This window comes from Mobula birostris, chromosome 12 (genome assembly GCF_030028105.1).
Source record: "Mobula birostris isolate sMobBir1 chromosome 12, sMobBir1.hap1, whole genome shotgun sequence".
NCBI classification, from domain to species: domain Eukaryota; kingdom Metazoa; phylum Chordata; class Chondrichthyes; order Myliobatiformes; family Myliobatidae; genus Mobula; species Mobula birostris.
Window position 1 is genome coordinate 56,038,392 of NC_092381.1, and position 117,979 is coordinate 56,156,370.

Sequence of the window (117,979 nt, forward strand, 5' to 3'; positions counted from 1 at the left end):
AGGGATGTGATGCTGGTGAGGCCTCACCTTGAATATTGTGAATAATTTTAGGATCCTTATCTATGAAAAGATGTGCTGCCATTGGAGAGGCTTCAGAGGTGGCTAACAAGGATTATTCCGGGAATGAAAGGTTATCATATGAGAAATGTCTGATGGCTCTGGACCTATAGTAACTGGAATTTAGAGGGATGACGGGGGATCTCATTGAAACCTTTCGAATGTTGAAAGCCCTAGACAGAGTAGATGTGGAAAGGATGTTTCCCATGGTGGGGAAGTGTAGGACAGTAGGGCACAGCCTCAGGATAGGGAATGTCCATTTAAAACAGAGATGCGGAGAATTCTCTTTAGCCAGAGGGTGATGAACTTGTAGAATTTGTTACCACAGGCAGCTGTGGAGGCCAGGTCATTTTTCATAGGTGGCCTTAGCTATGTTTCACCCGTTTCAACTGAAACGGGCCCTGCCCTCCCAGGGGCCCCTGACTGACATGCAAAAATTTAACGCACAGCTCCCAGACGCCACAATATTCTCCTGCTATCGCCAGCCGAAGCACCAGTGGCCACTCGCTGACTGACATCTGAGAAAATACATTAAAATATTTACTTCACTTGTAAACATTGTTCCTAGCAAAGAAGGCTACTTTTCAGTGAAAGGAAAATGAAACGCTCCTATCCTAGAGGTGCTAAAAAAATGGAAAATATTAGACAACAAAACAAAACATCTAAGTTACTTCTTTCTTTGGTCCAGCATCTGTAAAAGGCCCGCCGACTGCAGTTGCTGCTGGACCATCGTCACAGCATGGGACTGTAGTGCCGAGTGACAGTGTAAGCGGTACAGGAGATGTTGATAATCAGAGCAACGAAAATGAGAAGAACAATTCTACTCAAACAGATGGTGATAATGATGACCAAACTTTGTTTGATGAACAAGCACCACAGCATGTTGACAGTCCCACAACTGAGACGGGTGAGGGAGATGCCGCCACCAGCCCACCAGACAGAGAGAAAGCCCCACTAACATTCACAGAGACCGATCTGGCAGGTTGGCCAACGCATATTACCAGTGACCAACGGATCGACATTGTTGGGAGAGGTCCCATTCAGTTAGAGGACATTAACTTTCCACAGAGCCAATCACGCTGTCATTTTACCAAGGACAGATATCTTATGAAGATGAAAAATAGAGAAACCATTCGTAGGTCATTGTTAGTGTACTCAGGATCATCTGATTCAATCTTCTGTTTCTGCTGTACCCTATTTGGCAAGTGAAGTCACAGTCTCACTTGCGGAGGTTTCAGAATGTGGGAGCGACTCACTCTCACACTCCAGGATCATGAGAAGTCAAATGCGCACTGTGCCAACATGGATAGCTGGCGTGAGCTGGAAACGCGCTTAAGAACGCACAGTGCCATTGACAGCACATACCAAGAAATGCAAATGCTGGAAAAAAAACACTGGAATGATGTCATGAAGAGGTTCATTACCATAGTCTTTTACCTTGCAGGATGAAACCTTGCTTTCCGTGGCCACAATTCCACCCTACATGAACCAAGTAATGGGAACTTTCTAGGCCTGGTGGAGCTGCTTGTCGAGTTCGATCCAGTGATGAGCAAACTTGTCAGACAAGCAGAGAAAAAAGAGATTGCTGACCACTACATGGGGAAAACCAATCAAAATGAGTTAATCACACTTATTGGAGACAAGACGCTGGAAGCGATAACAGAGAGAGTAAAACAATCACGTTACTACTCAGTGATAATGGACTGCACCACAGACACTGCACACATAGAGCAGCTCTCTGTGACACTGCGCATTGTCACAGGCCAAGTAAATGTCGGAGCTACTGCTAGTGAGCATTTTGTCGGTTTCCTACCAGTGCTTCACACAACAGGTGCAGGCCGAACCGACGTTTTCTTAACGCATATGGAGAAGTTAGGACTAGATATCTCAAAATTTCAGGGGGCAGGCATATGATAACGGGAGCAATATGTGGGGGAAAAATAGCAGGCTGCAGAAGAGGGTGCTAGATATCAACAAAAAAGCACTGTTCATGCCATGCGCCAGCCACAGCCTAAACCTAGTCATTGTCGATGCTGCAAAATCAACAGTGGAGTCTGTGAGCTTCTTTGGGGTGCTGCAATGTCTATACACACTATTCAGCTCATCGACACAGAGAGGGGAGCTTTTCAAGGAGAACATGCCACAGATGACCCTCAAGGCCATATCTAACACGCGATGGGAGTGCCACGTGGAAAGTGTGAAAGTCCTGCACTACCAGCTTCCCGTTGGCAATACGCCCCTGTCACTGATTGAACATGCCACACAGAAAGGTGACAGTGAAACCACATCTGCAGCCAGAGGCCTAGAACAGGAGATCATATCATGGAAATTCTTGCTGACTGTTATCATCTGGTACAACGTTTTACATGAGATGAATCGTGTCAGCAAGCTGCTCCAGAGCCCACAAGTGGGAGTCGATGTGTTACAGCGTGAGGTGGAATATGTTCTGAAATTTCTCAAGGAATACAGAGAGAGCGGCCTTTCATCCGCCCAAACAGATGCCAGAGACATAGCTGAAGAGGTGGGGATGCCAATGGTCTTTCCTACTGCACGAATCAGAAAACCAAAACGCCACTTCCAGTACGAGTCCCAAAGTGCAGATCATTCCCTGACAGTGGCACCCGAGGAACGGTACAAGAGAGAAATTTTCCTTCCACTAGTGGACTCTGCCATCACAGGGATTAGTGAGCGCTTCGAGCTGATGGACTCATTTTACAGTCTGTTTGACTTCATTTATGGAAGACAGGAAATGAAAAAAGCCACCCAAAGTTGCACACTGAAAGACAGCTGCATAAACATGGAGAAGACACTTGGTGATGTGGATGCTGAGGACCTTTTGTGCGAAGTGTCGGCTGCTGTCAGTGCCATGCCTGCAAAAGAAACCACTGGCCTGCAGATTCTGAGCTACATTTACAGCAACAATCTGGTTGAACTGTATCCTGACCTCACCATTTCTCTAAGACTCATGCTGACAGTGCCTGTGACTGTAGCGAGTGGAGAAAGAAGTTTTCGAGGCTAAAGCTCATCAAAATGCATCTGAGGACAACCATGCTCCAGGAGCATCTTTCAGCTCTTGCTCAGATATCAATTGAGCATGAAATAACAAGATCGCTGGACAAAGATGAGCTCATTAATGTATTCTCAGCACTCAAGCACAGGAGGGTGGTGAAGTTCTAGTGGTAAGTCTTTTAACACATTTTTAGCAGAAATAAAGTTTATAATTAAAATAAGAAAATAAACCACATATTTCACTCAGAATGTGTATAGGCGATTGGGCGGCGTTTCCACAAATCATAATTTCTCTCTCCCGCTTGCGTCCCCCCCTCTCTCTCACTCTCCTCCTGTTCACTCTCCAGGCCTTACATGAGCTGTCCGTGGTGCTGAAAGAGCGCGAGACGCAGTTTGTTGTAAACTTCCGGTAGGTAACTTTCAGACACTGTTCATTGAATAAATAAAGTGTGAATTTTCATGAAATATGACATTGTTTTTGTTATTAATTTAATTAGAGGGAAATTGTTTAAGCTGTTCTTATGCCAGCTGATACCTAACACATAGTGCCATTCAATGCAGACTAGTTGCTGAAAAGGGCGAGACTTCTCACTCCAAAGCAAAAAATATCATTGTTTTAGTTTTTAATTAAGAGAATTGTTTGGTTTACATTGAGCTGTCTGTCTATTATGCTGAAAGTGCATATAATGCATTAACGTTTAAGTCCGAAATTATACCATTATTGATGCAAACCAACTTGAATATTCGCTTTTTTTCTTTCTTCTTTTTGGGAAGCTGGGGTAGGGCCCCACATTAACTCTTGAATTGGGCCCCCAGATGCTTAAGGCTGCCTATGTCATTTTTGGGTGTATTTAAGGCAGAGATTGATAGGTTCTTGTTTGGCCATGGCATCAAAGGTCATGGGGAGAAGGCTGGGGAGTGGGGCTGAGGAGGAGAATAAAGTATTAGCCATGATTGAATGGCAGAGCAGACTCAATAGGCTAAATGACCTAATTCTTCTCCTATGTCTTATGGCCTTATGTCTCACGTCTCATGCTGTCCTTTGATGGATTACGGGTTTCAACTCAACCTTGCCATTTCTCTCGACCCTTCTATTTTCTGGGATTTGTCATGTTGCTTTTCTAACAACAAATTGCTACTGAGGAGCAGTGTGAGCAAGGTTACTCCATGTGGTATTCACAGTGGGGTGGGCAGGGGAGGGGCTGATGAATCATCCAGCACTTAGTGCAAGGTAAGGGATAATCATGAATAGAGAGGAAGCGAAGGCAGTAAGATGTCAGTATATTCCTTGCACCTTGGGTGTTTTTCCCAGGATACAGGATTCCCAGGTCACAGAATTTCACCTCCAGCAGCTATAGAATGTAAAACTCCAGCTACGAGAGGGAACCAATGCAGCAACAGTACAGATAATCAAGGCAATAGTAGGCCTTCTAAAAACTTCATTCCTTCTGGCAGAAGGGAATGCAGGAGCCCACTTCCAACAGGTCCAGAGCACTATTTTAGTGCAATCCTGTTTGTTCTGACCCAAGTGGGTTCAGAAAGTCAAGATCTTGGGGCCAGAATGTAGTTTGCCATACCCTTCACCCAGCTATCCATCCCCAAACCCAGGGAATGAAGTGCATATTACACTACGGGAGACAAATAATCAATTTTCACATATGAAATCTGAAAGGACTTGGTATGTCAGAAAGCTGAAACATGGCAGAGGATGGAAGTGATGAGGAAGGTTAACTCATAATCCACTCTGGCTTTTCTGAAGAAAATAACATTGTCTGCTAACCATTCTAATGTTGTTCTCTCATTCCTTTTGGGCCCCTCATCTTAGAAAAGATGTGCTGGCATTGGAGAGGGTCTAGGGGATGATTCCAGGAATGAAGGGGTTATCATACAAGGAATGTTTGATAGGTCTGAGTCTGTACTTGCTGGAATTCAGAAGGATGAGGGGGATCTCATTGAAAACTTCTGAATGTTGAAAGGTCTAGAAAGAGTAGATGTAGTAAGGATGTTTCCCATGGTGGGAGAGTCTAGGACCAGGGGGCACAGCCTCAGGATAGAAGGGCGCCTTTTCAGAACAGAGTTGCGGAGAAATTTCTTTAGCCAAAGGGTGGTGATTTTGTGGAATTTGTTGCCACATGCAGCTGTGGAGGCCAGGTCCTTGGGTGTATTTAAGGCAGAGATTGATACATTCTTGATTGGACATGGCATCAAAGGTGGAGCAGACTCGATGGGCCAGATGGCCTAATTCTGCTCCTATGTCTTATGGTCTTCCGTTGCTAAAGGAAAAAAAACAGAGTTTCCTCTGATATTTACCACCATACTCCTGGGTGATGTGTGCCCTTATCCAGGGCAGTTATTTCCTGCGTGTTGTTGACTCCAACATTTAATGATGTTCAAAAATAATCACACAGTTGAAAAGTTAAGTAAGTTTAAAAATAAAGGAAAATGAAAAGATTAAATAAATAGAAAATGCTTATAACTATTAAATACATCCAAATTCAGTCAACGTTAAAAACATGTAGGTTACTTCTGCTTCCCCTCCTTGGAATCAAATGGAGTCACTGCCACTGCAAGTGCTTAATATCCACATGGACCACAATGCAATGCACAGCCAGGAAGTGCCAGCGAGAGTACGTCAGGCAAAGCAGAAGGTCCACAGGCATGTGAGAATTCAAAGTTTCCAGAGTGATAGGGAAAATGCTGACATTTCTCAGTGAAGTGCTGACAAAGCCCACATAACTTCTTCTGCAGATATGTAAATGTTGTTTCTCAAAAGTCTGCACCTTTTCAGCCTGTTTTCTTTCTCCCTTAGGTGTCCCTGTTGGTTCAACTCGATGACTTGGTGCCCTAAAATATGCAGCAGACAGAAGCAATCTTTTGGCCATGCAAGTCAATGTCCTGCATCTTTCCAAGTTCTGAGGTACTGTCAACATATTTTGGTGTATATTCATCATTTCCATTTATCTGAAGGAAAAACATATCATCCTAGAAGCAAGGTGTTATATTTGAATTCACACAGTATACAGAATAAGGTCGATAACCTTGCAGTGCTATTAGAGATTGGCAGGTATGACATTGTGGGCATTACTGAGTCATAGCTGAAAGAAGATCATTGTTGGGAGCTTAACATCCAAGGATACACATTTCATCAAAAGGACAGGCAGTTCGACAGAAGGGGTGGTACGCCTCTGTTGGTAAAAAATTATTTCAACTTCTTAGAAAGGGGTAACATTCGATTGGAAGATGTAGAATCCTTGTGGGTAGAGTTAAGAAACTGCAAATATAAAAAGACCCTAATGAGAGTTATATACAGGTTTCCAAACAGTAGGCAGGATGCAGACTACAAATTTCAATGGCAAATAGAAAAGTCACATAAAAAGGCAGTTGTTAGGCATTTCAATATTCAGGTAGATTGGAAAAATCAGGTTGGTGCTGGATCCCAAGTGAGAGAATTTATAGAATGCCAGTGAGATGCCTTTTTACAGCAGCTTGTGGTTGAGCCCACTAGGGGAAAGGCAATTCTGGATTGGTTGTTATATAATAAACCAGATTTGATTAGGGAGCTCAGGATAAGGGAACCCTTGGGAGCCAGAGATTATAATTTGAAAGGAAGAAGCTAATGTTGAATGTATCAGCATTACAGTGGGGAGAAGGGAATTTCAGAGGCATGAGAGAGGAGCTAGCCAATATTAATTAGAAGGAGACACTAGCAGGGATGATGGCAGACTAGCAATGGCTGGGGTTTCTGGGAACAAATCAGAAGGTGCAGGATACATGCATCCCAAAGATGAAAAAGTATTCTAAATGGAGGATGATGCAACTGTGGCTGCCAAACGAAGTCAAAGACAGCATAAAAGCAAAAGAGAGGGCATATAATATAGCAAAAGTGAATAAGTTAGAGGATTGGAGAGCTTTAAAAAAACAACAGAAGGCATCAAAAAAAGCTATATGGAAAGAAAAAATGAAATAGGAAGGCGATATAAAAGTATATTCAATATTAAATATATAATATTTGTATTACAAATTAAATATAAAAGGACACCAAATTTTTTTTTTCAGATATATAAAGAGTAGAAGAGAGATGAGAGTATATATTGGACCAGTGGAAAATGACGCTGGAGAAGTAGTAATAGGGGACAAAGAAATGGTGAATGAACCTAATGAGTAGTTTGCATCAATCTCCACTGTGGAAGGCACTAGTAGTATGCCAAAAAATCAAGAGTATCAGGGAGCAGAAGTGAGTGTAGTTGCCATTTTTAGGGTGAAGGTGCTTGGGCAGCTGAAATGTCTGAAGGTAGGTAAGTCACCTGAATCCTGAGGGTCCTGAAAGAGATAGTTGAAGAGATTATAGAGGCATATGTGATCTTTTAAGAATTGCTAGATTCTGGAATGGTTCCTGGTATTGGAAAATTGCAGATGTCACAACAATCTTTAAGAAGGGAGGGAGGCAGAAGAAAGGAAATTATAGACCAGTTAGCCTGACTTCAGTGGTTAGGAAAATGGTGGAATCCATTATTAAGGATGAGGTTATGTGGTATAGGGAGGCTGCAGAAGGAGTTAAGACAGATTGGGAGAATCGTCAAAGAAGAGGCAGATGGAATATATGGTCATGCACTTTGGTAGAATTAAGGCATAGACTATTTTTCAAACGGGGAGAAAATTCAAAAATCAGAGGTGCAAAAGGACTTGCGAGTCCTCATGCAGGATTCCCTAAAGAAGAACTTGCAGGTTGAGCCAGTGGTAAGTAAGGCAAATGCAATGTTAGCGTGCATTTCGAGAGGACTAGAATGTAAAAGCTGCAATGTAATGCTGAGGCTTTATAAGTTATTGATCAGACCACAGTTGGTGTATTGTGAGCAGTCTTGGACCACTTATCTAAGAAAAGATGTGCTGGCATTGGAGAGAGTCCAGAAGAGGTTCACGAGAATGATTCTGGAAATATAAAGGTTGATATATGAGATGTTGTTGATGGCTCTGGGCCTGAACTTGCTGGAATTTGGAAGAATAAGATGGGATCTCTTTAAAACCTATTGAATATTGAAAGGTCCAAATAGAGTGGATATGGAGAGGATGTTTCCTATAGTTTGTGAGTCTAATACCAGAGGGCACAGCCTGAGAATAGAGGAACATCCATTTAGAACAGAGATGAGGAGGAATTTCTTTAGCTAGAGGGTAGCGAATCTATGGAATTCATTGCCACAAATAGCTGTGGAAGCCAGTCATTAGGTGTATTTAAAGCAGAGGTTGATAGTTCTTAATTAGCCAGGGCATCAAAGATTACAGGGAGAAGGCAGAAGAATAGGGTTGAGAGGGATAAATCAGCCATGATGGAATGGCATAGTAGACTCAGTGGACCAAATAGCATAATTCTGGTCCTATGCCTTACGGTCTTACAATACATAGCACAATTTATGGTTTCTTAAAAGAAGCCTGATTCTCCAAAAAGCATTTATAATCATATGTACTTAAACTATTCATAGGTGGATCAGATGAAAGGGAGCTATCTAGATACGAATCGCATCAGATATTATTGAACTGGCTATTAACTACCACAAGCCATTAGTGATTGTGCAGCTTGTTTGTGACTTTCATTGAGTAGAACATTTGTCTTTTTGTTGAGGTAGTAACAATGCACAAGAACTTGCAGATCAATGTACACATAAGGTAAAATCCAAGAGATCTCTCAAAATCTGTCCAATTTATAAAGTCACTTCATAATCCTCTGTTGTTGTTATTATGAAAATTGCAAGCTGTTCTTCTGTGAATCTCCAAATAAACTACCCACTGTGGGTGAACCTTTACCAATTTCTTATTCTTTATGAAACTTAAGCCCTTTTTGGTAGTGACGCCACTGTGAAGGAAGCCTAAGTGCATTCTAGCAATTAAAACGAGAGGTTGTGAATCTCGAGACCTTCAGTAGATTTGTTAAAGAACTCTTTTGGAATTAGATGGGACAGCTTCCACAACCAAGGAAGCTTCATTAATGTGGTAAGATCTCATTATTCCTCTGTTTTTCTTCAGCATTCTATAACTCCTGGCATATCTGGTCCCTTTTCCATTGGCTGTGCTACAAAATTTAGCAGAGCTGCTTTCCTGCTTGGTTAACTCAGTAAGAGAGTGTTTTTATATCTTAGTTTTAGCTCAAAGTTATTTCCAACCTGAACATATATCACCTAACCATTTTGATTCTGTTGTAATTTGCTGAAAGCTGGATCCTTCTCTGCTGCATTATGGTTATTTTGATGCCATTTTCGTATTTTTCTTGTTTTGGAAGATTTTTAAATTAATATCAGTTGTAATCTCAGTATCACAATATGCAAACACCTAACAAACTGAGTGCCTTTAAGGCATCCGTTAGTCTTGCGAGACCATGGATCTGCGCGTGGAAAGTCTTCACTCTCCAGGGCACAGGCCTGGGCAAGGTTGTATGGAAGACAAGCAGCTGCCCATGCTGCAAGTCTCCCCTCTCCACGACACCAATGTTGTCCAAGGGAGGGGCAAGGGCCGATACAGCTTTGTGATTAAGTGCCTTGCTCAAGGACACAACACATTCCCTCGGCTGGGGCTCGAACTCACGACCTTCAGGTCGCTAGTCCAATGCCTTAACTACTTGGCCACCTGCCCACACGTGGGTGCCTTACTAATAAAAAAAACAATACAAATCACATTAAGCTTAATTTGAAGCAAAAACCTCCATGGCTCTTTGACAGACTTGTTCATTTGTCAAACAGTGATAAGTTGTGCTGTTGATCTTTCTCTTTAATGCTACCCAAACAACTTATCTTCTGGCAGAAGCCAGACCCTTTCTCTGAAACTGTTAGATTAATTCCAAGACAAACTAACTTTTCATCAGATTTTAATGTACAGAGTTTAGAATTTTATTTTTACAGTATTCTTTAAAGAAATTAAAAACAGTAGTTACGGTCACACATAAAATGTAAGCATAATTAAAATACAAAGTTCACATTTTAAGTATAAGCAACATTAATTTTAGAAAAGGCTTTGATTTTTGGATATCATCACTAAACAACTCTACATAAACAATCTTATAGTCACAGTTTTCAAACTGCCTCTCCTATCAACTTACCACTATTTCCACTGTTCCTCTGCTGACAGTCAGTTATTTCATAGTCTATATTTTCTGCCATAGGAACATTAAAACAAAGTAACTATGCTGGTGGAATATCTCTAACTCTTAAAATTCACAGGATGAATGTAGGATCAAAACTCCTTCTTTACAATCACTGATCAAGATAAGGACTTTGTCATCAGGACATTTTAAACACTTCCAGTTTATTCACTGTTTAATGAACTTTGCTCTAAATTAGATTGGCAAAGGCTGTAAGGCACACAACAAACCTTTACTCCCAACCCTTTCTCTGGAATCAGATTTACATGAAATTGTACAGAAGATCCCCAGTTTCCTTTTTCATCCTGCATTGCCAATGTGATATGGAACATAGATTCAAAAAAAAAAGTTAGTTTATTCAGTGCAATAAAAATTTTGAAGAAAACTAATTCCAAGCCACTAAAGAACTTGCATTGTCTATGAATGAAGAAGTTGTAGGTGGAGCTCAGAACAAATCCTCTCATTTTAGGTACTAGATGTGGCCAACAGGAATCTGTGTTAATACACTATTTGGGATTTTCAGGATAAATAAGGATAGGTGTTAAATGAATTCAGCTAGATACCTGAACTACACTGGGAACAGCATGGCTACTCTCCAGAAGGGAGAGAAAAAAAATGACAAAATTAATTGTAACCAAGTGCATGAAGTAACACCATCACAACTTGGCAAATAAATCTGCTCCAGTTCTACAAACTATGTTTGTAATTCCAGACAAGGTCTGGGCCAGGACAAAGATCTGTATCTTAATTGAGTCCAGAGTGCATTGATTATATAGCCAACCCCAGGCAGATATGAAGAAATTTCCAGCTTTGAGACCTTTTAGCACTCCTTCCAATAGCTAGAATCATGTTTTAACACTATCTGACTACGAGCACAATTTCTGGATTCTCCTGTTTCAATACCAACAGAATTACATTGGCATTGTATATCTAGGAGTACCAATTTTCATTCTTAAGAATATTTTTACATTACCTAACAAACATAAGTAATTTCAAAAATACTAAAACGTCAGATCTAAAATTTAAGATTATTGGCATTGGAAGCTGAGGGATGACTTGATAGATGGCGGAGATGCCAAATACAAGAGTGCATAGCTTTAAGGTGAGAGGGGGAAGTTTAAATAAAATTTATGTGGCACTTTTTGTGCACAGAGAGTGGTAAATACCTGGAATGTGCTGCGTGTTGAAAGCAGATATGATAGCAATGTTTAAAAGGCATTGAGATATATATAGGGAATTGAGAAATACGAATGACATGCAGGGAGGTATGCAGCTTAAAATGGCATTATGTTGGCTACAACATCTTGGGCCAAAGGGCCTGTTACTGTGCTTCTATGTTCTGTATAGTCTGCAATAATGTCTAAAATATTGACAGAGAGTCTGAAAAATATTTTAACTCTATAAAATTGCTCCTAAATGTTTCGAAGAAATAAAATACTAATTAGAAGGAAAGGAATGAAATATTTCAAATATCATGATATCTATCAAAAATTTCTTGTTTTAGCTGATATCAATCAACTGAAATAAAATGTATTTTTACATTTTAAACAAACCAGTATTCCTTGTTTTGCAGCTGTTTTTTTATATACCATTCTTCACTGGGGAATTTACCAACTAGTGCATTCAGTCACTCAACACCTGCGGCAGGTTTAACTTTCAAGCTATTATTATTTTCTAGCAGCTGCTGTTTTAGAAGGATTTGGCTCTTCTATTTGTACGATGCTCCGATGACAAGCCAGAGAGAAGGCATTCAAATTACACACAACAAACAATCTGCTGGAGGAAGTCAGCAGGTTGAACAGCATCGATCAGTCAAAGTCCTCCATCCGTCAGTCCTGATGCAGGATTTCAATCTGAAACATCAACAATTTATTTTCTCCCAAAGATACAGCTCAGCCCATTGAGTTCCTCCAGCAAGTTGTTTGTTGCTCTGAATTCCAGCATTGCAATCTCTTATATCTCCAAATTACACATGGTATTTCTTAAAGTTCCAGCAATACCTCAATTACTTTTGTTCCACAAATTGTCAAGTGCAGTAAGATTCACAAACACAATACATTTGCTCCGAAAATATTTATTTATTTACTAGTGTGTTCACAGTAGGACTCCTCATGGAAAGGCAGAATGGAGAGATCTTGTTTGGAGTTTATTAGTGATAGAGTAGAAGTGACTATGTGAACCTAATAAAGTTCCATGTAGTGGCTGAAATGCTAGTTTTAAGCAATGACAGAATGATTTTCTCAAATAAGTTATCCACATGATGACTGTAACAGCCATGATGGAATAATATATTAGCAAATATTTTACCAACTGATTCAAATTCATGTAAATTTGAGATAGTCACAAGGTTTTACTCATTTAACTAAATAGAGTATGATAAATCCAAGTCTGATATCAGGTTAGAGGTATTTATATTCCTATATGATGAATAACATTCAAAGTTAAATTGAGATGATGCTGAGTTTCATTTGAGTGAGCTTTTGTAAGCTGGCACAATTACCTTTTACTGATTTCCAACAGACAATCTGTCATTTTCTGCCATAGTATGAACTTTTCTAACATGACATTATTAATTAACTCGTGTGAAGTACTATAATTTCCCAGCAATCTTGTTTATTGTGGGGTGAATAAACCAGAATTGCTAATTGGTAGTTGTTTGGTATATGTAGCTATTGTGATATATTAGTTCTAGGGAGTTCACTATCTATCAAGTGCAACAAAAACTGGAAACAGAATATGATTATCCTCAGTGAACACCCAGAGGATTAGAGCACGAGGCAGGAATACAATATTGGTAGTAATCACTTTTGAAATATGAATATTATCAACAAGACCAACATTTATTGTCCTTGAGAATCCAGTGGTGAGCTGCCCTCTTCAATGACTACTGTCCTTTTGGAAAGGTACTCCTACAGGGCTAATAAGGAGTTCCAAGATGAAGGAACAGCAATAGAATTCTTGGTCAGGATGTTGCACAACTAGGCATTCTGCATTATCGGGCATAATTTGATTGTTTCATGACATTCCAACAATAACACAAGTAATGAACAGCTTTAGCGCACACATGCAAGTTTTTGAAAATATTCCTTACTATCCTATCATTATTTCTTGAATTGCTTGTCCTGTAGATTGATTTGCTTGAAATTGAAATGACCACTTTTTAAATGTTCTTCAGAATTAAATTTTTCTTTCATCTGTACTTAATTCTATTTTTTTAAGTTTTAGATGTATTCCAGTTTTGGACTTGAGGACTAACTGGGGTACTTTAATTGGCAGCTTTGAGGTATCAACTTCCAGCTCAAATCGACTAAGGATCAGTGCAATGGTCACCTTCATCTCATTCATGGCAAAGTGCTGACCAATACAGTTCCTGTAAATGAAATGAAACAGGTTTTGAGTCAAACTCCATTAGAACTTTATTTAATAAGAAATATATTTTATTTAAATAGAAAACTGTTAGCCAAGGTACTTAATGTACATATCATTCTTCCCTTGTTCATGGAGTTTACTCTTTCAAACCATTAATTGAGAAAAGGCATTTGTGTAAACTGATCTGTTCAAAATGGAGATGCTCCTTTCTGAAGCTAAGCAAATAGTGAGTGTGTCCCTCTCAGAAAGTACCTCTCAGCTCCAAGTTACATCTCACCAACATAAAAAGCAGGAACAAGTTGGGAATATGTTGGGGAGCCAGAAAAAATAATTATGGACCACTGCAATCTGTATTCTGAATGGAAAATAATCTAAGCACATCACACAAACAGCTCCTAAAATTTCTGGTCTAATTTCTTAAGAAGAATTTGAACCAGCAGATATTCCATCTGTCTTAGAATTGCTAAAGACCTCTACAGTAGAAAATACAGCAAATTATTAAGAGTTAAAATAACTAAAGAAAGTTCAAGAAACATCAGTCGCAAAGGTAACAACAGAAAGAAATTTTATAAGCACACTGTTCATTATTTTTTCCCTAGCCACAGTCATATTTGGAATGGATAATTTGCAGCAATCTGTGATTTAAAGAAAAAGAACCAAAAATCAAGAAATATAAATCACAGCTGGGAATGATAAAACAACTGCCTAGGTCTCCATTCAGTAACATTGAAAAGAATGGCTATGCAACTATTTAGGAAGCTGTGCAATTTTAAACAATGAATCTTATGTTACAATACATGGCCATTTCATTTCACCTCGAAGATTTCAGCTATATGTTTAGTTCCCAATATCAAATTGTCAGTCCACATTGGCAAAAGATACTTAAATACTATTAAAAAAAACTGGATATTCATGGAAAGTTATTTGCTCAGAATAACTCCAAATTAACAATCAGATGCCAATTGTGGTAAGATGAAAAATACTTTGCTACCTTGGTCCAGCAGAGAAAGGTATAAAAGCATAGGAATGTCTGTGTGCTGAATTTTCAGGAGAGAATCTTAAAGGATCAAATACCTACAAAAGAATAAAACAACATTATTTTCAGACTTAGTTCTTCATTTGAGATTACAGTTATACAGAAACCACTGCATGTTGCTAGGTAATCAAATCTAAAGAGCTTTCCCTATCAGTGCTGACTGAAAAAACAATACTTACTTTACTACTACACAGTTATAATACACATGTTGGAAACCACTGTGGTTTTTAAATAATACTTTTATGATTTGTATTTTTTAACAAACTCGTATTTTTCACACTCACTGGCAGAAAGCAGTATAGCAGCTAAACTAATGGGTTTATCACCTTCCCCATTTTTCATTGGCTAAATACTCCCACATTATGCAATTGTTTTCATTATGTAGCCTACTAATTAATTCTTCACTGTCTAGGGAATTTTCTGTATCTTATTATAAAAGTGATAGATTGTTTAAAAGTGCCATCTTTAGTACATTGTCTTACATCCCTTAGCATTAATTCCCGTTAGCATCGTTTCTCGGCCCCTTATTTAGTTTGTTTATTATTTGTATGTTTGTTTGTACTCTAAAATAAACTGAAATCTTGGAATTAAGACAGTTCTCCATTTTTAATTCCCGAAAGACCCCTCAATGTCGCAAAAACAAAGGAGCTGGTTGTGGACTACCGAAGGAATGGAGACAGGCTAACCCAAATCCTAAGAACTTTCTGTAGGGGCACAATTGAGAGCATTCTGACTTGCTGCATCACTGCCTGGTATGGGAACTGTACTTCTGTCAGTCGCAGGACTCTGCTAAGGATGCTATGGACAGCCCAGTGCATCTGTAGGTGTGAACTTCCCACTATTCAGGACATTTACAGAGACAGGTGTGTAAAAAGGGCCCAAAGGATCACTGGGGACCTGAGTCACACCAACCACAAACTGTTCCAGCTGCTACCATCCAGGAAACAGTAACACAGCATAAACACCAGTACCAACAGGCTCCGGGACAGCTTCTTCCACCAGGCCATCAGACTACTTAATTCATGCTAATACAATTGTATTTCTATGTTATGTTGACTATCCTGTTGTACATACTATTTATTATAAATTACTACAAATTGCACATTGCGCACTTCAACAGAGATGTAATGTAAAGATTTTTACTCCTCATGTATATGAAGTATGTAAGAAATAAAGCAATTCAATTCAAAAACAGCTTAAAATACACAAAGGCCAAGAGAGAATTGTTGCTGGAGAAGTTAATGGAGTGGTGGGGAGGAGGAATACAGGGTAAAAAGATGTGAATTCAAGATAAAAAAGGCAGGGAATAGGGTAAAATTAGGGCCCTGTAAGACAGTAGAAAGGAAGATTTAGGTCAGAAAGTGGGTGGACAGAAGCAGACCTCTTTGATATGCCTGTATATCATTTATGTTGCAAAAGGTCAGGGAATCCCATCTGCTGAATAAGATGCAAGCTACATTTACTTTAATACAGAGTACTCAATATCAACATTCTTCCTTGGACAACACTCTTCTACCAAAATGCTAGATTAAAAAAAAATCTGAATGGCTGTATTGATTATCCTCTGACCTTTAAATATTCCTCTTTGAGATTGAGGATGCTTCCATTCTACAAGGAAGTACAGAGATGGTTGATGAGGCTTTATAAGGCATTGGTCAGACTGCACTAGGGCCCCTTAGCAAGGAAAGGATGTGCTAGCATCGAAGAGGGTCCACAGGATGTTCACAAGAATGATCCCGGGAAAGAAAGGGTTATTGTATGAGGGGTGTTTGATGGCTCTGGGCCTACACTTGCTGAAGTTTAGAAGAATGGGGGGGGGAGGTAACTCATTGAAACCTATTGATTATTGAAAGGCCAAGATAGAGTGGAAACGGAGAGGATGATTCCTATAGCGGTGGAGTCTAGGACTAGAGCGAACAGCCTCAAAATACAAGGGTATCCCTTAAGAACAGAGGTGAGGAGGAATTTCTTTAGCCTGAAGGTGGTAAATCTGTGGAATCATTGCCACATATGGCTATGGAGTCCACGTCATTGGGTGTATTTAAAAAAGTTGCTAAGTTCTTGATTAGTAAGGTCGTCAAAGGTTATGGGGAGAAGGCAGGAGAGTGGAGTTGAGAGGGATAGTAAATCAACCATGATGGAATGGCGGAGCAGATTCGATAGACCAATGGCCTATTTCCTTATTGTCTTAATATGGGAACCACAGACTGCCAGGTGGAACAGTGGTTACACAATGGGGAGCTTCAGAAGTGCCACAACCTTTCTGCATTGTACGTTGGCACTCTATACCTGCTCTCAGCATGAGGCCTTGAGGTGCTGAGTACTGCCATGCTAAATACTTCTCTATTTTGAGTGGGTGTAGACTAAATATTTCCATGAATTGGTGTGGATTCCTCTTTTTGCTCTGGGATATTTTAGTACTTGTCCTCTGTTCACATTGTAACCTCTTTCAGTGCTGCAGCTTGACAAAGGGTTTCTGTTTTGAGAGCTTGTTAGCAATTTATCAATGTCAAATGCTTATAGGAAATGAATGAGTAAAATTATAATTAGAGCTGAAATTCTGGGGTTGCTAGTCTAAAAGGGGTCATCAACATTGGTTTGTTTATCCTGCTGTGGATTTAGAGTGTATTGCAGAAACAGCATTGGTAGTACCTCTCTGGCACTTTGAGCTGCCTGCTCTATGTAGCTGGTATCTCAAATCACAAGGAGGGCAGGGAATCAATACTGCCTGATAAATAATGAAATATGTGCTGGCTTTGAGGTTTTGACCTTTAAATATTCTTTTCCTTCGACAGTCAAATTTAATGCTGGTGCTGGTCCATCTGTCTGCCTTTGCTGGAAGATGGCTTCTGAGAAAGGGAGAGTGGTTCACATTTTGCAAGACCTTGTCATGAACCCTTATACTGGGGAGGGGGGAAATCTTTATTTTCATATGCTTAATATAAAGCTCATTTCCTCATTACTCAGAAAACAAACTGCTGATGACCTGTAAGCTTTGACCTCTGAATGTGTCCATATGCAAGTGGCATATGCTGCCTACTATGTTAAAGTGAATATGGAATTTTTTAAAAAACTGCAAATGCTGGAAAGAAAATTGAAGAAACACTGGTGGTCAGGAGGTATCTGGAATGAGAAACAGAGTTATGTTTCACATTGAACAGAATTGGGAAAGAAAGAAAAGCAAGTTAGTTTCAAGTTGCAAATAAAAAGAGCGTAGGGCTAGATAGGACAAAAGTCATATCTGAGACACCTTGAAACCAGATTTGCAGAGGGTATGAGCTATATAAGCCATTTGTACTCGGAGACCAACATCCGGTGCTGCTGGCAGATCATCACCTCGGTGAAAGACGCTCTTTGATCGGCCCGAAACTTGATGATCTACCAGCACATGGAGATGTCCGTGGGAGAATGCTGCCGACTGGCACATTCTCGGCTGCAGGAGTACATGCTGAGGGACACACTGAAACTTGGTGCAGCCACCGCAAGGGCCCGGTGGGGAAGGACCACAGTTTAGGGTTCTTCTCCCGCGGGAGTGGGAGGGTTTGGGTGGTGAGGAGTATACCCCTCAACAATGGTGTGGAAAGGTGAAACAACAGAGTGTCATGTGGGTAGTTAAAAGTGTGGGAATGTATAGACCGTAACGGAAACATCTGTAAAGGATTGACAGTCATTGAATGGTTTATTGTACATAATTTTATTTTTGAATAAAGAATATTTTGTTCGAAAAAAATTTGTATAACTTGGTTAAGAGGTCAGCTAGAAGATTATAATACAATCAAAAATGTGTAATGAATTGCAAATAGCAATGTTATAAGGAGATACTGTACCAGAGTGCTGGGGTGGAGACTGAAGTGTCCTAGTTACCTTAATCTTTCATTAAAATATTCATATATAAAAGAGGTTTTCTCATATTTAAAACTGTACTTCCTCAGTGCAGGTTAACTCAATGTAAAAATACGCAGTGGCATTTCTTTCAAACCACTAACACTACCTGCTGTATACAAACAAAGTATGTATATTGTTAGTACAAGTGAATTAGGATAGCTAGTTACCTCTGGGTTACTCCAAATCATGGAGTTCCTGTGAATGCAGTAGATGTTTGCACTCACCAAGCAACCTATGAGACACAAATGCATATTAAGTGTTTTACAAGTCTACAAAAATTTACTGTTCTGCATACACTCTACATTATTTACATTATTTTCCTCTTTTACACAAGCTGAATACAGCCCTGACATGTCTCTTTCCTAGCTCTGACAGAGTCTTCAATGTGAGACATAACTCTGTTTCTCTTTCCACAAAGAGTGGTTGTCTGAACCCTTAATGCCTCTTCCACAAAGAGTGTTTCCACTATTTTCTGTTTTTAGAGTCAATGAGAAGTACAGTACAGTACAGTACAGAAATAGGCCCCTAGGCCCACCTAGTCCGTGCTGAACTATTTAACCTGTTTATTCCCAACGACCTGCACCAGGACCATAGCCCTCCATACCCCTACCATCCATGTACCTATCTAAATTTCTCTTAAGCATTGAAATACTGGCAACTCATTCCACACCTTCATGAATCTCTGAGTGAAGAAGTTTCTCTCATGTTTTCCTTAACTTTTCACCTTCCACCCTTAACCCACGACCTCTGGTTGTAAAGACAACATTTTCGTATCAGATTACTGGCATTTGCAGTTCAGTAAGCAAGATCAGAATGCTATGATGAACAAAAATTACCTTTTAGTCCTGAAAGAAAATTTGTCTCCAATTTACAAGAGTTCATGAGACTTTGGATTACTTTGAATGAGAGCACTGACTGTCAACATCATAGATCAAACTAGATCTGACGGGTAACAAGAAATAACACCGCATTTTCCTTGTAGTAAACGCTTTTAAAAATATAAATGGAGTGATGGGCAAGAGTAAAGCACTCCGTTTCTGTCTTCATTGTGAAAGTATTGAAATGATACAGGAAGATACTGTTCCCATGAACGTTGATGAAGACCAATTTATGCTGCACTCTGTCCATTTTTTTTTAAAAAAATGATTCAGATTAGTCAGAGAGATGAAAGAAATCCACAAAGGACTGTTGATATGTCCCCTCATAAACGTCAGCAGGTGTAGAATGTCAGTGGGAGTGTACATGAATGCAGAAGTCCCCAGCTTGCTGACAGTTGTTCCCTAGATCCTTGATAACCCCCTCTGATGCTAATAGGCAGCCAATCAACTGGTGCCAATTATTTCATTAGAGAGAAACATCTGTGAAGGTTAAGGTAAATAGTTTTCAGTTTATTGAAACTTTGCTTTAAAGTGCCTCCTTTCTAATTCTAAATATTTTAATAATACCTTTTCATGAAAACAAAAGTTTGATTAGATTTTTAATAATTTTTGAATAGTTTTGTATCTCCTAATTCTTGACAGTTTGAGAACTGATTGAGCTGGGCATGGCTCAACAGCACGGCTGAATGCAGTCACGTACTGACCCATGACTCCTTTGTTGCTGTTTGTGTTTAGACCTCTGAACAGTATGGACATTAGTCTCAAGTTAAAATGTTAGCAGGAATCCAATGTTGTACTAGTAACAAATGACCCAGCCCCACATCGACCATGAATAGTTAAAACCTGCAAATATGTGCCTAATTTGTTAAGAACTAAATGAATGGGGAGTATTACTCATTTTTGCAGTTAGCAACAAAAAGACAGCTCATAAAGAAACAAATCTAATTTATCATCATGTACCCTGTGTGCCTCAGGTAGACAGCATACAAATTGTTCAGTTTCTTCAGGGAGGTGAATAACTAGGGGGTTAAGTAGTCAAAATGGTCAGCACTTTGAAATGTCTTCATTTTTCAAAGGTAAATGAAGTAATCAATTAAAACAATAATCCATTGTGTAAGAAGACCACAGAAATTCAAAATGGCCAGTCAATCTCTGCATTTATCCTTCATTTCATCTGTGCTTTCAAAAGAATGGAATGGCATGAGATTTGGCCAGTGCAAAAAAAAATTAAAATCATCCTTTTTTTTCTTGAAACCTAACATATAGAAAGAAATAAGTTCAACAATTTGTTTCTCCAATGACAATAAAATTCAACAGAGAGTGAAGGCAGTGACACTGTTAAGCTCACAAGTAATGTTTGAATTAAATATACTGATCTATCAAATGACACCTGCATCTCAGCTGGTCAATATTATTGGCTACACAAATTATCAGGTTTAAGAAGGAATAAAGCTAAGACACTCAAAAGTAGCCACAGCTATACCAAGTGCATAAATAGCCTGGAAATCTGGTGAAGGAGCCTTGCCACCCAGGACATGCCCTGTTTCCATGACCACCATCAGAGAGGAAGCACAGAACCCTGCAGATCCACACTCAGTATCTTGTTCTACTCTGCAAATCAGATGTCTGAATGGTCCATGAATCGATGAACATTACCTCACCTTTTCTCTTTTGTACCATTTAGTTTCGGTGCTGGCTCGAAGGGCTGAATGGCCTACTCCTGCACCTATTGTCTATTGTTTTTTATTGTAACACAGTGATTTTTTTATACCTTGCACTGTTCTGCTGTCACAAAGCAACTTTGATTCTGTTAACATTTAAAATCAACCCAGGTGAAAATAGTTGAACATACATGGTTAAACTCAAAGTTATCAAGCCTTTTAAAAGAGACATTATGAATGTTGACATTAATCACTTTGACTAAATAAACAGCTATTGATATGCTAGCAAATGGCATAATTACAATCCATTCTCTTCACAATGTTAGATTCAGTGCACCATGTGGGAGAAAAGCTAATCTATATAAAAACCAAATCAGAATTGCATAAACCCAGACCTTAACAATAATTCTCTAATATTATAAAAAAATATAATCTTAAATGAAACCTTCAGGCACTGTCCTCCCATCAAATAATGTGAGTGGTTCGTTCAGCCTCCTGGCTATTCCTGGGACAGGGGGGCAGAGACGCAGAGACTCCTTAATGCACATTGTGATATAAGGCATCTTATTGAGCATACTCCTGCCAAGCAACAAAGAGACGTGACTTATTAAAACACAGGTAATCTTGTATGGAAGTTCCAAAGAGTAAAAAGCTGCAAGTTCACTGTTTAATGCAGAGATCACAACATATACTTGAACAAGTATTGCTACCAGTCAAAACTGAGATTTTTTTGGCCTGTTCCAACGAGAGGAATTTTTGAACTAGAAGCAATGAATTAGAGATGGAGTGGTTTCAATGCTCTTGGCCTTCTACTTCCACAGTGGTATGTTCAATTTTTGTTAGTGATTGCTCAAGGACTGCTTAATAATCCCTGAAATGTCAGCCCATTGCTTAGTCAGTCTGAATTTTAGCCTTTTAGTCGAAGGCTCGAAAATGTACAAGACACATATACACTCAACCCCCTCTAGCTATTAAATAACCAGACAACATAAAACTGGTATATCTGGTACATTCTATCTGGGATAAGAATCCGGGCAAATTGGGGAATGACTGAGAGCCACAACTAGCTTTAATTCGCCTGCCTTCTCTGTAGTGTTGATAAGCCACCAAAGCAGAAGGGGAGAATTATCCAGTGAGCAGAATGCCACCTTAGGTGGATGGTGGGCACGGACTGTCATCAAAGGTAGGCTCACAGACTCTCAGGTAAATCGAGGGGAGAGTACCTGGGAGGGTGAGGAAAAGGAGAACTCACAGTAGGGGACCTTAAAGTGAACCAGGACCCTGCTCTGCTTATGTGATGGAAGCATGTTCCCTCCATGTACTGCAATTTAAAGAACCTCATCAATCATGGCCCCATATTTTTACTACTTCCCGAAGAGAGTGGATTGATAATGAAGAAAGGATCCATGGTTTCACAAATGTCAATGTTCTGTATATTTATTCATTATTTTGGGAAAATGGCATTGCTTGCAAGGTCAGCATCTGCTGCCTATCATTCATGGCCTTACAAAGCTGCTATTGGACTGTCTTCTTGAAATGATGCACTCTTTCTGTCAAATGTACTCCCATCTTCTGGTAGGACAGCACCATTCAGTGGCAGCTGTTTGCTTGCAGCTCTTAAAGGAAACAACAAATATTCCCATTTAGGACTACCGAAGCTGAAATCCACAGTCACAACCATGGTACAGTACTTCAGTAATTGGCATTGTTTTAAGACATTTTTTTTAAAAAATCTATCGATACTCAAAATCGACAAACCTCGGACAGTAAGCTCGGGTCGCAAGGGCAGTTCCTCTTCGAAAAAACAGAAACAGGGATACTGCACTTGTCTACAGGCAAGACTGAAATGCAGAGGCCTTACACTTCCACTCCTGACTACACAGAAGAATAACACTGAAGACCTCAGAGCAAGATTTCTGTACCACAGGGACATCGGGGACTGCTGTGTATTTGCTTCATGGAAATATGGTTATCCACTGTCATTTCAGATGCAGCACTGCAGTTCAATGGCTTCAGAATTCTCCACAAAGACAGGCCAGTTCAGTCATTTAAAGGCAGAGGAAAAAGCTGCTGAACGTTGTAAACTCAGCCAGCACCATCATGGGCATGAGTCTCCTCAACATCCAGAACACCTTCACAACTCAATGCCTTAAAAAGTAGCATCCATCATTAAAAGACCCCCATCACCCAGGACATGCCCTTTTCTCATTGCTACCATCAAGGAGGAGGTACAAGAGTCAGAAAGCATACACTCAATGTGTCAGGAAAGAGCTCCTTCCCCTCTGCCATCAGATTTCTGAACAGACAATGAAGCCATGAACACTACCTCTGTATTTTTCCTTCTCAAATTGCACTACTTAATTTAATTTTCTTTTTTTAATAATATCATTCTTACTATAACGTGTAGTTTTTTTATTATTATATATTGCAACTTATTGCTGCGGCAAAACAACAAATTTCATGACATACGCCAATGATTTTAAACCTGATTCTGATTGTGATGGGCGAGTAGGGAGTTGCAGGATTCAGACCCAGCAACTATTATGGACCAGAAATATCTCTCAAAATCAGTAAGTGTGAAGAGAAATCCACAGTTGGTGCATTAGTATGTTCCTATTACCTTTGTCTTTGCCGGTAGTGGTCTTATGTTTGACAGGAGCAGTTGGAGCAGCCCGGGTGAGTCATTGCAGTGCATTTTCTGGATGGCACACACTGGAAGCTGCTGTGTCCAAAGGCAGAGCGAACGTACATTAGGAGAGTGACCAGCTCAAGTCAGCCCCTTTGTCTGGAAGTCGTTGAGCTTTCTGAGTGTGGTTGGCCTTGCACTCATCCGTCCAAGTGGAGGATGCTCTACCACACTCCCAAATTCGGCCTTTTTAATGTGGCAAAGGTTTTGCTGGGTCTGGCACTGTGCCATGTTCTTCAGAATGCCCAGCTTCTGACCTGCTCTACAATGACGACTCCCAGGATGTTGATGACAGGGACATCCACTCACATCTTCTACAAGCCCACTGACTCTCATAACTACCTCAACTATACCTCTTCCCACCCCGCTACATGCAAAAATGCCATTCCCTATTCCCAGTTCCTCCGTCTCCGCTGCATCTGGTCCGAGGATGAGGTTTTCCGTTCCAGAACATCTCAAATGTCCTCTTTCTTTAAGGATCGTAGTTTCCCTTCTGCTGTCATCAGTGACGCCCTCACCCGCATCTCCTCCATTTCCCGCACTTTGGCTCTCACCCCATCCTCCTGCCACAACAGGGACAGAGTTCCCCTTGTCCTCACCTACCACCCCACTAGCCTCCGGATCCAACACATTATCCTCCGCAACTTCCGCCACCTTCAACAGGACCCCACCACTAAGCACATCTTTCCCTCTCCACCCCTCTCCGCCTTCCGCAGGGATCGGTCCCTCCGCGACTCCCTGGTCCACATATCCCTTCCCACGGATCTCCCACCTGGCACTTATCCCTGTAAGCGCAAGTGCTACACCTGTCCTTACACCTCCTCTCTTGCCACCATTCAGGGCCCCAAACAGTACTTCCAGGTGAGACAACACTTCACTTGTGAGTCTGCTGGGGTCATCTATTGCATCCGGTGCTCCTGGTGCAGCCTCCTCTACATCGGTGAAACCCAATGTAGATTGGGAGACCGCTTCATCGAGCGCCTCCGCTCCGTCCACCAAAACAGACAGGATCTCCCAGTAGATCAACTACTCAGGTTGGAGGAGCAACACCTCATCTACCGTCTAGGTAGTCTCCAGCCCCTTGGTATGAACATAGAATTCTCCAACTTCTGGTAATTCCCTCCCCCTCCCTTCCCCTATCCCTATGTCACTCTGCCCCCTCCTCCAGCTGCCTACCACCTCCCTCTTGGTTCCGCCTCCTTCTACTACCCATTGTGTTTTCCCCTATTCTTTCTTCACCTTTCCTGCCTATCACCTCCCTGCTTCCCCTCCCCCACCCCTTTATCTTTGCCCTTACTGGTTTTTCACCTGGAACCTCCCAGCCTTCTCCTTCCCACCCTCCCCCCCACCTTCTTTATAGGGCCTCTGACCTTTCCCCCTACAGTCCTGATGAAGGGTTCCGGCCCGAAATGTCGACCGATCTTTTCCACGGATGCTGCCCAATCTGCTGAGTTCCTCCAGCATGTTGTGAGTAAATTCTAGCTGCTCCCTGAAAGGTTTTAAACTCTTGTCCTCACAGACATAGGCCTCACTATGGAAACATCAGCAATGTGAGTTCTCATGAGTTGTAGGGAGGGTGTGCGGGTAATTATAACACTTCACTGCCATAGAGAACCTGCTTGGATAGGAGAACAACTTGCATCTCCTTGTTCTGGCCTACGGTGGCAAAAAAAAAACATCATGTCACAGCAATAATCACAGCTCCTGCTCTTTAAAGGTATATTAAGTTTTGTAGTTGTATAGCATACTGGTGAGGCTACACCTAGAATACTGTGCAGAGCTTTGGTCTTGGATGTAGCAACATTGGACGTAGTCCAAAGGAGATAGTCCAGCTAATTCCTGAATGAGAGACTAGACAGGTTGGGTTTGCACTCTTTGGAAATTAGAAGGATGAAAGGTGAATGTTCAGATATACAAGATCTTGAGGGGTGGGGGGGGCTTGACATTGTTGATGTTGAGGTGTTCTCACCAGTGGGAGAGTCTTGAACAAAGGAATTTAAAATTGAGGTGCTTCAAAATTTCTTCTCTCAGTAGGTACTGAATGTCTGGAATTCTCTGTCCTCAAGTGTAGTAGAGGCCAGCCAATAAAATACATTTAAAGTGGAGATAGGTAAAAATTTGAAAGATTGAGCAATCGAGGGTACCGGCATAGAAGAGAAGTTGATGTCAGCATTATCATACTGAATGGTGGGTAGAGTACAGACACAGAATGGCCTACTTCAGCTCCTAATTTCTTGTGTCCAATCCTCTCCATCTGCTGGGGTAGATGGGAAGGCCCAAGGCACAGGGAAAGGTTGTGAGCGAAAGGGTTAAAAGTACCTCCATGGTTTCTGTTATACTTTAATTGCCTAACTGTCTGATCATTCTTCTTTATGCCAGTGATTACCTGCACTGAAGACTTTGAATTGTACATTATCACACAAGGCTGCTTGGCTCAGCTCAGCTCAATTCACACAGCCATTTATTTTGTTAGTTAATGATTTTCTGCCTAACTAAAGATAAGTTGACTGAAATAATAGTGTAGATTTTTCTACAGACTGCAGAAGGTGCAAGATGAAAATATGGTTGAGATCGGTGTTGTGTTTCAAGCATGCTGCGTACTTCTGGAGGGTGACATGCTGACAACGGGAAATTTTCTCCTTGAAATAGGTGGTTAAGCTGTTTCAATGTGTTGGCTCAAAGATCACAATTAGAAATATTAAAGCAATTTCCTGACATTTGTTATTGAGAGTCATTTAAACATTTACATGACATGAGCTCAAAGGCACATATAAATTAAACTAAAGCGAAAGTCAATATAAAAATCAGCTTAAAAAGAATCTCCTAGCCTAAAAGTCAGTTGAACTTTCCAATAGGTCTTTTGGGTATGATGTTGCTTTTTCCCAGGTTAAGCCAGTTTTCAGCTGCTAATCAATGAGATTTTTTAAAGTTGTTTGAAGGAATTGTTAGAGCACATATATTTAAACAGCACTTTCAATCCTTCAGAGGGTTCACAAAGCTACTTTCATTTCTCTTTCTTTCAAATGTGCTTCTGCTACTGTTGGAGCCTGTGATCTACATTTTGGTGGTGCTCTGGGGGTTCAGTGAGGTTTGAGCAATGCGTGTGGGCTGGAAGCCAAGAAGCCTGGAGATAGGGCGCCAACCCATGATCGACTTCATTTCCTGACAATTAAAGATTGAAATCACCAAGACGAGAGCAAAAAAAAGGGAGCGTGTTCAGCGCTGCCTACCAGCCTCTCACTCACTGTTGCTGGAGGAAGGTGTCTGTGTGTGACAGTTTCTCTCTCCCACTCATCCACTGATCCTGGAGGGGAGTCACTGTGTTTAAATGGTCTCTCTCTCTCCCTCTTGCTCGATGCTGACAGGGGATGGTGCCAGAGACCTGGGTCTTGGGCAAGGTTTAATCGACACTATTTGTGGATTGGGCTCTATAGTTCATGTTATGATGTGCTTCTGGTTTCTGATTGCTCCTTTTTTTTTTGTTGCTATTTTGATCTGAGCAGACTGGCTCTGCCTGAAGTTAATGAATGACACAGAACTAGACTCAAAATGAACTGAACTGAATATGCTTTGATGATTTGAGGTTTGGTGTTTTATATTGTGTTTTTTGCTCATTTTTTGCCATTCGTGTGATTTGTTCTTTCTCTGCGTGTTGAGTGTTTGCATTTTTCTTTGAATGGGTTCAGTGGTTTCCTTTCTTTGTTTCGTGGCTGTCTATGGGGAAGACGAATCTCAGGGTTGTATACCACATCCAGGCACATACTCTGATAATAAATGTACTTTAAATCTTTGAATCCAATCCCTCCTGAGAGCTTTGTACTTCTGTTTAGGAGGCCAATGTTTTTCAGGGATGGTTAAACCAAAAAGAATACTCCCTCAATGCCAATGTTAGCTCTGCAGGTTTACAAGAGGTTGAATTTCCCCTAGGTGACTCTTCTGGTATTTTTCATCCAACTCTAATCAAAGAGAACATGCACTGAGTGCTTCTTTTCTTCATGTAGTAGCTTAAACTTGAAATCTGCCACTGTTCAATATCAAATGTAACATTAGATTAACCTGTGATTTATTAATTTATCCCTTTCTAACACCTCACAGTATTTTTAAAAATTTTATCTAAACAGAAAACATAAAAAATCCTCAATTCATCATATTTATTCAAAGTGAAGATCTATGTTATAATACAGACACTTCTTGAGCAGACAATGAGGCAGGTCTTTGGCTAAACTGAGATTATTGTGTCCTGGACCATGACATTATGTCCAGCACGCTCCTTGTTGTAATCTTCCATTCAGACCGGTGCACAGGGACTCTCCTTTTACAAATGACAACAGTACTGACAGAGCTGAGGACCTGCAACCCACCCACTGTGCCTGCTCCACGCCACCACCCGGCTCACTTGAGATCAAATCTGTTGATCAGATTAATGTGAATGTCTTCAATGTTTGCAATCACTCAAGACACGTCATAAACTAATGTTTAAACATTTAAAAAAAATTTAATATGTTTTATGTTTAGAAAGATTCATACATTGAAAAACAAGAAATTTAAACTAAAGTAATTAAAATCAAATTTAAAATAAACCTTCCTCAACGTTCTCTCAGCAGCCTACTTCGCCCATTGACATTCAGTGAGCTCACTGTACACATGCCAGGTTAACCTGGTGTGGTGGGAAAATTTATAGAAGCTCGTGTAGCCTATTGGACAGCACAGGAGTTCCAGGAATCAGAGTGGCACAGCATATAAGTGGGCCCTTTGGCCCTCTTCATCCATGCCAACCACGATGCCTATCTGGCTAATCCCATTTGCTCGCATTAGATCTCTGTCCTTCTACTGCCTTATCTAAGTTCCTGTCCAAATGCTTTTTAAATGTGATTGGATCTGCCTCCACCACTTCTTCTGGCAGCTCCTTCCTTATAACCATGGCTCTCTGAGTAAAAATCTGCCTCTCGGATCTCCTTTAAATTTTCCCCTCATCTTAAACCTGTGCCTTCTAGTTCCCCACCTCAGAGAAAGGACTGTGGTGATCCACCCTGTCTATGAACCCAATAATTTTATAAACTTTTGAAGGCAACCCCTCTTATATCCCAATACAACATTTTGATGAGTCTCTTCTGCTCTCTCTTTCTAACACCACCACATCCTTCGTGTGGTGCAGTGGCCAGAACTGTATGTGATACTCCAAGTGCAACCTGACCAATGATTTATACAGCTGTAACATGACATCCCAATTCATAATCAATGCCTTGGCCTCTGAACGCAATATGTAAAATGCCTTTCATTACCCTATCCACCTCTGTCGTGATTTTCAGGATACTATGAATACGTATCACAAGATGCCTCTTGTATGTTCACACTGTTGAGGTCCCTGCTATTTACTCTGTTAGTTAGTATCTGATATCCCAAAGTGCACAACTTAATTCCCAAAATACATTGGACTGGCACAACTTACGGGAGCAAAGGCCGTGCTGAACCTCCACTTGAAAAGTTATCCACAGATTTGTTGTGGATCTTGGCCTTGAGGGCCAGTTGTTTACATTGCAAAGGAAGATAGATAAAAAGTAAAGCCTTTTATCAAATCCCTGAAACATTTTACAGTTAATGCAAAGTTATTACCAATACTTATAACGCAGAACAGAAGAAAGAGAAGCAGGAGGTGGTCATGCAGTCCATCCAGACTCTGTTGGCCGACAGAAAGATGGGGATGACCCCTCTCTCTGGTCAACATAGTATCTTCCACTTGGCTTAAGTCAGTCTCCATCCCCCCTTTGTCTCAGACTGTGTATCACCCTGTTGATAGTTAAAGGCATCTCATCTTCGCATGAGGCTGAGGGCTAGATAGTTGGTTTAATTCTGAATATTCTTTAGTCCACTAGCAATGCAGGCGTTGGATATCTATTCTTGATTGTTCCCAAACAAACAAGCCATAGTGGCTGGTGTATAAGAAATAAGGTGGATGATCTTGTTGCACTATTACAGATGGTCAGGCATGATGTTGTGGCCACCACTGGATCGTGGCTGAAGAATGGTTGTAGTTGGGGACTGAATCCAAGGTTACATGTTTTATTGGAGGGATAGGTAGGCAGGCAGAGGGGGTGGTGTGGCTCTGCTGGTAAAGGATGGCATCAAATCAGTAGACAGGTGTGACATAGGATCAGAAGATGTTGATTCCTTGAGAGTTGAGTTAAAAAACTGCAGGTGTAAAAGGGCCCTGACGGCAGTTATATACAGGCCTCCCAACAGTAGCTAGGATGTAGACCACAGATTACAACAGGAAATAAAAAAGGCTTATGAAGAGGACAATGTTATGATAGTCATGGGAGAGTTCAACATACAGGTCAATTGGGGAAATCAGGTTGATAATGGATCTCAAGAGAGTGAGTTTGTTGAATGCCTACGAGATGGCTTTTTAAAGCAGTTTGTCATTGAGCCCACTAGGGGATCAGTAATACTGGATTGGGTGTTATGTAGTGAATCAAAGGTGGTTAGGGAGCTTAAGGTAAAGGAACCCTTAACAGAGAGTGATCACAACATGATTGAATTCAATTTGAAATTTGATAGGGAGAAAATAAAATCTGTAATATGGCAATATTTCAGTGGAGTAAAGGAAATTACAGGGGAGTTAGCCAAAGTAAATTAGAAGGAACTGCTGGCAGGGATGACAGCAAAGCAGCAATGGTGTGTGTTTCTGGGAAAAATGAGAAAGGTGCAAGATAGATGTATTCCAAAAACAAAGAAATACTCAAATAGCAAAATAGTACAAACATGGCTGACAAGGGAAATCAAAGCATAATGTAAAAACAAAAGAGAAGGCATACAATAAAGCAAAACTTAGTGAGAGGACAGAGGATTGGGAAGCTACATAGAGCAACTAAAAGATTCATTAGGAGGGAAAAGATGAAATTTGAAAGCAAGCTAGCAAACTATTTCAAAATGGAAAGTAAAAGTTTTTGTAAGTCTGTAAAAAAAGATGAGTGGATATAGGACTGCTAGAAAATGAGGCCGTAAGAATAATAACAAGGGACAAGGAGATGGCAGATGAACTAAATGAGTATTTTGCATCACTCTTCACTGTGGAAGACACTAGCGGTGTGCCAGGTGTTGAAGGGTGCAAGGGAAGAGAAGTGATTGCGGTTATTATTACAGGGGAGAAGGTGCTCAAATAGCTAAAAGACCTAAGAGTACACAAGTCACCTGGACCAGATGAACTGCACCCTAGGGATCATAGAGATGTAGTGGTAGAGATTGTGGAGGCATTAGTGATGATCTTTCAAAAATCATTGGTGTCAGAGGACTGGAAATTTGCAAATGTCACTCTATTCTTTAAGGAGGAAAGCAGCAGAAAGGAAATTATAAACCAGTTAGCCTGACCTCAGTGGTTGACAAACCTGTAGGAATTCATTGAGGAGATATCAAGTAGGATAGATAAATGGGATGCAGTGAATGTTTTGTATCTGGACTTTAAGACGACCCTTGACAAGGTGTCACACATGTGGCTGCTTGCCAAGTTAAGAGCCCATGGTATTACAGGAAAGTTACTGGCATGATTAGAGCATTGGTTGATTGGTATGAAGCAGCGAGTAGAAATTAAAGGGTCCTTGTCTGGTTGGCTGCCAGTGACAAGTGGTGTTCCACAGGGGTCGGTGTTGGGACCACTTCTTTTTATGCTGTATATCAATGATTTAGATGATGAAATAGATTACTTTCTTGCCAAGTTTGCAGATGATATGAAGATTGGAGGAGGGGCAGGTAGTTTTGAGGAAACAGGTAGGCTGCAGAAGGACTTAAGACAGATTAGGGGATCCGGCAAGGAAGTAGCAAATGAAATACAATGTTGGAGAATGTATGGTCATGCACTTTGGTAGAAGAAATAAATGTGCAGACTATTTTCCAGACTGGGATAAAATCCAAAAATCTGAGATGCAAGGAGACTTCGACGTCCTTGTGCAGAACACCCTAAAGGTTAACCTGCAGGTTCATTCAGTGGTGAAGAAGACAAATGCAATGACAGCATTCATTTCAAGAGGTCTATATGAGCAGGGATGTGATGCCGAGGCTTTATAAGGCACTGGTGAGTCCTCACTTAGAGTATTGTGAACAGTTTTGGGCTCCTCGTCTAAGAAAAGATCTGCTAGCATTGTAGAGGTTCCACAGAGGTTCACAAGGATGATTCCAGGAATGAAAGGGTTATCATATGAGGAACATTTTATAGCTCTGGGTCTGTACTCACTGGAATTTAGAAGGATGAGGGGGATCACATTGCAACCTTTTGAATGTTGAAAGGCCTAGACAGAGTAGATGTGGAAAGGATGCTTCCCATGGTGGGGGAGTCTAGGACAAGAGGGCACAGTCTAAGGACAGAGGTGCACCCATTTAAAACAGAGATGTGGAGACATTTCTTTAGCCACAGCTCTTTTATTACCACACGCAGCTCTGGAGGCCAGCTCATTTTGTGTATTTAAGGCAAGCTTGATAGATTCTTGATTGGACACAGCATCAAATGTTATGAGGAGAAGGCTAGGGAGTGGGGCTGAGGAGGGAAAAAAAGGATCAGCCACGATTAAATGTCAAAGCAGACTCAATGGGGCAAATGGCTTAATTCTACTCTTATATCTTATGGTCTTATGAAATCACATACGCTAGACTAGGTTAGGATAGCAGATTTCTTCCCTGAAAAACATTATTGAATCAGATAGGTTCTCAGAATAATTGTGTTACTATTACAAGGACTAGCAAATTGCAGGTTTATTTAATTACTTGAATTTGAATTTACAACTTCGATAGACATGTTCCTGGATCACTGCTCCACTCAGGATGCTCGTCAGGTAGCTAAGTTACTATACAGTACGTCTTCAATGCAACATGACCCGGCTTGACAATCTATTGAGTATTTTGACGTACAAAATCTATCATCCTCATTGCTAGGCATATCAAATAACTGAGCATCTGGGGCAGAGGATTCCACTGAGCATGGTACATGGCTGCCAAACTATGCTGTGCCCATCCCTTCAAATAGTGGTTTAAAAGCAAATCCATCATTCTTCATTGGATAATTTCTTTGGATAATTTTCCTACTCTTCTTCAATATAGTTCCTTTGGGTCTTTTACATAGAATAATTTGAAAGACTGTATTTTGAAATAAAATAACATAGATAAAAAGACATTGTAATGTTAAAAACATGGTATAGTTCATCTGTAGCTCTCAAAACGATTGTTTTAGAAGTACAGAATTGTTTGAACATCAATGGAATAATGTTGGTATGGTTCACAAGGGATAATATTGTACTTGAAAATACTCTTTAGCCAAACTCACTCACCATCCAATAACTGGGCGCAGGCCAAAAGAATTCCTGAAAATTCATTCTGATGTTTTTTTTGTACGACAACCTCAAAGCCTGGGCAAGTGAAGCAACAGCAGAGACAAGGTTTACATGAAACTCACCAGTTAACTTGTTTATGCTGCAAGAGGAGCTGCTGGATTTCTTCTCTACACTTTTGCTGGTGTTCTGGGTGTTGGGCCAAACAGTACAGGAGCCAAGAAATTCCACTTGCTGTTGTGTCATGGCCTTCAAACATAAAAGTGTCAACTTCTGCTCGGATTTCTTCATCAGATAGTCCTTTTCCATCTTCATCCTACAACATATTAATGGAGCCTTAAATGACCCTCAGGCTTGTTTGCAATTAGGATTTTCAAATGACATGGAACAAAAAAAATCTGATAAATGCTCTTAAGCAGTAGTTATAATTATGCTTTCCTTGAGTAGGCAACATACAGCAGTTTGGAATTGTACCAAGGAAATAGATAGATAGATATACTTTATTGATCCCGAGGGAAATTGGGTTTCTTTACAGCCGCACCAACCAAGAATACAGCATAAATATATCAATACGAAAACCACAAACAATCAAACAAGAAAATGCAAACTATGCAGATGGAAAATAAGTCCAGGACCAGTCTATTGGCTCAGGGTGTCTGACCCTCCACGGGTGGAGCTGCAAGTTCGATGGCCACAGGCAGGAACGACCTCCCATGCCGCCCAGTGTTGTATCTCGGTGGAATGTGGCTGAAGTCCAACAGTAAAAAGTTCAATATCCAGTCTACAAACATGTTCCTCGATCGTAATATGACCCGGATTGCACTATCTGCTGTTAACCAGAACAGTAAGCACCCAACTCCTTTACGGTTACCGCTGTCAGTGCACTTCCAGTCAGCCCGAGCGGTCTGGAAGCCATCCATGGAAAAGTTTTGATCGGGTATGTCTTCGTGCAGCCCCGTTCCAGTGAAACACATCACACTGCACTCCCAAAATGTTCTCTGACGCCAGGCTAGTGCTGTGAACTCGTCCATTTTACTACCCACCGAACTCCTCCTCTCCATAAGTCTCTGTTGTCTCGACCCGGTCCTCTTTCCTCGACTTTGTGATCCCCCTCTGCATCCTCTGTGTGTTTTCCTCCAGATTTCAGCAGGGGTGTCCGCCGTTCTGCTCGCTAAACCGGCCGGCATAAGCACAAGCAGCTGGTCCCTGGAATACACGATGCAACCATGCTTCTGTCCCGTGTGTTGGGATGTAACTATTTCCAGTGCTAAAAACCCAAATAAAACTCTCTCTACCAGCATGTTAGAGAGGGTGCAGCTTCAACGTGTTACCATGGGAAAAAAAATACAAAAAATAACGTAAGTTAAAAAGTAAGAAGAAAAAAGTAAGAATAGTGATCAGAACGGCTGTAACAGGCTGCGTGCACACAAATATGAATTTGTTTTGAGTTTTTCTGCAGAGGAACAGTGATGTAAAGAGACTACTCTTTAGTAGTGAACACAGTAGCAGTGAAATTTTACACCTAAAATGAAAAGAAAAATACATACTCAAAATTTTTAAATTTATCATTTGTCAATTAGGAAATATCTTTCCCAACCTGTGCTTGAGTCTTATCCTTAAGAGTAGATACACTATAACAGGATAAACTTTCGCAGAACATAGAAATCTACAGCACATTACAGGCCCATCGGCCCACAATGTTGTGCTGACCATGTAACCTACTCTAGAAACTGCTTAGAATTTCCCTATCGCATAGCCCTCCATTTTTCTAAGCTCCATGTACCTATCTAAGAGGCTTTTAAAAGACCCTATTGAATTCTCTTCCACCACCACTACCGGCACGCATTCCATGCACCCACCATTCTCTGTGTGAAAAACTTATCCCTGACATCCCCTCGGTACCTAGTTCCAAGTATCTTAAAATGATGCCTCCTCGTGTTAACCATTTTAGCCCTGGGAAAAGGTCTCTGGCTATCTACACGATCAATGCCCCTCATCATCTTATACACCTCTATCAGGTCACCTCTCGTCCTCCATCACTCCAAGGAGAAAAGCCAAATTCACTCAACCTATTCTAATAAGGTATGCCCTCCAATCTAGGCAACATCCTTGTAAATCTCCTCTGCACTCTCTCTATAGTATCCACATCCTTCCTGTAGTGAGGTGACCAGAACTGAACACAGTACTCTAAGTGGGGTCTGACCAAGGTCTTATATAGCTGTAACATTACCTCACGGCTCTTGAGCTCAGTCCCATGGTTGATGAATGCCAACGCACCATACACCTTCTGAATAACACTGTCAACCTGAGAAACAGTTTTGAGGGTCCTATGGACATGGGCCCCCAAAACCTCTCAGGTCCTCCACACTGCCAAGATAATGTTACCATTAATCTTATATTCCGTCTTCAAATTTGACCTACCAAAATGAACCACTTCACGCTTATCTGTGTTGAACTCCATCTCCCACTTTTCAGCCCAGTTCTGTATCCTATCGATGTCCTGTTGCAACCTCTGACAAACCTCCAGACTATCCACAACACCCCAACCTCTGAGTCATCAGCAAACTTACTAACGCACCCTTCTTCATCTAGGTCATTTATAAAAATCACAAAGAGGAGGGTCCCAGAACAGATCCCTGAGGTACACCACTGGTCATTGACCTCCACGCAGAATACAAACCATCTACAACCACCTTTTGCCTTCTGTGGTCAAGCCAATTCAGGATCCACAAAGCAAGGTCTCCTTGGATCCCATGCCTCCTTACTTTCTGAAGGAGCTTTGCATGGGGAACCTTATCTAATGCCTTACTGAAATGCATATACACTACATCCACTGCTCTACCTTCATCAATGTGTTTTGTTACATCTTCAAAGAATTCAATCAGGCTCATAAGGCACGACCTGCCCTTGACAAAGCCATGCTGACTATCCCTAATCAGATTATGTCTCTCCAAATACTCATAAATCCTGCCTCTCAGGATTCTCGCCAACAAATCGCCCACCGCTGAAGTCAGACTTGCTGGTCTATAATTTCCTGTGTTATCTCTACTCCTTTCTTGAACAAGGGAACAACATCCGCAACCTTCCAATCTTCTGGTACTTCTCCCATCCCTATTCATGACACAAAGATCATCGCCAGAGGCCCAGCAATCCCCTGCCTCGCCTCCCACAGTAGCCTGGGTTATATCTCGTCCGGTCCTGGTGACTTAACCAACTTGATGCTTTCCAAGAGCTGCAGCAGATCCTCTCTCTTAATGTCTATATGTTCAAGTGTTTCAGTCCGCTGTAAGTCATCCCCACAATTACCAAGGTCTTCTTCCCTGCTGAATACTGAAGCAAAGTATTCATTAAGTACCTCCGCTTCCTCCTCCGACTCAATGCACATTTCCACTATCGTACCTGAGTAGTTATATTCTCTCATGGCTCATCCTCTTGGTCTTCACATAGTTGTAGAATGTCTTGGGGTTTTCCTTAATCCTGCTCACCAAGGCCTTCTCATGGCCTCTAACAGTATCTACTTTCTTGAAACTTTTGTAAGCTTTTCTTTTCTTAACTAGATTTTCTACATCCTTTGTACACCATGGTTCTTTAACCCTACCATCCTTTCTCTGTCTCAATGGAACATACCTATGCATAACTCTATGCAAATATTTCCTGAACATTTTGCCACATTTCTGCCGTACACTTCCCTGAGAACTTCTGCTCCCAATTTATGTTCCCAAGTTCCGGCCTAATAGCATATTTCCCCCTACCCCAATTAAGTGTTTTCCCAAATTGTATGCTCCTATCCCTCTCCAGCACTATGGTGAAGGAGACAGAGTTATGGACACTACCTCCAGAATGCTCTCCCACCAACAGATCTGACACCTGACCAGGTTCATTTCCCAGTATCAGATCAAGTACAGCCTCTCCTCTAGTTGGGTTATCTACAAATGGCATCAGGAAACCTTCCTGAACACACCTAACAAACTCTACCCTATCTAAACTCCTTGCCAATTGATATTAAGAAAATTAAACTCTCCCATCACAACAACCCTATTATTATTTCGCCATTCCAGAATCTGCCTCCCTATCTGCTCCTCGATATCCTTGTTACTATTGGGGAGTTTATAAAAAAAGAACCAGTAGAGTTATTGCCCCTTTCCTGTTTCTGACTTCCACTCACACTGACTCAGTAGACCATCCCTCCATGACTTGTCCTGTCTACAAAACAACTGAGATCAGGAAAATTACTGAACCTGACAATAGTTTATTACCCAGAAACCTTTTATTAACCAACAATTTAGTATTTCATAATCTTTTGACTTTCAAAGAGTTACCTCAGTGAGTTTTAAAAATGATAAGTTGTATAGATAAATACTGATAATTAGATGATCTAACTTGGAAACTACGGACAAGAACATTATATTTCTCCCTATTGTGCATCTATGCTTATGTCATTACATGTGATAACTCACTATGTATTGGCAGAGAGACCGTCCAGAAAATATTTAAGTGCATTCCATCAATAAATGATTTCACACCTGAGTGTATGTTTTCCAAGATACAGCCACAATCCCCACTTATGCTCATTGAGGATAACAAATGATTTTTAACTGGGACTTTCAAAAGAAGGCTTAAAATTTCAAAGATCTAAGTATTTATTATCAAAGTACATATACAACCCTGAGATTCATTTTCTTGCAGATCATCAAAGTAAATACAAGAAACACAATAGAATCAATGAAAGACCACACCCAATGGGACGGACAACCAACCAACATGCAAAATAAAACAAACTGTGCAAGTACAAAAAATAACAATAAATAATTAAACAATAAATATGGAGAACATGAGATGAAGTGTCCTTGAAAGTGAGTGCATAGGTTGTGGGAACAGTTCAGTGAAGATATCCCCACTGGTTGAAAAGCTTGATGATTGATGGGTAATAACTGTTGCTGAGTCTGGTGGTGTTGGTCCTGAAGCTCTAGTACCTTCCTGATGGCAGCAGTGAGAAGAGAGCATCGCCTGGCTGGTGGGGGTCTGCTTTTGATGATGAATTCTGCTTTCCTGCAACAGCACTCCATGTCATAGTCATATTTTATTGATCCCGGGGGGAATTGGTTTTCGTTACAGTTGCACCATAAATAATAAATAGTAATAGAACCATAAATAGTTAAATAGTAATATGTAAATTATGCCAGTAAATTGTGAAATAAGTCCAGGACCAGCCTATTGGTACAGTGGCATGCAAAAGTTTGGGCACCCCAGTTCTGTTTCTGTGAATAGCTAAGCGAGTAAAAGATCAACTGATTTCCAAAAGGCATAAAGTTAAAGATGACACATCTCTTTAATATTTTCAGCAAGAAAACTTTTTTATTTCCATCTTTTACAGTTTTTAAATAACAAAAAAGGAAAAGGGCCTGAAGCAAAAGTTTGGGCACCCTGCATGGTCAGTACTTAGTAACACCCCCTTTGGCAAGTATCACAGCTTGTAAACGCTTTTTGTAGCCAGCTAACAGTCTTTCAATTCTTGTTTGGGGGATTTTTGCCCATTCTTCCTTGCAAAAGGTTTCTAGTTCTGTGAGATTCTTGGGCCGTCTTGCATGCACTGCTCTTTTGAGGTCTATCCACAGATTCTCGATGATGTTTAGGTCAGGGGACTGTGGGGGCCATGGCAAAACCTTCAGCTTGCGCCTCCTGAGGTAGTCAGTTGTGGATTTTGAGGTGTGCCTTGGTTCATTATCCTGTTGTAGAAGCCATCCTCTTTTCATCTTCGGTGTTTTTACAGACGGTGTGATGTTTGCTTCCAGAATTTGCTGGTATTTAATTGAATTCATTCTTCCCTCTACCAGTAAATGTTCCCCTTGCCACTGGCTGCAACACAAGCCCAAAGCATGATCGATCCACCCCCGTGCTTAACAGTTGGAGAGGTGTTCTTTTCATGAAATTCTGAACCCTTTTTTCTCCAAACATACCTTTGCTCATTGCAGCCAGAAAGTTCTATTCAAAAGGTTCAAAGGTACATCTAATCAAGCTTGGTGCATTTTGGAAACAGGTCCTGTGGACTGATGAAGTTAAAATAGAACTTTTAGGATCTGGCACAGAGAAGGAGTTGTGGCCAAATTTCAAAGTAACTTTATTATCACAGAAGGTATATGTTACCATATACTACCCTGAGATACATTTTCTTACAGGTATTTTAAGGTAAAAATAATTTTATGAAAAATTATATATAAGCAGACAAAAATTGACAAACAACCAATGTGCAAAAGAAGTTGTGCTGTTCTACTGTGAATGCCTGGAAGAAAAGGAATCTCAGGGTCCTATATGATGACATATACGTACCTTGATAATAAATTTTCTTTGAATTTTGAAGACAAACTGTGTGAATAAAACATAATACTGAGAACACAAGTTGAAGGAATTTTTGAAAATGAATCTTTAGGTCATAGAATCAGTTTAGGGTAGAAGTGAATGAAGTTGGCCATGCCAGTTCAGGGGCCTGGTGATTGTAGGGTAATAAATGTTCCTGAACCTAAGGTTTCTGTTCCTCCTATCTATTGATAGTAGTAAGAAGAAAGCACGGCCTGGGTGGTGGGCGTCTTTGACAATGGATGCTGCTTTTTTGTGGTGGCAATGTAAATGTACTTAGTGGTGGGGAGGGCTTTGCCACTGATAGGCTGAGCTGTATCCAGTACTTTCTGTAGCCTTTACCTTTCCTGGGCATTGGTGTTTCCATATAGACCAGTCCAGGCCATAATCATATTGAATGGCAGGGCAGGCTTGAGAAGCCAAGTGGCCCAATCCTGCTCCAATCTTTCGGCTGTAAGTAGCACAGATACTTCAAGACAGATTTGGATACCTGCACAAGCTGTCTTTGGTGTTTGTACTACTCTTTAAGCTTTAGAATGCCTCTCCAAGAGCTGACAGAATAGCAGTGCTACGGAATATGCACTTAACTATTTGTAGAAATATAGCTGTGGCACAGGAGAAAGGACTAGAGCAGGGTGGAAACTGAAGGAAGCCGTCAGAAAGTTTTGAAGAAAGCAACAGGTTCACTAGCTGTTCAGTTCATCTTGGAGCCCCTTCTATGCTGCAATGGATTTTTCTTTAAAAAAGAGGAACAGCTCACTGCCAAAGCACTTGAATTTGCACTTTAAAAGCTACTAATGTACATTTCCCTGTGTTTACATTTTTATGACTAGAGTACAGAATGCCCAAGGGCAGAATCCAGCTTCTGTGAATCTGTGGGTTTTGTTTATTTTTCTCCTCAGTTGAATGTTGGTGAAACAAGTGCCAGTGACTTGCTGGATACACGTAACTGCCCTTTGGATTACCGTAACAAATTCTGAATTTGACCCACCAGAATGACCTGCTATTTTGGATGTTAGTTACCATGCAGTCTTTGACAGCACCCAATAGCAAGGATATAAAACCAAGACAAAGGTAAGTACTGTTTGATTCAAAATTAAGAGAGAGAAATAGTTGCAGTGACAAACTTAAGATTGCTTTGTTTGACCATAGCTGAAAAGCATTTGGGTGGCCAGATGAAAGCAAAAAAAAAAGATTATATTTCAATAAATACTTGGCAGGCAGTGTCATGATGCTAAGGGGATTTAAAATAATCCAAAATAGAATTAAAAAGGTGATTAGGAAAATGTTACTCAGACCATAGGAGCAGAATTAGGCCATTTGGCCCATCGATTCTGCTCTGCCATTCAATCATGGCTGATCATTTTTTTCCCTCCTCAGCCTTATCCCTGTAACATTTGATGCCGTGTCCAATCAAGAACCTATCAAGCTTTCCCTTAAATATACTTGGCCTCCGCAGCTGCCTGTGGTAATAAATTCCACAATTTCACCACCCTCTGGTTAAAGAAATTTCTCCACATCTGTTTAAAATGGATGCCCTTCTATCCAGAGCCTGTTCCCTCTTGTCCTAGACTCCTCCACCAGAGGAAACATACTTTCCACACCTATTCTGTCTAGGCCTTTCAACATTCGAAAGGGTTCAATGAGATCGCCCCCATCCTTCTAAATTCCAATGAGTACAGACTCAGAGCTATCAACAATTCCTCATATGATAACCCTTTCATTCCTGGAATCATCCTTCTGAACCCTCTCCAATGCCAGCACATCTTTTCTTAGATGAAGGGTCCAAATTGTTCACAATACACAAGGTGAAGCCTCACCAGTGCCTAATAAAGCCTCAGCATCACATCCCTGCTCTAGTTTTCTAGACCTCTTGAAATGAATGCTAACATTGCATTTACCTTCCTCACCATCAACTCTACCTGCAGGTTAAACTTTAGGGTGTTCTACACAAGGACTCCCAAGCCCTTTTGAATCTCAGATCTTTGGATTTTTCTCCCCATTTAGAAAACAGCCTGCACAATTATTTCTTCAATATTGTATTTCATTTGCCACTTTCTTGCCCATTTTCCTAATCTATCTAAGTTCATCTGCAGCCTTCCTGTTTCCTCAACACTACCTGCCTCTCCACCAATCTCTGTATCACCTGCAAAGCTGGAAACAAAGCCATCTATTCCATCACCTAAATTTGATATTTAGCATAAAAAGAAGCGGTCCCAACACCAACCCCTGTGGAACACCACTAGCCACTGACAGCCAACCAGAAAAGGATCCTTTTATTCCCATTCACTGCCTCCTACCAACCAGCCAATGTTCTAAACATGCCAGTAACCTTCCTGTAATACCATGCCCTTTTAAATTGGTAAGCAGCCTCATGTGTGACACCTTGTCAAAGGCCTTCTGAAAGTTCAAATATACAATATCCACTGCATCCCCTTTATCTATCCTACAGGTGATCTCCTCAAAGAATTCCAACAGGTTCATCAGGCAGGATTTTCCCTTAAGGAAACCATACTGACTTTGTCCTATCTTGTCCTGTGTCACCAAGTACTCCACAACTCATTCTTAACAATTGACTCCAACATCTTTCCAACCACTGAGGTCAGGCTAACTGGTCAATAACTTTCTTTCTGCTGCCTTCCTCTTTTCTTAAAGAGTGGAGTGACATTTGCAATTTTACAGTCCTCCGGAACCATGCCAGAGTCCAATGATTTTTGAAATATCATTACTAATGCCACCACAATCTATACCGCTACCTGTTTCAGAACCCTAGAGTGCAGTTCATCTTGTCTGGGTGGCTTATGTACCCTTAGGTCTTTTAGCTTTTTGAGCATCTTCTCTTGTAATAGTAACTGCACTCACTTCTCTTCCCTCACACCCTTCAACATTTGGCATACTGCTAGTGTCTTCCACCGTGCAGACTGATGCAAAATACTCATTTAGTTCATCTGTCATTTCCTTGTCTGCCATTATTAATTCTCTGGCCTCCTTTTCTAGTGGTTCTTATCCACTCTCATCTCTCTTTTATTTTTTTTATATACTCAAGAAAGCTTTTACTATCCACTTTGATATTGTTTGCTAGCTTGCTTTCATATTTCATTTTTCCCTCCTAATGATTCTTTTAGTTGCTCTCTGTAGGGTATTAGAAGTTCACCAATTCCCTGTCTTCCCACTAATTATTGCTTTGTTGTATGCCCTCTCTTTAGCTTTTTGTTAACTTTGACCTTCCTTGTCAGTGAAGGTTGTACTATTTTGCCATTTGAGTATTTCTTCGTTTGTGGAATACATCTATCCTACATCTTTGTCATTTTTCCCAGAAACACACACCACTTCTGCCTTGCTGTCATCCCTGCCAACATCACCTTCCCATTTACTTTGGCCAACTCCTCTCTCGTACCACTGTAATTTCCCTTACTCTACTGAAATACTATGTCAGACTTTACTTTCTCCCTATCAAATTTCAAGTTGAACTCAGTCATATTGTAATCAGTGCCTCCTAAGGGTTCTCTCACCATAATCTCCCTAATCACCTTCTGTTCATTACATAACACCCAAACTAGTTTAGCTGATCCCCTAGTAGGCTCATTGACAAACTGCTCCAAAAAGCCATCTTGTAGGCATTCAAGAAACCCACTCTCTTGAGATCCATTACCAACCTAATTTTCCCAATTTACCTGCTTGTTGAACTCTCCCATGACTATCATAACTTTGCCAGTTTGACACGTCTTTTCTATTTCCCATTGTAATCTGTGGTCCACATCCCAGCTACTTGTACTGGTAGTGATTAGAATGTGAAATTCTCCATCATACATCATCGTTGATTGAAGTATTTTTAAAGGGGAATTAGATGGTGTCTTGAACTACAAGGAGAATCAGGACAGCAGAATTCAGCACTGCAGCTCACGTGAAGACAATCACGAGGCAGACTTGAATACCAAGTGCTCCACTGTGATGCCGTGATATTTTATGGTTTATATTTTAATAAGTCAACATGAAATTTTGAAACTGAACTGTGTTAGATGACTATGAAGCATTTTCTTCTCTTGCAGCCAAGCTTGCCAAACCTGGATCTGAATCTCAGTGGATATGTGCTAACAATGTGCAAAGCTTTTAAATTTAACAGCACATTCCTCCATTCTTTAATGCAACATCTTCAACTGCATAGATTATACGGGAGGAGAGATACAAATATCCCATTTATTTGCCAGGCAAAACACAAATTATTAACGTCAACCACTTAAGCAGACAAACTGAATGTTCCAGTCTGTCTGAGATATGATACATTGTTTTAAAGCAGGCTTACTATAGGACTCTCCTATCCAATACGATGGTTAGATGAACTCACCAATACAGAGAGAACAAGGTATCTGTGCTTAAATATAGCTAGGTGATAGAGCTTGCTCCATCTACATTTTCCACAATTTTGACTCCAGGAATAAAACATAGAAACATAGAAAATAGGTGCAGGAGTAGGCCATTCGGCCCTTCGAGCCTGCACCGCCATTCAGTATGATCATGGCTGATCATCCAAATCAGAACCCTGTACCAGCCTTCCCTCCATACCCCCTGATCCCTTTAGCCACAAGGGCCATATCTAACTCCCTCTTAAATATAGCCAATGAACTGGCCTCAACTGTTTCCTGTGGTAGAGAATTCCACAGATTCACCACTCTCTGTGTGAAGAAGTTTTTCCTAATCTCCGTCCTAAAAGGCTTCCCCTTTATCCTCAAACTGTGACCCCTCGTTCTGGACTTCCCCAACATCGGGAACAATCTTCCTGCATCTAGCCTGTCCAATCCCTTTAGGATTTTATAAGTTTCAATCAGATCTCCCCTCAATCTTCTAAATTCCAACGAGTATAAAAGTGCCAGTGCATTGCATCATGATTTTGTGAAATAGACACAGATTCCTTATTTCAAGATCAGTAATAACTCTAATGTGATTTATTTCTAAATAAGTTGAAATTTCAGAAAATACTTCTAAAATATTAAAATGCAGATATTGACTCATTATTGAAATCTGGTGGGAAGTTAAAATAGTTATGAAATCTTATTGTTGTTGAACAAAATTGAATTCAATCTGTTAAATTCAATTTGTTTAAAATCCAGGCCACTGAGATAAAAAGGAAGGTTGACGCATTAAACATTTATTGATTAGGACCTTAAATATTACTGGCAATTAACAGGGTGTGTAAAGGTTATAAATAAAATAAGCCAATTTTTACTACTTCATAAAATAGAGAGGAGTCAGTGATTCAAATGGCTGATTATTTCAAATACTGTGAATGGACGTCTTGGTCAAGCCAGGTGTAAGTTTCTCCACTCACTTACTGGAGACATCGCACAAGGGCAAAAGGCAGTCAACAGCCTCAGACCCTCAATGGAGGACAAAGTCTCATCTTAACCATTACTCTTTTCATTATATCACAATGAACTTGGGAATCTTTCAGTCATGATTCTTGAGTATCTGTTTTGAGAATGTTGAACTCACTTAAGTACATGACATATGCTTATCACGCAGCAGGACCTTGATATCATTAACAGTTTGCTATTGGGATTATAGCTATAAGAAAAGTCTGAAACCACAGCAGATATCACTGTAAAAGTTATTTACACAGCAGAAAACGTAGCTTAACTAGAACTATTAGCTGTTACTATATGCAGACACTTACCGTTGCACAAAGCAGAATATCCAAGAAATCCAAACATCTCTTGTCCTTGATTTTTTCCAATTCTTTCACATCTTTCAATGTCTCTTTTCTCTGCCGTATTACTTCCTCTATTGGATAGAAACCTCATTAGGACAATGCACACACAATTATCACTATAACTAAGATGATTGTACTCGTGCAGGGAGGCAATAAGGCTGAGCAGAAATGTTTCTATGTTTGCATCTTTGTGTTCTTTCTAAAGACTTTTTTTATGTTTGGATAGATTTGTGTCATCAGTGTTGTTGAGAAACAAGAACATGATGTTTGTACATCGTTAAGAATTCAGAATTGGAAATGTATTCTCAAGATAATAGGAAAGCCATTTAGGGTTGAGAAAGAGGACAAATTATATGCCAGTTTAAGATTAGATTTATAAATTTTTGGGAACAGGAAACTGAAACAGGAGGAGGAGTTTAGGAGGTTAATGGCACCTAACGACAACTCCTTTGCTTGCATCTTCGGAAACAGCTCTATTTCCATCTTTAATACCTCTATTTTTCCCTTTCAGGGTTCTTTTGAAGACCCTGACCTGGAGTTACACGTTCACTATGGATCCTGGTGGGAATGGGACCTGCTCTCGGGGTTTCACGACTGGCCGTTTCTCGGCATGCCAAGAGCGTGGCCTAATAGCTTCGCTCACCTTCAGAAGTCTGAGATTTCATGGCTCTGGAGACAGAGGTATCGGTGATCGGTACATCGTGGGAGTCGGAAAATCTAAGGCTGTGTGCCAGGACACCTGAGATCTTTGGGCACAGAGCTTGGAAAAAGTAATGCAACGGACTTTTAACATCATATACCAGCAGTTGTTTGTTATGTCTCCCCTCTCGCTGTGAAACAGAGACATCCCTTTCTTTCTTATTAGGAGAGAGAGAGCCTGTGTTATGTCAAATACTGGGTGAACGAGTAGTCTTTGGAGTACTGCAAGTCTGTGTCTTTCCTGCATGCTTGAGTGCTTGGTGGTGGGTGCTGATGCTTTTTTTTGCTGGTGGGGGGAGGGGGATCATTGCTTGCTGCCACTTACGGGTGGGAGGGAGGGGAGCTAGGGTGGGGGACTTTGGGATTCAGACATTTAACTGCCACTCATTCATTCTTTGGGGGCACTTCTCTGTTTTTTGTGCATGTCTGCAAAGAAAAAGCATTTCATGATGTATATTGTATACATTGCTCTGACATATTGTATATATTCCCCTGTGGTAAATTGGATCAGCAAATCTGCTGATGATACAAAGATTGGAGGTGTAGTGGACAGTGAGGAAGGTTTTCAGAGCCTGCAGAGGGACTTCAAATTATTGAGTATAAGAGCTGGAATGTTATGATGAGGTTGTATAAGGCATTGGTGAGGCCGAATCTGGAGTATTGTGTTCAGTTTTATCACCAAATTACAGGAAGGATATTAATAAGGTTGAAAGAGTGCAGAGAAGGTTTACAAGGATGTTGCCGGGACTTGAGAAACTCAGTTACAGAGAAAGGTTGAATAGGTTAGGACTTTATTCCCTGGAGCGTAGAAGAATGAGGGGAGATTTGATAGAGGTATATAAAATTATGATGGGTATAGATAGAGTGAATGCAAGCAGGCTTTTTCCACTGAGGCAAGGGGAGAAAATAACCCAGAGGACCTGGGTTAAGGGCGAGGGGGGAAAAGTTTAAAGGGAACATTGGGGGGGGAGGGCTTCTTCACACAGAGAGTGGTGGGAGTATGGAATGAGCTGCCAGACGAAGTGGTAAATGCGGGTTCTTTTTTAACATTTAAGAATAAATTGGATAGATACATGGATGGGAGGTGTATGGAGGGATATGGTCCGTGTGCAGGTCAGTGGGACTAGGCAGAAAATGGTTCGGCACAGCCAGGAAGGGCCAAAAGGCCTGTTTCTGTGCTGTAGTTTTTCTATGGTTTCTATTAAATGTACCTTTGAAAGTTTTGATTTAGATTAGCCATAAACTTGCTGAATGATGGCACAGGTATGTGGCCAGCTCCTGCTACTGTTATGTTCCTATCACAAATGACATCCTGTTCCCAGGTCAAAGAATGTAAAGGTAAACAAGAACTTTTAAAGAGCCTGCAGAGTATTCAACCCAAACAACTCCTGTTAAAGCCTGATTTATATTTCTGTGTCAACTTGACACCGTAAGTACTGCGTCGCCGCAAACCCTACGCAGAGCTGACGTGGATCCCTACGCCTGAGCCTGACGCGCACCTCTCCCAAAATGTAACTGCGCATTGCGGCAACGCAGAACGCAACAACAGTGATTGGTCCGCCTGGGAGCATCGTATTTCCTCCTACTTCCCATTGGGCGACTGAAGGGCAGGGAAGGAACTCTGGCTGCAATGTTTTCCATAAAGCTTTACAGACCTCCGAAATTATGGAGGACACATCTCGCTTTTACGAAAAACGACGCTCGCTTTAAACTTGTTTACCCCGAGTAAGACTACTACGACCATGAAGCCTTGTGCGGGCAGGTGTGTGCACATGTGCGACGTGCCCGAATTGCAGAGCAATGCAGACACACCAACGCACAAGTATAAATGCTCACAACGCACGTAGGCCACTTGCGTAGGTTACGGCGTTGGGTTGATGCAGAAGTATAAATGAGGCTTAATACTTAGGCTACGTCCACACTACACCAGATAAATCCGTAACCAAAGCTCTTTCTCTTTGTTTTGACCCTCCGTCCACACTGAAATGGCATTTTCCTCCACCGAAAATGGAGCTTTTCTAAAACGCCGGTTGGGTGTTGTAGTGTGTACAGGGTAACCGGAGCTTTTTAAAAACACTGTCATGACGTGCCGGAACAGATGGTGGCGACAGTGCCACATTTCATTGTTTTCTTGAACGCAACCTCCAACACCACAACAACAACATCTGACAATCGATGTGTAACAGCCTAATGAAACATTGTATGGAAATACAAGATAACACTGATGCAGATGTTTTATACATTTAACAAGGTGCTTTATTAATGTATTGCTTGTGCAAATATTCAATAGATGCAATTGTCACTACTTCCAAAATGTCATTTTTAAGTACAAATGTAGTAGCTTATGTATGACATGGACGTGAAAATGTTAAGGCCAAAAAAGGAAAATTGTAAGTTTCACTTTTACTCAGGTAAAAATAAAATTACTTTTGCCTAGTAACTCATTTTATTGCAGATGTTAAATACAGCAAAATAATACAGAAAGACGTGGTAAAAGTAAAGGCAAACAAATGAGGTTACAGTAAATTTCACTTTCGCCCAGTAACAAGCCTTATTGGATTTAGTTGTAGCTGTTGTCCCTTTCATCAGTGAAGAGGCTATGGCTGTAGGAAAATTTTCCGGGGTGACCCCTCTGTGGGAGTGGGGAAGATGAGGGTCTGTGTGTCCGTATGTGTAGCTATTGTAGTGACTGTGAGGCTGGTATTGTGATGGTGAAAAGTACTGGGGGGTGGGGGGAAGCCATCATATTCCTCATCATTGCAAACCCCTCTGCAACAGAGTTAGTCAGTTTTTCAATGTTCGTCGTCAGCCAGGTCATATTGTCCGTGAACTCCTTGTCGGTTGCCTCCATACGCTACAGTATTTGTTTTTTAAATTTTAAGTCCTCCTGCGTGACAGCCAATAACTGTCCGTCGGTCAGCAATTCCCCTTTAAGTTTTTCTAGTCTGTAATTGGACAAACACGCACCAAGTCTTTCGTTTGGCAATTTCCTTTTAAGTTTTTCTAGTCCGCAACTGGACAAACGCGCACCAAGTATACCGTTTCCTCTTCACTTATTTTCTGTAGATGTGTCCTGCACATGCCCAGTAGGAGGAGATTCGCCCAAATACCCGTTTTAATGTGGACGGAGGTATTTTCAAAAACGCCTGGTGTGGACGCCTATCGTTTTCATGCAAAACTGGCGTTTTCAAAATTATCCGGTCTAATGTGGACGTAGCCTTAATCTCCAGCAATAATATCACTGCCTGTACACACTTTATTCCTCCCCCTTATATTATCACCAATTCCAATCAGCTGCTCTCAGATTATCTACTGCCATGACTAATTCTGCAACACTCACTGTGTAAAACAAAGCTTCATCTGCACTTGTTCTAAATCTTAATTTTTTCCGTCTGCTTCAAGCTAATGCTGAAAGTATACACTAATATTTTATTTTATTTCTCATAATGTTATATATTTATATTAACTTTTCTATAAATTTCTGCAATCACTTAAAATCTCCCATAACAAAAGCAGTGCATAAAGACATGGTCTAATCCCTGACAGTCTTCTAGCCATCCAGTTGTGTAGGCTAATGTGAAAATATCAACTTTCTGGTAATTTATTCATTTTTTCAGGCAAGACCATGATTTGTTGCCTATCCCTAGCTGCCACTGATTGAGTGGTTTGCTGGGCCATTAAGGGGGCAATTAAGGATCATCCAACCACAGTGGTGAGTCATATGAGCCAGAATAGGTAAGCATTGCAGATTTCCTCCTCTGAAGAAACCAAATTAACAAGACAACACAGAGAAAATGCTGGAAGAACTCAGCAGGCCAGGCAGTATCAATGGAAAAGAGTTAACAGTGAACATTTCGGGCCTAGACCCTGCTAAATTAACTAGATGTGATTTTACAGCAATTCACAGGTTCAGTGGTACTCAAAACCAAGTCTTTGTCAGACTGAGGCAGAGTCTAAAGCTACACATAAAATCTTTTTCAACATCCTCATCCTTGATCACTACAAAACCTTGAGCCCAAACGATATGCCAAGTACCATTCCCTATCTTCATTCACCCCACATCCCAATCTTCTTTTCAACTGTGTCCTGCAACACCATTTTATCCCCCATCCTAACCTACCTCCAGTGGGACTTCTCTGACTACACTCCCACTTCACTAATATCTAGCACAGCCGTCTGTACCCAATTGTTCTTAAGCACAATCTTCTCCAATCTCCACCCTCACCTTTTCAAATTGAACCCCAAGCTAATAGCCATACAGCTCAGAAACAGACCATTTGAACCAACTGGTTCATAGTGACCAAGATATCCATCTAAGCCAGTCTCATTTGCAAACTAATATCCAGCCCAAACGTCTATTGCTACTCTACCCCTTTCCAATGCAGTTGTCCTCTATAAGGCAGACTCTCACCATCCAAAAGCTAAAGACAGCTAGACCTTCTTCCCTCATCTCCAATGAGCTGAATCGACAGTCTTGCTCCTGACCTCATACTTTCCCATCCGCATCATTAACAATGCTTTTGATCTTGTGTCGAATAGAACTTTGTAGTTTTAGGCTCTCGCATGAAATGATGCAACTTACATGAATGGTATTTTTGACCTTTATATTTTGTACTGCTTGTCACTAAATCAGTACTTTGCATTGTCTTGTGAATCAAAAACCCTTTCTTGTCCAATCCATCGGTATAGGATTTTGGGTCGTAATCAATAGAAACCATAAAAAAGGAAGTTATGCCATTTTTTAATAATATTAATCAGTGGTTTGACCTTATCTCATGTCCATAATGTCCAAAGCAGGTAGGCACTGAGATTTTAAAAGCATGCAAAGGAATTGATAAGAGAACCTAAAGGAAAATAAGATTTCGTTTCACAAGGGATTTGTTACGATCTGAATGGTCTGTCTAAGAAGAATTATTGTAAAGCAATTGGATATATATTTGGAAAGGGAAAAAGCATATTGATAAATAATGAAGAGTTAAGACAAAACAACACAAGCTTAAAGGGAAAGTGGCTTGAAGTCTGTTACATGATTCTATGAAATTTTATCCACATCATACCAGGGCTGAGGACAAAGTCCTCTGTACTCACTCCCCTGTGTAGCAATGTGGAAGAGGATTGAAACACTCTAGCCAGCTACCATTAACACTTCATTTACTTCTTTCAGTGTGCTGGGGTGAGTACCATCAGAAGTCAATACATGCATGTAAAGTTAAAGTTACTTTCGCCATCTCTAACAAATTTTTTATATCCCCTCACAAATAAACTGACATCATCTGTGTACCAACCTTGTCTCAGGGTCAGAAGGTTGTAGATTCAAGCTCTACCTAGAGATGCTTGGAAATTCGGACCAACTTTTCAAGTTCAATGGTGCTGCATTTCAGAGTTGACTTAAAATGCCTTCCCCCATGTTCTCTTCAATAGATGTAAAAGATTCTATGCTACTGTTTGAAGAGAAGTGAATTCTGGCCATAATTTATTATTCAACTTATGCTCTGAAATATGTTAGAAGGATATTTATCCTGGACAAAATGACTTGCTGATTTGTTCTAGCAATGGTACCATCCTTTATCGATGTTTCAGCGAACACAAGCAAGAATAAACAGCTTTGCTGTTTCAATACAAATCTTTGAACCGCCTCCACTACTTTATTATTGCGGATAATAAAAGTCAAATAGTTAAGGTTTTTATTCTCCTTCCTGACTTTCTTCAATCTGATGAAGAAATAAGTCATTAAAACGTGCCAAGACTTTGTTTCATCACAAACTCCATAACTGACACAACCTGATTTTATTATTGAATACAGTCCGTCCTCCGTATCCACAGGTTCTGCATCCGCGGACCGAAAATACTGTACAAGTATCCCCCGCTATCCGAAAGTAGAGTGTTCGTTTGAAACCTTTCGTAAGCTGAACCCAAAAAATAACCTACCAAATCGTACCAAATAACACATAAAACCTAAAATAACACTAACATATAGTAAAAGCAGGAATGATATGCTACTAGCAGAACCAATAGTAACATCGGCAGCTTTCAAGATTCTTTCTCTCTGCGTGTAAATAGTACGAATGGTGGACGCAGGCAAGTTCAATGCACGCACGTCTTTATTTTGTTTACTACAATCGAAACGCTTAATTACGTCCAGTTTTACGCTAAGTGTAACACCCTTACGAGCTTTCTTAGGCTCTTCTGATACCTTAGGACACATCTTGCTAACGGATGCACAAAATAAATCGAGATAAAGCACTCTCGCTGCTCGGGGTGCGCACTGCCTCTATAACGGCTCGCTGCAAAACAAATGCTGGATGCTATTTTCACTTTTCGTAACACCCTTACTCTTAGGCTTTTATATAAGGGACTTGAGCATCAGCGAATTTTGGTATCTGCAGGGGTTCGCAGAACCAATCGCCCGCGGTTACAGAAGGCCAACTGTACTTCATTAGAGCTTGTATATTTTGTGACTACATCTACTTGGCAAGGGCTTCATACTTACCAGTATGACGGTGCGCCAAGTTGCAAGCTTTCCGGAAACGAAATCCAGACAGGCTCAGATAGTAGATAAGGTTGCTGTGATATGGAAAAATTCTAAACCGTTGATTGGAGAGGAAACACAGCCTGTACACAGCCTGGATATATGAGTTGTCACTGGAAAATTAGAAAGAAGTCCATAAAACTCCATTCAGTTAATACTCATTCACATAGGTTATGCAATTAAAATCTGGCATTTACAAGAGCAGCACATTAGAAATAGCCATGTTGATAAGGGATTGATCAGTATGTAAACAGTGATTCTGATCTGAACGTACAGCATTTCAGGTATTTATTTACAAGAGGTCTGGAACTCCCATTCTTATTTAAATGAGGAATATCTCCGGGATGTTAGGTCAGAGGCCTAACATTTTTCAAAATGTTAACAGTTCTTTACATTAAAAAAAACGCACAGGAAAATTGTACCATCTTGGAAAATGAGCTTTACCACTCCCTCTTCATCAATGATCTCCAAGTAATGAACAGCTTGCTGGAATTTTTTTTGCATTTTTTCTACAGCAAACAATCCAAATATCCCCTCACACTTCCGGAAGTTCAGAAGTGAGAGGATGCATTTCTCTTCCATGTGTGTAATTTCAATACTAACAGTGACAGACCCATGGATTGGTTTGTTCCGGCTGGTCCACCAAGGAGATGCTGCGTGCACTACAGGAAAAATCTTTCACGTCTACAAGAGAAATCTCAAGTTGATCAGCAACGTTTTTTCTCAAGGTAAATTTAATTGAGTCAACTCCTAACCAAAGTCAATAGGCAAACTCCAACTTCAACAAGCCTGTCAGTGACAGAGGTTATTGTGAGTGTCTTGGTTATTTGTTGAATGAGCAGCATTAGGGAATTATCACTTTGTGTGTCCACAGTTAATGGGTAAAATTATCAATGAGTTGCTTCATTCAATTTGGAATTACTGTTGAAAAGTGAAATCAATAGAAAGAGTGAATTTAGCAGGTAACTCTCCTCTACTTCAGATTTGCTGGGATGTGAGATCAGAATCCAAGCCAACTGCAGCCAATGTAAAACTGACCTGAGCCCAAGGGCATATGCAGTCAGTTTGTAGTGGCACAGATTGGGGCTACAGTGAAACCATGCACTGAAAAATAGGAATGGCTTTCTATGCTTCCTCTACTCACCTGGTCTTTGTGGGGAATCACTATTCCCATGTTTCACCAAATTACTGCATTGATTTATAAAAAGCTCTCCCTGCCCAATCCGGTCTCATGGACTTGTTCTTTTATACCCGGCCTGATTCCAACATGTGCAGATGGGCTTTTTCAGGCTCTGCCTCCAACAACAACACTAAGGTGCCACCGAAAAGAGGTGACTCTTTGCGTGCAGCTCTGATGGGAATCATCGCATTTTCTCATTTAGGACTGCTACAGCTGAAATCCACAGTCACAGACATGTAAGCAACATCATTTTAAGATGAATAATCTCTTCTCAGGCTTCCAGCCAGGTATAGGTATTGATTTTAACTGACATTTTGAAAACAAACTCAGCCATCTGCATCAGGGATGGATGATGCCTAAGACATGTCTAGTTCCCTAGTCCGGGGATATATATATGTAACAGAGCATCCTGATCCTTTCCTTATTGGTGCAGGGGATTTTAACCAAACCAGTTTGAACAAGTCTCTGAACAACTACCACCAACATGTCACCTGTGGAACCAGAGGAGCCAAAACCATGACTACTATTATACCAGCATCAAGAATGCTTACTATGTCACCCCATGCCCACGCTTTGTAAAGTCCAATTAGCTGGCTGTACTTCTACTCCCAGTGTATAAGCAAACACTAACGACTGCCGCACCAGTGGTGAGGACAAGGGAGGTGGGGGACTGGACAACACTCAAGAATTCATCCTCGAATCTGAATACATCACAGTTGTCACCAACTTGTGTGGATAGGTGTGCGCCTTTGAGAACATACCAGACATACCCAAACCAAAATCCGTGGATGAACCAGAAGCTTCGTAGTCTGCTGAGGCCTAGATCTGTGGCATTCAAGACCGACAATCTACAACTAGGTAAGATGTCCAGGTACAAACTGTGGAAGGCTACCTTCAGAGCAGGAGACATAATTCCAATTGATGTTAAAAGACGGAAAAGGATGCACATCAGTTCTGGCAGGATCTACAGGCCGTTACTTCCTACAAAACAAAACCTAACATCGTGAATGGCTCTGATGCTTCACTACCAGATGAGTTCAACACCTTTTATAGACACTTTGAAAGGTAGAATAAAACTACACGTGCAAATCCCTGCAGCATCTGGTGACCCTGTCTCTGTCTTGAAGGCTGACATCAGAACATCTTTCAAGAGGGTGAACCCTCGCAAAGCATCAGGCCCTGATAGTGTACCTAGTAGGGCTCTGAAAACCTGTGCCAACCAATTGGCAGGAGTGTTCAGGACATCTTCAATCTCTCACTGATGCAGTCAGATAGTTCCACCTCCTTTAAAAGTGCAACAGTCATACCCATGCCTAAGAAGAGCAGGATGAGCTGTCTTAACAACTATCGTGCAGTGGCACTCACTTCAACTGCGATGGAAGTTGGTCATGGCTGGAATCAACTCCTGCCTAGGCAAGGATCTGGACCTGATGCATTTTGCCTATTGCCACAATAGGTCCACGGTGGATGCAATCTCATTAACTCTCCACAATAGCAATACCACCAAAAGGCTGTTGTTGATCAACTACCGCTCAGTGTTCAACACGATCATACAAGCTCCAAAATCCTGGGCCTCAGTACATCCCTCTGCACCTGGATTCTTGATTTCCTCACTGGATACCACAGCCAATGCAGATCAGAAATAACAGAGCCACCACGCTGAAAATCAATACCGGTGCACCAGGGGTGTATCATCCCATTGTTCTACTCTGTTCACACCCATGACTGTGTGGCTAGGTGCAGCTCAAATGCCATCTATAAATTTGCCAGCAACACAACTTTTGTTAACAAACTTTCTTATGGTGACAAGGAGATGTACAGGAGCAAAATAGATCAGCTGGTTTAGCGGAGTCGCAACTTTGCAGTCAACATCAGGAAGACTAAGGAATTGATTATGAACCTGAGGAATGGAAAGTTGAAGAAACACACACCAGTCCTCATTGAGGGATCAGCAAAGAAAAGGGTGAACAGTTTTAAATTCTTGGGCATCAACATCGCTGAAGATCTATCATGGGCCCAACATATTGATGCAATTAAAAAGACACAGCAGCAGCTATATTTAATTAGGAATTTGAGGATTCTTGGTATGTCCCTAAAGACACGAGCAAATGTCTACAGATGTACCGTAGGGGGTATTCTAACTGGTTGCATCGCTGGTAATGGAGGGGTCACAGCATAGTATCAGAAAAAGCTGCAGAAAAGGTAATGCTTTAGAAAAGTGGCATCCATCATTATGGGCCCCCCATCATCTGGGACATGCTCCCTCCTCATTGTTACCATCAAAGAGGTGGTACAGGAGCCTGATGAGAGACATTCAACGTTTCAGGAGCAACATCTTCCTGTTCAACATCAGATTTCTGAATGGACAATGAATCAATGATCACTACCTCACTTTCTTCTCTCTTTTTGCACTACATATTTAATATTTCATATATATATAGTAATTTATAGTGTTTTTATTATGTATTGCAATGTAGTGCTGCTGTAAAACAAACAACAAATTTCTCAATATTTGCCAGTGATACTAAACCAGTTTTTGATTCTGAACAGATTGTCAGACATAACCTACAAGCATAGATCTGGTGAAAGACCTATGTATGCAGGGTACATGCTTTTCATATGATGTACACCACAGTCTTCTAAAGCACATTGACAAACATCTTCAAGGAAACACACATATTCTAATTGACATTTCTGGGGAATTTACAACCTTATTATTCTTGAATATGTTTAAGTACATTTGCAGCTCTATATCTCGGGTCCACATTAACCCCAGTTGTTGAACGGCTTCTATCTTGCCCAGATTCCTCGATAAGTATTTGGTAAAAATGCTAAGGAACTCTAATAGAAAATACAGTATGTTGAAATTCATTGCTTTGGCTAAGTAAGTAAGGCATTGTAATTTCTGAATTTAAGTTTAAGCCCATTGTAAATATATTTTCATGAAAAAAATAAGTACCTTTCATTTAATAGTTATCATTTTCTAGTGTAAGATCTATTGTCAGATGCAAATTTTAAAAAGTGAATCATTTAATATCAAAGCTGCCACTTTGTAAGTAACTCCTCCCTGCAGGATACCCTAGACTTTCAGGGAAAAAAAATAAATTTGGCAAAAGAATTAAACAGAAAGAGCTCCTGAGGAAACTTCACACAAAAATAATCTTTTGCAATAACCATGAGTTACAGTTGTAAGAAAAAGTTTGTGAATCCTTTGCAATTACCTAGTTTTCTACATTAATTACTCATAAAATATGGTCTGATCTTCATCTTAGTCACAATAATAGAAAAACACAATCTGCCTAAACTAATAACACACAAACAATTGTACTTCTTCTCGTCATCACTGAGTACACCATTTAAACAATCACAGTCAAGGTTCAAAAAGGTATCTGAACCTCTGGGGTAATGCCTTCTACAAAAGCTATTTGGAGTCAGGTGTTCCAATCAATGAGATGAGATTGGAGGTGTGGGTTATAGATACAAAGACACAAAGTCAGGTTACTGACAGAGCCCACACTTCTCAAGAAAGGTCTCTTTATGTGGACCTTGCCTCGATCAAAACAACTTTCAGAGGACCACAGAAAAAAAGATGTAGACATACAAAGCTGGAAAGGGCTACAATAGAAGTTCTAAAGACCTGAGTGTTCATCTGCCCACCAAAGAGAAATTAACTCCAAATGGAGGAAGTTGAGTACTGTTGTTCCTCTCCCTACTTGTGGGCATCCAGCAAAGATCACAACGAGAGTACAATGTGCATTGATGAAGGAAGTGAAAAAAGAACCCAAGGGTAACAGCAAAAGACCTGCAGAAATTTCTAGAACTTGCTGAAGTCTCTGCTCATGGAATTTAATGCAGACAAGGTTGAGGTGTGGCACTTTGGTAGGACCAACCAGGGTAGGCCTTACACAGTGAACAGTAGGGCAGTGAAGAGTGCTGTAGAAGAAAGTGATATGGGTATACAGGTCCATAATTAATTTAAATTGGCATTACAGTTAGATTTTGGAATAGAGAAAATAACAGAAATAGCAAATGAAATCTATGATCATGGGGAGATAACTGATGATTTAAGTAAATCAGTTTTCATCACACTTCCAAAGAAAGAGGGAGCAACAGAATGTGAGTTACATCGTGCAATAAGCCTGAGGAGCTATGTGGCAAAAATTATTCTCAGAGTAATCACGATGAGAGCAAGGCGCTGTATAAAACCAGAAATCGTGAAGAACAATGCGGCTTTGTGGAAAACACTGGAACCAGAAATGCAACTTTCATGCTACGGATGATCTGTGAACGAGCCATCCAGGTACAAAAGGACATCTACCTATGTTTCATTGACTATACAAAAGCTTTTGACACTGTCAGACAGCAAGATCTTCTGGAAATGCTTCAAGATCTTGACATAGATGGGAAAGATATATGTTTCTTAAGAAACTTATACTGGGACCAGACAGCATCCATCAGACTAGAAGAAGTGAGTGAGTATGTGAATATCATGAGAGGAGTCAGGCAAGGTTGTGTCTTTTCGACAGACTTATTTAACCTGTATAGTGAAAATATCTAGAGAAATATCAAAGACATCAAGGGATTCACAATTGGAGGCCATAATATAAATAACATCAGATATGCTGATGACATCGTACTAATAGCTGACTCAGAAACAAAACTTCAAGAACTATTCACTATAGTGGCAGCAGAAAGTAATCACAGAGGCCTCTCAATCAACACCAGGAAGACAGAAAGCATGGTCATCTCCAGAAAGACAAACATCCCACAATGTGTGATCAAGATTGGAAATACAAACATCAAACAAACCAACAAATTCAGATATCTTGGCAGCCTGATAACAAGTAATGGGAGGTGCGACACAAAATGGCGAAAGAAGCTTTCCAAAAAATGAAGATCATATTAACAGACAGAAAGATGAGCATATACACTAAAAGCAGAATGCTGCAGTACTACATTTATTCTATCCTGACTTATGGAAGTGAATGCTGGACCATTTCCCCGGCAATGGAAAAGAGACTAGAAGCAACTGAATTATGGTTCTACAGGAGAATGTTAAAAATATCATGGACCACACACACATCGAATGAAGAAGTTCTCACAAGAGCCCAAGCAGTTCAATCACTCATACCAACAATAAGAGAAAGACAACTCAGATTCCTAGGACACATCATGCAGAAAGATGAACTAGAAAAACTCATACTCTCTGGAAAGATTGAGGGGAGCAAACCTAGAGGAAGACCTCAGCTTATGTACATCAAAAGCATAGCCAGGTAGCTACACATCGAGGAAATGGAAGTCATCCAAAAACGAAGGATAGATCTATATGGAAAACCATGGTCACCAAAGTCCGCATCGGATATGGTACCTAGACAGACAGATTACAGGTAGATGGGGTCATAAAGAAAGCCTTTGACATTGGCCTTCATAAATCAAAGTATTGCGTACAGCAGATGGGATGTTAAATTGAAGTTGTATAAGATGTTGGTGAGGCCTAATTTGGAGTATTGTGTGCAGTTTTGGTTACCCACCTACAGCAAAGATGTAAATAAGGTTGAAAGAGTACAAAGAAATTTTACAAGGATGTTGCCAGGACTAGAGGATCTGAGTTATAAGGAATAAATGAATAGGTTCGGGAGATTTGATAGAGGTATACAAAATTATGGAGGGGTATAGAAAGGGTAAATGCAAGCATGCTCTTTCCATTGAGGTTGAGTGGAACTACAACTAGAGGTCATGGGTTAAGGGTGAAAGGTGAAAAGTTTAAGGGGAACATGAGAGGAAACGTCTTCACTCAGAGGGCCGTGAGGGTGTGGATCAAGTTGCCACACAAGTGGTGCATGTGAGTTCGATTTCAATGTTTAAGAGAAGTTTGGATTGGCATGTGGAGGGGAATGGTCCCAGTGCAGGTCGATGGGAGTAGGCAGTTTAAATGGTTCAGCACAGACTAGATGGGCTGAAGGGCCAGTTTCTGTTCAGCAATTTCTATGACCCTATGCCCCCTTATTCCCATATTCTTACCAGATCCACAGGCAAGAAAACAGGGCAACTGAAAGGTTACGAGACAGTGAAATTCTAAAACATTGTCTTTGCTGGGTGTAATTCTAATCTCTTGGAAATTTCAGCAGTTGAGCTTTTCAGGAAACTTTGATGAGCCCAAAGAGAGTCTGGACATAAACATAATGACCCGAGTTATTTTAACAATTCTACATGAAACTGCCAGCTTTTCTTGTGGAACTGTTGGGGATATTTTTTCTTCCATGCCTATTACATTTCCTGCTTGTGTATTGAGAATGCTGTTGTTCATCAGAGAAGAAAATGTGATTGCACTGGAGAGGATGTAGAGGATGTTTTAAATAATTAAATAATTTCCCATTCAGGATCAATAAAGTACTTATTATTATGTTGTGAATACTGTAACATTGTAGTTAGGAGAAAAAATTGGCTGAGATGTGGTTTTCACCTCAGTGACCTGACCACCTATAAGTTTCTGTGTTCTATGATTCTTTTGTCACATTCCAAAACTAAGAGGTAAAGCACAGTAGCAACTTAATCCACACAGACATATGGGTTAATGGATGAAAACTCAAGCACTGGGGGCACTCACGAAGCCACAGGAAGAAACTCTACACAGAATGTACCAATGTCAGGATTAATCCTGGAGACTGGGAGTAATGAGACCATAAGACTTTAAGATGTAGGAGCAGAATTAGGGCATTTTGGCTCATCAAGTCTCCTCATGGCTGATTCAATTTTCCTCTCAGCCCCAATCTCCTGCCTCCTCCCCTTATCCCTTCATGTCCTGACCAATCAAGAATCTATCAACCTCTGCCTTAAACTTACATAAAGGCTTAGCCTCCAGAGCCACCTGTGGTGAGGAATTCCATAGATTCACCATTCTCTGGCTAAAGGAACTCCTCCTCATCTCTGTTCTAAAAGGACGGCTGTCTGTTCTGAGGCTGTGTCCTCTAGTCTTAGACTCTCCCACCATAGGAAATATCTCCAAATCCACTCTGTCAAGGCCTTTCACCATTTAATAGGTTTCAATGCAATCACCGCTCATTCTTCTGAATTCTAATGAACATAGGTCCAGAGCCATTGGATGCTCTTCATATGACAAACCATTCAATCCTGCAGTAATTTCCGTGAACCTCCTTTGAACCCTCTCCAGTTTCAGCACATCCTTTCTAAGATAAGGGGCCCAAACCTGCATGCAATTCTCCAAATGAGGCCTCACCAGTGCTTTATAAAGTTTCAACATTACATCCTTGCTTTTATACTCTAGTCCTCTTGAAATAAATGCTAACATTGCATTTGCCTTCCTCACCACAGACTCAACCTGCAAATTAGATTTAGGGAATTATGCACAAGGACTCCCAAGTCCCTTTTCACCTCAGTTTTTTGTTTATTTTCTCTATTTAGAAAATAGTCAACCCTTTCATTTCTTCTACCACAGTACATGACCATACACTTCCCAACACTGTATTCCATCTGCCATGTTTTACCCATTCTCCTAATCTAAGTCCTTCTGTAGCCTCTCTACTTCCTCAAAACTACCTGCTCCTCCACCTATCATATCATCTACAAACTTTGCAACAAAGCCATCCATTCCATCACAAATCATTGGCATATAACATAAAAAAATCAGTCCCAACAGAGACCCCTGTGGAATACCACTAGTCGTTTGCAGTCAGTCAGAAAAGGCTCTCTTTATCCCCACTCTTAGGTCTTGCCAATCAGCCACTGGTCTATCCATGCTTGTATCTTTTCTGTAATACCATGGGCTCATAGCTTGTTAAGCAGCCTCATGTGTGGCACCTTGTCAAAAGCCTTCTGAAAATCTAAGTACACATCATAAATTGATTCTCCTTTGTCTATCCTGCTTGTTACTTCTTCAAAGAATTACAACAGATACGTCAGGCAAAATTTTCCTTTGAGGAAACCATGCTGACTATGGCCTATTTAATCATGTGCCTCCAAATACTCTGAGACCTCTTCCTTAATAATCGACTCCAACATCTTCCCAACCACTGAGGTCAGACTAACTGGCCTGTAGTTTCCTTTCTCTTGCCTCTCTCCCTTCTTGAAGAGTGGAGAGACATCTGGAATTTTCTAGTTTTCCAGAACCATTATAGAATCTAGGTGATTCTTGAAAGATCATTAATAATGCCTTCACGATCTCTTCAGCCACCTCTTTCAGAACTCTGGGGTGTACACCATCTGGCCCAATGACTTATCTACCTTCAGACCTTTCAGTTTCCCCAAGAACTTTCTCTCTAGTTATGGTAACTTCAAATACTTCATGCCCCCTGGCATCTGGAACTTCCACCATACTGCTCGGGTCTTCCAGTGAAGACAGCAGAGTAAACTTGCTTATTCTCCTTCAAAGCACTATTACCACAAAAGAGAAACAGAAAATGCTAGAAATACTTAGCCAATTGGTAAGTATTGGTAAACTGTGAAGGAAGAATTAGAGTCAAAGTTTCAAGGACAGTGGCCCTTTAAAAGAATTCAAACTGTGAGAAAACAAGCCTGTTTTAGTTTAGTTTAGAGGGAGAGAACAAAAGAACTGTCTGTGATCAAATAGAAACCAGATTGTCCAGGTACCAAATTTGGTGTCAGCACCTAGAGACAGAAAAGAAACATAAACTTCATCCTTACTGGAAACCTGATATGTAAGTAACAGTGTGGCAACATTTTTCTGTTCAGTCTTTTCTTTCAGTCTCCTGGCAACTGCTGGGCTCCATATCTAACAATTTCACATTCTTGTGTTTTGTGCCTCTAACTGCCGGCACTAAATGTTTGGTCTACCTTTGTGTTCATCAGCCCTCCGCTTCTCTGAACCCGCGTGTCTTCTTACTTTTCCAGTTCTCTGAATCTGAGGGTTACCAATCAGGTCCATACTGGTCCCAGCAAGACAATCTCATCAGTCCATTCCCTCTCTTATTTCCCCATAGATCTTCAGTTTACAGCTCTTGAATTTATTCTCGTCCACCAAATCTCTTCTGTGTCTTTCAGATGTGGGAGTAAACTGAACCACATAGTGGAAACTCACATGGATGGGAGGAAGAAACAAACTCCACATAGGCAGATTGAGATTGAACTTAGATCACAGAAGCTATGAAGCAGCAGTGCTGACAGCCAGCGCGTTATGGTGCAGCAATAGCGACTGGGCTTACTTTAAAGTCCTCAAGAACTGAGGAGCGCACCTAACAATGATTCTACTGACCTTTTCAGGAACTGGTCGGGACAATGAAACTATATTGGTGCCAGTACATTATCACTACTTCTGAGCAAGGGGACTCGGAGTCATCTATTGGCACTGTGGAGATGAGAGCAGTCTTCAGGGTTACATTCTGCAGTCCTATATTCTGATTTCTTTTGGGTACCAATCAATACTTTTGAGGCACAACTCTTTAAACTTTTATATACTGCCTTTGTGATCCTGGGCTGTCTCTAAGCACCATACAACCAATGACCTGCTTTTAAAAGGTAGTCACTTCTATAACGAGCAGCAAGGTTGACTGGAAGGATCTGCCACAAACAGTGAGCTTTAGTAGCTAGAGACAGCTAATCTGATGATCAAATATAACATGAACACTAGCAAACAACCTGCTTTCCTTTACAACAGCAGCTAAGTCAGCAGGCAAGCCTTCAGTTTAATTTATCATCCAGTAGGTGACTCTAAAAGCAGATTTTTATGCTGAAATCTCTGGAGTAAGAACTGAAGCCTTCAACTTTTGAGGCAAGTGTGTTACCAACACTTCATCCAAAACCAGGGTCTTTACTATCTCTCTCAGCACCATGGTTTTCCCCGATATAAATTCACTCACTTATTGGCATACACGTTCAGCCACGGCCCGTGTCTGAAAAACACTCCACCTCACCTTCTCACTGGTATTCTCCTAATTTATCCCAAATAATTTACAATATCATCTAACTACTGATAAAATAGAAAATCTGCAGATGCTAGAAATCCAAGCCACACACACAAAATGCTGGAGTCCTGCTGAAGGGTCTTGGCCTGAAACTTCAACTGTTTACTCTTTTCCATAGATGCTGCCTGGCCTGCTGAGTTCCTCCAGCATTTTGTGTGTGTAACGTGTGAGTTCAGGCACTTCTTGCTGCCACAATGTTTCCCTTCATTGACTACCGTTCTTTCAAACAATTAAATTGAGGTTCAAATTTGGCCAACTGGTGTTATTGAAGATGACTGAAGTTACATGGTGAATGAGATGAACCAAAAATAAACACAAGAGTTACGGGTGGGGGGGGGGCGGAATACAATAAAAATGTTTCACTAATAATAATCAAAATGGGGGGAAAAAAGCTGCAGAAGCTGGAAGTCCAAGAGAAACAGAAGCAGGTCAGGAGAGAGAACCAGAATTTCATTACTAATCTATGCATTAGCCTTTGAATAAAGGATCACACAGAAGCAGCAAAGGTAGAGGATGGTTTATTACCGGTGTACAGAATCCAAGCTGGCTGAAAACAGAGAATGTTTGTTAGGGTGCACGGTCACTGTGTTTAGAGATCTTCTGTTAGCACTTTGATGTTCTCTTAAAACTAATAGATCATGTGGAGCGAATGGAGCTGTGGTCTCACTACCTTTTTGCCACCTCTGGAATGTGACCTTTCATGAACCTTTTTTGGAGAGATAACGTAACCTGGCAATGGTCTTCAGTCAAAATGAAGGGGTCTCAAATTTGGGAATCTATTGCCGCGAAGAATGACAAGACATTTCAGAAATCTGGAATAGTTCAGGCATAAAAGGCCAGATATGTTTCTGGGGTGTGTTTTATCTGTGGCTTCAATGTTTTACCAGACCTTAATTTGTACAGGCTGAAAATATCATAGGCTATCTGCCGAGAATGAACTCAACCATTGAAGATTACAGAACCATGGCAGGAACACTGCAAAGACAGAGTTGTAGTTTGATAAACTTGCTATTGGGAAAACATTTGATTCAATTTTTATATGTCCATATATTAGATTCAAATAATTTATAGCTCCTCCTCCTTATCACACACACATTATTTCAAACATATTTTTCATGCATTACATAAAAAATCAGTGTTCAAGTTATTTGGTAAAATTGTCCAAATGCTGACCTTGCAATCTGGCAGTTGCTATGGTAACTGAAGGCACTTTGCAGTATACTATCCAATGTCATGAGGCTGACGTGCTGGTAGAGCTCCAAAGTATTATTTCCTTCTGTGCAAAGTCGTTCCCATTTGTCCTATACACACAGATATTTATTTTCAGCTTTATTTAAAAACAACACAAATATATCAGTTCATATGATCACAAATATGAGAAAATCTGCAGATGCTGCAAATCCAAGCAACACACACAAAATACTGGGGGAACTCAGCAGGCCAGGCAGCATCTATGGAAAAGAGTAAACAGCTGACGTTTTGGGGCGAGACCCTTTAGCGGGACTCACGGTGAAAGTTCCTGGCCCAACATGTCAACTGGTTACTCTTTTCCATAGATGCTGCCTAGCCTGCTGAGTTCCTCCAGTATTTTGTGTGTATTGCTCAATTAACAGTATTATTAAGCAGCACTAAAAGGAAATACATCATCTTTATCTTTCTTCTCAACTGGGTTCATGACTAAATAAAATAGAGAAAGAAATAAAAGGAGTAATCTAAAAAGGCACACTTCAGTATTTCCATGGGTTTTAATAAGAGTCTGACTTGTAGATTTATGACCAAGATCAGAGAAAAAGTTATCAGAGGCAAATAATAAACAGAGCAGGAATGAAAGGATGGCTCAGGTTCCACTGGATTCAGTGCTGGGATCTTTCCTGCACACTATTTCCAATGAAGCAGCTGGAAATTATGCCCCTCCACACTACAAGGTCAGAAGAATCTAAAACAATTTCTATAACCAAAATCTGACCATCTTTAAAATAAATTTTCATGAATTAGGTATGAGTGACCTCAAAAATACCGACAACCTATGCAAGCCATAAATGTTGCCAATAAGTGCACATGAAAATAAATAAAGAGATTTAGTAAATGTTGAGTTATTTTTGTCTGCATGCTCAAAGGCACTGACAACAGGTAACAGAAGAAATCAAGGACAGAAATTCAATTCCAATGAGGCAACTGCAGTGCCTACAATAATGACATGAGTGGTTAAATTTAGTGAACCTTCAAACAGGCGTACTGTCTCAATGTATCAAACTCCACCATCACATGTACCAATCTCTATCATAATTCGGGCCCTACATTTATAACCTGAACTGCATCCTCACACACGTAGCCCTGCTAGAAGCTACAGGCCTACATCTCACAGCCTGAATATACCTTGCTATTTAGTCATATTGCCTAAACCAATCACACAACACTCAGTCTGGTCTCTTACAGAACAAGGAGGTGCACAATACAAGGCAGCCAAAGCTAGTCAATAAGACCATAAGACATAGGAGCAGAATTAGGCCATGCAGCCCATCGAGTCTGCTCCACTATTCCATCATGGCTGATCCTGGAACCCACTCAACCCCATACACTTGCCTTCTCACCATATCCTTTGATGGCCTGACTGATCGGGAAACTATCAACTTCCCCCTTCAATATACCCATGGACCTGGCCTCCACCAGAGTCTGCAGCAGAGCATTCCACAGATTCACTACTCTCTGGCTAAAAAAGTTCCTTACCTTTGTTCTACAGGGTGAGCCCTCAATTTTGAAGCTGTGCCTTCTAGTTCTGGATACACTCAACAGAGGAAACATCCTCTCCACATCCTCCTTATCTAGTCCTTCCAACAATCCATGGGTTTCAAATGAGATCCCCTTGCATTCTTCTAAATTCCAGTGAGTACAGCCCCAAAGCTGCCAAATGCTCCTCATATGTTAACCTCTTCATTCCCAAAATCATCCTAGTGAACCTCCTCTGGGCTCTCTCCAATGACAACACAATAAGAACAATGAAATTAAGAAACAAATGCTCCTGCCAGGCCAGCGGATTTGAGAGTGCATGCCAATCTTTAAAGAGGTGCTCACTTCCAACACTGTAAAGTCATCCTCTAATCCTCCTTGGCACTGTCTTTACCCCATCATCTCTTTTGATTTGCTGGTCCTAACAGTGAGTGTGTGCGGAACTGGCTGATCCCAGTATCACTTCCCTTCCTGATCAGGTATAACCAAGGACTGTAACCTGCCAGCCAGTAAACAGTAAGAAGTCAACAATAAAGACACAATACCACATGATTTCATTCAATGCTACCGAGGTGGGCTTTGTACATGGTAAGACACTGAGTGACCAGCGGCCAGAAACAGTGTACCTTATACTCAGCTCACTGGAGGGAAATATCCTGCTGCAGAGGACTCAGATGGGGTCTTTAATGAGGACTGCATATTGGAATTCTGGTAGCTGTGGGAAATAAAATGCTTGGGGAGAGCTGCTGAAACCCTCTGAGCAGTGTTAAGGAGTTATGGAACCAAGCACCAATATGACACAGGACATTTTATTGTGTTTTGAACTGGTGGCTAAATTCAAGCACACAATTGTGAATTTATCCATGATACGGTATCTGAAGGCCTGTGTTGTAGCAGCCAGCTCGTGTCTATGCACTGCAGCAGAACGTCAGTCTACTAGCCTGGAGACAGAAATGCTCAGATTTGTACCTCATCGATGATGATTACCAGTTGTGGTCTCAAAGTAGCCCAGTAACCTGTCCTTCCACAAATCACCAGGACTGTTGAGAGGGAGGAGTACTGGAGACCCCCGTGTTACAGATGGCAACCAGGAGGATGGGTTACAATCCTAGAAAATAGTCTACATCGCAGTTTTCTGTAAGATGAAGCTGTATCACCTTCACGTGTGAAGAACGGCAAATTTAATTTTTAAAATATGTATATTCATTTACCTTTCTCCCACACCAACTGTGCAAGAGCAATTTTTTATTCTGTACCGATATGTGAATTTGGTAAGAGTGGATTGCCAGGCAACCACAAACAAGAGGAAATCTGCAGATGCTGGAAATCCAAGCAACACATACAAAGTGCTGGAGGAACTCAGCAGGCCAGGCAGCATCTATGGAAAAGAATAGGGTCGACGTTTCGTTCCGGCTGAAAGATCTCAGCCCGAAGACGTCCAGCATTTTGTGTGTGTTGCCCAACAACTAACCAGCTGCGACGGTTGCTGTTTCTGTAGCGGTGTTGCCAGGCCTGCTGGGCCACCAGCACACCCCTCCATTGAAGGCTAGCAGGCTTTGAACTGCCCTGTTTCCACTGAGGTGACAATGTGAAAGAAATGAAACAGGTAAAGGCAGAGAAGATAAGCATGAGTAATACTTCTTTTTGCATGAGGTGCCATATAATTTTATTTCTAAATTCAGTGATTTTTGTGGTGGCGTTTATTTTTTTGCACTGTGATGGCCAGTGATAAAGGAAGAGAAAGGTAGCTGGAGCAGATGGTAGCATTTGGTCAGATAACACTTGACAGGTTTCAGGAAAGAATGGTGTTAACTGTACATGTATTTCTAGTGAAACTGAAGTGGGGTCAGTTATATATATTGCAGGACAGGGCATAACAAAAACTTCTATACCAGCTGGTGGGAGAGCTGTAGTGGGATGATGTTTGGAGTTTAGTGACTGAATGTCCCTGTTCCTTTATGAGCAGAACAATAACTTTTTCAAGTCTGATCATTATTTAGTACAATGGAAAAAATGTAAAGCGTGCATACTCTGCACAAAATACATATTTAAAATGATCCTTCTTCTACTGGAAATTACTGGGAGCTTACTGAAGACAAAAAAATATTAAGCTAGGAAGGAATAAAGTAAATCACAAAAGAACATACCAGCATGGTTTTGGCTGAATCAGCAACCGGCTTTACATACGATTTTAGAACATCATAGTGAAATCCGGGTGTTAAGAGTCTTCGATGGCGGAACCATTTCTGGCCAGAAGTCACGAGTAAGCCATCACCTAGGAGTCAAACATTTTCATTCCTGAACATCAGCATCTGAGTTGTAGACCTCCCAATTCTCTAGTGAAATCCCCTTAAGCTTTACCATGATTCTGTGAGCTAAATTACTATGAACCACATAGATCACGTTCAGTTCACTGATTCTGCTGGTATCCAAGTTACTGGTATCAGTCAGACTGATGTTCAGGACATTATAATTTGCTTCAGTTGTTTTCAACTAAACATGAAAAATGACTGCTCCCAACTCCAATGTTATCAAGACAGGATTTAGATTAGATCAGATGCAACTTGTGATTCTAAACAATCACTGACTTTGCTGAGGCAGTTCAAGATAGGCAAGTCACACAGGGGACATTATAAAACAAATACATGGAATAAAATCATAAATTTGCTATAAAATGTCTGTATACAATTTAAAATATCTAGAACAACCTGTCATTAAGAACTAAATACTCTGATACAAAATGTCCTCAAAAATCATCCCTCCACCATCTCCAAAAATCTAGTAAGAAATCCAGTCAACAGCAGCTGAGTGATTGATGTCACAAGGACTGTTCCCAACACCTCTGTGAGAATATAGCTCCTTCTCATTTTCTATGCTTTAAGTAAGCAGAGGCACAGACATCCCACCTCTCCCGGAAGTTCCGGGAGTCTCCTGCATAATAATAGTGGCTCCTTGATGCCCGCAAATTATATACAATGTCCCGGAAATTGATTTTTTTGAGAGCAAGCGTGAGAGAACGCGTGAGAAAGAGCAAGAGAGCAAGTGCAAGAGCAAGAAAGCAAGCGCGAGACAGCGAGTGCAAGAGCGAGAGAGAGCGAGAGTAGAAAGCAAGCATGAGTGAGAGCAACCATGAGAGAGAGAGAGCGAGAGCAAGAAAGCAAGCGCAAGAGAGCGACCACGAGAGAGCGTGCGGGAGTGAGACAGCGAGAGAGAGCGCGAGAGAGTAAGCGTGAGTCAGAGCAACCACGAGCGAGACAGCGTGCGCAAGAGAGAGAGCAAGAGTGTTCCAAAAAAGAAAATATAAAACATACTTCACCCCAGGCTACACTAAAGTGTACCCCTGCCTAATAGGGGTAAAAAATAATGACAGTGTTGCTCGCTGCACTGTTTGCAACAGTGACTTTTCTATTGCCCATGGTGGGTTAAGACTGTAAAAGACATGTTGAGGTGAGTTTAACAGGTGTCATTCGTTCATTAGCATAGCTAATATTATTTAAACTAGCTAGCCAGCTGCTAAGGAGCTACTCTATTGCAGACATTCCACCTCTCCTGGAAGTTCCGGGAGTCTCCCGCAAATTGATGGTGCTACCTCCCTGAAATGAATTTTTGCAGGGTGGGATGTCTGGATTCATAAATATTGGGCAAGAATGAAAATTGGCTCTGCTGTGATATCCTCCATATTGAAAACTTGCTGATGTTCACTATTATTGACTGAACTAGGAACTACCTTTTGGGTGAGATGCCAGAAGATTGCTGGTAAGAAAGAGACCCTCCCTGAATCCTCCTCCTGGGAGTAATACTGTTTGTTATATAAGTAATCATGTTACTATGTTGGAGTAGGCCATAGCTACTTTTGGTAATTACAGTAAAGTGACGTGGGTTAAGGGTGTTCTTTGAGGGACAATTGAGGGCCCTGGTGATTGAGGAAGAAGGAACTAGCAGCCACTGAATAAGTGTTAATATCATTAATAGTGGTTGGATGAGCGTGCATTTAAAGTGTGACAAATTGCTCAGTCAGGATACTTGGAAGTCAATATTCTTGCTATAGGTATTCTTCATCCTGTTCAAAGGGATACAATATTGTAATATTGCAAAATAGGAAAGACATTACTTACCAATCCAGGGAGTTATAAACTGGTATATAAAGTCATCTTTCGGTGCTGTAATATATTTAAACACAAGACTATATTACTTAAAGGCTGGCAAACAATAAACATTACTATTGAAACATGAGACACAATATACAAATAGAAATGCTTTCACATGTGGGAGGCTCAAATAGAATCCATTTACATCACATTTAGCTTTTAACTGTAAAATTAAAATTTGGATGACAGCAGTACCAAAAATGGAATTGGACAGAATCTTTAAAAAACAACTTTTGCAAACATCACTGCATAAAAGTTATTTTAAATAGAGTCAATTAAGTGGAGAAAACCATGCTTGAAACCAATTTCAAGAGAATTCTTGCTACACATATATTGTTTCATTTGTTTTCTGACTCCCAGCTTATTTGGATTGAACTGATTAAATCTGCACTGGAACAGCCTCTGTTGCTGTGTAATAGCAGTCTTAGAACCAATGTATCTTTAAAACTTTTAATGGAGAGCTGCAATCGAAACTTATTAATAAAATTTTCACATAGTATTGATGGGGCAGAAATGCATTCCATCATAACCAGACAGGGACCAGTTTTTGGCTTGGATTTTTCCGAGACATGTAGCAGTTTAGTGTGGAAGTACTGTCATATCACCATAACTGGCATGGAGTTCAGACCCTTACACAAGAGTGTCAGAATACAGGGGTTCTGAACTCTCTCCGAACTGATTGCCATCTCTATCCTGACTGAATTTGCAGTGCTGGATATTTCATGCAGTCCAGTGATGGACTGCCATTTTCTGCAATTTGCCAGCAGTTACACCATGAAATGTACAGTTTTTGCAACTCCGGTCATTTCAACTGAGTGGAATGATGTAAATGAGGGAGACATTCCAGGCAATTTAATATATCTTTTTAATAAAGACATAATGTATTTATTTTTATATTTTTAGAATAATGAAGTATATTTTTAATTGATTAAAATTATGATTTGTTTTTGGTAGTGTTTTGAATGCTTTTTGAATGGTTGAGAGATATTACAATGAGATTAACTTTCATTATGAGTGTCCAGCACTATCTAACAATATCAATAAATGTTCAGCACTTTCTCTGTTCAAATAAATTTACATGCAAGTCGGCTGCTGTTGTTCCTTTCCAGACCTTGTGGGACATCGGGCAGGAACTTTGCCATTTTTTCAGCATTTTTGTCTGTTTTTTTTTAATGAGGCTGAGTTGCTAGCTCAACCCAGCAGAGATGGAAAGCATGCAAAGAGCCGGCAGGATTCAAATCTGGGACCGCACACCTCGAGGTCCAGTGCAGATGACACTACACCACCAGCCAGCAAGTCCACTGCTATTCCTACTAAATCCTGAACACTAATGCACAAAGTTGCCTTACAGAAAATAATAAATTAAGTAAAAAATATAAAAACATAAACCTGTAAATTAAAACTGCTCTGCTTGAATCTGTTTCAGGCAAGTGTTTATCAGATAGTGGAAAATATTTTATTTACTGAAATATCTGATAACTATCAAAATTATTTTCTATTAACTATGAATGTGTTTATTTCAACTTTGCTTAATATTTCTTAGATACAAGTCTGTTATATTGTTATGGGGTTAAGTTACTTAGCCAAGTTCAATAAAGAATACATTTATAATATCACCACAAATTTCAAATTGAACAGTCCTTTCTGCAAAGTAAATATTATAAACGCAAACTGAATTTTACAAATGTGACAACATCTTGGTTGTGTCCTGTCCGTTGAGGTGCACTGAAGCAAACTCCAAACATAAACGGAAATGTCCACTTTAAGGAAATAGGCCAGCTCCTTCAATGAAAGGAGAATTTAAATATTAAACAATTGCATCTTCGCTGACTTTAAACACTCTGACATAATTCCCTTTAATATTAATTGGAAAGTTTTGATGTCTACATCATGAACTATTCAATTATTTGAAATAGTAACAAACCAGCTGTTTGTTGGCTGGCTCTACAAGAACAAAGGAGACATATTTCCAAGAGAAGCCTTCATTGTAGAGGTTGGGAGGATCTAATCGGTTTCAGATTTTAAATTGTATGATTTTGTGGGAACTTAAAATAATACCACTTTTGCAACAATGCCAGGATGGTTTCAGACACTGAATTTAGCAGTTTTTTCTATATTAGGCAAAAGTCGTTAATACGGAACCCTTCCTAGATTGGTTATCCAAGCAAAGGGATGCTTAGAAAGACTCATACTTATTCAGACCTTTGCTTTCTTCTAGTGATATAAAAATGGCATCAGAAAGGTCAACAGACAAAAGCAACTATGGAACATCTGAACTGATCACAAGGTTTATCAATATTCACAAAAGGAAGCAGGAGATTCTCCAATTAGGCATTGCAAAAATCCAAATATCAAAGGCAAAGGAATATGCAGCATTGTGATCATTTCACTCCCAACGTTGACTCCAATATAACATTCTCTCAAATGATTTTCATCATTAATATACAGTCTAAGAGTAGTGGAGAACTAGAGGGACAACATCTATCAGCAGGTTGTGATGGAATGTAATTTCACGTTCTCTTATATTTATTTGATCTTTAAATTTTCCTAATCACTATATTTTTACAAATTACCCTGATTTAACAGGCTATCAGAATAATGTTTTCTGTGTCTTTGAGAGATCAGAGTGATATTACTAATTACTTCCACTATGTAGCCTAATCGTAAAATAATTCTTTAACGTGGAATTACTATCAATTGGCAAAGCACCTGGAGTGGTTGGTTTACCAGCAAGGGTCTGTGGAGCTAAGGGTTTACACATGGTTCTGAAACTGGATGAATTCTTCTAATCAAAATGAGCCCAAGGAGCAGAACCCTAGAAGTACAAATATATATTCATCACCCTCCTGTACAAAGGGAACTACACAAAATCCACGCAAATTGACATTTCCTGGCTATTATGAGCCAAATTCTTTTGTACTATCCTAGTGCATCCCTGTACCCGAGAGTGCATGTGCTTCAGAAAACAAATCACAGAGATGATGTTTGTAACTCACCAACTAGAGGAGAAATGGGATTTTAAAAAATTGTAACAACTTTCATTAACCTGACAAAAAGCATTTGATTTTATCACTTTAGTAGGTCTTGGCTAAATTATGCTATCTGAAGAAGGTTTTGAAAAGTTTCAGCAATGGTGTGATCACATGAGTCACGGATAGCATCGTGTGCTCTGAATCATTAGGAGTCACCAATAAGGTCAAATAGAAAAGTGTTATGTATTAGGCAAGTCTAATAGAGACTCCATCACCACAGCAAATATCCAAACCATCTAGGCCAGTGGATACAATAAGTACACTGTCACGTGCCATCCACATTAATAAAACAATGCCAGTACAACTAAAGTAAAAGTGTTCCGTACACCATTTGCAAATGTGGAGAGAACACAGAGACATCAGCCAATAACAAACTGGAAGTTGTTATGCTGTCAGCCCTGAAGCATCCAAATAAAACCTAAGCATGCTGACATGATGCTTTAAACTGTTCCTGAACCTGGTGGTGTTTTCTCTGCATTCTTCCAAGCTTGTTGGTATCTTTCCTGTAGGAACATGACCAGAACTACACATAATACTCCAAACTTGGGCTCACTAATGTCTTATACAACTTCAACATAGCATCCCAACTCCTGTACTCAGTGTCCTGATTTATGAAGGCCAATGAGCCAGAAGATCTCTGTGATGTCACTTTCAAGGAATTGTGGATCTATATTCCCAGGTCCCCTTGTTCAACCTCATATCTCAGTGTCCTACCATACACTGTGCAAGTCTTACCATGGTTTGTCCTCTCAAATTGCAACACCACACACTTGTCAACATTAAATTCCATCTGCTACTTCTCAGCTGGTTGAGATCACACCACAAACATTGACAGCCACCCCCGCTGTCCGCTTCTCCCCCAACCTTGGTGTCATCCGCAAATTTGCAGATCCAGTTTACCACATTATCATCCAAATCATTAATACAGATGACAACAAGAACAGAGCCAGTACTGACCTCCCTCTGGCACACCACTAGTGACGGGCCTCCAGTTAGAAAGAACCCACTCTACCACTCTCTGATTTCTCCCACTCTGATTGCTTAGACATATCCTACCATGCCCAAAGCCACTTCACTATCTCCAATCGGTCCTTGTCTGTCCAAATACTTATATATCCTGTCTCTTAAAACACCTTCCAATAGCTTAATCATGACTGATGTCAGGCTCACAAACCAACATCCTCCCAACTTGTTCCTGGAGCCTTTATTAAGCAACAGAACAATAGTGGCTACCTTCAGGTGTAACGATATGCACCAGAGTACACCAGCTTCTGGAGTTTAGACGCTCTGACTTTCTGGAATATAGATAGCTGGCATGGCCCCTTTAAAGATACCGGCCTGCCCTGCTAATTGGCAGCCATGATTTTAATATTTAAAGAGCACTTGAACTGACGTTCGGTGCTCAGTCAGCAGCTCTACTATGATTCTTATCTAGTGTGTAGTTTGGAACTCTGTTTTTTTTTTCCAGTCTTGTATCGTGTCTCAATTCTAGTCTAATCATCCTCGCACAGGTCTCTTGTCACAGTACGATTGAGCCTAACGTGGACCCAGCAGGGTAATGGAGCCTCTCGTCAGCTGTGGTCAGCTACAGCAAGAATATTTCAAGACAGAGCTGGGAGACCTACGACCTCCAGGTTGCTGTGCACCAACTGTCACTAGGAGGAAGCCAGAATCGCTCAGATAAGGCTGTTGGTCACTTTGGAGCCAGTCCATCTTTTGACCCTAGAGAGATTCAGTGGTGACCCAGGTTCTTGCTGGGGGTTCCTCACTCGGTGCTCATAGGTGTTCAAACTCCCGTCATCCCAATTCCCTATGGAGCGCGGAAACACAGAAACATAGAAAACTTATAGCACAATGCAAGCCCTTTGGCCCACAAAGCTGTGCCAAACATGTCCTTACCTTAGAAATTACCTAGGGTTACCATAGCCCTCTATTTTTCTAAGCTCCAGGTACCTGTCCAGGGGTCTCTTAAAAGACCCTATTGTCCCCACCACGCACACACCACTCTCTGCATAAAAAAAAACTTACGCCTGACATCTCCTCTGTACCTACTTCCAAGCACCTTAGACCTGTGCCCTCTCATGCTACCCATTTCAGCCCTGGGAAAAAGCCTCCGACTATCCACACGATCAATATCTCTCATCACCTTATACACCTCTATCAGGACACCTCTCATCCTCCGTCACTCCAAGGAGAAAAGGCTGAGTTCACTCAACCTGTTCTCATAAGGCATGCTCCCCAATCCAGGCAACAACCTTGTAGATCTCCTCTGCACCCTTTCCATGGTTTTCACATCCTTCGTATAGTGAGGTGACCAGAACTGAGCACAGTACTCCAAGTGGGGTCTGACCAGGGTCCTATATAGCTACAACATTACCTCCCGGCTCTTGAACTCAATCCCACGATTGATGAAGGCCAATGCACCGTATGTCTTCTTAACAACAGAGTCAACCTATGCAGCAGCTTTGAGTGTCCTATGGCCACGGACCCCAAGATCCCTCTGATCCTCCACACTGCCAAGAGTCTTACCATTAATACTACATTCTGCCATCATATTTGACTGACCAAAATGAACCATGTCACACTCATCTGGGTTGACAGTCTTTAAGGTAGCCTTCATGATTTCTCGTCTGACCGGGAAGACCCTGGCCTGGGCCATCACGCATTGGGAACAGAGGTCAGAGATCTGCTCTGATTCGGAAGAATTCATGAACTCATGAGCCCATGAATAGGCTGTTCCATTATCCCGCTGGAGCTAACAGAGCTTTGGATTTGTCTGATGAAGATGTATCAGGGTAGGTACTCAGCAGCTGACTACGCTATTGAGTTTTCGACTTTGGCCAAAGAGTGTGGCTAGAATGAGGAGGCTTCAGTCACTGTACCACCATTGATTCAGAGGCAAATTAAAGAACATCCTTGCCTTGAGAGAGCAAGTAGAGGACTTAAAGGCTCTGAATGATTAGTCCATCCACCTCGATTATCACCCGGCAGAGCAAAAGTTGGACTATCCCAGGGGGTCGAAGAGGGCTGCCCCAAGCCTGGCTTCAATGTATCACAGTTCCACTTCCCAACCTCAAACGATGACCAGCCCATCTCCTGAACAAGATTCTGTCAAGCCAACACAGGTCGGCTGCACAAAACTCTCCACCTATGAGACGTCCCGGCGCCGGAGTCGAGGTTACTGCTATTACTGCGGGAAGGCAGGCCACCTCTGGGTTGAATGTCTGATGCTGCAGCCATCTCTGCTAACACCATCCAGTGTCAGGAGGACTGTGACAGTAGCAGCCACTGTTCACAACCCCACGGATTCTGGTGTCACGCTGAATGCTGAGATCTCCTGGAGAAAGAACCAGCAAGTGGTGAATACCTTTGTGGACTCTGGGCAGGCAGCTGGTAGTTTCCTGGACTTGGGGACTGCTTGTCGACTCAACATACCTTCGCAGGAGTTGAGCCACCCTATGCCCGCAACTTCCTGGTCAGTCGTTCTCCTGGGTCTGGGGAGATCCTGCAGCAGACATCAGTTTTGAAAATGAGGATAGGCAAACATGCGGAGGACGTATGTTTACATATGGTAGATTCTCCTCACACACCCCTGAACCTCGGGCACCCTTGGCTGTCCAAACATAACCCTTCCATAAACTGGAAGGAAGGGAGAATCACTGCATCGTCAGGTCATTGCAAGAGGGAATGTTTTCAGTTTGGTGTTCCAACCCCCAAACTCCCAAGGCCAGCAGCCGACAAGGAGGCAGAATTTTGTTCAGGGTTATCTGAACCCAGTCATGCATCCAAGGGCAGACAGGCTGGCTCCAGCCAACAGGACCACATGAGTTTAAAGGTTCAAAGATACATTTAATGTCAGCGAAATGTATACAATATACATCCTGAAATTCTTTTTCTTCACAATCATCCAAGAAAAAAGTGCCTGAAAGAATGAATTACAGTTAAATGTTAGAACCCCAAAGCACCCCCCAGCTCCTCCCACCCACGCACAAGCAGCAACAAAGCAACGATCCCCCCTCACCCACCAGCAAAAAAAGGCATTGGCGCCCCCCACTGGGCACTCAAGCGTGCAGCAAAGCATCAATAAAGACACAGACTTGCAGCACCCCAACTACTACTCATTCACCCGGTAATTCAACATACCACAGGCTCTCTCTCTAACAAGAGAAAAAGATGTGTCCCCATTTCACAGCGAGAGGGGAGACATAACAAAACAACTCGCTGATTTACGAGGTTAGAAGTCTGTTGTGTCGCTTTTTCCAAGCTCTGTGCTGAAAGAACTCGGGTCTCTGGGCACACACCAGCTCGCTGCTTTCGATCTTCCATGTACTCTCACGACACACCAGTTTCCTGCGGAGGCACCGACCTCGAGTCCACCCGCCTCCAGAGCCATGAAATCCCCGAACCCTGAAAGCGCGTTAGTCTTCTGGGCTGCGTCCTTGGTATATCGAATAGCAGCCAGTCGTGAGACCCCGACAGCGGGTCCCATTCTCACAAAGAACCAAAGTCAGTGTACAACTCCAGGTCAGGGTTTTCAAAAGAACCCTGAAAAAGGAAAAATAGAGATATTAAAGATAGAAATAGAGCTGTTTCCAAAGATGCAAGCAAAGGAGTTGCCGTTAAGCACCATCGTCCTCCTAAGCTCCAGCCCTTGCCCTCCTAAGTTCCGACGCTGTCCAGTCGGGGGTGTGCTGGAACTGGAGAGAGCGAGAGTCTCTAGTTGAGGACCAAGCCAAGAGGCCCAACTAGGAGCTGCCCAAGCAGTCTGGAGCCCTAGCAGCCAAGCCTAAGGGAACCAGTCACCAGGTTTCATCCAAGAGAAAGGCTCCTGAATGCAGACCCTTGCAGCCTCGTCCCAGGAGCACAAAGACCATTTGTAGCACCTCATTGCAGTCCTCTGAGGATGCGGGTGAGCAGTTGGACTCTGATGTGGTTTCTATTTCAACAAAAGACCCTAGTGAACCTATGGAAGGGTCTCCGGGGTCTGCCGAATTACCTCCACTACTTAAGGAGCCTCAGGAGTCATCTGCAAAGGGATGTTTGGGGGTAGTTGCAACATACAAGCTGGTCAAATGCTGTGGTGAATTTGTGGAATTTGTTACCACAGGCAGTTGTGGAAGGCAGGTCGTTGTGTATATTTAAGGTGGGGATTGATAGTTTCTTGATTGGCCACAGCATCAAAAGTTACAGGAGGTTGGGGGGTGGGACTGAGGAGGGAAAATAAGGGATCAGCCATGATTGAATGGAGGAGCAGAGTCGATGGGCCAAATGGCTTAATTCTGCTCCTATGTCTTAAGGTCTTGCACCTATGTGCATTCTTCTCCAGGCAGCTAGAGGTGAACTATGACATCAGAAATAGTGTGCTGCTCACAGTCAAGTTGGCATTGGAGGAATGGCATCACTGGCTTGAGGTAAAATGGACTAGGGCAAGGGATATTTTGTTGGCCTCTACCCAGAAGGCTGAAATGAAGGATAACCGCAAGAGAAGGCAGGGACCAGTTTTGCAGCCTGGGCAACAGGTCTGGCTGTCTACTCAGGATTTGTCTCTCCAGGTAGAGTGTAGGAAATTGGCACCCAATGATTATTGGACCGTTCAAGGTTCTCAAGAAAGTAAACCCAGTGGCTTCCCCAAGATTTGTCGATCTAGGTTTGTTGACAGGGAACAGGTCTTCACTGTTAAAAAAAAATTCTGGATTCACGAGCTGTTCAGGATGTTCAGCAGTTCCTCATTGACTGGGAAGGATTTTGACCTGAGGAATGGTGCTGGGTTCCTGAAAGGGACATCTTGGATTTGGCTCTCATCCATGACTACCATCATCATCTCTCCGAGTAGCCAGGGCCTTCAGGAGTTAGCCGTAGTGGAGGGGTTCCTGTTATGATATGCACCTGACCATGCCAGCTTCCTGGGTTTAGACGCTCTGACTCTCCGGAATAGGAATAGCTGGCACAGCCCCTTTAAAGATTCAGTCTCGTTCCACCAATTGGCGGCCATGCTTCGGTGGTAGGATTTTTATATTTAAAGAGCACCTGAACTCAGCTCTACATTGATTCTTATCTAGTTTGGACCAATGTTTTTTTTCTCTGTCTCAAATCCAGTCTCGTATACTCCAGCACTAATCATCCTCGCCAAGGTCTTTCATCACATCCAGTTCTCTGGCACCTCACTCTAAGGGTATTTTAAATATCTCTGCCAAGGTCCATACAATTTCTTCACTCGCCTCTCACAAGATCTCCCACAAGATCTATCTAGAGTACTAGCCTCCGTGGTATCCAAGACATCTTCAAGGAGCGGTGCCTCAGAAAAGCGACATCCATTATTAAGGACCCACATCTCCCAGCATATGCTCTCTTCTCACTGTTACCATTAGGAAAGAGGTACAGAAGCCTGAAGGCACACACTCAGTGATTCAAGAAAAGCTTGTTCCCCTCTGCCATCCAATTCCTAAATGGACATTGAACTCATGAACACTACCTCACTTTTCTAAAATTTCTGTTTTTTGCACTATTTTTAATCTATTTAATATACAGTATATATTATATATATTCATACTTACTAGAATTGATTTACTTTTTTTCTTTTTATATTACCATGTATTGCATTGTACTGCTGCTGCTAAGTTCACTGTTTTCACAGCACATGCTGGCAAATTAAACCAGATTTTGATTCTGATCTGAGACAATATAAAACATGCTTGCAACCTTGTATTTTCTCAGAGCGACATTATCGGCACCCTCATTCCTCCAGAGAAATCACAACAGTTAAACTCATTTCATCAATTAAGATTTGACAATCTGTAAATAAGGAACAACAACAAAATGAAGATGTTTCAAAGGCAACAAATTTAAGTGTAGACAACAGACAATAGGTGCAGTAGGCCATTCAGTCCTTCGAGCCAGCACCACCATTCACTGTGATCATGGCTGATCATCCACAATCAGTACCCTTTTCCTGCCTTCTCCCCATATCCCTTCACTCCGCTGTCCTTAAGAGCTCTATCTAACCCTTTTTTGAAAGAATCCACTGCCTTCTGAGGCAGAGCATTCCACAGAACCACAACCCTCTGTGTGAAAAAGTTTTTCCTCAGCTCTGTTCTAAATTGTCTACCCCTTATTCTTAAACTGTGGCCTCTGGTTCGGAACTCTCCCAATATCAGGAACATGTTTCCTGCCCCTAGCTTGTCCAATCCCTCAATAATCTTATATGTTTCAATCAGATCCCCTCTCATCCTTCCAAATTCAAGCGTAGTATGGAATGAAATTAGTTTATCATTGCATGGCTGTGAAAACCATACTTCTTTGGAAGAGTATAGAGAAGAGGACTGGCCTATGTAAAAGGTTGGTGTTAGAGAAGGTAGCTTAATGTCCCTGAGATATTAGGGAGAATGAAACATTCAGTTATTAGCAGAATAAAGCTATCTAGATTCCATGATGCTCAACCAGAAAATCATGTATCTCAGATGAGATTTGGTCACACCATGATATGGAGAATCTAATTATGCTTGGTAAAGTGAAAGGAAAGATGAGAAAGATGTTAAACAAAGGGGTGAATGCATTCAAAGAATTACCATATGTCTGAATATTATTAGTAATAAATGGTCTTGGAGAGGACAAATCCATTAGCCTACCAGGAGCCAACTCTACAATTGATTGAAAACCATTTAACTTGGCAGAGCATCAGAAAGAATTTTTTTTCATTGCACTTTGGATAGTTTGGATTGTAGCACTGTCCTTGAAATGAACAAACATATTTACCTTTAAAGGGGGCGAGGCTTTTGGCCTTACCAGATATGTACTGAATAAATTATGCTCACTCCAAGACAGAAATGCACTCAGACTGTTGATGAATTGTACAAACCTTCCCTTAGCAAAATGTCATACAGCTGATATATCGTGGCAAATTTATTTGTTGAAGGAAACAGTGGGGGCAGCAATCATCAGCAAAAAAACACTTGTATGCATATCAATTGTGGTTGAGTGGAAGTTTTTGTTCAACAATTTCCCTTGAAGTCCCTTGGAAATGTTTACCACATTAAAGAAATTTTAAATTCTGTATTAAAATATAATTTATGTAATAATACAAAACATTATTACGGCTGAAATCTGGAGGAAAACACACAGAGGATGCAGAGGGGGATCAAAAAGGCGAGGAAAGAGGACAGGGTTGAGACAACAGAGACTTATGGAGAAGAGGAGTTATAAGCAGTGTCTTCCCTCTCTCATTATGGGCAATGTGAGATTGCTGGGTAATAAAATGGACGAGTTGACGGCGCTAGCCAGGACTCAGAGAACATTTCGGGAGATCAATGTTATGTGTTTTACTGAAACGTGGCTGCATGTGGACATACCCAACCAAAACGTTTCCATGGAGGGCTTCCAGACCGTTCGGGCTGACCGGAACAGCACTGAGAGTGGTAAGCGTAAAGGAGGGGGGCTTGCTGTTCTGGTTAACAACAGACGGTGCAATCCTGGTCATATTATGATCAAGGAACGTGTTTGTAGCCCGGATATTGGACTTTTTGCTGTTGGACTCCGGCCATATTCCACCGAGATGTAACACTGGGCATCATGAAGGTTGTTCCTGCCAGTGGCCATCGAACTTTGCAGCTCCTCCTGTGGAGGGTCAGACACCCTGAGCCAATGGGCTAGTCCTGGACTTATTTCCATCTTGCATAGTTTGCATATTGTTGTTTGATTGTTTGTGGTTTTGTATTGCTCTATTTATGCTCTATTCTTGGTTGGTGCAGCTGTAATGAAACCCAATTTCCCTCAGGATCAATAAAGTATCTCTATGTCCATGTCTAATACCTGATTGGAAGCACATGTTGAAGTTAAGAATTTAGGTAGAACAGTGATTAAAATAATACATCGATAAAATTCCCAGAGAAGAGTAGTCACATACAAACTGTGGTCAGTGGCTATAATTTCAGAAAGATGATTGATTCAAAGAGTTTAATTCTGAGGATGTAGTATAAACTCCACTCACAGTGTAGAACATCCTACAAAATTGTTTCTGACCTCCTCTGGTCTCTCAACTATTTGCTGCCCTGCGGCATTATTCAAAAACTCTACATCAGTTTCTGCATCCTGATCCATCAGGTACACTTGAGATGTTTTATTGCATTACTGTATATAGGTTACATGGAGATGCACGTTATTGGAGTGCTTGCTTTTACTAATCTGAAATCTTCAGTACTTTCCTCAAGGAATTTTATTGTTCCTAATATTTATATGATTTTATGCAGAAACCTAGCACTGCAGGTAGTTTTCAGTTTTCTTTAAAGAAGAATCAAAAACCATATGACAGTAAAATTTACGTAATTCTTAATAAATCCACAAGGTTCCAATTTGAATATGTGTGCTGCCATCCATTAATAATATCAGCTGCTGAACTGCTCTGAAGAACAAAGCAATTAATAGCCAGTTCTCTATTGAAAAGCAGTCATGAAACAAAAGGAAGCAAAACAACTAATATTTCACTGAGGTACTGTGAGCGTGATAAATCGCCTAGTAAATCTACTTCACTATTATACTAACACACAAAGAATCTCACATGTTGAAGCATAATGGTTAAGTACACGGGCAAGCATTTAATAATAATTGGTGTTTGAATTTTACGACAGCAGATGGTAATTTTGCATTGAAGAACTTCAATACATTTGGAACAAAAAATCAGTAATGATGGTCATTAAATTTCCAAACCAGTGCAAAAGTCCACCTGGTTCATACACATGTACTTCAGGGATTCAAATCTGGCACCTTTAACTGGTTTGGCCACGAGTATTGTTGACTCTTAACAACATCCTGAAATAGCCTAGGTACTCAGGTCAAGGTTAATTAGGGATGAATGCTGGCCTTAACACCAATAGCCACATCTTGTGAATGAGTAAATTAAAAACTTCCAAGAATATTTTATCTATCTGTTTTTACTCCTTTCAGAGGTTGATAATGAGCAGGTGAAATGATATTGTCCCTTTCATACTAGTTCCAAAATTAAAATTAATTCCTTATATGCAATCTTGTGTACAAATACTTTGCTGTAGTGATCCTGGCAACAGATAACATTGGGAAAATGTCCACACAACTTAATGAGCAATTATCAGTTACATTTCAAAAAAACATAATCTTACCTGTACTTAAGAGTAAATTTTTAACATAATCAGGGTGGTTGATATTTAAAAATACTGTGAATGGACCAAACCAGATTGGGTAGGCATATGGATACTGGTTTGACCATGCCACAGTCTTGTCCAAATCTATCCCATCCTGAGGAAACTGCAAAGAGATTTTAAAGAAACAAAAGAGTGATTAACTTGCAAGTTTCCAGCTGAAGTCCATAAGTTAAAAGATATTTGCCTTTTTTCAAAATGTTAATAAAAGTCTTAAACACATTTAATATGTTAAGCCTAATCATAGTTTTGTAGGGTGCCCCTCACTTAAACTTTTATTACAGAAAGTCTGTAGTAAGCATTTTTATAGAAGACCAGATTTGGTGATCATTACTTTTAAGGAAAGTAAATATAAAATTACAGAAAAGTTCTCAAAATGTATTCAGAATTTTCACTGGAGATTCAAATAAATAAAGATAGGGTTCAGGGGTGCATACTTGTCAATTATTCTTCAAAGGTCAATAAGAGCTGTAAAAAGAACTGAGTGTTTTTAACAGCATTTCTAATTTAGTGTTTGGACTTTGCAATTTATTTACAGATAGAACACATTCTGCTCCCCTCAATACAAAGTTTGGAAATCTGTTGCGGGGTGGGGGTGGGGTAATGATCTACCAGAGACGGGCCACAGGGGTCAGGTCTCTGGCACTGAGTCTGGCTCTGTGGCTCAGAAGGGAAGAGAAGGGGAGGAGAGTGAGCACTCATTATAGTAAATACATTGGTTAGGGGGAACAGACAGGAGGTTCTGTGGACGTGAACAAGATTCTCAGAATTCCTGGATGTTATTTTATCACTGGGTGCCAGGGTTGGGGACATCTTGGATTAAGTCCATAGCATTCTTAAGTGGAAGGGTGAGCAACCAGAGGTCGTGGTCCATGTTGGTAACAATGATATAGATAGGAAGGGTGATGAGGTCCTGCAAAGTGAGTTCAGGGTGTTAGGTTAAAGGACAGAACTTCCAAGGTTGTGCTCTCCAGATTGCAACACATTGTACGTGCTAGAGGCCAGATAATACATTTCAATACAAGACTAAGGAGATGGTGCAGCAAATAGAGCATTAGATTTTTCGATCATTGGGCAATCTTCCAGGGAAGGTGGGACCTATACATCCAGGACTTCTTTCTCCTGAACTGGAAGGGATGGGGGGTGGGGATGCTAATATTCTTGTAGGAAGGTTTGCTGGTGCTGTTCCTTGAAATAGGATAGGAACGGTCCTCAGGGTGATATCCTATGTTGGAGAAAGGACAGTTTTGATACAATCAGAAAGGTATGAGGCAAGTCTGGTTCATCCTTGGGAGCAATTTCCAAATGCCTGAAGCATCAGAAAACATGTGTGGATTAGCATAGTTGTTTTCTGACAAAGATGCGCTTGGTAAATGGGAGACATTCAAAAGCAAAATTTCAGTGTACAGTGTTTGTATGCTCCTAGCAGAATAGAAGGCAAGTCAACAGGTTTACAGAACTTTAGTTTTCGAGAGCTATTGAGACCTTATCAAGGAGGTACATAGCAGGAATGGGCAGCAAGGAATAATGAGGTACTTGAGGAGTATTAGAAATGCAACAGAATACTTAAAAGAGAAATCAGGAGTGTTAAAAGAAGTCATGATGTTGCTCTAGCAGACAAAGTGAAAATGAATCCCAAGGGCTTATGCAAATATATTGAGCATAAAAGGATAGCAAGTGACAAAACGGTCCCCTTGTACACTCAGAAGCCACTTTACATGGTACATCTGTACATCTGCTCATTGATGTACAGTTGAAGTCAGAAGTTTACAAACACTTTAGCCAAATACATTTAAATTCAGTTTTTCACAATTCCTGACATTTAATCCGAGAAAACATTCCCTGTCTTAGGTTAGTTAGGAACACTACATTATTTCAAGAACATGAAATATCAGAATAATAGTAGAGAGAATGATTTATTTCAGCTTTTATTTCTTTCATCACTTTCCCAGTGGGTCAGAAATTCACATACACTTTGTTAGTATTTGGTAGCATTGCCTTTAAATTGTTTAACTTGGGTCAAACGTTTTGGGTAGCCTTTCACAAGCTTCTCACAGTAAGTTGCTGGAATTTTGATCCATTCCTCTAAACAGAATTGGTGTAACTGAGTCAGGTTTGTAGAACTCCTTGCTCACACACACTTCTTCAGTTCTGCCCAAAAATTTTCTATTGGACTGAGGTCAGAAAATGATGTCAAGTCTGGTTCATCCTTGGGAGCAATTTCCAAATGCCTAAAGGTACCACGTTCATCTGTACAAACAATAGTATGCAAGTATAAACACCATGGGACCACGCAGCCGTCATACCGCTGTGACGAGAATACACATAAATTAAGATGTTTGCTGGCCTGGGCTAGCATCAGTGGCATCAGCAGTTGGTCTGCCACCTGTCCTCAGGGGAAGGAGAGATAAGGAACAATGAAGCAGCATTTGGGGATGTCTACAGCGGCTCCCCCCTTTGAACCCTGAACTGTTTGAAGTGATGGACAGGCGATCTGGAGATGTGTAATGAAGGGACGGGAGAGAGAGCTGTCTAGAGCGGCTCCCCCTTTGAACCCTGAACTGTTTGAAGTGATGGACAGGCGAGACCCCAGCAGGGGGATAAAAAGGGACAGGTTCGCTAAGGCAGGACACACACGACACCCGAGGTAACGAGACCCTGGAAGCGGTGCGCCTCTCACGAGTCGGTGGGAAGTACCGGGCCTTAAACGCACAGGGTGGAAAGGTACGATCAGCGGGAACCCGGTGTGTGTCCACCCTCGCTTGGGTGCCGGGTTCACTGCAGAGGATCGACCGCATCTGGAGGAGGGGTCACAGTCGGTGACCTCAGGTGACATCACAAAGGACCCGCCCGAAAGCTGCTTGTGAGCAATATCGCCGGTCTGTGAGTGGAAGCCGTTTTGAATAATCTGTCCTTCTTGTTCTCTCTCTCTCCCTCCCCCCACGTTGTCCATCGCCATGGCAACGATTACTGCGAACTGAACTAAATTGGACTGAACTTTGCGTCACTTTGAAATTGGTCATTTACCCCTAGACAACGATAGAGCTTGATTGATGCTGTTATCTTAATTCTGTGCACATGTATGTTTATCATTTGCTGAACTGTTGCATTTATTATCCTCTCGATTACTGTGTTGCTTGTTTCTTTCTTAGTTCTAGTAATCCAGACTCCAACTGAGTGATCCATTTCTGCTGGATTGGCAACCCAGTTACGGGGTACGTAACACCGCTCAGGAAGGAGATGCATTCTGTCTCCTAGAGATGAACGTACTTTGGCGTGAAAAGTGCAAATCAATCCCAGAACAACAGCAAAGGACCTTGTGAAGATCCTGGAGGAAACAGGTAGACAAGTATCTATATCCACAGTAAAACAAATCCTATATCGACGTAACCTGGAAGGCTGCTCAGCAAGGAAGAAGCCACTGCTCCAAAGCTGCCATAAAAAAGCCAGACTACAGTTTGCAAGAGCACATGGGGACAAAGATCTTACTTGTTGGAGAAATGTCCTCTGGTCTGATGAAACAAAAATTGAACTGTTTGGCCATAATGACCATCGTTATGTTTGGAGGAAAAAGGGTGAGGCTTGCAAGCCGAAGAACACCATCCCAACGTGAAGCATGGGGGTGGCAGCATCATGTTGTGGAGGTGCTTTGCTGCAGGAGGGACTGGTGCAGTTCACAAAATAGATGGCATCATGAGGAAGAAAAATTATGTGGATATATTGAAGCAACATCTCAAGACATCAGCCAGGAAGTTAAAGCTCAATCACAAGTGGGTCTTCAAAATGGACAATGATCCCAAGCATGCCTCCAAAGTTGTAGCAGAATTACTTAAGGACAACAAAGTCAAGGTATTGGAGTGGCCATCACAAAGCCCTAACCTCAATCTGATAAAAAATTTGTGGGCAGAACTGAAAAAGTGTGTGCGAGCAAGGAGCAACCTCTTGACGACATCTGCGTGCTTTTATGGTTTGAGTTTCTGCCACATGATTGGCTGATTACATATTCACAGTTGAAGTCAGAAGTTTACATACACCCAAGCCAAATACATAAATAGATCATTCTCTCTACTATTTTTCTGATATTTCACATTTTTGAAATAATGTAGTGATCCTAACTGACCTAAGGCAGGGAATGTTTTCTCAGATTAAATGTCAGGAATTGTGAAAAACTGAGTTTAAATGTATTTGGCTTGGGTGTATTTAAACTTCTGACTTCAACTGTAAAGGTCTAATCAGCCAATCATGTGGGAGAAACTCAATGCATAAAAGCACGCAGACATTGTCAAGAGATTGCGTTGTTGTTCAGACCAAACATCAGAATTGGAAAGAAGTGTAATCTAAGTGACTTTGATAGTGGAATAAATGTTGGTGCCAGATGGGGTGGTTTGAGTGCCTCAGAAATTGCTGATCACTTACACACTGAACGTAGGGCATTGAGGAGTGCAGTAGAACAGAGGGATCTACTATAGATCTATAATTCCTTGGAAGTGGCATCACAGGCAGAAAGGGTTGTAAAAAATGCTTTTGGCACACTGGCTTTCCTAAGTCAAAATGCCGAGTACAGGAGTTGGGATTTTGGGTTGAAATTGTATGAGACATTGGCTAGGACTAATTTGGAGTATTGTGTGCAGCTCTGGACTTCCACCTACACAAAAAATATTAGGATGCTTGGATGAGTACAGGGAAAATTTACAAGGTCTTGAGGACCTGAAGTATAGAGAAAAGTTGAGTAGGTTAGTACTTTATCCCCTGGAGTGTAGGGAAATTTGATAGAGGCATGCAAAACTGAGGGGTATAAAGGTTAAATGAAAGCAGGCTTTTTCCACTGAGGCTGCAAGGGACGAGAACTAGAGGTCATTGGTTAAGCGTGGAAGGTGAAATGTTTTGAAGGGAACATTAAGGGGCAAGTTCTTCACTCAATAGGTGGTGAGAGTGTGGAACGAACTACCAAGGGAAGTGATGGATGAGAGTTTAATTTCAACGTTTAAGCGAACTTTGGATAGGTACATGGAGTATGGAGGTCTATGGTCCAGGTGTAGGTCAATGGGACTAGGCAGAAGAGTACTTTGGTGCAGATTAGATGGGCCAAAGTGCCTGTTTCTGTGTTGTAATGCTCTATGACTCTATAATCCTGGGTTAAGTATGAAGATGCAAGAAGATGAACAAATTTCTTCACAGATTTTTTTTACTAACTGTGAGTAATGTAAATTTCAAATGCACAAATGAAACTGCTAGGATTGGTTAAGCCCAATCAAACAGGCAAATAGGTGAGTAATAACTGTAGTCTCAATTGCATTTGATACGTAAAGAAAATTTGTTTATGATTCAAAACTGTCGGTAGAAGTCTGAATTATTTCCTATTAAGTGAATTAATACCGTTTAGTTAAAAAAGTCAATAACTGTAACTAAATAACAAATCCAAGATGTTTCAGAAACAAAATCCCATTTTACTGAAGCTGAAATCCACATTTCATCATAGAATTATGTTGTAACAGTTCTGTAATTCTTCAGAAATTAATAAGTTTAACAACCTGATAATTGTTTTTTTGAAGATTGGTTTCCATTACAGGGTCTCGGCCCGAAACATCAACTGCTTACTCTTTTCCATAGATGCTGCCTGACCTGCTGAGTTCCTCCAGCATTTTGTGTGTGTTGCTAAGGTTAATTTGTTGCTTATAATACTACTTGTAAATATATACATTGTTCAATAAATAACTGGAATTATTATTAAAAACACAATTTATTGTGTCAACCACTGCAAGAAAGCATGGTTAACATTGCAAGCCGAAAGATATTTCAGTGTAATACCTTGGATTGCTTAAATAGCCTGTCAATACTACAGCTCAGGCTCCATGCTGAAGAAATATAACATCTGGACTATGCTTTGGAGAGTAGATGGTACTGAAGGCAATTAACTCCAGAATCAATTACCTGGCAGAGAAGGGAGCAAATTGATAGAAGCAGTATGAAGCAAAATTTGGTGCTAGTCATTTGAAGATTTTGGAGAGACGAACAAAAGATTATTTAAACGGGTAGATTTAAGGAACTTTAAAAAAAGGAAAATTGGGCAGTAAGGACTTTAGGGAGGCAATTCCAGAATATAGGGCCTTTAGAGCTGAAGACACACCAATCAATGATGGTACAATTAAATTCAGAAATAATCAAAATTGTAGTGGTACAGATATCTTAAAGTGCTGAAGAAGGTGCAAATGATAAAGTTCAGAGTATAAAATAAGTTTATTACTCAAGTACATATTGTATATGTCACCACACACAACCCTGAATTTGTTTCCTTGCAGGCATACACAGTAAATTGAAGAAAGACGATAGAATTAATGAAAGACTGCACCCAGCAGGACAACCAACGTGCAAAAGATAATAAACTGTGCTAATATAAAAGACAACAATAAATAAATAAATAAATAAACAATTAATATCCAGAACATAGATGAAGAGTCCTTGAAAGTGAGTTCATAGGTTGTGGGAACAATTCAGTGATGGGGCAAGTGATGTTGAATTACCCCACTGGTTCAAGGGCCTGATGGCTGAACCTGTTCCTGTAATAACTGTTCCTGAACCTGGTGGTGTGGGCTCTGAGGTCCTGTATCTTCTTCCTGATGGCAGCAGCGAGAAGAGAGCATGGCCTGCATAGCGGGGGTCCTTGATCATCGATGCTGCATTCCTACAACAGCGTTTCGTCCAGATGTGCTCAATGGTGGGGAGGGATTTGCCCGTGATGGACTGGGCCATATCCATTTCATTTCGCAGGATTTGTTATTCAAGAACATTGGTGTTTCCAGACCAGGCAGTGATACAACCAATCAATATACTCTCCAACACATATCTGTAAGTGATTTGTCAAAGTTTTAGATGTTATGCCAAATTTTCACAAATTTCTAAGGAATTAAAGGCAATGTTGTGTTTTCTTCATATATGTACTTACTTGCTGGCCCAGGGCAGATCCTCTGAAATGATAACAGTGAGGAATTTAGAGTTAGACCTCTGATCCTCCGATGAGAACTGGGTTTCTGAATCTCCGGATTCCTCCTTCTGAAGTCAATAACCATCTCCTTGGTCTTGCTGACATTGAGTGAGTGGTTGTCGTTGTGGCTGCACTCAGTTAGATTTCTAACCTCCTTCCTATATGCATTGCCACCACTTTTGATTTGGCAAACAACAGTAGTGTCGTCAGCAAACCTAAACATGGCATTGGACTGCGCTTAGTCTCAGCGGGCTAAGCTCAGAGCCTTGTGGTCCACCTGTGCTGATGAAGACTGGGAAGGAGATTTTTTGCAAACTAACTGGGGTCTGTAACTGAGAAAATTGAGGATCCAATTGCACACGGTGATATTGCGACCAAGTTCTTCAAGCTTACTGATGAGGAAGTCAAAGCCAGGAAGGGAATCTTGAAACAAATTAGTAAACATAGATATTGCTTAATGGGGAAACAATATGATTCGTTTGTACATACTGTATGTGCTGGGTGAATGGGATACTGGTAAGGTATCACGAATGGTGAAACAAGCAATGCTTGATGGGAGTGCATTGGAACAGAGTCAAATTTCAAAGTATCAAGCTGAGGTCAAAGGTTTCAGCTACAGCTGAACTGAAATAGTAGCGGAGTAAGGTTATGTTACAAAGGCAGATGGTTGAGATTATGAACCCAAGTTCATCTCATGATTGAAGAATTATCAAGGCTGAGAAATCTTTCTGGGTGGGTTTCAGATAGGTGCCAGACAGAAGCATAGAGTCAATGACTAAGGAATAGAGTCTGTGATAGGGACAAAAGGCAGGCTTTGATCTTCAAATTGTATAAAACAAGTACAGTTATATGACAATTTAGATGTAGTGTCCCAAACCAGAATTTGAACCAGGAGATCCACTTCCTACCGAAGTCCAGGACTGCAGAGTTCAAATTGGGTAATCCTGACTTGCACAGGAAATCGAGAAACAACTTTCATTAAGGGATACTAAGAGACAACACCAGTCCAAGGTCGAGTCTCAGACCAGTTGCCAGCAGGGCTACAAAAAAAGTCGGGCAGCGTCGCTGAAAACAGTGCATCCCTTCCTGATGATCTTAACACATTCTATTCACGTTTCGAACAGGAGAGGATTGGAATGTCATCAGTCTCCAATGCACCTGAACCCACAGTCACTATTGCAGATGTCAAACTAGTCTTTCTGAGAGTGAACCTGCAAAAGGCATAGGGCCCAGTTTCAACCCTCAGCTGTGTCTTCAGACCCTGTACAGATCAGCTAACAGCGGTTTTTGCAGACATTTTTTAACCTTTCCGTGTTTCAGTTTTAAGGTTCCCATCTGGTTTAAGGCCACTATCGTCTCGGTACCTAAGAAACGCAAGGTAATATTCCCTAACTGCTACACCCAGTGACTCCGTCTGCTCCAGACAACTATCTATTGCAATCGCCCTAGCACTGAAACACATGCACAGCAGACAGCATCTCCCTGGCAGGTCACTCATCTCTTGAGCATCTGGAGAGTAAAGACACCTATATTAGGGTATTGTATATTGACCGCAGCTCCAACTTTAATACTATAATAACAAGCAAACTCATCTCTTAACTCCTAGACCTCTACTGGATCCCAAGCTTCCTGTCCAGAGGACCACAATCTGTAAGAATAGGCAGCAATACCTCTGCTACCATTATCCCCAACCCCCTACAAAGTTGTGTCCTCAGCCCCCCTACTTTACTTCTTACACCCTCAGGACTATATGGTCAGATGCTGATCTAACTCCATCTACATATTTGTAGATGATACCACCAAAGCAAGCAGATTCTCATATAATGACGAATCAGTACGGGAGGGAGATAGAGAGCCTAGTGACATCATAACAAACTTTCCGTCAATGTCAGCAAAACAAAAAGGGCTTCAGGAAGGGGGAGCTGCATATGTTCCTGTTTACATCAATGGTGCTGAGGTCAAATAAGTCTAAAGCTTCAAGTTCCTAGGAGAGAACATCACCAATGGTCTGTCCTGGCCCAACCACACTGAAGCAAAGAAGGTTCTCCAGCACATCCCCTTCCTGTTACCCTCTCGCTAATTTTTATCGACGCACCACAGAAAGTGTCCTGCCTGGATAGTTCACGGCTTGGTATCACCACAAGAAACTGCAGAGAGGTGTTGGCACAGCTCATCGAAATCAGCCTCCCTCCATGGGCTCCGCCTACACTTCTCACTGCGTCGTCGGTAAAGCAGACAAGATAATCCAAGACCCCTCTCACCTCCCATAGAGCAGACGATACAGAAACCTGAAAGCACATTCTGTAGCAACAGGCTCAAGCCTTCAGTCCCGCTGTTAAAAGACAATTAAGTTGTCCACTAGTATGTTAAGTAGACTCATGGCCTGACCTTACTGTTGCCCTGTAAATGATATTGTGCACTCTGTACTGCTTTACTTTGTACTACCTCAATGCACTGTTGTAATGAAATTATCTGTATGGATGGCATGCAAAACGAAGTTTTTCACTGTACCTCAGTGAATGTTACAATAATGAACCAATTTACTAAAAAAAGTTACTTCTTGCGAACTATCTTCCAAGACGTATTTCGCAAACTATTCGATGCCGTTCATGTTGTGTGTATTTAGTATTAAAGAAAGCCACAACTAATCATGGAGTGAACACACGGCATTGGTTTATGTTAATACACTTAGAAATGATCTTATTCTTACTTCCATCCTATTTTATACACAGTCATTGTTCAAGTTTGATTTTGTTTTATCAGGCGTCACAAACGTGAACCTGCTCAGTATGAGTTCGTGCATATTTTCCGAACAGATCTCAGAAATGCCATTATTTTCCCCGTCATTTTTTTTTACCAGACAGACCTTTAAGTGCCCCAGATAGCAATACCAACCTCCAATATATGTCCAAACAACCAGTGGTCTGGCGGTCCCGGGAAAAGTTGCATCAATTCTTTCAGCTTCCATCTACGGCGATAGAGCTTCACCGTCATGCACAGAAGGTACACTAAACAAAAAACAGCGATCAAATGCACCAGCCTGCAGAGTTCGACGGGAAAATACAGCGCCCTTAACGCTTCGGCTAGTGCCATTTGTACAGACAACGATGGGATCAGGCACTGAGTAAGCGGGATTCACAGATCTAATCTCCCAACTATCACTGGTGGCACTACAGTTGACTTTGTAGCCGTACCCGACGTAACTCGAATGACACCGTACGTGCTCTCACCCTTAAAGCTGGAATTCTTCCTACCACTCCCACCAGGAAAACTCGTCTATTCACCTGACACATAGTGTTTTTCTGTGATTGAGTTTTGCAGAAATCCTGAAACAAAATCAAGAGAAATTGCCTGTGAAGCGGGGTTAATGAATAGGATTTTGGAGTAGGCCACCTTCAATTTAAATTAATTTATGTTCATTTTATAGTGGTTAAAATTAGACACTTTGGCAATATTGATTGACTGAGATACTGCGCAGAATAGGTTCTTCCTGCCCTTCCAGCTACCCCCCCCCCACCGATTTAACCCTAGCCTAATCACGTGCAAATTTACAATGACCAAATTAACCTATCAACCGGTAGGTCTTTGGACTGTGAGAAGAAACCGGAGCACTTGGAGGAAACCCACATGTGGCGTTGCTAGCATTGTCATTATTTGTGGTGGGCAGGTCATGACTAACATTATTGAAGTAGCAAGGAAACAGACCCCTCAGCCCAACTTGCCCATGCCAGCCAAGATACTAAACCAGACTCACGTGGTTGCATTTGAGTGTGTCTCTTAAAACCGTTACCCAATTTTATTTTTTGCTACACCTCTGTATTTTTTCATTATTAAAATAGGCATGTAAATTTGTATAAAGAGTTAGAAAACAAAACACATTACAGACAAGAATGGCATATATTGTGCAAGAATTACCATTTGGTCTCCAGAGACACACTGGGCCTTCTTCAGCTTTATTATGTGCCATCAATGAGACCTCCAGCACTCACCACCGCTCAACTCTACACAACTCAAATCCTAATCCATATTTTCATTACCTCCGACTGAATGATTCCAAATCACCACAAGTTGGATTTGCTTACTTTACATTGCTCAGACTTGAAGTTTTCTGAAGCTCGGCTGTCACTGTCAGCTTGCAACATCCCATCCATTCTTCACCGAGTTTCAATATGAATTCCTTATCCACATTTATATTGAACATTTGCTAACCTCTGTGGTCAAACTCTTCCATCAAGGACAAAACTTGATCAAATACCAAGTCACCAAATAATAACCATTTTCCTTTGATGACTCAAACCTCTTTGGATAACTGGGAATAAACTAATCCTTGGCATTAATAATCCAGGCTTGACTTTTTTTCTGGTATTCTAAGAACTGTTATTCATCTCATCGTCAGAAAAGGTGTCTATTTTCTTCTTGTGAAATGAATAAAAAGGTGGGTGGAGGTGAAAGGAATACAAGCTAGAACATTATAGGTGAAGCCAGGTGAGTGGAGGAGGGGGATCAATCCCTCACTCTGACCCCCCCTTACTTCTTCTCCTCTCCTCACCTGCTTATCACCTCCCCTTTCTTCCATGGTTCTCTCCTTTCCTATCAAATTCCTTCTTCTCCAGTCCTTTAACTTTCCCACCTATCACCTCCCAGCTTCTTACTTCATCTCCCCACCCTCATCCATCTGACTTCACCTATCACCTTCTAGCTTGTAATCCTTCCCCTCCTCACTACCGTTTACTCTGGCTTTTTCACCCCTTTCTTTTCAGCCTGATGAATGTTCTCATCCCAAAATGTCAACTGTTTCTTCATTTCCATAGATGCTACCTGACTTGCTGAGTTCCTCTAGCATTTTCTGTGTGTTGTTCTGGATTTCTTTTTTTTATCATCTGCAGAGTATCTTGTGTTTACTATTTTCTTCTATCTCTGGCTAAAATGGGCCAATATATTTTCCTTACCTACCTGTCAAACTCAGTTTGTCATCCTTTACCATGTTACTTGGGATATTGTTATGTTTATCTGTTTAGACATGGTCTGAAACTTTGATAATATTCCATCTAGGTTACAGAGCTTCCTGATCTGCAGGATGTTTTTCAAGGTATTGAAATACAAAATATTTTGAAAGGATCACCTCTCTGAAGTTTTCACCAAATTTTTCTCCAATAATTTTTTATGCAATTTGTCTCATCTTTGTCCATTCATTTTAGTAATCTCATAGAAGAGTACAGTGCAGGAATAAGCCATTCAGCCCACAGTGTTGTGCCAAACTAATATTGTTCCTTCATTCTCTGCATATTCAAGCCCCTTAAACATCACTATCATATTTTCACACATAAAATGCTGTAGGAACTCAGTAGGCCAGGCAGCATCCATGGAAAAGTGTAAACAGTTGACGTTTCAGGCCAAAACCCTTCATCTGGACCGTTGCTTCGATTTCCAGCATCTACAGATTTTCCCTCGTTTGTGACTATTGCATTTTCCCACACTACTACCCCTGGTAGTGCATTATAGACACCCACTACTCCTGGTATAAAAAAAACCTCCCCAGTACATCTCCTTTGAACTTTCCCCTCTCAGCCTAAAGGCATGACTTCTCATATTCGATATCTCAATGCTGGGAAAAAGATATTAGATGTCTACTATAACTACAGAATGCCTCTCATAATCTTATAAAGTTCTATCAAGTCTGCCCTCAGACTTCATCTCTCCAGAGAAAAAACGCAAGTTTGTACAACATCTCCTCATAGCACATGCACTCTAATCCGGGCAGTATCCTAGCAAATCTTGTTTGTACCCTTCCCAAAGCCTCCAAGCTTTCCTGTCATGACCATAATTGAATGAGAATGTAATGCTTCAGATAGGGCCTAACTAGAGTTTTATAAAGCTGCAACATAACCTCCTGACTCCTGAATTCTGTGCCTTTGCTCATAAAAGAAAATATACTCTTATTTTTATTATCATCCAGCCATTTTCAGGAAGCTATGGACGAACCCAAATATCCCTCTGCTGTTAAGAGTCTTGCCATTAATTGTATACTGTTTCTTTATATTTGATCTTCCAAAGTGCAATACCTCACACTTGGTCAGATTAAATTCTACCATTTCTCTACCCATGCAACATTTAAGAGAAGTTTGGATAAGTATATGGATGGGAAGGGCATGGAGTGCTATGGTCTAGGTGCTGGTTGATGGGACTAGGCAGATATGATTCTGCACAGGCTAAATAGGCTGACTGGCCTGGTTCTGTGCTGTAGTACTTGATTTCTGCAACTGATCTATATCCTACTGTATCGTTTGGCAAACTTTCACATTATCTGCCAAGCCACCAAACTTTGTATTGTCTACAACCTCGCAACCATGCTTACCAGAGGTGTGGAAGAAAAATAGTAAGACATTGTGACAAACATAAAGAGGTTAATGATCTTTTTCTAGTATGTGAATTCAAAGTCTGTAATCACTTATCTGTGACTAATGTACACTGTGCGACTAAAATGTGCTTTGTAGACAGGATGGAATAAAACTATGTCTGTGCTTCCTTGTTCTAAGAATCATCACATGTCTGCGCTTGGGAAAGCCTGAAATACTGTCCTGAAAACCAACACTTAAGAAAATGTATAACCTCTCAATGACATATTGTGCAGCTTCGCTATTCTGTAGAATTGTAGTTTAGATTCTTCCTTACAGCTTTGAGTGCTTCTTGTCACGTACGTTTGGGGTATAAATAAGAGTGTACTCTATTGTTAAGTAGAGTTCCAAGATCCCGCTTTTAGGTGCTTGGGCTCTCCATGATATCATGTAAATAAAATCCTTTAGTCTGAAACAACTCTCTGAGTCGGCCTGATGTATTCTGTCTGCTGCTGCTGAGATTTATCTGCAGCAAGAGGTCCCAGAAGAGATTCCTACGTTAAACTACTAGTCATGAACCTTTAGCCAGAATAAGTCCCAGTTGGCTGAATGGCTTCTTTCCAAGCTGTCAGTATTCTGTCATTTTGTGATGCTGGAAAATTCTCCACAAAACTTGTTACAAATGGCAAAGAGATAAATAGTTTAGTCAAATCAACTGAAAAAATAGGCTCGGGAAATTTATGCAGTTGTTCAATCCAATAGTGCCATGGGATTATTGCATTCATCTTGCAGAGCAGGTGAGGCTTCAGTTTAGCTTCAGCCAAAAGCCAAGATTTCTGAGCACGCAGTATGTCAGTTCTGTACAGGTGTCAGCTGAACATTTTGTGCTTAATTCTTTAAACCTAAACCTACAATCTCTGACTTGGGCAGATGCCATTATAAATACATAAACTGCATACTTAATTTCTGGAGTTCTTGTCACAAAGTAATGCCTACCTACTTTTGTTCCTTGCAACAATGTATACTTTTATTATACAGGTCAAGTTCAGGGCAGTAGCATAACAGCTTTTATTTTCTGCAAAATAGATAGATAGATAGATATACTTTATAGATCCCGAGGGAAATTGGGTTCCATTACAGCCGCACCAACCAAGAATAGAGCATAAATATAGCAATACAAAAACCACAAACAATCAAACAACAAAATGCAAACTATGCCAGATGGAAATAAGTCCAGGACCAGCCTTTTGGCTCAGGGTGTCTGACCCTCCACAGGAGGAGCTGCAAAGTTCGATGGCCACAGGTAGGAACAACCTCCCATGACGTCCAGTGTTGTATCTCGGTGGAACTGTTGTGGTTTCTCGTTTCTTACAAACAACAAGGAGACGCAGAAAATCCTTCAAGACGTTTTAAACTTTAATTTGCAAATCAAAGCTGAGACAATCAGAAAGCTAGTAGCTGACTGCCCATCGAGGCTTGTACACAGCAAATTTTATAGCAATCTCCTATCTTAGCTACATTATCATATCCAGACGGCCTGTGATCACATATCATCAATACATCCACTCTCGACCTTCCGCTATTGTTTTACTCCCCAATTTAATTATGTCCTAGTTTACTTTTTAGACCAGGTGTCCCCTCATTCCTAACCACAGTTATTTCTTAATTGGTCTTGTTTTGACATACTGCCACATATTTCATTACCTTACTCGCCACCATTATATTCCTACTTGGTTTCATTCTAGTTCTCTTCATGAATTAATAGTGATTAGGTCAAAAGTCATGGCTACATAGTGAATACCCTCTATTCAGCTAGCAGTGGTTACATAGTAAATATAGAAAATATAATGTGTGCATTTGAGTGAATACTGAAATACTGTTGAGTAAATATTGTAAATACTGTAATACATAGAAAATACAAAGTATGCATTTACATTTTCCAATAGAACATGGACGGAGTCCAACAGCAAAAAGTTCAATATCCGGTCTACAAACAAGCTTGTTTGTCATTTGCAATATAGCTTAAAGATACTTCATTTTTTTACTTTCTATAATTTTACTTCAGAGATTATTTTACACCTGTAGGCACACATCAATAATTATCAGAAATTATTTAACCTTTTGCCAGTTAATCATCTACTCACTTTTTAAGCCATTGAAGAGATTTTAATATTTGGGAAATTTAGAGAAGCAAGGAAAATTACTGATAAATAGATCTACTTTCTTAATAAGTAAGAATAAAATATGTTTTTGTTTGTAAAAGTCTCATTCACTGGAATAGTTCTAACTGAGGAGGTAATTTCTGATCTGCCGATTTATTATGATTTCTTTGGCATTGAAAATTAACTAAATTTATGCCCTAGGTAGCTATTCAAACCAGTAAGACATGAAGTATATATTCTTGGAGGTCTGCTTAAAAATAAATCCACATTTACTGTCTAGAGCACAAAACTGTTCCACTGCCTTACCTATAATCTACTTCAACAAAAGGATCAGTTTCCCAGTTGAGCATTTAATACAAATCTAAATCAAGCTGTTGTGGAACACAAGCGTTTGGAGCAGGAATAGGTGATCTGGCCATTGAACTTGCTCTACTATTCACCAAGATCACAGTCATTCTTCTAACTTAAACTCGATGACTTGGAAAGAAAACGGCACAAGGGAAATCAAATCAAATCAAGTTTAGTTGTCATTCAGACCATACATGGATACAGTCAAATGAGACAGTGTTCCTCTGCGGTCCCGGTGCGTAACATACATTTAAAATAGCGAGAGATAGGAAAAAAACACACACACACACATCATTATGCAAGAAAACACCTGTAGTCCAAGTGCCGAAGCAACATGCAAATTGACAGTACAGCACCTGGCAATCCAGCATGTTCTTCTGCTGGTCAAATACTGGAGGGTGGCACTGACAGGAGAGGCCAGCTCCCAACCGAGCATGGACTCCATGCTATAAACCTCCAGCATTATCTCACCTGGATTGCAGCAGCAAGCAAGCCCGCTTGAGGCCTTGTCCTCACCACGACCAAGGCCATGCTGCTTCATCGTCACCTATCTCACCACCAAACAAGAGAAACATTACCAATATTCAACAGGGTCTTGCAGTTACAAGAGAAACGTCCAAGATAGTCACTCACGATTAGACTGCACACTGCTTTTGGGCACCAACTCTGATGTCTTCGAGTAGCAGATTGCAGTATGGTCTGTAAAGGTTATAAAGTTTGCAGATAGCACTGAAATAGATGGTGTCATATACAGAGAAGGTGGAATCGGAATCAGTTTTAATATCACTGGCAAATGTTGTGAAATTTAGTGTTTTACAGTGGCAGTACATTGCAATACATAAAAATAAACTATAACTTGCAATGAGGAATATATATTAAATACATAAATTTTAAATTAAATATGTAGTTCAAGCAGAGAGCAAACATATTGAGGTAGTGTTCATGGGTGGTTCATTGTCTGTTCAGAAATCTGATGACAGAGTGCGTGTCATCAGGCACATACACCTCCTCCCTGCTGGTAGCAATGAGAAAAGGGTATGTCCTGGGTGATAAGAGTCCTTAATGCTGGATGCTGCCTTTTTGAAGCATTGCCTTTTGATGCTGGGGAAGCTAATGCCGATGCTGGAGCTGGCTGACTTTGCAACCACCTGCGGCTTTTCCAATCCTGTATCATGGCCTCTCCTTTCCAAATGGTGATGTAATCAGTTAAGATGCTCTCCTTAGTGTATCTGTAGAAATTTGCTTGTGTATTTGGTGACGTACCAAATTTTCTCAAGCTCCCAACGAAATATAGCCGCTGGCGTACCATCTTCGTAATTGCATCAATAAGTTGGGCCCAGGGTAGATCTAGATGTTGGCACCCAGAGATTTGAAACTGCTCACCCTTTCCACTGCCGAATGCTCAATGAGGACTGGAGTGTGTTCCCTCAACTTCTCCTTCCTGGAGTCCACAAACAGTTTCTTGGACTTACTGACATTGAGTGCAAGAATGTTGATTCAAAACTGTTACATCTTTTAACTCCAAAATTAATTGAAAGAAAAACAAGGGGAGACAGGGATAAATCTGTACTATGCATTTTTATCTTAGTGAGGGGTGCACATATGACGTGGTGGCACAAAGACGTATACCGTCCATGTACTTCTTACATACAACTCATAATGAAGTATGAAACATACAATGCTTAATCAAACAATATATTTATATTACTCAAATATTACTGAAATATTAAATATGCAATATTTCTCCCAGTTTAGCTATAAACTCCAACTCAACAGAGAATGCACCTCAACTCAAATATGTAACGTATTGCTCTCTAACAAACAATTACTATTTAGACATCCACAGCAGAGTAAATTTAAATTGTCCCATTCAGGCCTAAAGATTTAATTGCTGTGGAGGATTTCTTACTCTTGTGGGATAATGTATTTTCTGACCAGGGAGATGTAATGTCTGCAGATGTAATGTCTTGTTCCATTCATTTTCGGGAATGACTGAAGCTGTTCTGCAACAAAATATGGTCCACTGTCCCTAACTAAGTATTCAGGAACACCTTTTCTTGAGAAGAGGCTTCTCAACGCATCAACAGTGTGCGAGGCTGAAGTGGAGGCAATAGGGCTCTGGCCACTTTGTAGCTGCCTCCATTACTATGCAGAGATTTGTGCCCAAGAAAGTTCCGGCAAAACTCACATGAATCCTCTGCCAGGGCAATGCAGGCTATTCCCAGAGATGTCAAGGCTCCTCGGCCTGATTGTGTTGGCATCCCAAATAGTGCATGGCAAACTGCTCAATCTGCTGACCTATACCAGACCACTAGACAAAACTTTGAGCCAACTCTTTCATTCTGACCATGGCTAGATGACCAGCATGTAACTCCTCCAACACTTCAGCTCTCGGCTTGGAAGGTACAACAGCTCTCAGTCTCCACAGAAGGCAATTGCAGTCAAGGACATGTTCATCCTGGCATGATAAAAATCAAGGAACAGGAATTTCTGCTGCACGTTCCAGCCAGCCAGTTAGGGTTACCTTGTAGACCTGAGACAGTGTAGGGTAGGGTCTTTTCTGGGTTCCCTTTGGATTATCTCTGCTATAATAGAGAGACTTCCAATTTGTATTAGGGAGAATACGTCAAGAGGGGTGTCCTCTTTTGTTGACCCCAAACCAGAGTCAAGGCTAGTCCTTGCGGTGCACTGGCGTTAATTTTCAGCGAGGAGCAGATGTTATTTCTAATCCAAACTGACTAGGGTCTCCCGATGAGGAAGTCAAGGATCCAATTGCAGAGGGAAGCTCAGAGGACCAGGTTTTGAAGCTGTTTGACTAGTACGAAGGGTTATCGTGAATTAGAGATGGATATGATCAGCTGGGTAAGTGGGCCAAGAAATGGCAAATGTAGTTTAATTCAGTTATGCGCAATGTGTTGCATTTTGGGAAGAGAAATAAGGGTAAGGTGTTTACAGAGAACTGGGGACTGTTGAAGAACAGAGGGACCTAGGTGTACAAGTATATGGCTCCTTGAAAATGGTGTCACATTGGCCTTCATCAGGCAGGGCAGGAAGTATAGAAGTTGGGATATTGTGTTGAAATTGTACAAGATATTGGTGAGGCTGCATTTGGAATATTGTGTTCAATTTTGGTCACCCTTTTACCAGACCTGAGGCACTGAACTATGGAGAGATGGTGAGCAAGCTGAGAATTTATTCAGTGGAGTACAGGTTAATGAGGGGTGATATTACAATGATCTAAAACCACAAGGACCATAGATAGGTTAAATGCACTCAATCTTTTTTCTCATTGTTAGGGAATCAAGAACTAATTGACACCGGTTTGAGATGAGAGGATAAGGATTTAAGAGGCAACTTATTTCATCCAGAGGAATGAGCTACCAGAGAAAGTGATTGATGCAGGTACATCAACACCTTTAAAAGGCTAATGGACAGGTACATGGATAGGAAAGTTTAGAGGGACATTGGCCAAGTATGGGAGAATAGGACTAGCTAGGAATCTCAATCTGCATGGATCAGTTGGGCCAATGGGCCTGTTTCCAAGCTATATCATTATGAAGCTACAGGTCCATTGTCCTTAGTATCCAGAAATATGTCTCTGATTTGAATTTACTTAATGTCAAACCTCCACAAATCTCCAGTATAAATAATACTAAGGACTCAGAAGCTGCTGAATGAAAAAAGATTTCTCCTGACCAAGAATGTGTCATCTAGTTACGTACTTCTCAGCCAGGGAAAACATACTTCCTATACCCACTCCGTCGAGCCCTTTAAGTTTAAATGGTATCACTATTTACTCTACTAAGCTCCAGTGAATTCAAGCCAATAAATAAAATACCTCCCTGTACAGCAAACCATTGTCCCAGGAAACAATGTGGTAAATCCTTATTGCGCTCTATCAAGTGGATCTATTTTTAAGCAAGGAGACCAAAGCTGTACACGAAACACAAGGGGCAATGTCACCAAATCCCTAAACAATTTGACTAAGACATCAAGTTCATGGAGACATATACTCTTAAAAATCCCAACATATCACTTGTCTTCCTAACTTCTTGCTTCACCTGCTTGTTAGCTTTTGGTGACATGTTTGGTGCTCCAACAGAAAATTGGGGAATGTGAGTCTGTTGGGGTCATTTACTGTGTTCGGTACTCCTGGTGTGGCCTCCTGTATATCGGTCAGATCCGACGTCGACTGGGAGATCGCTTCACGGAGCATCTACACTCTGTCTGCCAGAACAAGTGGGATCTCCCAGTGGCCACCCATTTTAATTCCAATTCTCATTCCCATTCCGATATGTCCATCCGTGGCTTCCTCCACTGTCGTGATGAGGCCACACTTCAGTTGGAGGAACAACACCTTATGTTCCGTTTGGGTGGCCTCCAATCTGATGGCATGAATACCAATTTCTCAAACTTCCGGTAATGCCACCCCTCCTCCACTTTCACCATTTCCCATCCCCTTTTCCCTCTCTCACCTTATCTCCTTGCCTGCCCATCGCCTCCCTCTGGTGCTCCTCCCCCCCTTTCTTTCTTTCACGGCCTTCTGTCTCTTTCACGAATCAACTTTCCAGCTCTTTATTTCATTCCCCCCCCCCCCCAGTTTCACCTATCACCTGGTGTTCTCTCTCCCTCCACCTTTAAAATCTACTCCTCAGCTTTCTTTTCTCCAGTCCTGCCGAAGGAATTTGGTCTGAAATGCCGACTGTACTTTTTTTTCATAGATGCTGCCTGGCCTGCTGAGTTCCTCCAGCATTTTGTGTGTGTTGCATAGGCAACTGGAATGCAAGATGGCCTGATCGTTTTCGGACTTAATCTTTTGGATCAGGAATGAGGCCGTGGTATGGTCTTCCGATGCGCAGTAGGGACAGAAGAATCCAGAAAAGAGAAACAGAAGCGGGAATGGAGGGAGGAGGCTGAGGAAGGCAATGGAACCTCTCGCATCAGAGGAATTTCCCCATAGTGCAGTAAAAGGTTTAATGACTTCAAAAAGAAAATCCATGGTAACGTGATATACATGTTCATTCACCAGAGCATAATTTTAATTATGAATTTGCAAACAAAAACAGAAGGACTTGATGGACTAATACAAGTATTACACCTTTTCATCTTATCAAAGTGATCACAAATCAAAGAAAGATGCAACACAGTAGTGGGCCATTTGAACTATTCCATTCATGTCATTCTTTGAAAGAACTACCCAATTCATTACACTCCCTTCATCTTTCCTTCCTGTCTTGCAAATGTTTTAGGCTTCGAGCAGTTGACCTGCTCTATGCTCTACTAGTTTTACTGCAGTGCCCAAAGCAAAGGCAGCAATTGAGATTTGAGAATTAGACATGTTACCAAAGGCATAAGAGTCATGTGCTAAATGTCTGTTATAAAAACAGAAAGTGATGAAAATTAGCAGGTTGGGCAACATCTGTGGAATGAGAAATAATTAGTGTTTCAGGATTGGGAGCCTCTGTCAAGAATGCTGAATGTTTCCAGAAATGTTGTCTTTATTTCAGATTTCCAGCATCTGTGGCTTTTTTTAAAATTAGTTTCAATCAGTCAATAAAATATGTGTCAAGTATTTCTAAGAAAATAAAGACATGCTTAGAAGTTGAATTGTGATCATTTGGTATATATTCCCTCTGAGATCAAAATTAAACTGGAATTCTCTGGAGGATAAGGTAATTTTACATATTCTGTCTTATGTTCGTAATGCATGGAAAAACTGTCAGGTGGTTTGAGATATTGCTATTTTACAATTGTGATATTTTTAAAGTAAAATTGCATTTCATGAGGAATGTGTGCCTGAAAATTCATTCCAGTTACCTACTTTGTTCTGATTTTGAAATGTAGTCTCACTGAAACTAGTGTGGCTGCATCTCTTAAAGCACTACTCATTAATGCACTTCCATCTCAGAAAAGAACCAAGGTGGTGCGTTATTTCTGGTTGCAACATCTCGCCCTACTGGTGAAAGTGATACAGACATATTTCAAGCAGTCATGACTGAAACGATGGCAAATGACAGCTGAAATCAATTAAGATGACAATCCCTCTTATCCTCATGTCACATCAGAATCCAGTTTCATATCATTGACATATGTCATGAAATTTGTTGCTTTGTGGCAGTAGTATGCAATATAATAATATTACAAACTGCAATGAAATACACACACACATATATACATATATGTAGTATTCAAAGTTCAAAGTAAATTGTATTATCAGAGTACACATATGTCACCACATACAACCCTGAGATTCATTTTCCTGTGGGCACACTCAGAAAATCTATCGAATAGTAACAATGAAAGATCAACAAGAGTACAGAAGATAACAAACTGTGAGAATGCAAATATAAATAAATAGCAATATAAATAACGAGAACATGAAATAACATGAGGAAGTGTCCTTAAGGTGAGATAATTGGTTGTGAGAACATCCCAATGGAAGGGCAAGTGAGTGTAGTTTTGCTGAAGAGCCTGATGCCTGTGGGTTAGTAACTGTTCTTGAGCCTGGTGGTGCAAGTCCTCAGGCTCTTGTATCTTCTACTTGATGGCAGCAGTGAGAAAACAGGATCCCTGATGAGGGATGCTGCTTTTCTACGACAGCATTTCATGTAGATGTATTCAATGGTTGGGAGGGCTTTACCTGTGATGCACTGGGCCGAATCCACTACTTTTTGTAGGATTTTCTGTTCGAAGGCATTGGTGTTTCCATACCTGGCCATTATACAGCCATGATACACTCTCCACTACTCATCCATAGAGGTTCGTCCTCTGGTATGCTGATTCATCACCACTTTTCATGGGGTGGGCTATTTCTGCTCCTATTTATTATATTCTTACATCTGCACTGATCCGTATCCCACCGCATCTGCAACTGATCTACATCCCACTGTGGTAGTATTCAATGCTATCCACAGTACTCATCTTCATATCATCTGCAAACTTACTAATCTACCATCTACATTTTCATCCAGGTCAATTATATATACCACAAACAGCAGATGTCATAGTACAGATCCCTGCTAAACACCAAAAGCCACTCGCCGCCAGCTAGAGTAACTCCCATTGATCACTACCCTCTGTCTTCTATGGGCAAGCTGGATCTGAATCCAAATGGCCAACTCACTATCGCTCCCATGTATATTAATATTATGGAGTCATAGAACAAAACAGCACAGAAGCAGGTCCTTCAGCCCAAAAGTCCATTTCAAACTCTTATTCTGCCTAGTCCCATCAAACTGCACCTTGACCATGGCTCTCCATACCTCTTCCATCCATGTTCTTATCCAAAATCCTTTTAACTGTTGCATTTAAATCCGCATTCACCACTATCACTGGCAGCTTCTTCTACATTTGCAGCACCACTTAAGTGAAAAAGTTTCCCCTCAGTTTCTCCTTAAATATTTCACCTTTTATCCTTAACCTGTGACCTCTAGTTCTATTCTCACCTAACCTCAGTGGAAAAAGCCTGCTTGCATCTATACCACTCATAATTTTGTATATTCTCCTATGCTCCAGGGAAAAAAGTCATTACCTATTCAACATTTCCTTATATCTCAGGTCCTCAAGTCCTGGCAACATCCTTGTAAACCTTCTCTGTACTCTTTCAATTGTATTAATATATTTAATAAAAAAGGAGGGAGGAGAAGATGGCGGCGTGACGCAGCTCACAGCGGCCACTCCAGTGGTGATGTCTGTTATTTGTCAAGTAGGGTACCGTGCACAATCCTGATTTGATGGAGATGGACGTGAGAGCACGGAGGACCATCTGGTGAAACTTCTGAAATGCCTGCTTCGCTGCTGCTGCTACTGTGTGGTCCAGAATCTCCAGAGGGGAAGGCCCCGAGTCCTCGGCTTTGCTTGTTGCTCGGCAGCCGGGGAGGGGTCGAAGCGCTCAGCAGAGGATGGTGCTCAGAGAGGCTGTGTCGGAGGGGCTGGTCGGAGGCTCGAAGTTTTCGGATGGACTCAGAGTCCGCTGCGGTCAGGTGCTTCCAATGGTGCTGCATCGGCAAATTTGCGGCGCTTGGAGGTTCATGGCAGGCAGGGTTTCTTCCTTCTGCCGCCGGCGTGAAATGATGAGGCTATCGAGACTTTTTTTTACCGTGCCCAGGATGCTCTCCACCATATAGCTATAGATAATTGCAGGAGTCTTTAGTAACATACCAAATCCCCTCAACTAATGAAGTAGAGCTGCTGGTGTGCCTTATTCATGATTGCATTATTGCCTTGGCTCAAAATACTCTATGTCCTCTCAGAGGTTGGCACCCAAGAACTTGTTGCTGCTCACACTTTACACCTCTGACCCCTCAGTGAATACTGATGTGTGTTCCCTCGACTACCCCTTCCTGAAGTTTACAACTAATTCCTTGGTCTTGCTGACATTGAATGCCAAGTTGTTGATGTGACACCACTCAACCAGCCAATCTTTGTCACCATCTGAGAATCTGCCAACAGTGGTATCATCGGAGAATTTACAGGTGGTGCTTGAGTTGTGCCTAAACACACAACATGGCGGTTAGTGTGACGTTATTACAGCTCAGGGCGTCGGAGTTCAGAGTTCAATTGCAACGACACCTGTCCTCAGGGGAAGGAGAAATAAGGAACAATGAAGCAGCATTTGGAGATGTTAATGAAGGAGCCATCAGTCTGGGTATTGCCAAGAGCGGCTCCCCCTTTGAACCCTGAACGGGTTGAAGTGATGGACAGGCGATACCCCAGTAGGGGGATAAAAAGGGACAGGTTCGCTGAGGCAGGACACACACGACACCCGAGTTAACGAGATCCTGGAAGCGGTGCGCCTCTCACGAGTCGGTGGGAAGCTCTTGGACGGTTGATCGGGGGATCAGCCTTAAACGCACAGGGTGGAAAGGTACGATCAGCGGGAACCCGGTGTGTGTCCACCCTCGCTTGGGTGCCGGGTTCACTGCAGAGGATCGACCACATCTGGAGGAGGGGTCACAGTCGGTGACCTCAGGTGACATCACAAAGGACCCGCCCGAAAACTGTTTGTGAGCAATATCGCCGGTCTGTGAGTGGAAGCCGTTTCTGAATGATCAGTCGTTCCAGTTTTCTCTCTCCTTCCTCTCCCCCCCCCGTTGTCCATCGCCATGGCAACGATTACTGCGCACTGACCTAAATTGGACTGAACTTTGTATCACTTTGAAATTGGTCATTTACCCCTAGACAACGATAGAGCTTGATTGATGCTGTTATCTTAATTCTGTGCACATGTGTTTATCATTGCTAAACTGTTGCATTCATTATCCTTTCGATTACTGTGTTGCTTGTTTCTTTAATAAAACTTTCTTAGTTCTAGTAATCCAGACTCCAACTGAGTGATCCATTTCTGCTGGTTTGGCAACCCAGTTACGGGGTACGTAACATAAGTGGGGTTCTTGTCCGCGATTTTGAACGCTAAATTTGGGACGGAGTAAATTGATTGGGTTAAAATACCCGAAAGAAAGAAAAGACAAACAGCAGAAATGGAGGCTGAGGAATTTATAAAGGCGCCGACCTTGGAGGCATTAGAGGATGCCAGGAAATCGGAATTGGTAGCTGTGGCCAAACGGGATCAGATGGGAGAAGGCTATTGTTTTGGCCAGGTCTACTGATAAGGTCTCTCCCTTAATCCCCGAACAAAGCGGCTCTTTAGCAGAAGTAAATCAACGACTCGCACCCGTGTGTTTGATTGTCCCGAGGCGATGCAAAGAACTGGGACGTTGGGTGATGTCTGTTACAATAGGCCAGCCTAGTAAACAACAATCATATATAATGAGTAATTCAGTGACTAAAGGGCTGATGAACACAGAGGTGTGTATTGGCAATTTAATAAGGCTGTCTGAAGCCAGCTTGATAGTGAATCTTGAAAAAAGAGTTCTGCTACGCGAAGGTCACTTACCTGGGAATTGTGGTGACACAGGGGCAGCTGGCAGCGATGCAAGCTACAGTGCAGGCTATCGCTGACCTCCCAACCCCGACAGACAAGAGGGCCCTCAGAAGGCTCTGGGAGATGGTGGGGTACTGTAGGAAGTTTTGCAATAACTCTGCAGTCACTACCCCTCCCCCTCCTACTTAGCCCTTGCGAGAGAAAACTAAGTCGGAATGGGACGACCCTTGTTATTGTGGTCCGGGACAAAACCAAATGAGAGGTTACATTGATCGCAATTCATCAGTGTTTTTGGCCACTATGAAGTTTGCCGAGTTGGAGCCTGGTCTAAGGGATTATTAATAACACATATAAAGGGAACAGAAAATGTGATGACTGTCTGTCAAGGTGTTGACAACTTCAAATTCTCTGTATTAGCCAAATAGCTGATAAAGGTGTATATTTGTGTGTATCAAATAATGTACTCATGTTTGTAATTTTTACCCCGGTAAAAATCCTTAAAGTGGGGAAGTGTGACGAGAATACACATAAATTAAGATGTTTGCTGGCCTGGGCTAGCATCAGTGGCATCAGCAGTTGGTCTGCCACCTGTCCTCAGGGGAAGGAGAGATAAGGAACAATGAAGCAGCATTTGGAGATGTTAATGAAGGAGCCATCAGTCTGGGTATTGCCAAGAGCGGCTCCCCCTTTGAACCCTGAACTGTTTGAAGTGATGGACAGGCGATACCCCAGTAGGGGGATAAAAAGGGACAGGTTCGCTAAGGCAGGACACACACGACACCCGAGTTAACGAGATCCTGGAAGCGGTGCGCCTCTCACGAGTCGGTGGGAAGCTCTTGGACGGTTGATCGGGGGATCAGCCTTAAACGCACAGGGTGGAAAGGTACGATCAGCGGGAACCCGGTGTGTGTCCACCCTCGCTTGGGTGCCGAGTTCACTGCAGAGGATCGACCGCATCTGGAGGAGGGGTCACAGTCGGTGACCTCAGGTGACATCACAAAGGACCCGCCCGAAAACTGCTTGTGAGCAATATCGCCGGTCTGTGAGTGGAAGCCGTTCTGAATGATCAGTCGTTCTCGTTCTCTCTCTCCCTCCCCCACGTTGTCCATCGCCATGGCAACGATTACTGCGAACTGAACTAAATTGGACTGAACTTTGTGTCACTTTGAAATTGGTCATTTACCCCTAGACAACGATAGAGCTTGATTGATGCTGTTATCTTAATTCTGTGCACATGTGTGTTTATCATTGCTGAACTTGTTGCATTCATTATCCTTTCGATTACTGTGTTGCTTGTTTCTTTAATAAAACTTTCTTAGTTCTCGTAATCCAGACTCCAACTGAGTGATCCATTTCTGCTGGTTTGGCAACCCAGTTACGGGCTACGTAACACTAAACACACAACATAGTGGTTAGTGTGACGCTATTACAGCTCAGGGCCCCGGAGTTCAGAGTTCAATTGCAACGACATCTGGAAGGAGTTTCTACATTCCTCCCCATCAATGCATGGGTTTCCTCCAAGTGTCCCTTTTCCCCTCCCCCATTCCTAAGGCGTACTGGTTAGTACTTAATTGGTCATGTAAATTGTCCTGAGATTAGCTGAGGGTTAAACTGTTGGGTGGCGTGGCTCATTGGACCTGTTCTGCACAGTGTCTCTAAATAAATGTAGAGAGTAGAGCAGTTGGCTAAGAACGTATTCTGCGGTGCACCTGTGTTGATTGTCAGCAAGGGGAACCTGTTACTACTGATCTGCACCGCTTGTGATCTTCCAATAAGGAAGTCAACAATCCAGTTACAGAGTGAGGTACTGAGGCCCAGATTTTGAAGCTTATTGATTAGTACTGAGAGGACAATGGTATTTAATGCCAAGCTGATATCGGTAAACAGTGAAGATGAAAATACCTGGATGCTCTTCGTCGACTATAGCATTCAATATTATTATCCCCTCAAAACTAATCGATATGCTTCAACACCTTGGCCTCAATACTTATGTTGTGCAACTGGATCCTTAATTTCCTCACTTGCAGACCCCATGCAACAACATCTCCTCCACAATCTCCATCAGCATAAGTGCACCACAAGGCTGTGTGTTTACTCCCTGCTCTACTCACTCTATGCCTATGACTGTGAAGCTAAGCACAGCTCCAACGCTATACTTAAGTTTGCTGATGACACCACTGTTGTTGGCTGAATCAAAGATGGTGATGAATCAGAAAGGAGGGAGATTGAAAATCTAGCTGAGCGGTGCCACAACGATAACCTCTCACTCAATGTTAGCAAGTTCATGGAGTTGATTATTGACTTCAGGGAGAGGAAATTGGGAGGACCATAAGCCAGTTCTCATTGGGAGATCAGAGGTGGAGAGGGTCAGCAAATTTAAATTCCTCGGTGTTATCATTTCAGAGGATCAGTCCTGGGTCCAGCAAGTGCCATTACAGAGAAAGCATAGTAGCGCCTCTACTTTCTTTGAAGTTTGTTAAGATTCAGCATGTGTGAACTTAAACTTTGACAAACCTCTATAGATATGTGGTGAGGAGTATATTAACTGGTTGCATCATGGCTTTGTATGGGAACATCAATGCGCTTGAATGGAAAATCCTACAAGAAGTAGTGGATACGACCCAGCACGTGATGGATTAAGCCTGCTCCCGATTGAGCACATCTACACACTGTGCTGTTGCAGGAAAGAGACATCCATTATCAAAGACCTCCACTATCCAGGGGCTTCTCTTTTCTCAATGCTGTCATCAGAAAGGTGGTACAGGAGCCTCAAGACCCATACCACCCAGTTCAGGAACAGTTATTACCTCTCAACCAGCAGACTCTTGAACCAGAGGGAATAACTTAACTTGCCCTATCATTGAAACGTTCCTACAACCTATGGACTCATTTTCAAGGACTTACCTCATGTTCTCAATATTTATTGCTTATTTATTTATTATTTTTCTTTTTGTATCTGCCATTTGTTGTCTTTTGCATATTGGTTATCTGACCATCCTGCTGGGTGTGATCTTTCATTGATTCTATTGTGTTTCTTGGATTTACAGTGAACATCCGCAAGAAAATAAATCTCAGGGTTATATGTGGTGACATATACATTATGTGCAATACTTGCATAATAAATTTACTTCAGACTTAGTACTGGATGTATATTTTGCTGTTGTCTAGGTGCTCATAAATCTTATTTCTAAGAATTTTCTTCTGTAGCTTCCCAACCACCGATGAGACTCAGTGGTCGAGATTTTTCAGGATTATTCACAACTCACTCCTTAAATAATGGAGCAACATTAACTACTCACCAGTCCTCTAGGACCTCACCTGTGGCTAGAGGACATGAAGATATTGGTCAAGACCCCAGCAGTATTGTTTCTTGCCTCTCTCAATAATCTGGGTATATCCCACCAGGCCCTAAGGGCTAGCTAGCTTAATATTGTGTGCAATTTTGGTCCCCTAACCTGAGGAAAGACATTCTTGCCAGAGAGGGAGTACAAAGAAGGTTCACCAGATTGATTCCTGGGATGGCAGGACTTTCATATGATGAAAGACTGGATCGACTAGGCTTATACTCGCTGGAATTTAGAAGATTGAGGGGGGATCTTATTGAAACGTATACAATTCTAAAGGGATTGGACAGGCTAGATGCAGGAAGATTGTTCCCGATGTTGGGGAAGTCCAGAATGAGGGGTCACAGTTTGAGGATAAAGGGGAAGCCTTTTAGGACCGAGATGAGGAAAAACTTCTTCACACAGAGAGTGGTGAATCTGTGGAATTCTCTGCCACAGGAAACAGTTGAGGCCAGTTCATTGGCTATATTTAAGAGGGAGTTAGATATGGCCCTTGTGGCTAAAGGGATCGGGGGTATGAAGAGAAGGCAGGTATAGGGTTCTGAGTTGGATGCTCAGCCATTATCATACTGAATGGTGGTGCAGGCTGGAAGGGCCGAATGGACTACTTCTGCACCATTTTCTATGTTTTTATGTTCTTTAAGACATTTCTTTGTTCTTCATCTCAAAATCCTCTAGCACATTAGGACACTCCACACTGATCTCTCTGTCCTCCACGGTAATACTGATGCAAAATACTCATTTAGGTCCTCAACCATATCCTCTGTGATGAAACATTATATGTTCCTTCATTTATCCCTGAGAGGTCCTATCCACCCATAGTTATCTCCTTTGCTCTGATGTATATACAAAGTGCCCTGGGATTCTCTTTAATCCTACTTTCCAGGGACTTTTCATGCCCCTCCCACCCCACACTCTCCCAATTCCTTCTTCAGTTCTCTTCTGGCTTTTTTTAAATGATCCTCAAGAGGTCCATTTGATATTAGCTTCCTAAACCGAACATAAGCATCCCTTTTCTCCTTGATGAAATTCTCCACCCCTCTTGACATCCAAAGCTTCCTTGCCTTGCCATCCTTGTCCGACTTTACTGTACCTGTCTGTACAGTTGCTCTTTAAACACCTCCACGTCGATACAAACTTGCTCGTGGTTCACAGTTCACTCTCCCTAGTTCCTGCCTAATGCCCTTGTAATTTGTCCAGTTCCAAGGTCCACAATTATTCTTATCTATTTAAGGACTTGTGATCACTGACTGTTCTCCCACTGAAAGATCAGTAACCTAGACATGCTTATTACCAACGTCCGATCCAGAATGATCCCTCCTCTTGTAGGTTTATCCACATATTGATTTTTAACAAACCTTCCTGGGAGCACCTAACAATATTCACCCCATTTAAGGCTCTTACATCAAGGAGATCCCAGTTTATATTAGTGAAGTTGAAGCAACAACCTTGTTGTTTTTACACCTTTCCTTAATCTGCCTGCATATCTATTCCTCAATGTATCAGTGGCTATTGGGAAGGGGTGGGGTGGGGTGGGGTGGGGTGCATGTCAGTGATGTTGTGGGGATGGAACTGGACTCTCTCACGGTGGTGTCTGAAAAGAGGATGCTGTCCAAGTTGCATGCCAACTTGGTCAATGTCTCCCATCCACTACATAATGCACTGGGTGGGCACAGGAGTACATTCAGCCAGAGACTCATTCCACCGGGATGCAGCACAGAGCGTCATAGGAAGTCATTCCTGCCTGTGGCCATCAAACTTTACAACTCCTCCTTTGGAGGGTCAGACACCCTGAGCCAATAGGCTGGTCCTGGACTTATTTCATAATTTACTGGCATAATTTACATATTACTATTTAACTATTTATGGTCCTATTACTATTTATTATTTATGGTGCAACTGTAATGAAAACCAATTTCCCCTGGGATCAATAAAGTATGACTATGTAGTACAGTCTCATCAAGGTGATTACATCTTTCATATTGTTCAGTTCTACCTATACAGGATCAGTGGATGAACCCTCTATTATGTCATCTGACTGCAGCTATGATTAATAGCACAACTCCCTGTATCCCCTTTCTCCTACTACTTCTCTATTTTCTCTAAGACATCAAAACCTTAGAACATTTAAGCATCCATTTCTGTCTTTCTTTCAACCAAGTCTCTGTTATGACTGCTATGGAAAATTAAATCAATGCCCAACTAATGAAAAAATATTAATCTACTAATTCATTAATATATTGTACATCAGTAACCAATTTGCATAAACATTCTCACAGCACATTTTCAGATTAATAACATTATGGTCAAGCTGTATTTTTTGTTAGATCAAAGAATGAGCAAATTTAAATAGGATTTATTAGAATAGCTTTCATTTGTGTGTCCAATATAATGCAGGAAATCCTCTAGTGTTGATGATGGTTCACTTAAACACGAAAGAACACCAGCAAGATATTTTTAAAAAAACATGCAACACAGATGTTTTACAATCTTGAAAGTAAAAAGATTGCCACTTTGCTCAACTGCATCAATGAAACCTATCATCGAAGTCATGATTTCAACATAAAAGTTTAATTGTGAGGCAACAATTCTTATATTTACTTAAACAATATCAAATGGCTTGTAAATGAGTTTAAAGGTTCACCCATGTCATATCTGCCACATTTAACTGATTATTGGACTTTGAATCAGGACACATGGAGGATGTTGAGGGTGTGTTTCTATTGAATAGCTTTCTCACTTACATCCAAAAAAATTTCATCAGAAGAATTCATAAAGGCAAAAGGCAGATAAAATATTTAAAAAGTTGCACTGCCAAACTTGATCTTTGGCTGTCAACTGCTTGAATCAGGGCCTCCAAGGAGCAACTTCAATGAATGACTGCTTCAGTGGAGCTTATTGCCAACACACACCTTCCTTTTGTAACAGGCACAAACAGGTGTTTCACTCTGGTCAAATTCAGAACCATCATATTAACAGCTTAGAAGCTTTGAAACAGAGAAGCAAAAGGATCTCAAAAGCAATTAAGTTGGCAAAACACTGAGAAGTATTTCTGGGGATCTGAATTCTAAGCAATGAAGAAGGGCCTTGATCAGGCCACACTGATGAATTAAACATAGAACCGATAAACTGAACACAGAAATGACATTAATGAAAATAAATAGGAAAGATTGAATGAATTAGTGGTTTATTTTCAGAGGAAAGAGAACATTTTGAGATGGCTAAATGGAGAACTAAAAATGGTGAAAGTGTTCACCGATTTAGAAATGGGATTCTGTGTTTACGTCTCCTGGCTTAAGATTAATCCTCTTTCAGAAAAACTCAGAACTATGAGCCACAAATATATAATCACGACTGGATTTATAATATTAGAGAGTGAGAGAGAGAGATTGTGTCTTGTCATGTCCTAGATATTTTCAAAAGGAAAATAGACCAACATTATGAAATAAGGATGAAAAATTGGTGCAGAAGACTGAAAAGAGTTGATTGGAATGGAAAGGCACTTGTGTGAAATGAAAGCACCTACACTGAATTCCTGTACCATATATTCTACGTAAATCAGTGCCATTTCCCAATTTCCAAGGATAGATCACATCAGTACCAAAATGCTGTGCAAAACTAGGCAGGAAGTGTAATATTTACTATAAATGAAACAATCAATAGCTATCAAAACTGATGCAAAAGGAGAATCCTACTTGACAAACCAAAGTGGAATGTGCCAGAGCTTAGTGCTGATGTCCTTCTGGTTCTTAAATTCAGTAAATGCCTTTGATTTAGCAGACCAATTTAATAGTGTTTCCAGATGCCAAAGCAGGAGGTATCAAATATAAATTACAGGATGAATCGGTTTCTATGTAGACAGGTCATTAGCAGATGAGATTTATTACTTAAGTTACAAAACACAAGACATACAAAGGAAAAATAAGCTTCATGTGACAGTCATGGGTGAAGCTGAACAAGCCTTGTGAACATTTTCAATCAATGAGGAGCAACAATCAATAAAATGGTATATTGAGATATTTAGACAATACAAAACGCAGGCCAGATGTGATTAAATTTTATAATATTCTGGTCAGATATCATAATTTAATTCTACACCAGCTCTGGAGAGTTGCAAGAAACATACAGCTTTAGGAGGCAAAATAGAAGAGGATCAAGATATACAGATATAGTAGGGATGCCAGAAACATAACATAATCTTTGCAGCTCTCTCAATTCAGAAATCTAAATTTACCTCTTGATGTAGGCAAACTGCAGGTGTAACTCCATTCCTTAAGAAATTTGCGAGGGGGAGAAAAACAGTAAATTATTCAACTGTTAATCTAATTTCTATTATGGATAAATTATAAGAATATATAATTGAGAACAAAGCACTTGAAGAGAAATACAAGTAGCTTAATATTAGCCAAAGAATTTTTAATAAGGTGGATGCTTCTAATAGATGAATTTATTGTACAAGTAGGTAAAATAATTGAGGATAACACCTTTTGGAAGTAGTATACAGAGCCTTTTAAGGGTTACTTATTAAAGTTGTTCTGAAGTAGCTGTTACCCTTAAAATTTTAAAAGTATTATTGAAAGATGGATTTCAATGCAGGCAACACACAATCATCTGTTGTGCACCAGGTATAAAGAGGAATTAAATAACTGGTATTGCACTTCCCAAGAATATTGTTTATTTGATTACTTTGTGTTAAAGAAAATAATAGCATAGATGTTACAAACATTTTCTGTTCTAAGTACAGATGACCCCTAAAATGAGAGAAAACTTTAGAGATGACGACAACGATTTCATCACATGATTGAAAGTATGGGTTCTATTTTCAAAGTAATTAGATCTGAGTTTGAAAGAGCTTTGTTCCCGTTGGATATAAAATGCTATGGAGCCAAGACCAGATGGACAGATTTATGACGTAGTTTAGTCAGAAAGCAACATTGACACCGCTGACCATGAATCTACAAATGATCATCCCATTGCTTCCTAGACAGTTAGCGACCTCATTTCTTCAGATCTTCCCTCCCAAGTTTTAGCCTTAAGGTCTGCAAATGTAACTTTTACTTCCTTTTTAAGATCCACAAAGAGAATTATGCTAGTAGCCCCAAAGTGTCTGTTTGTTCCTTTCGCACAAAATTTCTTCCTTCTTGACTATTCGTTCCCCCTTTCTCCAGTCCCTTCACATTTATATCCACAACACCGCTGATTATTTCCACTTTCCTGGTCCTCACTGTGCCAAATCAGGATAGCATCGAGGTTCACACATTTTTTCCCTTGATCTCTAAATCACAACTGTAAACTCGACAATTCCTTTCATCCTACAGATGTTGCTCGAACCACTGAGTTCCTCCAACAGATTATTAATAGTTTAATCACCTTTGGTGTCAATTTCCTCGTTGGTCTCACAGTCATCTGCTCCGTTTCCCACTG

At 41.1% G+C, this 117,979-nt stretch overlaps 1 protein-coding gene across 1 annotated transcript; it reads right to left on the minus strand.

The window, feature by feature from the left end:
• Positions 1–11,749: 11,749 nt before the first annotated feature.
• cyp4t8 (cytochrome P450, family 4, subfamily T, polypeptide 8) lies at positions 11,750–93,656 on the minus strand. Its single transcript, XM_072274683.1, has 12 exons — positions 93,379–93,656; positions 83,463–83,607; positions 70,271–70,315; positions 68,303–68,430; positions 64,602–64,729; positions 52,272–52,423; positions 45,047–45,153; positions 33,147–33,337; positions 21,467–21,600; positions 18,650–18,714; positions 14,553–14,635; positions 11,750–13,562 (listed from the first exon to the last, which is right to left on the minus strand). Exons 1-12 carry the CDS (start codon positions 93,574–93,576, stop codon positions 13,370–13,372), a joined length of 1,569 nt encoding a protein of 522 aa, XP_072130784.1. The 5' UTR covers positions 93,577–93,656; the 3' UTR covers positions 11,750–13,369.
• Between the last annotated feature and the right edge of the window lie 24,323 nt (positions 93,657–117,979).

Bases quoted from the DNA above. Each gene is read 5' to 3' on its own strand.
- cyp4t8 (XM_072274683.1), bottom strand. From the start codon at position 93,576: ATGGCACTAGCCGAAGCGTTAAGGGCGCTGTATTTTCCCGTCGAACTC. The intron at 52,424-64,601 runs GTCAGCATTTGG...CTAATTTTCCAG, and splicing joins AGCAACTGCCAGATTGCAAG to TGACAACTCATATATCCAGG. The intron at 45,154-52,271 runs GTAAGTATGAAG...TCTATCCAATAG, and splicing joins CTTGGCGCACCGTCATACTG to AGGAAGTAATACGGCAGAGA.